This window comes from Polypterus senegalus, chromosome 4, assembly GCF_016835505.1.
Source record: "Polypterus senegalus isolate Bchr_013 chromosome 4, ASM1683550v1, whole genome shotgun sequence".
Taxonomy (NCBI): Eukaryota; Metazoa; Chordata; class Cladistia; order Polypteriformes; family Polypteridae; genus Polypterus; species Polypterus senegalus.
The window spans coordinates 195109597-195253775 of record NC_053157.1 but is presented as its reverse complement, the minus strand read 5'-3'; positions in this window follow the sequence as shown (position 1 = coordinate 195253775).

Sequence of the window (144179 nt, the reverse complement as noted above, 5' to 3'; positions counted from 1 at the left end):
GGACAAATTTTACAGTAAGATACAAAAGCCTGAGTTTTGTTTTCTAAGGGAGGCCACATTAATACTGATCTGTTTTAAAAATGCAAATGCAATTGTTTTTATTTGCATTTATTCAAATTCAGATTCTTTACAAAATTTACTTGTATGTTGTAAAATTTTTGGACAGTATTGTTCATTTAATGGCCCTTTCTTTGTGGTAGCTTTGTTTAGTAATTTTGAAAAGACTATATAATGACACAGTCCTCTACTGGCAATTCAAGCAAAGATTCTGTCCTACTCTTTCAGAATATTTCTTCAGACTCAGTAGTTTGAGTGCCAGCTTCCATTAACAGTTTCCACTCAATGTGGCTAAAATTTCGTTTTTTCCAGTTGAATGTCCATAACATTACCCATCAGGCCATTTATTTTGCCTCCTCTGTCTCTTTTTCATCTTGGAACCATAAACATTCCAGCCAAGCAGAAATAACTCAGTACTTTTCCTGTAACATTGCCAGGAATTTATGCATGGCTCATTATTCCAAATGTGTTAAGAATTAATCTGGACTGGTCAGGCCACTATAAGGAACAATGATTCAGAATTGACTGATAAAGCATCTTTGTGTTACGGCTGCCTGCTTTTACTCTAACTGGTTTTGAAAGATATTGATACACTGCTGTAATGATTTGACTACTTTAGATCCAATTTACCCAAAGGGAAATTAGTATACCATTAACAGTATGTGTCAGAAGATATTTTCATTGGAAAATATTAAAATATATAATTTATGTATGTTTAGAATTGGTAGTGTAATTTCTGATTGTTGGTGGTATATACTGTATGTTGTCAATCACATAGCACTGGGTTTTATGGAACACATGCACAGACTGCATACATCCTACAGTACTTTGCAAGAACATTTTACAGGTATTAGAAAAAACAAACAAAAATAATTTATGCCATAAAATGATGAGTTTCTTCATTACACTAACAAAACTGTCAAACACTACATAAAGGCAGTAATTGTACATGTCTTCTGCAGTTGCCTAAGATGAATTTTGTCAAAACCTGAACAATAAAATCCTGGAGGCGGCAAGGTTATTGTCTTTTTCTCCTTTTATGTGATGGACCATGTGAAGTAATATAAGCTTTTATGCACAGTCCTTTTGGTCACTGCATATTGTTATTTTTTGAGTCTTTCTGAGATGAGAGTTATAACAGAATATAGTCTTAAAATAATTCTTTAGAATAGTATAGATAGGTATAGGTTATTCTTTATCAGCCAATAGTGGTGACTACTAGCATACTGAGCAACCTTTTTCTGAGATGACAGTTATAACAGAAAGATATATTTTTCTATTCTGTAGATGAATGAACCTGATGACTTGGAAAACATATCTAAGCAAAGTAAACTGTACATTATTTAGTATATATTATTAAGTAATATTTAGTTCCTGACCAGCTCTTTGTTTAGTCTTGGTCTGCAGATTGAACTAACAACCTTTAGAAAATTATAGATAGGCATAGGTTACTCTTCAGGAGCCAACAGTGCTGACTACTGGCATACTGAGCAACCATCTATCAGCTTTATTTAGCTGAAACAAATTTTCTGATGGTTTAAATTTTTGAGAAAAGGGAGATCGATTGTGGAGTATTGAGTGTTCATTAAGAAGTGAATGTTATATGGCCGGATACCATTTATGATACAAGCCAAACAATAGGTTGACATATAAGAGATAAGAGCAACTGGGCAGATTTCAGGGTTAGATGAGATGAATTATGAGGATAGATTAAAAGAGCTGAACCTTTTTGGTTTAAACAAAGAAGAGTAAGATGACACGTGATTTAAGTGTTTAAAATTATGAAGAGAATTAGTACAGTAAATCGGGACTGTTATTTTAAAATGAGTTTATCAAGAACAAGGGGACACAGTTGGAAACCTGTAAATTTCACACAAATATTAGGAAGTTTTAATTTACACAGAGAACCACAGACACGTAGGATAAGTTACCAAGTAGTGTGGTAGACAGTAGGACTTTGGGAACTTTCTAAACTACATATGGTGTTATATTGGAAGAATGAAGTGGATAGGACTGGTGAGCTTTGTTGAGCTGGATGGCCTGTTCCCATCTGGATTGTTCTATTGTTCTAAGCTCAGTAAATACCTCCTTTCCAAATGAACTAAAGGTTAAAGAAGTAATTGAAGTATGATGACTTCAATGAAGTGTTTGAAAAAAAATACCTGGTTCTCACTTGAGAAGGCGATTCTCTAAAATTATATAGAATGAAGAATACCATCACACTCCCTAAAACATTCTGCAATTTTTTACATCACAATTTTATTGATTTATTATTATAAATATAAACCCATCTTACTCAGACAAATTGGCAAAACATGCTATATAAACAAACCAAAGAATTTTCAGCATTCTGAAGAGCCCCAACTAGCACAGACCTTCGCATTGTGTAAAACAACCAGTGAAGTAAAAAAGTTAAGCAAAAGTATGGCATTGGCATTACCTTAGAATTGTATAAATGAGTATTTGCCAAGTTCCAAAGAAGTTTTAAATGCATCCTCATAAAGATTTGAGTTAATATTGAACATCATTTTCCTACTGAGTTATTAATTTTAGATCAGGATTCTCCTGGGTGTGGTATTGAATGTTCCAGCTGATTTGTTACAGCACACTTTTTTATTTTAAGCTTCTTATTGAATTTATTAAAATCAAATGGCATTCCATACAAGCAAGTCAAGTTTATCAAAACTAGGTTTGAAACAAATCAACCCCCACTCATGAAAAACAGAGCTAGCCCAACAGAGTAAAACTTTAAACTAGTAAAAATAAGTAGATAGATTAATTAATAAATTAATAAAAATAAATAGAATAATAAAGAGGGCAGAGTATCTGCCTCCTCAATTTAAATGCTTATTCTAAAATGTTATTGATTAGATCCTGCCAGGTTTTGAAAAAGTTTTGTACAGATCCTCCAAGTGAGAATTCGATTTTTTCCAATTTAAGATAATATATAACATCAGTCACCCACTGACTTACAGTAAAAGAGGTGAGTTAGGATTCTTCCAGTTCAGCAAGATAAGTTTGCATGCCAATAGTGTAGTAAAGGCAATTAGAGTTTGTCCACTTTAAGCCCATCTGAAGTATACAAAACACAGCTGTTAGTGGATTAGGAGAGATTGTGACTCCGAGGCTGTCTGATAGACCTTTAAAGAATTTGGTCCAAAATTATATTAATTTTGGCACACGCCCAAAACATGTGGCCCAGTGAGGCTGGAACTTGATTGCAACGTTTGCAGGTTGTATCATGCACAGGAAACATTTTGGACATTTTTAAACAAGATATGTGCTTGATATATAATTTTGAGTTGAATAATTCTATGCTTTGTGCATATGGAGCTAGAGTGTATTCTGTTCATTGCTATCTTCCACTCCTTTTCTAAAATGTTGAGTGAGAGATGCTTTTTCCACTGTACTCTGGGATCTTTGAAAGGGAGGGACTTTAAAATGTTTTTATATATTACAAAGATGTTGTCTGAGTCAAGATCAATATTTTTTCCAGCGAAGAGATAGGAGGGAGGTGAGGAAAACTGAGAAGGTTTTGTTTAAGAAAGTCTCTAATTTGAAGGTAGTGAAAGAAATGTTTTGCTGGAAAGTTAAATTTAGAGTGTAATTGTTCGTAAGATGCAAAGACGTTGTCTATGTGCAGATCTCAAAGTGATTTAATCTTGAATGTTTTCCAGACATTAAAAACTAAGTATGTTTGAGAGGGTGGAAAAAAGTTGGTTCTCGTGCAGAGGTGCTACAGATAAAAGTTTCTAAAAATACTTCCTACATTGGTTCCATATTCTGAGTGAGTGAAGCACAATTGGGCTGTTAGTATATTGGCGATGACTTGTACTTATTGGGGTACAAAGCAAGGAATGTAAAGAAGTACTGCAGGAGGAGTTAGTCTCGTCCGCTGCAAGAGACGTCTGAAGCGGAGTTCCACTAGCAGCGGTGTTATTTTTCATATTAGTGCTTATTATCATGATATCCTGTATTTATCCAACCTGAGGGGCACTACTACAGTATATGCAAGCATATATAAACATGGCCAACAAGAAAGAGGGTCCAAAAGAAACAAAAACTAATGCTACATCTAAGCTAAGATCGGAAAGACCAAGTTCAAGGTACGGCCTTTCAGAGACTGACCTGGATCAGATGGGCGAAAGTCCAGACTCCTCGGGACCACAGTCCGCCACATCGTCTTCGGCTGAGAGCGAAATGGGGAGCGGATGTACGAGCGTGAGTGAAGCAGGTCTCGATAGATCGCCGATTGGAGAAGATCAGCTGAAACTGGAAAAGGCCTTGCAGTCTGCAGTTTCAACTACTCCACACGAGCCGGGAACATCAGGAACACTGGCTACAATAGAGCCTGCCGCCTCACCTACGGTGCATGAAAGCAGAATTGATCTGTCTGAACTGAAAGTGATGATTGTTGAGCTCATGCAAGAGATAAAGAAATCTATAAAGAAAAGCAAGAAGGCAAATGAGAAGGCAAGGGAAAAGGCAAATAAGAAGCCGCGACAAGAGCTGCAACAGGAGCAACAGCAGGATAATAAAGACTTGTGGGTTCGCTTTGAGGCAGTCTTTAAAGATATGCTGGGTAAAATTGAAGAGCACATTCAGGAAGCCTTGTTTAAACTGAGCTCGCTTGCTGATCAACTGGAGGATGTCAAGGAGACATTTACGACTCAGATTGAAACAGCCAAAAGTCTAGCTACCAGTGCTGAAGAAAAAGCAACAACTGTCAGCTCCGAATGCAAAAAACTCGGAGACAGACTTGCTGCTTACGAAGATGGAAGCAGAAGGAATAATATCAGAATTGGAGGGCTGCCTGAGAATCGAGAAAGTCCAAACCCAGTGAAATTCGCAGCCGAACTATTTTCAAAAATAATTGGAGAGGACTTTAAAGCAGATTCTGAGATAGCAGCGGCTTATCACGTACGCGGATCAAATACCATTAGACCTAGATCTTTGATTATTCGCTTTGAGAGATTATTATTTAAGCTAGAGGTGATGGCACTCCTCAGACACAAGCAAGAAATTATATATGAAAATAACCACATTCATATCTTCTCTGATTTCTCTCCAGCAACAGCTACTAAACGCGCAGCCTTCTACAACATTAAACAGCAGTTATGGCAAGCCAATATCAAATACAGCCTCTTGTATCCTGTCAAACTGAAGGTGGAAATGCAGGATCAATTCTATGTCTTCACTAGCAAGGAAGAAGGAGAAAAGGAATTAAGAAAGCTAATCCCAGCACTATTCTGAAACATAATAGCCGTTCTTGATATGGCAAGGATTAATAGCCTACTGTCTAATCTATTTGTTAATATACAGGTTTTTATCATTATATATCCTCATTATTACTTGGACGCTATCTGTTTATGTTTTAATTACAGTTATAGACGTTTGTGCTTAGTTCCTTTTTTTTTCTCTTATCTAATTATTTTTTCTCTACCCTAAATGAGACTGTTCAACATCATACCCTTGGTTTATTGTTATTGCTATTATTGCATTAAGACTTATTATGCTTATTCTGGACCACTTTCTAACTCCATTCCCTGGGTTTATTATCCGGGTGTATTATCTTAATACATTAAGATTGCTGAAGATGATATATATTTTAAGTTCACAGTTTGTTAATGATTAATTTTTAGGCATATAGTATTTAGACTATATTGGTAATAGATATTTCTGTTTTTTAATCCTAAAACGCCGCTGCATGGGGGCTTGTTTTGCTTTGGACGTGCTCTGTCTCTGGGTATGTCAGAGGACCGGGACTGTTTTAAGTGGGGTCTAGCCTCACGTGGAGAGGCAAAATGGGAGGGTGGGGGTTAAGGGGGGTGGAGAAAGAGAGCAGGCTATATCTAAACCTAATCTATCCTTTTAATCTTTATAATTATAACTGGCAACGTAATAATAGGCTGCATAGCAATAACTCTTGGGGAAATAGGAAATTAAGGCTGAAGCTGTCTCACTTCCAGTTAAGACTATAAAATGACTTTAAAAATTCAGAATCAATGTCTCCATGATGGGACAATTAACTCCATGAGCTGGAATGTTAAAGGCCTGAATCACGAATTAAAGAGAAAGAAAATACTCTCTCACCTAACAGGTTTAAGCACTAAAATAGTATTTTTACAGGAGACCCACTTACTAAGCAAGGATCAGTTCTGGCTGCAAAAGGACGATGTTGATGATAAGGAATTTATACAAAATTTATTTGCATCCATTCCCAATCTGAACACTCATAAAATTATAATGGCTGGGGACTTTAATTGTGTTTGAAATCCACTCTGAGATAGGACTTCTACCACAGGGGGGACGGCATCTAACACTGCAAAGATAATTACAAAGTTTATAACGGATCACAACTTATCAGACCCCTGGAGGTTTTTAAACCCAAACTCAAGAACATATTCTTTCTACTCACCAGTACATCATTGCTACTCAAGAACTGATTATTTCTTTATAGATAATAATTTTTTGCCTTTGATTAAATCTTGCAAATACGATGCTATTGTTATTTCTGACCATGCACCTCTGATCTTGGAGCTAAAGTTACTATGCCCCACAAACTTACCTTGCAGATGGCGTCTCAACCTGCTTCTATTAGCAGACGAGAATTGTACAGAATTTATATCCAAACAAATCAGTTTCTTCCTAGAGACAAATTCATCCTTTAGAGATTTCTGCAGGAATACTCTGGGAAACAATTAAGGCCTTCTTAAGATGACAGATTATCTCATATCTTTCCCACAGAAATAAATTAGAAACCAAGAAAGTAGCAGAGCTAAAAAGCGAAATTACTAGAATAGATGAAGAACATGCCAGGCTTCCAATCAAGGCTCTACATAGGAAAAAGCAGGCACTGCATTGAGAACTAAACCTCTTGACAACTAAAGAAACTGAACAACTAATTTATAAATCCAGACATCATTACTATGGTCATGGAGAGAAAGCTAATAAGCTTTTAGCTCAACAAATTCACAAGCAAGAAGTCCACAACGCAATCCCAGTAATCACCAACACGAACGAGACAAAATCATCGACCACAAAAAACTAATGCACACATTCAGAGACCACTATAAATCCTTATATTCTACTGAGTTTAAAGAAGACAATACACAATCTAATGCATTTCTGGCTACATTACAGATACCACAAATAGACACTTTTAGTGCGGAAGAACTCGATAAACCTCTGGCGTTATCAGAATTACTAGATGCTATAAAGTCACTTCAAGGCAGGAAAGCAGCTGGCCCTGATTGCTACCCTGCAGAATTTTATAAGAAATTCTCCACTCAGCTAACTCCCCTCCTATTAGCAACATTTACAGAAGCCAGAGACAATCAAACTCTTCCTCAAACTTTTCGCCAAGCATTAATCACAGTTTTTCCAAAACAAAATAAGGACTTATTACAATGTGCATCATACAGACCAAATTCAGTTTTGAATAATGACGTTAAAATACTCTCAAAAATCATAGCTAGAAGGAAAGTGCGCCCCTCAGTAATGTCACAAGATCAAACTGGATTTATCAAGGGCCGACACTTATCTTTAAATCTTCGATGCCTGTTTAATGTAATATACTCACCAACTAAATCAAACACCCCAGAAATATTATTATCATTGGATTTGGGTTTAGCCCAAACATTTGTGCATGGATCAAATTACTGTATACCAATCTAGAAGCTTCAGTTTGTATCAACATTTGCTCAGACTACTTTAAACTAGAACGTGGTACCAGACAAGGATGCCCCTTGTCACCGCTACTGTTTGCAATCGCCATTGAACCACTGGCAATACATTGTCGAAATACTGTTCAGATAAAGGTGATTATCAGAGAAGGACTGGAACAGAAAATTTCATTATATGCAGATGATATGGTACTGTATATATCAGACCCACAAAATTCTGTGCCTGTAGTCTTAACAGCACTCACAGAATTTCAAAAGATCTCTGGTCTCAGAATTAATCTGAATAAAAGTGTACTCTGTCCAGTGAATTCTCAAGCATATATTAGATTAGACACCCTACCTTTTATCATTGCAGAACAGTTTAAATACCTTGGGGTAAACATCACAAGTAAACATAAAGCTTTTTATCAACAAAATTATGCAGTCTGCATGGACAAAATTAAGCAAGACTTGCATAGATGGTCAACCCTTCATCTCACTCTAGCTGAAAGAATTAACACTGTGTGGTCCCTGGCTGGGGCTGGAGCCCGGCCGGGACGCCCAGAAGGACCGGAGGAGGGCTTGTGCCTCCTCCAGACCGCGAGGGGACGTCCGCCCTGGTTATGTTGGAGACCTCGGGTGAAGGGCTTGGAAACCAGCCCTGTAGGGACCCGTGGCCACCACCAGGCGGCGCCCCAGTGCCTGAATATCCCGGGAGCCTAGCACTTCCGCCACACCTGGAAGTGCTGGGGGGAAGACGACAGGGGACACCGGCTGCCCAGCCGGCACTTCCGCCACACTGGGGCGTGGCTTCGGAGGAATGCCGGGAAGCAGCTGGAGCCCATCCGGGTTCCCATTTAAGGGGCCGCCTCCCTCCAGTCATCGGCAGAAGTCGGGTGGAAGAGGACGGAGCTGGAGGGAGGACTAGAGACAGCCAGGAGAAAGGCAGTAGGACTGTGTGGCCTGGACATTGGGGGATCGGTGCTGGAGGCACTGGGGTTTGTGCATTGTAAATATTTGTAAATAAACGTGTGTTGGGTGAAATATGATGTCCGTCTGTGTGTGTCTGGGCCAGCGTCCACAACTGTTAAGATGAATATTCTTCCTAAGCTCCTTTTTTTATTTCAAAACATCACAATATACATCAATAAATCATTTTATAAGCAATTACATTCAACAATAACCTCATTTATTTGGTACTCAAAACATCCACATATCTAAAAAGCGACCCAACAAAGACAAAAGGCAGAAGGTGGAATGGCTCTACCTAACTTCCAGTTTTATTACTGGGCAGCAAACATACAAGCTATAAAAACATGGACACAAATAGAAGAACAAACACAGACTTGGTCCGCAATAGAAATAAAATCCTGTAGTACTTCTTTATATTCCCTGCTCTGTGTCCCAATAAATACAAGTTATCGGCAATATACTAATAACCCAATTGTGCTTCACTCACTTAGAATATGGAACCAAAGCAGAAAGCATTTTAAAATGGTGAAGCTTTTATTTGTGGCACCTCTGCAATAGAACCACCTCTTTCAACCTTCGCAAACATATGCAGTTTTTAATATCTGGAAAAAATTTGGGATTAACTTGCTTAGAGATCTTTATATAGACAACGTCTTTGCAATCTATGAACAATTACATTCCAAATTTAACATTCTAGCTACACATTTCTTACACTATCTTCAATTTAGGAACTTTGATAAACAGAACCTTCCCGATTTTCCTCATCTTGCACCCTCATCCATGCTGGAAAAAATATTGCTCAATTTCAAGGACTCAGACATCATCTCTGCAATATATAAAATCATTTTACAGTCCCTCCCTTTCAAAGATCCAAGAGGACACTGGGAAAAAGATCTCTCAATTAATATATCAGAAAAGGAGTGGAAAGTAGCAATGCAGAGAATTCACTCGAGCTCCATATGCGCAAAGCATACAATTATACAACTTAAAATTATATATCGAGCACATCTGTCTCGACTAAAACTCTCCAAAATGTTTCCAGGACATGATCCAACCTGCAAACGCTGCAATCAAGTCCCAGCCTCACTAGGTCACATGTTCTGGGCCTGCACCAAATTAACATTATTCTGGACAAAAATTTTTAATTACCTTTCAGATAGCCTTGGACTCACAATCCCTCCTAACCCATTAACAGCTGTGTTTGGGGTTCCTCCAGATGGGTTTAAAGTGGAGAAGGACAAACAAACTGTGATTGCATTCACTAAACTTTTGGTACGCAAACTTATTCTGCTAAACTGGAAGAATCCAAACTCTCCTCTTTTAAGTCAGTGGGAAACCAATGTTTTATACTATTTGAAATTGGAAAAAATCAAATACTAAGTTAGAGGATCTGTACAGATTTTTTAAAAAACATGGCAGGATCTAATCAGTAATATTTTAAAATAAGCTCTTAAAGCACAGAGAAAGCAATTATTTCTGTATTTTTTCCTTCTCCATTCATCTCTATTGGCTTATCAAACTTTCAATTTAGGTATATTTACAAGCCTTAAATTTTACTCCGTTGGCCTTGCTCTCTCTCTCTCAGGGGTGAGGGTCGGCTTGTTTTCAATTCTACTTTTTGTAAAAATTAATTGATTTGTATGGAATGATTGCAATAAAATTAAGAAAATCTCAAAAAAAAGTACTTCAGGATTTGTATGTGTATGTTCATCTATTTGTGTCATTGTCCAGGTTTTTATAGCTTTTATATTTGCCATCCAGTAATAAAATTGAAAATTAGGTGGAGCCATGCCACCTTCTACTTTAGGTCTTTGTATGGATGCCCTTTGGAAATGTGAATGTTTTGAATTCCAAATAAATGAGGTTATGGTTGAATCTAGTTTCTTAAAAAAATATTTATTTATGTATATTGGAATGTTTTGAAATAGAAAAAGAAGCTTAGGAAGGATATTCATCTTGACAATGTTAATTCTTCCAGCTAAGGAGAGATGAAGGGTTGAACATCTATGCAAGTCTTGCTTAGTTTTTTCCATGCAGACAGCAAAATTTTGCTGATAAAGAACTTTATGTTTACTTGTGATGTTTACTCCTAGGTATTTAAAGTGATCTGTGATGATTAAAGGGAAGGTGTCCAATCTAATATTGTGTGCTTGAGAATTCACTGGAAAGAGCACACTTTTATTCAAATTAATTCTGAGACCAGAAATCTTTTGAAACTCTGTTAGTGCTGTTAGAACTGTAAGTACAGTATTTTGTGGATCTGATATATACAGTACCCTATCATCTGCATATCGGGAAATTTTCTTTTCAAGTCCTTCTTTGATAATTCCCTTTATCTCATAAGCATTTTGACAGTGAACTGCTAGTGGCTCAATGGTGATTGCAAAAAAGCAGTGGTGACAAGGGGTATCCTTGTCTAGTACTATGTTCTAGTTTGAAGAAGTCTGAATTAATGTTTTTAATACAAACTGAAACTTCTGGACTGGTATACAGTAATTTGAACAATGCACAAATGTTCAGGGCAAACTCAAATTTCTCCAATGTAGTGAAAAGGTAGTTCCATTCAACCATACCAAATGCTTTTTCTGCATCCAATTTTTATAATATCTAGACTTAGTGGGTGAATATATTACATTAAACAGGCGTCAAAGATTGGAAGCTAAGTGTCTGCCTTTAATAAATCCAGTTTGGTCTTGTGATATTACCGAAGGAAGCATTTTCTCAGTTCTTCCAGCTAGGACTTTGGAGAGTATCTTAACATCATTATTCACAAGTGAAATTGGTCTGTATGATTCACATTGTAATAAGTCCTTATTTTGCTTAGGAAAGACAGTAATTAATGGTTGGTGAAAAGTTTGAGGTAGAATTTTATTGTCTCTAACTTCTGTAAATGTTTCTAATAAAAGGGGAGTTAACTTAATTGAGAATTGTTTTATAACTTGATGACATTGGTCATCGGATGGATCTTGCCCTGGCAATATCATGGACAGTTTAATCTGAGCTATATGTGACTGGTGAAGAATACTTAGTTGAAATATGTTGTGTTTGGAACATATTGGACTCGAATGATTTTATGATTGGGTATGATTACATTGTAGAATTTCAAATGAAACACCTCTTCCCCATTATTTTCTAATATTACTAAAGGCGAAATGCTTTGGAAATTTTAAACATTTTTTGGATGTATTGTCTAAATCGTTAACTACAACACACAGTATCACCTCAGAAATAAAAATTGGCAAAAGAAGGGGAAAATTGGTAAGAATGCTTTTAACGTTTCTAATCTACTATATAATAAAACACTAAGGTCTTTGTGTCCAGTCACTCTGGGCAATCTGATTGGTTAGTTTGGCTTTGGTGGCATGAAGAAAAAGTAAGTGCAAGTGAAAGGCACACAAGGAAGAGTAAAGATGTATGAGGGATGTTGAAGGATGTTGAGAGAGTTGCCTTCAAAGACGGCAAGTATAAAACTTGACAGGCAGGAAAAGGTGCAAATAATGCTAAAATAATGATAGAGCAGGCTTTAAAGGAATGTGCTGGATTGACTGCTCCCAAACACAAAAATACAAAGGAAAGACGCTAAAGGTACACTTATAGCAAGAGATAGCAAATATTTAAAATTAATCTATTACCTATCATCAACAGTTGACCTGGCTAGTTTGCATACAAAAGAAAAAAAGTTTGTATCTCGTAGTGCAAACTTGGAATGTTATTGCTCAAGGGGTGCAAATTCATTATAAATATGGAAATCTTTAAAGTGTTGTTACCCCCAGTGTTTTGTATAGATGGAATACAGTTTTGGTTAAAGAAGGTTGAAATATAGTATATGATATATGATCATATATGGGGCGAAGAATAAGACCTTCTGTTCCTTAAAATATTAATTTTCTTTTATACAATTTTGTAAATGTTCTGTAATTTATTGACTTATTTGTGGCACCATTAAGGACTGTATTTAACCCAGTATATGGAGTAGGATATATATTCTACTACTCGGGAACTGCATAAAAAATGCCTGAATCATGAAAGAAATTCCTTTCATGTTTGCAGGCAACCAAGTCCATTGAATTCTTCTTCTATTGTTATTTGAATAATGACTTGTGATGTAATTTACAGGCTTGTCAGCAAGCAGAGTAAGTTCATAACACTGAAAAAACCTGAAAAATTATGACATTAAGAGAAGGATAAAAAAGGAAATGTACATGAAGACACAAAGACCTCAAAAGGCTGAAAGAGCCTATAAAAATCACTAAGCTATGCTGAGGCTGGCCCTGCAGTTCAGCATCTTGTTGCAATACATTATCATTAAGTTAATTTGTCAAGTTGCTGAACCCTTTCATCATTGCTACATAACTTGTCAAGAGAGTTTATGAGTTAAAAAGCTAAGCATGAAAAATCTTACAAGCGTTATGACTTTGATACTGAGTTTTCATTGTGCTTGAAGTCTTCAGAGATATTTTCAGTTCTCAGTTACAAAAATGTGAAGGAAAACAATGAAGGAGATTCAGTCAAGCAAAGCTGCAGACCACACTTGCAAATAACTGAGCAAAATTATAGCCATGTAATACCAATCCTCTCTGATTATGTGAATCTGTGATATTATCCAAACCATAGCTGATATATTTGGCAGCAATTTAGAGTAAAATGATAAAAATACTTTCTTGCCATAAATAAAAGGAGAATGGGTAAAGTGACTGAATCAGCTACTGTATGTCCAGGCCAGATTTTTATTCTGTTGCCAAGCACTAATTGCTGCCAATATTCTCATTCTTCCTGGGTTCCATATTGTGACTGTGTATATTATTATATATTTGCTTTGCAAAGCTGATGAAACTGCTGTCTTCACCATACAGAGGTACACCTCACTAATTTGAACTTAAGAAGTTCCAAGAAACTGCACATGTGGAGGATTTTAAACAATTTTATTTTCTTGCTTTGCTCTAGGTTTGACCAAACGACACCTGAACACATAAGATCTTTTATTGTAATAAGCAGGTTCTGAACATAGACTGACAGATAAGTGGATAAAACTTCAAATGAGTGAACTATGTCCTGCAATCAAGCATTTCTAAAAAATCGCATAGAACAGAGTTATAATTACAGAGCTGCAGCATTTTGAGAAATTCCTTTTTATCTTCACACATAACTAAAAGATAAACTGCTACAATTTATTCAGAAGAGAATGTTAAATTTTTAGCATACCAAACAATATTGCCATTAATTTAATGCAAAACACAGTGTGATTCTTTTACTTCAAACATGTGTAATGTAGGCTTTTTTCAAGTCACACAAAGTGCAGGTTGTCATTGCAGTTGTTATCTCAATGAGAAACATAAAGAATTTATCAACTAATCAGGTTCATCCAATCATACATTGTTTGCATTTTTAAACCTACTAAATCCAGTTACAGGACTGTGGGAAGACAGAGACTCTCTTTGCTCTCTTGGAGTCTCTCTCTCGTATCTGGTGCAAGTCATGAAACAAGCCAGGATGGGGCACCAGTCCATAACATGACACACTTCTTTACAAGAGACTTAGGCCTTGTTCACACGGGCGTTAAAATCGAGCGTTTTTTTTTCGTTCGTAGTGTCCGGTGAACGCGGATCAAGAGGTGAGTGTTTTCTACACGTAGGAGTCAATGAGAGTGTTCACACGGGCTTTGGTGACGTGCGTTTGTCCGCAGCGTTTATACGGCATCAAAAAGCGTTGCATGCAGCTTTTTCTTGGCGTTCAAAACCCAGCGAGCGCAAGGAAACCGCTTCTAGTTCGTTTTTTGCGCGTTTATTTTACGCTTCGGAGGACCGGATATATCCCATGATATTAAAATTTTTATGTTTTCATATACAACATATATATTTTCATATTGCTTATTTTATTTTCTCATGTAATTTGTAAACCATGAACCTATTAATTTATGTTCTAATATATTTGATGACGATTATGTAGGGGGGGCAATCCATGGCGGGGGGGTGGCATTTCAGTGCATAACACCGGTGTAAGCGCATACTCGACTACTGTTTCCTTACCTTTAAAGTGACTAGTAGTCTCTCTTCGGGGCTAACACCAAGTTGCATATTGGTTGATCGGCGTGCAATGTGGCATTGCACCAGCTGCAGCAGACAATCAAAAGTGGAAACCGACATCCGACAGTAATTAAAAAACTTGTGCGGAAATTTTCGCATTTCTTCATAAAGCACAAAAAAACTTCCTTTAACCCGACGTTGTGCAGTCAGAGGATGAACCCAGTAGTGGCGGCGATTTTTTCTCTCCCTACGTCGCCGTATTACAAGTATTTTTAAAACAAGAAGATTAATATCTAACGTAGCAAAATGATCCATATTGAAAGGAGGCACCTCAAATAAAACGACAAGAGCTTTCATATCCAGCTCCCGACACTGCCTCCACAGCACACAAACTACAATTTGGGCTGCAGGCTGGCGTTAGACAGAGACAAACGAACGCCGGTGTAGAAGTCAATCGATTGCCACCACAAAATGCAACATAAACGTCTAGGACGTTCAGAGCAAGTTCGTTTATCCAAAAACTTAACGCCCGTGTGAACAAGGCCTTAAAGTTGCCAAGTTAACCTATGCATCTTTTGGAAGTGGCAGGAAAACTGAAGAATGTTCATAAAAAGCCATGCATGTGATACAAAGTTGTGCAAACGTCAAACAGACAAGATGTGAACTCAGTTGTCAGGAGTTATGAGACAACAACACTAATCTCTACACCACAATGCTCCCATTACTAACTTGGTAGCTAAAGAAAATGGGTGTTATATGAGTGATTCTTCATTAGTTTCTGGAGGGTTGCCTGGCAGTTTTCCCTGCTTACAGAAAATTTTTCTTTTGCTATAAAAATGTAGACTTATTTTTAATTAGTGGCAACTCAACATTAAGGACAAGTGGGGCACTTCCTCATTTCCCAGCAGATGGCGATTTTGTGCAAAAATTAAATAAGTAGTAAATGTGCCTCCATAATCTGTCTATATATAAAGCAATAACATGTCTGCCCACCTGGCATCCAAGTCTTTTTCTGGGGGTAATGTTTTCCACAAAGGCAAGTGGCTGACGTATTATAGTAAGTCATCCAGCATCGACAACAAGTATGTAATTTCTGATGAAAAAAGACAAGAAAAAATGGAAAGAAAGAGGGATGTAAGGCATATTCAGTGAACAGAGGTTTGTAAGTGCACCATGCAGTCAAGACAGATAGACTTACCATTGTACAATTTAGACCGTTTTAAATAAATTGGCACTTTGATATGCTAATTTAACATATTGTTAAAATGTTCATAACAAAATGCATTTTCCATCACATGCACAATGCAGTTTCTAATCTGGAAAAATATTTCTTTTATGAAATGTTCCTTGTGCCTGGTGCATCTATCCTCATTTCAGATTGCTTAGGCAGGCCCTTTGACCCTGCAGTGTTCTTGGCATACAGTAACCTTCTTAATGTGTGCTCCTGTGCAGCCTGAAGTTTTCAGTTATGCCATAGGGCTTGAAGACTAAAGCACTTTTAAGTGCATAATTGTTATTTTTTGCAATGTAGTTTGAAGGGCATGTGAACCTCTTAGTATCTTGGACTAGTTGCCCTCATTGCATTATTGCATTCAATCACGTTGATTACTTATTTACAGTGAAATTTATCACCTTGTCCATTGAACAAAAAATGGAAATGTAGTAATAATTGATTTGTGTGGTCACTTTTTATATTGAGTATTTAAGGTTGACATTGAGATATCTTTTAATACTGTCCTTTGATAGTTGTACCATATGACAATAAGCTGAAAAATCTTCATTGTGTGTGATTTGTTATGGTTTTATTCAGTTGATATTTGAAACCCATTGTCTCTATCCCTCACTTATTTGTACTAGTGACTATCTTCTTCTTCCAGTTTCCATGGTTATTCCATGTGGTTCCAATAACATTTTTATGCCCTGCTCCCAACTCGCACAGTCAAGCTGCTGGCTATGCCTCACAGCTCTCACTTGTGGTCAGAGGCAACACCATTTTCCCCAACTCAGTTAGCCAAACCAGGGATGGATCCTTCTCTTGATTCCATACACAAGCCAATGGATTTAAATAGAGGCACAGGTCTAGTAAGCTCTACTGTTTCACTCCCTCCCTTTCCCTCATTCACTCACACTCTCTCTCTCACACACACACGTGTGCATACATACTCCCACTGCATGACTTCCCAGTCCCTTCTGACAGCATCTCTCAATCAGGTCTATGCAGCTGAACCAGAACTTTATGCCAGAAATGCCACTGCTTATAATTAATCAGTCCAGTGGCTTACATCAATTTTTGAGTTCAGTAACATGTTTAATGGGTATTTGTGAAAGAAAATAAATGTAAATTCTTAAAAAAACTGATTGATGTCTATTAGTGCCATAACTCTTCCTAAATCTGATGTTCCAGAATAAGTGAAAAATTACATGGAACTGCAAAAATTTAATCTCAATACTCTCTGGAAAGCACACTAACAGTCCACATTTACATTACTTAAAAGAATTCTACATTGTGTAATTAGAGCTGACAGTACAGAAACTGAACATTATTTAGATAAAGTGCTTTCTACCTTGGTGTGAAACATTAACAATAACTTATCCATAAATAGCCACTTGTGGGGCTGTGATTTTACTGTTTTCTATTATGATTTCACATTAAATATTTAGAAGACTCATTTAACAGTCTGCCTTGTTATCCATCCAGGTGGGAGTGTGTTTGTATGTGCAGCACTGGGGTTTAGAATTTAAATTTTCCTGAATCTGTTAAATTCAGGCTTCACAGCAATCCAGCATCTGATAAGTGCCATGAACTACAGGGATATTTATTATACAAGAATCTTCTTAGGAATGTGGTGCTTAGAAAAATGTGGCTCTGTCTAATCAATCAGGCATGTATGGTATACTGTATATGGACATGGTGGGAAAGCTACAAAAAACAGAAACATTTTGCAGGTGAATAAAGATTAATCAACTACATGACTTGTTGAATTGTTTACAAATATGCATATTTAAAGTATATTTTTTCAAGGCAAAAAATACATTCTGGAAAAAAGATTATATCTCTTCAACTAAAATGAATTACTCCGATATTTATACTGTTTATTATCCATAAACTAAGGGAAATGCTTATAATTTGTAGGTTAAATTACAAAATGTTCTTTCTTGTTAGTCAAACCAATTAAACTGGTTGTGAATAAGCATATTCTTAAATGTTTGAAACCTTTTTTTAAGTATTGGAAAGTTTTTGAAATACTATGTTATGAACCTTAAGGGACATGTTTCATATTTCTCAAGTATTACTCATGTTCATGACATATATTAATTGTCTACGTGAAGTTTTGTTCTAAAGCTAAGCATTTCTTATAATTTTTGCATCTAACCATGTAAACAATAACTATAAAATGTATTGAATGCGTTCATTTTTAAATCTAGTGTTATTGATCTGTAGTCTTGAGATTGCAGACATTTAATTAAACAGCATATCCTTGACCTTACTAGGAAGGATTTTTTTTTTTTTAAGAGAAACCGACCGTGCTCTTCACTGCTTGGCTCCCTCAGCAGCAAACTTTAAGCCCCAGGTTTCCTCCAGCATATACTTTTCACCTTGAATTTTATCATCTCCAAGTGCTGTTATTGTCATTATTGAATTCCAAGTCTTCTCTGTTATCCCAGTTTGTAAGTTTAATAACCACGGTGAGTGTCACACTTACAATCACTCACATTCTTTAACACTTACAATCACTCACAGTCTTTCACTATGTATAATAAAGAAGATCATGGACAAATCTGAAAAAACTATCAGCACTCCAGTTATTTCACTGATAGACTGTGGCAATCATGGATACATAGATAACAGAATTACATATTAACATGGTTGCAGTACCAGATGCAGTGTTCAATAATCCTATAATAACCAGTAACATTCATAGTTTTCATACTTTTAGTATTTGTTTGCTCAGAGGTTGATGCGCTTCCTGCTTCCTGAGCAGCTCTTTTTCTCCACCCTAGTGGCTCGCTTCTTCTCTTCTTTCGTCTGTCTCTTCTTTCACGTTAAAATTGATTAAGTCAGTGTTTGTGTTACTTAGTACATTTTCTTTAATCTTTCACTTAAGCTGGCACTTAAGTCTTCAATCTGCCTCAAGAATGATTTAAGATATGAAGAAGTAGGGGAAGTGATGGCAAACGGTGGGATGAAAACGGCGCCCGTACGCATTCGCCGCATGACCGCCCTAGTCACCACTGCTGACAGTTAATTCTACAATAAAATAAAATAAAAGATATAAAATAGGAATAACCTTGGAGTGCAATCATCACCCGGAAATCAAATAGCAGATGTCATGTAGTACATGTGTACCAAATTTCAGGTCAATAGGTGAAACGGTTTGTGAGCTACAGGTGATTTAAAATCCACAACAGAGAAATGAACAGCCACGGTAGCGTATTATATATAAAGATTATTAAAAATAATTTAAAACTGATATAACACTACTACAAATTACTACTCAGAACTCCCTTGTCACATTATGGGTTTAGTTAATATCTACAGAGAAGAAACAGTGAAACATACTAATGCCTTTTCTCACTCAAAAACTTTGTCCTCAGTTCTTTTATTACCATATCCTCAGCAAGAGTGAATGAGTATGCACTGTAAAATTCAATAATTTTGGTTAGTTGTAGTTCAAATTTCTTAAAAACAGCATTTTTTAAAGAAGTATCTGGTGGAAAGATAACATTTCTGTTGAAGTCTTGCACTAGAAATTTAGCTTGCTTCGCTCCAATATAGAAAGTAGAGCAGAAGCTTTGCTGATAAATTATTGCATCCATTAAGATGAGGTAGAGGATTTTTTTTTTATTTTTTGTATTAATAGCTTGAAATTTGTAATAGTTTAGATTTGGTGTTTTGTTTTGCAACATCTTAGATGCCATTTTAGGTTCTCAATCACCTCAATTTTGGAATCATGCCTCCGCATATTTCTAGGGGCATGGTCTCTAAGGTTGTGACTTGTGCTTAATCAACGCAACAAAGAAAAAGGACGGCTCAGAAGTCATTTGCAAATTTGCCAAAGCTTTTTAATGGGAAATTTTGAAATTTCAAAAATTTGCACAATGCACTGTGCTTGAGATCTCTCAATGAAATTAAGGGAAGTTCCTTAGCTGTTTACTAAAATCCCACATCAAAACATGAAATTAATTTTACTATTGTATGATATCTCATATCCTATATCCCTAAAATAAATCAAACTGTTTAACTCAATCTTCTTAGGCATTGTTCTGTTCTTTTGTAATGTGCAGAAGAAAACTGTATTCAGTTTTAGATATGGTCTGAAAAAGCTACTGTATTATCCAGATTAAACATGTTCTTTTGAGTTATTAGTCTCACTTTTAATTATTCACATTGTTCAGTGAGCTGTCCATTCTTATTATTTTATTATACAGAATTCTGTAATATCTCTGTTTTGGCTAAAACTTTAAATGCTTAGATTTCCTTTACCGGTTTCTTTTAATTTGCTGTTTTCTATATAGTTTGCTCCCTTAATTGTATCCAAATGCTGAGAACACTGAATGCTAAAGTGGACTAATTACTTCAGTGCCCCTTTTCACTTGTCTGCTCATTTGTAAAAATGTTTCTTAATGAGCAGACAAGTGAAAATGGCAGTAATGTAATTGCTCCCTTTTAGCATGTAATGCTGTTTGCACCCATGTCTGTATTGCTCATTGTTAATCCTTAGCACATCATTTAGCAAGCAAACTCTACATAAAAGGGCAAATTATAAATTAAATGGGACAAGAAATATGAGCATTTAAAGCTATGGCAAAGAACACCAATGCTTATGAATTTCTTACAAATATATGTAGGCAAATAAATAAACATTAAGATCAAACTTATTTTAAAATTGGTTATAGTAAACATCTGTAGCCATGGAGGTCCCCTAGAACGGAAATTGAAAACCACTGTTCTATGCAGAAAAGAAGCAAACACCCGTGGCATCAATTTTACCTGACATGCAGTAAAAGTCCCAAATTATTTTTAACACTTTTCCTTAATATGTGAAAGGCATAAATTAATTTACATTGAATTTAATTTTCAACATTTCTGCTTACATCTCAAGAGTTGTTCATATTAAACCATTCTGCTGCTTATTTGGATCCGCTTTGAGAGAACAGCAGTCTAAGCAATGACGCCCAGACATCCTTTTTCCCTGCTGTAGCAATTTCTCTAAACTCAAAGTCACATATGCTACACTGTCAATTTGATCTTGAATTAAATTCTTGTTGCAACAGTGGACCTGCATGTCTCCTCCCAAACTTGTGGTTAAGTAAAGACAGAAAACAAAAGAAAAAACAATTTTGCTAAGACATCCGAGAGAAAAAGATATAGATATCTGAACATTCACATACCTTTTCTTCACACAAAGACTACATAACATCATATTTAGTTGCCCCTCTATCAATTTCCCACCTCTATATGCATAAATACCCATAAACACACTCAATCCAACTTTTAACTTCAAACTTACAGCACAAAAGATACTCTCTCTCTCTCTCTCTATATATATATATATATATATATATAAACATTGGACGATGGAAGGCAGGTTTTTATGAATGAAGGAAGTTTAAAGTCAGCAATCCCAAAAGCAAAACAAGTTTTATATCTCACCATCTGAAAATTGGTTAGCCAGGGTATAAGGACAGTATTAAAAAGGCGTGCAGGTGACCACTCACTAACTTTGGCCATGCCAACAGCAGGTGGGTAATTTCTGCTGTTTTTTTGGTCGGTGTAGATAGAATCTGTTTCTTCCTCTGTTTGCCTTAACTGTAAGCAGATCAGCCATTCCTCCAGATTACTTCCTTCTCCATGGTTTAATTTTGGCGGTCAGAGGCATCATTGGCTAATGGCTGGAATAGTTTCAGATGGACCCTTGCTGATCCTACCCACTATGGCGATGCCATTAATCACCGCCTCACAGCTCACAGTTCTGTCCTGTGAAAAGCTCCCTCACCTGAATTTTAAATGTGTGTAATTCCGTCGGATAGTCGAACCTCGGATTCAGGAGGAACAGTGTGGTTTTCGTCCGGGTCGCGGAACAGTGGACCAGCTCTACACCCTTAGCAGGATCCTGGAGGGTGCATGGGAGTTTGCCCAACCAGTCTACATGTGCTTTGTGGACTTGGAAAAGGCATTCGACCGTGTCCCTCGGGGAATCCTGTGGGTGGTGCTCCGGGAGTATGGGGTACCGGACCCCCTGATAAGAGCTGTTCGGTCCTGTACAACGGATGTCAGAGCTTGGTCCGCATTGCCGGCAGTAAGTCGAGCCCGTTTCCAGTGAGAGTTGGACTCCGCCAGGGCTGCCCTTTATCACCGATTCTGTTCATAACTTTTATGGACAGAATTTCTAGGCGCAGTCAGGGTGTTGAAGGGGTCCGGTTTGGTGGACTCAGGATTGGGTCACTGCTTTTTGCAGATGATGTTGTCCTGTTTGCTTCATCAGGCTGTGATCTTCAGCTCTCTCTGGAGCGGTTCGCAGCTGAGTGTGAAGCGGCTGGGATGAGAATCAGCACCTCCAAATCCGAGACCATGATCCTCAGCCGGAAAAGCGTGGAGTGCCCTCTCAGGGTTGGGGGGGAGATCCTGCCCCAAGTGGAGGAGTTTAAGTATCTCGGGGTCTTGTTCACGAGTGAGGGAAGAATGGATCGTGAGATTGACAGGCGGATCGGTGCGGCATCCGCAGTGATGTGGGCTCTGCATCGGTCTGTCATGGTGAAAAAAGAGCTGAGCCGTAAGGCAAAGCTCTCAATTTACCAGTCGATCTACGTTCCTACCCTCACCTATGGTCATGAGCTATGGGTAGTGACCGAAAGAACGAGATCACAAATACAAGCGGCTGAAATGAGTTTCCTTCGCAGGGTGTCTGGGCTTTCCCTTAGGAGCTCAGTCATCCGGGAGGGGCTCAGAGTAGAGCCGCTGCTCCTCCGCATCGAGAGGAGTCAGATGAGGTGGCTCGGGCATCTGATCAGGATGCCACCTGGACGCCTCCCTGGTGAGGTGTTCCGGGCACGTCCAACCGGGAGGAGGCCCCGGGGAAGACCCAGGACACGCTGGAGGGACTATGTCTCCGGCTGGCCTGGGAATGCCTTGGGATTCTCCCGGAAGAGCTGGAAGAAGTGGCCGGGGAGAGGGAAGTCTGGGCTTCTCTGCTTAAGCTGCTACCCCCGCGACCCGACCTTGGATAAGCGGAAGAGGATGGATGGATGGATAATTCCAGGCAGTGACTAGAACTACACAAAAAATGTATAATACAAAGCACATAAGAAGTATATTGTAATAAGAATATTTTACTTATGTGCCAGTACTACATTGCCACCTCCTCCAACTCCTCTGAAGGGATGCCAAGGCATTCACAAGCAAGCTTTGAGATCTAATCTGTCCACTGTTTCTTGGGCCTACCCTGTGATTTCCTTCCAATCGGATATGACAGAAACACCTACCCAGGGAGGCATATGGGTGGCATCCTAATCAGATTCCTGGTCCACCTCAACAGGATCTTTTCAACACGAAGGAGTAGCAGCTCTTCTTTGAGCTCCTCCCGTATGTCTATGCTTCTCACCCTATCCCTAAGACTAAGCCTAGACACCATGTGAAGGAAACTAATTTCTAGCTCTTTTATCTACAATCTAGTTCTTTCAATTACTACCCACAGCTTCTGACAACAGGTGAGGTTAGAAACATAGATTGACGAAGAAATTGAGAGCTTCGCTTTTTAGCTCAGCTCCCACTTTACCACAACTGACTGGTACAACATCTGTTGCTGCTGCTCAGAAGTTCTTGTCAATCTCCCGTTCCCTTCTTCTCCTACTTGTGAACAAGACTACAAGATACTTAACTCCTCTACTTGAGGCAGCGCCTCATTCCCAACCTGGAGAGGACACTCCAGCCTTTTCCAGCAGAGAACCATGACTCCAGACTTGTAGGTGTTAATTCTCATCATGGCCACTTCACACTTGGCTACAAACCACCCCAGAATATGTGTAAATTCACAGACTGATGAAGCCAGCAGGACCACATCATCCACAAAAAGCAAAGATGTGAACCTGAGGCCACCAAACATGGACACCCTGCACTCCTTGCCTGTGCATAGAAATTCTGTCCAAAAAAAATTATTAACAGATTCAGTGGCAAAGGCAGCAATGCGAACCAAGCTTTTTTACGGTTTGGACCTGCAACAGTTAGCCTCGTAATCCATACACTCCCCACTGGATACTTCGAGGGACGCGGTTGTATGCCTTTTTTAAGTACACAAAAGACATGTAGACTGTCTAGTCATACTCCTGTGAGTGTATAAAGCTGGTCCAGTTTTCCGCATTCAGGACAAAATCATTTTTTGTTCTTTCTGAATCTGAGGCTTGAAGAACAGCCAAATCCTCCTTTCCTGAATCCTTTCATGGACCATCCCAGTGAGGCTGAATAGTATCATACCCCTAAAACTGGAACACATTTTTTAATCCCCTTTCTTAAAGCTGGGGACCACCACCCCAGTTTTCCAATTTAGAGGCCCTTTTGAAGAGGCATATCAGCCAAGGCAGTCCAACAACATTCAAAGCCCTTAAGAACTCCGGGTGGGTATTATCTACCCTCAGAGCCCTGCCACTGAGGAGTTTTTAACTACTTCAACCCCAGTGATGGTTGAGTCCTTCTCTGAGTCCCCTGACTCTGCTTCCTCAAAGGAAGTCTATCAGTTTAATTTAGGAGGTCTGCAAAGTGCTCATTCTACTAACCAACTATATCCCCATGTCAGGTCAGCAGCACTTCATGACTGCTATAAACCACATGGACAAAGCACTGCTTTTCTCTCCTAAATCACCTGACAGTTTGCCAAAATCGCTTTGAGGCTAACTGATAGTCATTTTCCATTACCTCACTGAACCCCTCCCATACCCAAATTTTTGCATTCACCAATGCCACTGCTGTGCTCTGCTTGGCCTGTTGGTATCTGTCACCTGCCTCTGTAGTCCCATAAACTAACTGGTTGAGGTTACTGAATCCATTTTGTGAATTTCTGTATAGGTCAATATGAACCTCACTTTGTCTGGTCTTTCCCCTAGGACCAACTTTCCTTGGGTGACCCTAATAGGGGCAATTGCCCTGAACAACATAGCTCCTTGGATCATTGGGACACACAAACCCCTCCACCATGGTACAGTGGTGATACATGAAGGGGTTGTCATATCCATCAAAATAAATTGCAGTGACTCTATGGTATCTAATACAATTTATGAAAGTCACCAACTCAAAAATAATATTGTTTTAAAAAATAAAGGCCATACTTATCTCGGGCCATTCTTTAAAATCTCATAACCCAGGACTATAGCAACTAGGAGACTGAAGCCTATCCTTAGTGCATTTTTATGCTAGTATAAAAAATTGTGTTTATTAATTAATTCAGTTTAACACTTAGAATATAGATGACAATGGATGGTAAAATAAGGGAATGTACTCTGTGGTTGTTAGGACTGTTATGGTGGTCTTTTCCACAGACAAGCATAACAGACATTTTACTTAAAACTAATAACTTCTTTAGATATTTAATTTCTTAAAATACACTTTAGCTTTGTATTCATTAAATTTTATTAGGCAGCTGTCATTGATATTTAATAGGTTAAGACGACTCATGCAAAAAAGGATAACATGGGAAGAGAAGGTATCATGCTATCACATAAATTTAATATAGTAATTAAAAATGTCATTGCAACTAAAGTTGCATCATTATTTTTATAATTTTGTTATCTTTAGGTTCAAATGATGGTCATGTAAAATAAGAGAAATGGTAGCTTACATATCTTTCTCTGCTTTGTATCATATATTAATTGCAAAAAGTCATAATTTTAAAATACATCAAGAATATATTTCAAAAAGTATAAAAAAACTGTCACGAATCTCTATTAACTCAGTGGAGATATTCAACCCCCTGATGAGAGCCAAATTATTATTAAATTGGATTTTCTTCTTTATCATCAAGATAGTACAATTTATTGAAAATCAGAGGGATTTTTATAAGAATTAAGTATATGGGCAAAACACAGATATTGGCACCCTAGCATATGTGTAGGCTAAGAACTTCACAGTAATTGCAATATTCACCTTGGGGACAAGTCTGTGATTAGTAAAAAGTTTAAATGACATAACCTTTCATCCTTTCATGTTTAGGAACTAGAAACCTCAAAAGTTAAAAAGAGCTCAAATCTGAGTCCATTAAAGATGGTAAAGCTTAGGGCCTAGAATTAAGTATGGAAGTTTTTTCTAAAAGCCATTTAAGTTACCCTTAAGAGATCCATGCACATGTATTTTTTTCTTTTTGACTGATATTTTCATATACTGTGTCCATTGTATTTTTAAAGGTCAGCAAGTAGCAAAATTAAAAATCATATTATACTGTTAAATCAGTTATTTCTTAATGAACTAAGACATATTGGTAATGTGCACAGTACTCATAGTCTAGTAATATCTAATATACAGTACTAAAGTAAAAATGTGTTTTTATCTTTTCTACAATGCATTTTTTCAATTTAGATTAATCAAATGAGATCTATTAAATGAAATTATTATATTAGATCAAACAGAAAGGAATAATAATAATTATGATAACAATAAAATAATAAATCAATATAATTTATTAATCCTTTTAAATGCAGTAAATGTACATCTTACTTCTACTTCCAGCTTGTTCCCTGTAATTTTGCATTTAATGTGGAATGTGGGAACAATACACTTACATTTTATCAACTGACATATGATCCATTTTTGTTTTTTCTGTTCAACTTACTTTAAGCCAGTTGTATGTCTAAATTTCATTTGCATGTATTTTCTTTACTTATCTGTTTGGTTTTCTGTAAGCACTTTGGATTTGTTTTACAACACAACGCCTTACAGGTTAAGCCAATTAACAAATTAATGCTGTATACAGTAAGTGTCAGTGAAAGCTTCTAGTTGTGGAATTGTGTCTTATCCAGCCCTGGGATAGCATCCTGGCGGCAGGTTTTAATTCCAGCCAGTTTCGCAAATCAAATGAGTCACTCTTAAACCGACTTAACTGTTCATTCATTTTGCTTTTTTATTTCTCTTATTTTGCATGAATAAAAGTAACTTAAAAGCAAGATTTGCACTAACTCACCAGCATTACTCTTAATACGGTATGTAATTGTTTAAATCAGTATATTTGTAGGATTTTGTTCAAGTAGAACAAGCAGATCTCTATATAAGAGCAAAAGTTGTTTACAGTTGTTCGTATAGAAAATGAAATGCAGGTTATGCTTACTAAGATAGCTTTATTAACTCACTAGCCTTATTAACTTTATTAACACAAAACAATGGCACAGTGCACTTAGGTACATAAAATTGCCATCCTCCTTTTTGAAAACTGTATCCACCCCTGCATATACTGTATATGCACTGTTTCCCACTTAGCTAAAATGCTAAATTATGACAGGGTAAGCCATTTAGGCTAGTAAGTATCCACTAAGGAAGGAAATTTTGATACATCAATATGTAGGGTTAAAAAAACAATAGAAAAACTAAACATCGCAAAATCTCAAAAACACCCTTACTGATTTCATTGAATATTGGTGGCATTATAGAGAAAAAAATTAGCCGACTGATGTTTTTTTATTTTTCAATATTTGTAAGTAAGAAAGCTGTAGTGAGTGGGGTATTCATAGTAACTGCATCCATTTTTTTGCTTCAGCTGTGACGACATAGAGAAATGGGACATGCTGTTACTGCAAATGAATGGTAAAAGCAGAAGACAACCAGTGTACAAATTAAGGCTGTAATTGTGCAAAGAAATTGTCTGCCGTTGAGTGAAAAAACTAGATTTGCCCTGCACAGGAAAAAAGAGACAAGGTGTGAATCTGTATGGAAAATGAGATGTGAAATGGACAAAAAAAGGTTAGGTAAAATTCAATGAAAATATGGTTTGCAAGTGGTCTCCTTGGGTACATACAGTACTCCCTGCTCTGTCAGCTTCTTTTAAACCCCTCGTGATGTGGTAAACTAAATACAAATTCAATCTGGGTTATTAGATTGTTTAGTGCTCTTATATATATAAACTTTAAAGAGCAGGGCAGATAGGGGGTGCCTTTGTGGTAAAATACATGTAGTATTGAGGAGAGCTAAGTGTGCCCTTAGAGATCAGAGTGTGATGTGCCAGTTAAAACTCCATGGTTATCAAAGCAGAAAAATGGGTTTTTGAGTGTTTTGAGCATTTTCAACTTTCATGATTTAAAAGCCTAAGCTCCATTTTTTGGGCGTATGCAGGCTTGAAGCCTGTCTTTTGAGTTTAGGGCCAACTTGCCTAGATTGAGTTCAATCCAGTGGGCTCAAACCTGAAATAAAGGTAAGTCTGGCCTTTTGTGTTTATTTTCCTATGGTATGATCCCCATTTTTTTTTTGTTCTTTATTTCACCTTATTAATTTCTTTTATTAAGAATTTGTTAGTTTTCGCATACCCCTTGGGGCCAGAACGCAGGGTCAGCCATTGTACAGCACCCCTGGAGCAATTACAGGTTAAGGGTCTTGCTCAAGGGCCCAGCAGAATAGGATCTCTTTTGGCAGTGATGGGGATTCGAACCGGCAACCTTCTGGATACCAGCACAGATCCTTTGCCTCAGAGCAACCACTCCCCTCCTTTTCCTAAGGTATGCTCCCCATTTGCATTTTCATATGGAAGAAAATACAACAAAGACAAACTGGAAATGGCAACTTTTATATAAGTACCTAGATAAGTACATACCAACTATTAACTATATTAAGTATAGTCTTCCCATTCTGTGGTCTTCTTAAATAATTCTAAGAGAATTAAACAAAAGCCTCTGCAACCAATTACATGAGTAATATCCCTTAGGCATATGAGACCTCCCTTGTATAAAAAAGTAAATACTGCACTGCACACATTTCTGATATCTAAAAATGGCTTTTTTTCTCTCGTGAATTTAACATATTTTTTGTATATGAAGGTTTAAGACTAAATAACTTCTGTTATTAGAAATATTGAGTTTTGTACGATAACTTGGCACATATTGATTTATATATATAATAAACAAATCTTGAGAAAATATTTGTAAGTGCTATTTCTAGAAAAAGCATGAATTTGTCCTAACATAGTGAAATGCTTTATATTCCTTATGTAAAAATACATGATGAAGCCTTCAGAATGCCTAATCAAAATTTAATTCATTGATATTCGCTGTCATGTGCACTAGTGTCCTTGATCTTTAGTTTCTATGTGTGGCAGAAGCATAAAAAGGACTGATTTGATTTCACAGGTAGTGTTAAGCACTTAGAATTCACCTCATGCAGAAGTTTTAAAAAAATTAAGGTGAAGATAATAATAAAAAATGCAACTCAATATCTACTAGCAACAATGAAATTTACTCTTTCATAAAATGTATGTGGTAACACTATATAATAACTCATTAATAAAGCATTAACAAGCATTATGTAATGCTTAACAGGTCATGAGTTAATGTTCATTCAAATAGTTATAAATGTCATTAAATGATAATTCATATGTTGGGTAATGTACTTTTAAACATTTACACATTATATAACAAAAGGGAAGTAAGGCACTTTTGTACCATTTGTTACCACATTACTCATGTTGAGACTGCATTTACGAACGCCCAGCTCATTAGTGAGAAATATCTTTAAATATGAGTTACACACATTTTATTTATCATATGCGAGTGTATTGTTCATGATTTGTACAGTCTGTAATACTGGTTATTTCATGTCCTGGCCTGCTTGTGACACTGCAAGATTTTTTGCTGGATTTCACACTTTTATTTCATTTATTCATTAGTTGTAAATGTAATCTAAAGTTTAAACTCTTCATACATTATACAGGTTTGCATATGTTTATAAACCATTTATTCATGAGTTCTGCGGTGGGTTGGCACCCTGCCCAGGATTGGTTCCTGCCTTGCGCCCTGTGTTGGCTGGGATTGGCGCCAGCAGACCCCCGTGACCCTGTGTTTGGATTCAGCAGGTTGGAAAATGGATGGAAATGGATATTCATGAGTTGTGGAGGATTTTACAGTGCCTAAAGTTGCAACTATTCATGCATTATAAAGGTGTGTAAATGGGTAATTAATATATTAATGGGCACTGGGATTCAACATGACCAGCTCTGTGTCCTGCTAATGAAAGCCATGGGATATAAGGAGAAGTTTGATGAATAGTTTAGTTTTATCCTTGTAACAGAAATTAACGGCAGGAACATCTCAGTCGGAATCAAAGCATCATGTTTATTGCCTTTTGATGGTGTGGGTCGGCTCCTTGCTCCCACTATCATTTTGTGAGACTTTTGAACCCAACACTGTCCATAGTCACAACCAGGATGAGCTGAGCAGAGGAGGATAAACACACCAAGTGATGGTGAAAAGTGCAAGTGGTGCAGAGGAGAGGTTGGCAAGTGCTTTTACTAAAAAAACAATTTCTTTTTTTTTTTTCTTTTTGTTGAGAATGTTTTGCCCAAGTTGAGCTGCCGCTAGGTTAGCAGGCTGCTTACTGCTTGCGCTGATAGACACATTTACAAAACAAAAGACGCTGATGGAGAGGTGAGAAGGAATTTAAGGTGGCCCAGGATTACAAGTTTTTTTGTAGGATTCAGGGATTCTAGTGTTAAATTGTAAGCCATCACTGTTTTTATGATAACAAGGCAAAGCTGGAAACAAAAGCCAATGTGATATAATATATGGAAAATGATTGATTTTTACCCCCATCATATAAACTGCTCAAAAAAATTAAAGGAACACTTTGAAAACACATCAGATCTCAATGGGAAAAAGAAATCCTCCTGGATATCTATACTGATATAGACTGGGTAATGTGTTAGGAACGAAAGGATGCCACATCATTTGATGGAAATGAAAATGATCAACCTACAGAGCCCTGAATTCAAAGATGCCCCAAAAATCAGAGTGAAAAAATTATGTGGCAGGCTAGTCCATTTTGCCAAAATTTTATTGCAGCAACTCAAAATTGTACGCAGCACTTTGTATGGCCCCTGTGTTCTTGTATACATGCCTGACAACATCGGTGCATGCTTCTAATGAGATAACAGATGGTGTTGTGGGGGATCTCCTCCCAGATCTGGACCAGGGCATCACTGAGCTCCTGGACAGTCTGAGGTGCAACCTGGTGGCATTGGATGGACCAAAACATAATGTCCCAGAGGTGTTCTATTGGATTTAGGTCAGGAAAGTGTGGTGGCCAGTCAATGGTATCAATTCCTTCATCCTCCAGGAACTGCCTGCATACTCTCACCACATGAGGCCAGGAATTGTTGTGCACCAGGAGCCACTGTACCAGCATAGGGTCTGATAATGGGTCCAAGGATTTCATCCTGATACCTAATGTCAGCCAAGGTGCCTTTGTCAAGCCTGTAGTGGTCTGTGTGACCCTCCATGGATATGCCTCCCCAGACAATCATTAACCCACCACCAAACTGCTCATGCTGAATGATGTTACAGGCAGCATAATGTTCTCCATGGCTTCTCCAGACCCTTTCACTTCTGTCACGTGCTCAGGTGAACCTGCTCTCATCTGTAAAAGCACAGGGCACCAGTGGTGCATCTGCCAATTCTGGTATTCTATGGCGAATGCCAATCGAGCTGCATGCTGCTGGGCAGTGAGCTCAGGGCCCATTAGAGGACATGGGGCCTTTGGGTCACCCTCATGAAGTCTTTCTGGTTGTTTTGTCAGAGACATTCACACCAGTGGCCTGCTGGAGGTCATTTTGTAGGGCTCTGGCAGTGCTCATCCTGTTCCTTCTTGCCCAAAGGAGCAGATACTGGTCCTGCTGATGGGTTATGGACCTTCTATGGCCCTCTCCAGCTCTCCTAGAGTAACTGCTTGTCTCCTAGAATCTCCTCCATGCCCTTGAGACTGTGCAGGGAGACACAGCAAACCTTCTGGCAATGACACATATTGATGTGCCATCCTGGAGAAGTTGGACTACCTGTGCAACCTCTGTAGGGTCCAGGTATCGCCTCATGCTACCAGTAGTGACACTGACTGTAGCCAAATGCAAAATTAGTGAAGAAATGACAGGAAAAATGTCAGTGGCCTACACCTGTTAAACCATTCCTGTTTTGGGGGTCATCTCATTGTTGCCCCTCTAGTGCATCTGTTGTTAATTTCATTAACACCACAGCAGCTGAAACTGATTAACAACCCCCTCTGCTACTTAACTGACCAGATTAATATCCCATAAGTTTCATTGACTTTATGCTATACTCTGATTAAAAAGTGTTCCTTTAATTCTTTTGAGTAGTATATATACCTTATTTAACTTCACCTTCAAAAATCATAACTTTGATAAAGTGCAATTTGACCAAAAATTAAATATGGGGATGGTAAAAGACAGTTAGATCATACCTTGTTACCCTAAACAGAACATTTATCTTTTTACAGAAGCCAATAAATAAATAAATATTATAACAAGTAACAACAACCAGAACTAGAATAACATGCACACCAGAATTACAACTGGAAGGAAGTATGAGTGGAAATGATGTCACAATAGGAAAGGCAGATGTGATGTCATCAATCTGAGACCGGAACTGGCGTCATCATGTGGGGACCGGAAGTGACATCATCATGTTGAGTCGGAAGTGATGTCATCATGTGGTGACCGGAAGTGAAGTCTTTATGCTGAGCCAGAAGTGAAGTTATCATGAGGGAACCGGAAAAAAGTGACAGTGGGAGTGATGTCTTGTCCAGAACTCCATTTTGTGGATCCGAAATTGCAAATGGTAAGAGGAATATTCCATTACTTTTCTTCAGTAGTTCCAGTGAAAGAAGAGGAGAGGCATTAATGCTCGTAAATAACCCTTTGTCTCACAAGAATTCAATCACCTTAGGGCTTGTTGGCTGCCTCGTGTCTGACAACATATAAATCTAAAGAAAATACATACAGATTGTGACAGATTACGGGTTTTTCTCGTACCCTTGTACCCTCGGACCACACGTCAGACACCAGATAAAAGTCCAATCATAGGATTTATTATAATAATAAAGTGCACAAAGCACGCTCCTCTCCACAATTCTCAATAAACAATCAAATACCAATAACAAATCCTCCACTCCCAGACGCTTAGCCACCCTGCCTCCCAACTCAGCTCATTGTCTGGGAGCTCCCACGGTCCTTTTATACTCCCTGACCCGGAGGTGTTCCTGCCCAACAGTCCACAAGTCCTTATTCCTTCCGGGTCAGGGTAAATAGTCCTTTTCTCACCCGGAAGCCGTCGCTCTTCCTATGACGAACTTCCGGGTCATAGGGCACGAAGAACTCTTCGGTCCTCCCTGCAGCTCCCTCTCATTGCCCCCATGGCATCCAGCAGGGCGGTGCATAAAAATTCCATTGTCCATGATGCCCTGCTGGTCTTCTGGGGACCTCCATGCTGCATGGAGGTTTCCACCTGGCAGCTTGGGGGTATTGGCCGGGATAAACAGCCGGCCATCCTCCACAGTATTCCCCCCCAGCGACGAATTATAAAGATTCGGAGCGGCCTGTCCCGAGAGGGAAGTCTTCCTCCAGGAGGACATTCCGGTTGAGCCTTGATTAGTCCGAATATCTTGGTCCCTGGAGAACCTAGGGGGAATATTATTCCAATTCGATATCTTGTCCCCCTCTCTCCAAGGACAGTATCGCCAAATGTGGCCCAACCTTCGGCACCCGTAGCACTGCCTCTGTCCTCCTGGTATTCTCCCCCTACGGGACTGAAAACAATAAGGAAATGTTAGGTCCGCCCCTTCTCTTGCTGGGAGAGAAACCCCTGCCGCCTCTAACGGTGTTTTTTCTCTTTCTGCTTCTATACCTTTCTTGTCAGGAGACCCCCGTTTTATTTTCGGGATCTCCTGCTTAATCTGGGGCTTGTCCACAGTCTGAGTCTCTCTATTAAGTAAAGAGAGACCCTTTACTGTTTGCACCCCTTTACTTTTACAAATTACCGGTGGCGGCGTCTTTAGGGCTGTCTCGCTCCGGGAGTCAGCACTGTGTAGCTGCCCCGGATCGATTAGCCCTTCCGCCGGCCACTCGGTTATCGTACCGGCCTCTCTTGTAGGGCATGCCGTGTATTGGCACCCGCTATTTATTAAAAGCGGGCCCGGATTACACTGCGTCCCTCTTGTTTTATATACGGTACGGGTTTCACATACCTGTACCGCCACATTATGATATACGGGAGGCTCCCCACCAAATCGCCGCACGTAGTCCCTCAGCTTCTCCAACGGTGCTTTGGCTACCGCTCCCAATTCTCCGACGATCTTCTCAATGGTCGTCAGGACCTGTAAACAACTCTTTACGGGCTCGATTAAGCGCTCGAGTTCCCGCAAGTCAATATTATTTAATTCGACCGGCAGAAGACTTACTTCCTTTTCTGTCTTCTCTGCCGACCGGGAGCCAATGAGCACGCCTGCTTCTGACACGTGTTCTGACGGGTCTTGCGGAGGCTTCTGGGACTTGGAGTTCTCTTTGGACGAGGACCGGGCCGCCATCTTTGGCTGACTGTGATCTGCCTGTATTAATTTGTCGTCAGATCGACCAGCCATTTCCCGGCCCTCCTTACCATCTTGTGGGTTGAGCGGTGCTTCGCTCACCTCCCCTTTCACCTTCGGAAAAATCAAGTCCGTCTTTTCGTGGGCGAAGCCACAAACAGCTGGACATGGAACGTCACCTTCCTGGAATCCCTCGTGGTAGGTCACGTGTCCCTCGCCGGCACCCGTAATGCGGAAGTCCTTCGGGTTACTCGTTTGCCTGCACAAGAGCGCGCCATCTCCTTCAGGTTTGTCTTCTGCCTCCCGCAGAGCCTTCGGATGGACATCTGGGAGGTATGTACACGGGACAACAGTTGTTAAATTAAAAAGATTATAAAGTACATTCCCTGCACATACCTCGTCGGAGATGTCCTCCTCCGGAAATCTCTCCCGAAACGCGTAGCTGCTCCATGGCTCGTCTTGAGCGCAGGCAATGTCGAGCGCTAGACCTCCGCTGTTGCTGGCACTCTGTTTTGTCTTCTTCTTCCCCATGACAGACTTGATAAAGGTGAGGTTTCTGGCGATTTTTCTGCGTGTCTTGACGCTGTCTTCTTGGGTATTCTGTCTACAATAAAATTTTTTTAAATTCAGGTCCTCTGCCAAACTGACGGCCAGAGAATCCTGCCGAAACTACGCCAATTGTGACAGATTACGGGTTTTTCTCGTACCCTTGTACCCTCGGACCACACGTCAGACACCAGATAAAAGTCCAATCATAGGATTTATTATAATAATAAAGTGCACAAAGCACGCTCCTCTCCACAATTCTCAATAAACAATTAAATACCAATAACAAATCCTTCACTCCCAGACGCTTAGCCACCCTGCCTCCCAACTCAGCTCATTGTCTGGGAGCTCCCACAGTCCTTTTATACTCCCTGACCCGGAGGTGTTCCTGCCCAACAGTCCACAAGTCCTTATTCCTTCCGGGTCAGGGTAAATAGTCCTTTTCTCACCCCGGAAGCCCGTCGCTCTTCCTATGACGAACTTCCGGGTCATAGGGCACGAAGAACTCTTCGGTCCTCCCTGCAGCTCCCTCTCGTGGCCCCCATGGCATCCAGCAGGGCGGTGCATAAAAACTCCATTGTCCATGATGCCCTGCTGGTCTTCTGGGGACCTCCATGCTGCAAGGAGGGTTCCACCTGGCGGCTTGGGGGTATTGGCCGGGATAAACAGCCGGCCATCCTCCACAAGATCAAAAAGAATTTGGAATAAAAATGAAAAAATAAAAATAAATAGTAAAATAGTATCAAATAAGAAAAATGATTATAACTAGAAGATTTGTGGTTCAATTGTACAAAAACAGACAGACTTGTAAGCAACAGAGAAAATTTCAAAAATAAAAGAAAAAAACACCCCATTGAAAAAACATTCAAGAATATAGATTGCAATTTTAAATATAAAAAAACATTAACAGGAAAATAATATATTGAAAATACACACACAAAAAAACAGAGTTTGGAGTCAAAAACTACTGGTTTATAGTAGGAGACTAAATGATAACATGCCCACCAATGCATTTTGAGACTCGGTCTCTTCATCAGGATATGTTATTACTAAATAAAATGAATTGCAAACCTCCACTGTTAGTCTTCAGAAATTTTAATAAGTAGATTATAAGACATAAGTATTAGATAACCAACCTATTATCAGTGTTAATAGAATATACTGTAGAGGTGAAATCCTTCAGCTAACAACCCGTAGGTATCTTACTGCTCTGTAATAATTATGAGAAGAGTTACAAAGGGTGCAACTGCAGACGTATCAACTGTGAAGTGTTGAATATACTAAATTGAGGCCTAAACCTAAGTCACATGATACAAATTTCCAGAGATTTTCATTTGTAGCTTTCATTTCAATAGTCTTACTAACTCAGTAAAGCTAATCACCTAATGTGATATGCCCAATGCCTGAGCCCATCTAGTCTGCAATTCATTACAATTAAATCAAGCAGGTCTGATTTGTCTTTAGTTGGGAGGCAGGCTGCATTTACAGGAGAGCTGACAACCATTTAAAGCTCATCTGTAAATACAGTGCATAGAATTGTAGCAATGAGGAACCAGGTAATGCTTGTTTTGAACCTCGTAAATAGAGAAGTGACATGTCTTCCTTTCTGATGTCTTGTGTTTTACATACTAAAACAGAATGGAAAAAAGACAGAGATCGAACTTGACATACCTGTTAATCTATTAACACTTCATACAGCAGAGGAGCTTGTCTGTCTAATGTCTCATGTTTTACATGCTACATAACAAAATGAAAAAAAGTGCCAAGACTGCTGCTGAACTCGCTGTAGCTGTTAATCTTTCATACAGCACAGGCTTTGTGAGGCAACATGCTATTAGCTGTTATTAAAGGGGTGAACATGACTGTCCTGGACTATCAGGACATAGTCTAAGTGCGACATGGGTAACAGTTTTCAGTCATTAAACTGACACGGTTTGGTGAAGAGATCAGCTACTATAGTCAGCTAATCTGACATACTGCACCACTTGAACTCGTGTAATGTGACTTGGGCTTCAACTAACTCAAGAGACACTTTGCTTCTGCTACAGACAACTGCCGAGAGAGATAATTCTATACCAAAATTTATTTGCTAAATAAATTACATCTTGCTAATTTTTTCTTATTCCTTCTTATTTTTTCTAACTATTTTTATTATTGGCTTGATGGTTCTTAATAATATGTTAATTGAGTTTCTTAAGCTGTATATCCCATATGGACACCGACACTTGAATTAAACACACAAACTAGGAATGAACTTGTGTACTAAGAGATCACTATTATCTGCCTGGGTAGTGATGTTACTATTCCATAACAGGACTGAGGATTGACACAATTATAATACATTTCTTGTATTATGAACCACTTAAAAGAGGAGCATTATTTCTAGTGAAATTTAAAATTACAAATTTAAAGGTTCTTCAGCAATTTTCTGACTACATTTTCTGTACATTATTTAGGTGTATAATTTAACTCATTTTCATGTTCTATAGTACTGTCTTTTTTGAAAATTATAACATTTGTCAGACACCCACATATCTATGTAATAACCACTGAAAATGGGCCTTTACATTTTGAAAAATGTCTTTTACAATGCATTTGCTTGTATATGCAGTTTGTGTAAATGAAAATTTTATTTTAATACCCACCGCTTTACAACTTTTTTCTTTTCATTTCAAGGCTTTTCTATGACAATTGGTGACAACTCTTTAGCAACATTTCAATTATACTTTATATTATTGTTCACAAGCTTTCTATTTATTTAAGGCATTGTTGAGAGGTAATTAAAAAAATAATTTAAAAGCCTAAAATGGTTTGATTTCATATTTATTATGATTAATTCAATTTTCAAACTATATCACCTATGTAAAAAAGTTATGTTAAAACCATATCAATTATAACACAAACAGACTAAAGAGTTTGCTTTGAGTCACACAATGAGTCAAAGATGGGGACTGAACCTTTCAGTCTTTTTTTAATCCAGTTCTCTAGAACATCGTCCTTAAATGGGTGTTTCCTTATTTTAGTCAGGTTTCTAAACGATTGACTCATAAGATGCTGGTTTACAATTTCTTAAACAGGAAATGTTACATTTTTCTCGCTTTTAATAGAAAGGACTTGCTCATGTGAGTACTTTGAAAAAATGCAGTGTAAGACATTGTAGCTTTTTTCATATAAATGGCCAGTAAAGAGTTAGCCAGTGATGTAACTGGCCTAGTATTGAGCTGGTGGAACAAATCAAATCCCAAGAATTAACTTGACAAATAAGGTCTCATGACCAATAAATGATGGTGCAGGAAGGGCTTCAATTTAAAAGCTATAATTCACTTATTGCACTTCACTTTCATGCACTGCTTTAATTTTACACAAATATTTTTTAACAGTATTTTAGTAAAAAAAATACATGTATTTAGGGCATGTTGAATTTGTTAAAATTTTCCTTTTGTCAAATATTTTTGTTTTATTTTGAAAGTCACTCTTTTTAGTTTTATGGTTATTTTCTTACTCTGCTGTATCACCAGTAGTTTTATTTTAGCAATATTTTGGTCTGTTTTGCATTGATGGGTATCCACTATTTTAAAAAGTGCAGTTGTTTAAGTGGCTCATGCCTTTGCTATGGTATGTATCCTAAAATTTGTGTCACATGTTGCCATTGGTGCAACATTATTTACACTGGCACCCCATGTTAAGTATTGACCAAGGTTATGGATACAATCTCCTTAAATATTATTGCAGCTGCTTTTACATTTAATTGTATAGTGACTGTTTTTTTGGTTATGAATTTTTGTTATATACATTGATTTTAACATTAATATTAATAGTGTTTAATCTTTATGGCTATGACCACAGATAGAATTTGGTTCCTGATTTCATCTCTTGGTCCATTCTTTATTGCTCTTGTGCCTTGCTTCTCAAAGCACAATGTGAGCTACCAGAGCTATGAAGATGACACCCTGTTGTATTTATCAAAAGTGCCTGATGACCCTGATGCTCCTGGCTCTATTATCCACCTGGAAGATTGCACCAGGTGGCAGTGCGAGATATCATCATGTTGAGAATAGGTTTGGCTTTGCTGTGTTGTAAATTGCCTGAAACATCCATTAAGTTCTAAAGGACACCTTGCCACAATATCTCTGAAAAGGATGGATGTTTAATGATTAAATACATCAATCCAGGGATGTGCCCATTCCAGCTAGCATTGGGCACGAGGCAGAAACAATCCCTGGATGGGGCATCAGCTCATTGCAAGGTGAATACAAGCATTCACATACACTAGCATCATTTTAGCATCACCAAATCCCCAAACCTGCATATCTATGGAAGGAAACTGGAACACACTGTGGAAATCCACCAGGAAAACGTGCAAACTCCAGGCAGGGAACACCGGGGATGTGACTCCCTGAGAGACAGCAGCGCTACCATTCTGACACTGTGTCGCCCCCACATGTGTAATTATTAACAGTCTTCATTATATGAAGTGAAATTAAAGTTAAATGAAGTTAACAATTTATCTGTAAAATGTAATACACATAGTTTAATGCATTTCATCATGAAAGTGATATCAAGTATAAAAGGATTCTAAATATGCAGACAGCTGAAATATCATAAATGTAAGGTGTTCTGTGTGGTGATTGCTGCTTGCCGCTGCTGTCAGTGCAGTAGGAAGCCCTGGAAGTACATAGCGATTAACAACTGGGTCAGTTTTAAGAGGACATTTACAACTCTCTCTACTTGAATGATAAAATAAATTACGAGATTAAAGTGGACATTTTTAGATTTAAGCTGAAATGTCCTTTTTAATCACAAAATACAGTACACCTTTTCACCGTGTCCCTAACTTTTTTTTCTCTGTGGCTTAAAAACGCCGCCATACATTCTGCAAAAAAAAAAAGAAGATGGTATGTGAGATTTTAAAATGTATTGTGTCATTACGATAGGGAATATGTGATGCTTGAATATAAAAGCATTTGTCAAACATCAAAGCACGCATATTTATCCTGTACGATCCGCAAAGTGGCTTACTGTCACAAGTAGTAAAGAAAGTAAACAGAGACTCTGACGTCACGTTCTGACTTTATCACACTGTGCCCCCTGACTTTTTGCTGGTACTGCAACTCGCACACACATCGTACTAATTTCTGAGACGTCCTTAGAGGACGCATCAAATGAACACTGGGAACATGTGGCAGACATTATGTGAGCGTGTGAGCGTTATGTATAAACCAGCCCTAAGGAGTCTTTAAAGTACCTTTGACTTCTTCTGTTCTGACACATATTCTATACTGAAAGGCTGCTATGTATATGTGTGTTTCTGCTTCATCCCCATCAACCTGACAAAACACAATTCCTCCAGAATTACTCTTCCATATGTGGTGGACTAGTTTACACTGTTCTCTGCCTTGGACCTTGTCAGGGCACGATGCTCTAAAACTACTAAACCCTGCCTATCCTAAAACTACTCAGCCTAGCTGAACCAGTGAACTTTGGAATAGTTCAACAGTTCAACTACATCCTAATCCTGCCACCTCTTTATTCTTCCACTTCCTTCAAAGTTCTCACATCTATTTTGGCTGAAGATTAGGAATGAGTCACATTTTTCAAATTTTCAAATACTGTAGTCATGAAAGTCAAAATAATCTATAATAATTCTAAATTAGCTCTATTTGCTCTCCTTAATTTTATAACCCTATAATTCACCAAAGGGGAGCAGCATTGTGAGGTGTTGGTCAAATAAAGGAGAATTGTAATGCAACACTGTTAAAGAGTTCTATGTGAGCCTTCTTTGAAAATAGACATGAAAATGATTACAACGTAAACTTTGTCATGTGAAACTTTCCCGTCATAACTTTGCTACAACTATGCATAGTCATTTGAAAGCAAAACTTATCCTTACACCGATCAACAATTGGACAACCTTATTGCGCTTACAGACACTCAGAGTAGTTTGTGAAGAGTTTTATTAAAAGGTCATTAGCATAAGTAATGAAGACTTTGGTAGCCTATGTTATATTTAGCACAGCGGCAGCCTGTTAATTAAGTATATTTAAAGCAACAATTATTACCATTAAGTGTTAATGTCTTAAAGATTTATATAGTCTTTAAACACATGTTAAATAACAGATAAATAAAATTGGGGTTCGATGCTAATTGAATATCTTTTGAAACAATGACTTGAAAATTAAATTAGTCCTCCACACAAAAATAATATTTTCTTTTTATGGCACTTACCCCATGTGGTTTGGAATGATGGCAGAGAAAAAAATTTTATGTCACGTTTTCATAGAAAAAGCAGAAAACAAACTTTCTGATTGAACTGCCGTGTATGTTCAGTTCAAAAGCCCAGTCTTGTGTGAGCATGTTTCTTCTGCATAGTTTGCTCTGATTTTATGGCAGTATTTATTTAATAATATTTTAGCAAAACATGCATGCATTTTGTTTGTTGTGAGCAAATGACTGGATGACTTGACACACAGCTAATGCAACACGAGTAATGGGAGATTTTGTCATGGACATTTTCATAGTGTGTGCTGTGCTCACCATACATGCCCATTATGTCAGAAAACATGAGAATATTGTTTTTCTTCAGCTATCACCACATACCACATGAGGTAAGTAACTAAAAATATTTTTTCAGTTACTTTAAATTCCTCCTGTTGCTGCTTATGTGTAGCTGATTCTATCCAGAAAAAAACATAGTCTGATTAGTTGCCCTAATTTTTAACATATTCCCTTTTTTTTTTGTTTAAAGAAAATCGATTGGTTTCACCATCTGTTTCATTTTTGTCTTTTTATTTGTTTCTAAATGCTAACTTTTCATTTCACAAGACAAAAAAAGTTAATAAAATGAAAGAAATAAATAAATGAAGGACCTTTTCACCCTTAAAAATGTTATAAAGATTTAGTAGCTGAATCTAGGTATAATAAAAAACTGCCATGAAGAAAATCTTTGCTGTTCCAAATTCCATTTAAGTCAAATCTATCAATTCTTTGCACCTGTTAAGGTTTAATTACACAGTGACATATCCCAGGAGGATAATAAAATTATACCATGTGGTTGTTTTCATTAAAATGCCACTTTCATTTCCACCTCACTGCTACTCCTTGTGAAGTCGCTGCTTCCCAAATGTAATTTCTTAATTTCTTACTCTACTGCTTGAATTTGAATTACACTATTAATTTAAGAGAGAATCTCAGCGAACTCAGAATGTGATTAACCTTTCAGAAGTGACTCTTGATTTTTCAATATATGGTACAATTACACAATGGATCTTGACCTACATGACTAATTTTTTGTTGCCTAATGTAGCATGTCTGAGGGATCTATTTTTAAAATTACATTCCTATTAGAAGTGTTTATGAAACTGTAGATGAAAAAATGGCATTTGAAAGCAATTAGTAATCATTGAATAAGTTAACAAAGCTACCTTCATACACTGTTGAATGTTATTGTTAAATAATGTTGAAGGTGTTTTTAAAGACACTGAAAACTACTTTTGTCGTATTTTGTCCCCCCTTGCTTGTCCTAAGCAAAGGGAAAAGGGACATAGAACGCATAGACAGTGATATCTGATTAACCATTTTTAAGTCAGCATTGTGAACATTAATGTTAATAAAAATTCCAAGCTGTATTGATCCCCATGTTAATCAAAATTAATGACTATAATCAGCATTAAAATGTAGCTTTGAAAAGAGCAGATAAAACATGCTGAATGTGATATCCTAAATTAATAAAAAATGTGCATTTAAAAACCCTGTATGTAAAACTATGGTGAGGCGCAGGAATTACTTAAAAATGATTTGTTAAGTAGTAACACAAACAAGCTCTTTATCATGTTTCCAGCCACTACATAACCTCTGCCACAAAATTTACCAAAAATAAGTCTGTTACTACTTTACTCTGTGTTTTCAAATCCATCAGATAATACCATCCATTAAACTTTATTTACAACAAGCAACCATGTGTGAGTAAATATGACCATCACAATGTGACACTAGCAGTAAGGTGGGACATCGTCTTTGTTAAATATAGAATTGTAAGTGAAATGACAACACTACTGATTTTCAGGGTATTTCTGTTTTCTACATAAAGCAAGAGCTATGTCTTAATCAGGGGTGATGTCCAGTGTTTTACTCAGTATTGTTTTGAATTTTGGACATTTAAAAAGTTACTAACGTGACTGTAGTCCTCAAGAAAGAAGAACAAGAATTATACCGTTAATCACATATCAATAGGTCTCAGTCCTAACCCATATAAAAAAGTAGAAATTATAATCATAAGCAAAGTAAAAGAGTCTTTTTATGAAAATGGCCGTTAGCACAAGTAGCATAAGCTATTTTAAAAAAGACGCTGCTAAGCTAATCTCTTAGGCAGAATGAAAGTAAATGACAAAATTTACTTAAGACCTTTGGTATTCTTCCATAGAGATGGACAATTCTGAAACTAGAAGGCATTGGCTTCAGTGTTAATTTATAAAAATTGGATTGGATTATTGGCTTCAGTGTTAAGGTATAAAAATTGGATTATAGGTTGGTTAACAAGCTGAAGACAAACTACAAATAGGAGACAAATACCACATATTGGGTGACTTCATCAATGTAGTCCCATAGGGGTTTCTTCTCAGACTTACTCTAATTTATATAAGTGACAGCAGTTCAGATGTTGTTAGTAAACTTAAACTCCAATCAACCCTTGATCACATAAAAAAGTCATGGAAATGTCCAATACCATCAAAACTGGAGGAACACGACACATGAAGGAAGCAAGAAAAACAATTCAAGAAGGTCAGGAAAATCTTCATAACTGCACAAACCCTTGCGAAATGCAGTTTAACACAGACATATGCAATATGGTGCATGCAGAAAAATTGAACATTAATTATAAATACACCAGATGAAATTACATGCAGTTATAGTATATCCAGCTATTTCATGCATCAGTATAACATTATTTTAATTTACATTTTCTTATGTGACTTTATGAAACATAACACTGGTAAAGGTCTTTTATGGCTTGTAAAAATGAGTGCTGCTGTTTTGGCTGTAACGCATGAAAGAACGCATTACGTAAATAGCTCTTTTTCATTGATTATTTTTATAACTTTAATGAGATGCATGTAAATGATTGTAAAGGACGATAACTTATATAAAGCTGCAAATTACTTTAATAGAAATGCTTGAAAATGCTTATTAAAGTTCATTTAAAAAAAAGATTAACTTCATACTGATTTCAATATGGAGATCAAGTGCCTCATTTTATTCTTCTTGCATTTATAATATTTTAATGGAAATTTATATCACTAATGGTTTTAAAGCAAATGTGCAAAACTGTAATGGCAACTTAAAATGTATATTTTTAAGTGCTGAAAAATATCAGAAATCTATAAGAGCTCCATCTCTATATATGCAGTGACACAGGAGTTAAAGTTGATTTGGAAATGTTTGGCAAACAGTAGTTAAATTACAGCTTGACACATGTTATGTCCTACAAAATGTGGCTACTGGGGTTGGAATCTCGATATCTATAAAAGCACATGTCAAGGGATACTTAAAGCGGTCACACCTCAGTGTTCTAAAATGACTCAGCATCAGAGGTTGAAGTCCACCTGGCAGATGCTGTCAGTTAAAATTGTAAAATATAACTTGATTAAAATTACAGTTTAAGTATTTTACATGCATCCTTATTTTAGTTTGTGCTTTACTTTACTTTGTGCATTAGAAATTGGTAGAAAGTGGTATAATAAAAAATAGACAATTGTGGTAGATGAATTGCACAAGTATTAAAGATCAAGATCAAGGTTACTTTATTGTCATCAGCAACTGTGTACAAGTACATAGTGAGATGAGACAATGTATCTCCTTGAGCCTTGGACCTCCGTATAGAAACATACAACAAGGTGCAAGGTGCGACAGAAGCAAACCGTAAATAGACAATACAATCATATAACAGTGTAGAGTGAAAGGAATTTAAAACTCGTAGAATAAAGTAATATTTCTCTACAAGTAAGATATTGTACAGAGGCAATATGCAGAATTGAACCGCATTGAGTGATAAGTATAAGGTTGTCAAAGCACATAACAGGACATAAGTGGGCCTGTTGTAACAGTAAACAGAAGATAAAGTGCAGATGCTGAAAAAGTGTAATATGACAACCATATAAAGTTTAAAATGAGGGAGAACACTGTAATGACATTGGTTAAACAGGCACTAGACATTTTGTCTGATGGCCTGTGATGTGGCAGTGTTATTCAGTCTTGCAGAATCACAGCAGAAATTTTCGTTTGCCAGACTGTAGAAGAGAGAAGAGTCCATGTAATCGGTTGGAATGATCTTTCACTCCGTTATAGCAGCAGGTTTGGTAAATGTCTTTTAGGAGAGGTAGGGGCATACCGATAATCTTCTCAGCTTCTTTCACTATCAACTGTAGTGCGTTGCAGTCAGAAACATTATAGTTCCTGTACCAGATGGTGATGCAGCTAGAGAGCAGACTTTCTGCTATTTTTCTGCAGACTGTACTACTATAGAATGTGGTGAGGATTGGGGGTGTTTGCCTTTTTCAGTCTTTACAAAAAGTACAAACGTTGCTTAGCCCTCTTGGCTATGGAGCTGGAGTTGAGATAATAAAAAAGGTTATCTGTGATGTGGACTCCCAGGAAATTTGTGTTCTTGACCCTCTTAACAACAGCGCTGTCGACAGTGAAAAGTGTGTGAGCAGTGCAGAAATTAAGAGTGAGAGATTGTTGCACTCTCACCACCTTCTCAATGTATTAGGGCTCATTTATACTTCACGCTCAGAACGCATACGCGCCCGCATCATGGCTGCCACGCGTTCCCAGCGTTCATTTCACGCGTCCTCTGAGCAGGTCCTCAGAAATTAACGCGACGTGTGCACGAGTTGCAGTACCAGCCAAAAGTCGGGGGACACAGTGCGCTAAAAGTCGGAACGTGACGTCAGAGTCTCTGTTTACTATCTACAGGTGACAGCAAGCCTCTATGGAGATCCTTCGGGGATCGATGTGTGCACTTTGCTGTTTGATGAATGGCCCAAATACAGCGCTATACATTGTTGCCGATGTGAAGTTGGGAAAAAAAAAAAATAGACGGCACAAAAGATGGTATGTGAGACTTTTAAAATGTATCGTGTCATTTATATATGTCTTTTTTATTTTTTAATTTTTGCAACTTAACAACAGCAACATAATGTATAGCGTTATATTTGAGCCACTGAGAAAAAAATAAAGGACATGGTGAAAACGTGTATTTTGTGATTAAAGTGGAAATTTCGGCTTTAACCTCGTAGTTTACTTTATCATTAAAGCAGACGGTCGTAAACGTCATCCCAGTTTTTAATCGCTACGAGCTTCTTGGACCTGACAGCAGGTAAAGTAAAACAATAAAAAATAGATGGCACAAAAGATGGTATGTGAGACTTTTAAAATGTATCGTGTCATTACAATCGGGAATATGCGACGCTTGAATATAAAAGCACCACGAATGTATCTGTATGTTGGCATTTTGCTTCAGCAACGGAAAGCAACAATAGATCGCCAAACAGAACAAATTGATTGTCTGATATTCCAACTCTCTGCACATTTAGAATCTGTAGATTTATACTTGATATCACTTTCATGATGAAATGCATTAAAATGTGTATGTTACATTTTACATATAATTTTGTTTAAATAATGAATACTGTTAAGAAATACACACATCGGGGTGTAACGGTGGCGGAGCGATAGCACTGCTGTCTCGCAGTAAGTTATGTTTCTGGTATATCCTGCTTGTATTCCACACTGTGCTCCGGTTTCCTTCCAAAGAAATGCAGATTTGGGGATTTGGTGCCGCTAAAATGACGCTAGTGTATGTGTGTGCTTGTATTCACCTTGCGATGAGCTGAGGCCTCGTCAAGGGACTGTTTCTCACTCGTGCCCAATGCTTCCTGGAATGGACACATCCCTGGATTGATGGATTTAATCAATAAACATCCTTTTCAGAGATATTGCGGTAAGGTGTTATCGGAATTTAATAGGTGTTTTAGACAATTCAAAACACAGAGAAGCCGAACATGTTCTCACCACGATAATATCTCGCACTGCCACCTGGTGGATTCCTCCAGATTTACGTAAAGTACGCGCGCAAGTATAAACACTACAACGCTTGCGTAGCAGGAGCGTCCGCTGCAGCATGCGTCGCATCGCATGAAGTATAAATCCAGCCTTATGAGACGTCATCATTCTTAATCAGACCTACCACCGTCATGTCATCAGCAAACTAGTTGATCTGGAAAAGGAAGAATAAGTTAACTATTTTATAAATTTAAATTATTTTTATGCAATCATTATATAAATTTTATTTATCACTCGAAGTTGTGTTCTAAGTTAAAGAATTTTTTTATACATTTTAAAAATGCTACACCTGTTATTGCAGTTTAAAAAGTGATTTATGTGACATCAGTGCAATGTCACTTTTCTAATTGTAATATTCTATTTATTTCTGTTAGGAGTTAAGTGATTTTGAAAGTTCAATACATGTCTTGTACACCTTTTTTCTACTACACTCTCTCTGAAAAACAAGTCAAAACGTTTCTTTCTTTTTCACTTTTTTTGCTTTGGAGTCATTCTGGTGTGTGTTCAGACCATAGTGTGTAGGTATATTAATTTATTTACTTTTCTACCTATTTATGTATTTATTTATTTTAAGAGCTTCTGTAAAAAGCCAAATTTTCCCCCAGGGAACAAATAAAGTTCTATCTATTGTGGACCACCAGGCTGGCACTGCCACCTGAACCCGACACAGACATGCGTGGGACACAAGTTCAAGGCACACACATTTTTTTTTATTTTCTTTTTTACCTTGAGGGTAACACCTTCCCCTGTTTCCCACAAGTACAGCACAGTTTCCAGCACAAAACACAAACACAAATCTCTTACTACTTTCATTCTTTTCTTTCTCCTGTAGTCCTCCAGTCAAGCGTCATCTTCCTCCTCCCGACTGTGGCTCCTTGAGTAGTGGCTGCTGGCTCCTTTTTTACTGCGCCCGGAAGTGCTCCAGGTGCTTGATGACCTAGTTTCTGGCAGCACTTCCGGGTGTGGCACAAGAAGTGTCCAAAAGGGCTCTGCAGATCCTGCTACAGCATCCCCTGGCAGCACCCATGGATCCCAACAGGGGTGCACCAAACTCCAACTCCCATGAAGCCCTGCTTCAGTCCAAGGCACCGCTGTCATCTAGCGTCCTGGGGAGGTAACACTATGGCCACATTTGCTCCCCTGGTCCTTCCAGCATCTACTGTATCTATCTCTGTGTTGTTTTGGGAGTTTTGGATATTGGAGAACATTTCTTAATATGGGTTTTGTTTATAGGTAACTTCTGGGATTAAGTATATTTTGTTATTATATTTTGGTATTACAGCAGCACAATTTTGTTTTGGTTATGGTACCCATCATTTGGTTGTTGTGAGGAGTGGTTATGAAAAGCATCATATGTTGTTATTAACATTTTATGTTAAACAGAGCAACATTCTTTTGGCATTTGTGATTGTTGACAGCGTAAATTGGAGTATGTTGGTGGTCCTGATTGACAGTTTAAAAGAAACTATGAGTATGCTTAGTGTTTTGGTATTGATATTTGATTGTTCATTTTTTTCCAGTATTGACTTTTGCCATATGTTGGTTCTGACATCTTCTGATCCTTTTTGCCTGTAATTTTTTGTAGAAAGGAAGTGTAAGTTTAGGCTTATAAAAAGGAACTGGGCTTGCCCATGCTATGACCCAGCAGAATGAATAACTTTTTATTGCACTTACAATTAAAGTTTTTTTTTCTCCGTGGCAGCTATTGACTGTAAAGCAGGTTTACTTTTTCAACATTCTTTTTGACATACTTATTGTAAATTTGTATTGCAGAAAACATTGTAATGACCTTTGGAGGTACTACACAGAACATATTTATGTTACCGAGTAAAATAATTACAGAGTAATTATTTTGTTTGATTCTGAGAAACTTGGTTTAATAACACAGTTGAACCCCTACTGTGGCTTCTGTCCTGTCAGCCTAATGTTAAGGTCCAGGGCAGACCACAAATACAATGAAACCACAACATCCTACTGCCTAACTTGCTATTTAACTAGCACTGGGTTTGCTCACTTTGTCACACTATTCCACTGCTGTTATCCTCTTGAATCTCCCACGCTTTTCAGCTACTTAATCTTCCGTTTTGCTGTATATTAATTGCATTAGTGCAAATTTCAGCAATAGTAAAGAGCTAAAGGCAACTGATACATTTAATCCACAATAAAAGAAATGCATAGATGTAGAGAGGTTTTGAAATGAGCATTAAAAGTCAAAATATAGAGTAGCGCAGCTGAAGACCAAAGACTTTAGAATGTTTAATAATTATTTTATAATCATCAAAGTCACATAGTTATGTGAAGACTATAACAAACATGCAATATTGTGCTACAGATAAAACACTTACCAAGCTGTAAAAGTACATAGATGGGGTCTACTTATAAAAAAAAAAAGAAATTATTTAACAATCTCTTACTTACATTTGTTAACTCTATAGTCTTTAAAATAGGTAAAACAGTTTTAATTAAATGTATTTTTAAAAGTATTCAATATTAGTCTTGTTTGACTCTGGACTTCTATGAAGCTACTATTAGAAGGTCTACATCTGCAAAGGATGCCAGATTATCCAACAGCTTATGATATGCCCCAATATTATTACACTATTTGCAAATCACAAATGATGTAACCTTCCAATAGGATATGATAATAAACCAGAACAAATACCGATAATAAGCCTTATATAGGGTGGTCCAGATCTAATTATGCAATTTTCATTACACTATAACTTATTAAGTTTATTACTTAGAAAATCACCTGAAAAATCCCGGACCATCGAGAAGTGTGCGAACTGACGACATGAAGAATTGTCTTTGCGTTGAACTGGAATCGTCCCCACATAAATCAAAGTCATCCAGACGATCTGGAGCTGCATAATTAGATCTGGATCACCCTGTATTTTATACCACCCACTACCAAATAAAACATAATACACATGGGAAGTTAACTCCGGAAATGGTTGTAATATAGATAAGGTTGAAATGATTATTCAGCGTAAATAATGTTGACTATAAAAATCTGCCATCAGATACTTCTGTTGACAACTATCCACATTTTCAAGTAAAAATGCAACTACAGACTACAGATGTGCACAGAACAGATTTTATTGTAAATGTATCTTTTGACAGGAGAAACACAAGTCTTTTGTCTTATTTTAAGTCTTACCTTTAAGAAAATATGATAATAGTTACTCCTTGCAATTCACAGGGGATAGGAGAGCAGGACCCCTGGGAATGCAAACCTCTGGGAATAGGTTTTGGGACCCCACCATAACTCCTAATACTGTATCATTGACCATAATCTTTACTAATAACTTATAGTTGATTATTTAACAAATTCTAGACAATACAGTGCAGTTATATATAAATAGCACCAAAAAACCTAAAAGGATAAAGTAAATGGATATGTAATTACAGTACCATGTAACAGTAACAGAGTCTTTGCACCCGCTAGTGTGGCTGCAGCATTAGCTTCATGGATTTCCAAGTCATTTTCTTGATATACTGTACTGTTACTGTTGAATTCATAAAGGAATATTCTACCCAAAAAAGATACCTCTTGTAATTTGTAGTAGGGGCCACAAAAAAAATGTAATTCGTTTTTTTGTAGAGAAAATACATCTTATGTCTTATCTGATTATTCAAACACAATGGTGCCAGGTGGTGATTAATTCTGGACAACAGCAAATGAAGAGAAAAAAGTTAATGGAAAAAATGAAAAACTTCTCACATAACTTGTGTTGCATAATTTACATGTCGATGGCTGAAATTTACTTGGTGTTTTTTCCCAGGTTCTGTGAAAAAACTGTATATCACTGCTGGTGAAGATATTTTTATTTTAATTCTATAATATATTACAAACTAATGTTGCTTAATTATACATTTTTTTTTTTTTTACATTTTTTGTTCAGTATGTAGTAAATACCTTATGGGCAGCTTCACTGAGAATGATCTGTGTGGGAGATACTTTAACCTTTTCAGCTGACAGATTTCAGGTAAGCAGCCAAAGCCTGAAAATCTTGTCATGCTAAACCAAAGTACCATGTATTCCGGAAAGCTGAAAGGCAAAGAAGGATTTAAAATATTTTGCTTAATTAGAACGACACAACTTTTGATTTCTATGGGAATCAACCTTGACACAGTGATAATGAATTAGCTTTGTGTCTTTTGAGAATGTGTCTACTCCACTAGTGGAAAGAAAGCCAAGTGCTTAATTTGGATGAAAAGGGAGAAGAGAGAAGGTGGCTGCCTTAAATTAGATTTTTTAGAGACTTCTCTCGGTTCACATTAGATGACATGTTGTTGCAAAATTTTGCTTAGTTTAGTTGTTTTCTGACTTATTTGTAAAGGGCTCATCTCACTTCAATAAATGAAAGTATGAGAGTATGCTTGGACACTTAAAAGGAGATTTCTATCTGTTGCTGCTAGACACTTTCTAAAGAGCTCTGTTTCTAGCAAGAAATGCTCCTTTAACTTTTTTGATTAAGGATATAATCAGCAAGTAAGGAAATGAGCCACCTTTGTCCAAAATTTGTCCTCATTTGAAGATAGTCAGGCGAAAAGTTCTGATTCCTTAGTTCTGCTTGTTAGGACATAATCCACCGTAATTGAAAGATTAGTCTCTGTGTGTTCACCCGGTTGCTATGTCTCTGTCATTCTAACAGATGGTGCATCACCAACATTTGTAGTAATAAAATGCATTTCATTTGTCAGTCTGATACCTGTCACATCACAAACATTTGTAGCCATGCATTTTATTACTACAGATGTTTGTAGTGCGCTATCTTTTGGAATAATAAATACCATGCAGCTTATTACTATATGCATTACAATATACATTCCAATAGAAAGTGCACTGCAAACATTAACATTGAGTTCTATGTTGGTTACTTAGATTTCAGCCCATCTTAGATTGCTAGCTGAACCATTCAGTAATAAGATCACATATTTAAGCATATTCAGAAAATGACTTGACAAGTAAATGTTCAAAATGTTTAAAATTACACTTGTTTAACCAGCTATGTTGGGCGGCTTGGTAGCACAGTGGTAGAGCTGCTTCCTTTGTAGTAAGGAAACCAGGGTTCACATTCGGGGTCCTCCCTGCATGGAGTTTGCATGTTGTGTCCATGTCTGCATGGGTTTCCTCAGGGTGCGCTAGTTTCCTCCCACTGTCCAAAGACATGCAGTTTAGGTGAACTGGTGAACCTAAATTGGCCCTAGCGGGTGACTGGGGTGTATGTGTGCATTCATCCTGTGATGGACTGGCACCCTGTTCTGGGTTTGCTTCTGCCTTGCTCCTTTGCTAGCTGGGATAAGCTCCAGCAGACCCCTGCAACCCTGTTCAGGACAAAGCGGGTCAGAAAATGACTGGAAGAAACAGCTATGGGATACAGCAAACTTGATTTGAAAATAGAATGTCCATAAATGCAACATCAAAAACATTCAATTTTATTGACCTCGATAAATTAATCTTGCATTAGTAGGATCTTTTCCATTTATCTTTGATGACTTTTAAATTATGCCCATAATATTTTTTAAATTACATAAAATTCATTTTTAAATAATTTTCACAGCTTTTGAAATTGCTTTAAACAGAGTGATTCATTCTGGAGTGTCTATAAGCATTAGAAAAGAAAGAAATTTATGTTATTTTCTTTTGGTACCCTTAGAGACAGCATGCTCCACAGGTGTAGTGGCAGTGCTGGGATCCTGCAGCTCTTAAGGCAAGAGCATTAACAACTACAAAAGTGTACTGCACTATTTTATTTTTAATGTTTTTAACTCATAAAGACATTTTCATGCTTTAATGTGAGTTTACAAATATTCATGCAAAACAGCAATAAAAAGTCCAATAAAGTCAATGGGCAATAATAAAACATATAAAAATTTGTAAAAAATAAAGAAATATAATAAAGAAAAATACATTTAACAGCAAACACTTGGGCTTTGTGAAGGACTGGTGTCCAATAAAAAGCTGGTTCGATTAGGGAAAAATGAGAATTCCCAGTTCATTTCAGCATTCATACATAAAAGGTTCTCTAGACTCCAGTAATATAAAAACATAAGAAATTTATTCAACAAAGACGACTTTGGAGCACTGGTGTCACTCTTGTATATAATCACAATGTGTGCTAACAATTCTTTGTTAGACAGAACCGTTATAGTGTATGAATATACAAAGGTGTATTTAGCATATACTGTACGGTAGCTAAAAGCATGTTAGTTGGATATAAGAAGGTTATCTTGTCATAGGTTACATAGAGAAATACCTGATACCTTCTTTTAAAGGTCGGGTAGAGTTTAAGGATCTGCATACTAGAATGATTTCATCCTACTTAGATTAGGCAAAAGGCAATATAACTTGAAAGCTTAATGGACTAAAAGTGTTACATTAAAGTTACTACTACAGTTCAGGACCTTGTTATGGTATACCTGGGGTTTTACCCTTGACTTTATTTATTGCTCTTTCTTCTTATTTATAGTAGAGTCTTGCTTATCCGACATAAACGGGCCGGCAGAACGTTGGATAAGCGAAAATGTCGGTTAATGGGAGGTGTTAAGAAAAAGCCTATTAAACGTCAAACTGTGTTATAATTTTACACATTACGAACTTAATACAGTGGAACCTTGGTTCATGAATGTCTCTGAACACGTACAAATTGGGTTATGACCAAAAAGTTCGCCAAACTTTTGCATCTATTCACGGCCACACACTAGGTATCCGAACGAGCCAGTTTCCCTTTCGGTTTATGCGCAACGATGATTTCCACATTTGTTTAGTCTCTCCCTGTGCATTCCCTTTGCAGTAAGAGAGAAAGAGCGTGAGAGAGAAACACAGACAGACACACACACACACATGCGAGAGAGAGAAAGAGCGGCACATGCACGTGCGAGAGAGAGACACAGGCGCAAATGCACACACACACACATGCGAGAGAGACACAGGCAGGCACACGCACGCACACACACACGCACGAGACACAGGCAAGCGCACGCACACACGCACGAGAGAGACACAGGCAGGTGCACACACACGCACAGACACACACACACGCGCGCGCGAGAGAGAGAGAGAGAGACACAGGCAGGTGCACACATGCACGCACACGAGAGAGAGAGATACAGCCGCACACACACACACGTGAGCGAGAGAGACACAGGCCAGCACAAACACATGAGCGAGAGAGACACAGGCACGCACACACACACATGCCAGAGTGGGCTGGCCACATAATCCACTGTAATCATGTTTTACAACAAAACAGAAAAATTTAACTGAAAAAATGAACTTAGCAACAAAAAATAGACTATGCTCACGCTCGCAACTTGCAGTTCTTGTGCCGATTGATGCATTTTGGTTTTTTTTTGTGGTGGGACGTCGGATAATACAGAATGTTGGATAAGCGAAGGTTGGATAAGCGAGACTCTACTGTATTTATGTTTACATTTTTTTGTTATTAATCTAAGTATGCTTTTGTTTTCTCCCTTTGGGTATTGTGTTGTCTTTAGTAAATAGTTTGCCTTTTGACATTTTTAAGTATCACTTGTTTTAGTTATGTTCCTTATTTTGTATATGCTGAAACCAAAGGGCGAGGGCCCACTTGACAGTGCTGCTACGGGGACCTCTTGGGCCTTGCCCTCATTAGCTCCTCCTCTGCCAGACTAACCCAGAAGTGCTTCTCTCTTGGGTTTTAAAAGGACCTTCTCACTACAATGCACATGTGCTATGAGTCGCGCGTGAATATTGTAATTTCTTATTTTGATTCTTTAGTTTATGAAATTCTGCTTATATTTCTAGATTTGATTTTTGGCTTATGGATTTGTATTTTGTAGGTTTTGGGTTGTCTCTGTGAGGTAACATTTTATATGTACTTTTTGCATTGTTTATCAGTGCACTACTTGTTTACATGTATTTTTAATAAACTTTATTACTGTTATAACATGAATATCTTTGGTGCTGGGGTGTTTAACCGTTCCCTTCTTCCTTTATGTGTGGGTGATGATATCCTCTGATGAAGGAAACTCCACTGTAATTATGTTGTTAGACTTAAGTGCAGCATTTCACACAATTGACCATTCTATTTTACTGCACAGGCTAGAAAATCATGTTGGGATTACAGGCACTGTGCTAGTTTGGTTTAGTTCTTACTTATCAAATCGATTCCAATATGTACAGAAATGTGCTGACAGTACTCCATCATTATACACAGAAGTGAGATATGGTGTCCCGCAGGGCTCAGTACTGGGACCTTTACTATTCTCAATTTACATGCTTCCACTGGGATCTATCATTAGGAAACATCATGTTAACTTTCACTCGTATGCAGATGAAACCCAGTTATACCTTTCATTTAGATCAAATGATGCTTATTCGATGTAGTCTTTAATTAGTTGTGTTAGTGAATTAAAGGAGTGGATGTATAAGAGCTACTTGTCTTTAAACACAGAAAAAACAGAGATGTTAATTGTTGGAGGGAATGATGCTGATCACAACAGTATTCTGTCATCATTTAACTCAGCTGGAATCACCATTAATTTTAGTGAATCAGCCCGCAATCTAGGAATTATCTTTGACTCTAGCATGTCATTTAAAGCGCATATTACAAAGGTGTCCAAATCACGTTTCTTCCATCTTAAAAAAGTTGTGAAATTAAGGTGCTTTCTAAATAAACAGGATTCTGAGAAATGAATTAATGTATTTATTTCTAGTAGGATTGACAACTGCAATGCGGTGTTCACTGGATGTTCAAACTGTTCTTTATATAGCCTTCAGTTAATCCAAAATGCTGCTGCAAGAATTATTACAAGAACAACAAAATACGAACACATAATTCCAGCTCCTAAATCCTTACACTGGCTCCCGGTTAAGTTATGGGCAGATTTCAAAATCCTCCTTTTAACATATAAAGCATTTAATAGCCAAGATCCGGCTTACTTGTCTGAACTTATCATGACTTACAAACCAGAGCGCACATTAAGATCTCAAGATGCCAGTCTGCTTATAGGAAGTCGAGCTTTTAGTTACAGGGCCCCTGTGGAATGGTCTGCCTGTTACTATAAGAGATGCCCCTTCGGTCTCAGCTTTTAAATCCCGACTGAAGACTCACTACTTCAGTTTAGCATATCCTGACTAGAGCTGCAGATTAACTGTACAGACTGCATCTCTGTTGTTAATCATTAGCACTAAAACATGAGTAACATGATAGTTATAATTTGATACTAACCCTCACCTATTCTGTTTCTCTTCTCGGTACTCAAATGTGGCACTTGGTGGCACGGCCCACCTGCCAAGTTGTTTTGCCTACCTAAGGTAAAGTCATCCCTGATGGAGGATCGTAGGAATCGTGGGAAAGATGAGTCTTTTCATCAGATTAGAACAATTTCAGCTATGGAATGGCCAAATGGGGGAGGCTGCTTGATGAATGAGGTCTCCAGGACTCTAAACAAATCCAAATCATATTATGTGATATCATCTACTGTTAAATTCTACTCCATACTTCTAAAATTTTTATTTTTATACTGTATTGAGGATTTGTTCTGTTCTATGTATTGTACTGTATTGTATTGGCCCCGTTCTTTTTGACACCCACTGCACGCCCAACCTACCTGGAAAGGGGTCTCTTTTTGAACTGTCTTTCCCAAGGTATCTTCCATTTTTTTCCCCTACAAGGGTTTTTTTTTTGGAGTTTTTCTTGTCTTCTTAGAGAGTCAAGTCAGGGGGGCTGTCAAGAGGCAGGGCCTGTTAAAGCCCATTGCGGCACTTCTTGTGTGACTTTGGGCCATACAAAAAAATAAATTGTATTGTAAATTGATGCCTTTCTCATGTTTTTAGACCTTGAGTCTTAGGGCCTAATTTTGATGATGAAGGTTTTCTTGAGTTTTGTGAGCCCTGCAATCACACCAGCCTTGTGTATGATGTGCCTCACTCCCACTGTTCTAAATTATATTATGATGGAGAATGTTATGTTGTTGTGCCAGACAAATATAGGAATACCTAAATAGCAGAAAACAAAAAAAAAATGCATTAAGAAAAAATGAAGCCAAGTTACCTAACAGGCAGAAGCATGCATACATCTTTATGCACCCTTCACTTAAACAGAGTAATGACAAAGACAGTAAGAGAAAATTGTGGGTTAATAGTACATAACTGTCTTCTGCTAATCAGGTTTATATTTTTCTTAAGGGCAGCATCAACTCTTGAGCACTGCTTTATGCTGCTTCAAATGCATTCTTGATTATAAATTCCTTATTAAAATAGATGACTCATTATAAAGTACAGGCGTTTAGGTCAAAAGATCAAACTTATATATTCTTCATGTACTAACAAAAAACATTTCTTAGTCTGTGAGTTGTATTTTGAAAACTAGTGGAACCATGCTACAAACAAATATTCATCACGTTTCCTGGTTAAATCATTTCTATAATTCATCCTTTGGTCTAAAATGCCTGTATCTGGCATCATTGTTTGCGGGAATTCAACTAACACTAAAAAACAAAAGCCAAGATTTTCTTTCCCCTGCATTCGCATTACAATTTGAGCAGTCTATTTAGAATTATTACCATGTATTGCCAGAAAATAACTGACTAATGTACCTCTAAGGTAAAATAACTAAGATGTACTGTCCAGGTTCTAAACCCCACCCTGAGCGATAAGTATCTTTACAATGTTGTAATTAATAGCAGTAATGGCAGACAATCATTAAGTGAATGGGAAGGAGAGAAAAAAGACCGCTACAATAACATTAATAGTTACTTTCAACATTTTTGAACTCTTAATTTGTTTTATAGTTAAGTTCATTAAAGTCTGTTGAGAAGAATATATATTTGTTTAACTGAGCCCAAGATAAAATGGGAGCAAAAGAAAACAGAAGGAACACTCAGCCAATTTACTATTGTTACTAGAATTACATTATTTTTCAATGGTTTGGATCAAGTAGGAATTCATGCCTCGAGCACAGTGTAAAAGTAAAAGTCCTCTTGAAATAGTTGAGTATAACATCTATATATATAATTCACTAAGGCAAGACAACCATGGAAAGCACGCCGGAAGGGGCGTGGATTCACTAAGCCACCGACAAGTGAGACACCTATGGAGCACGCAGGAAGGAGCCACACCCACCAACTCCATGACCATTGGATACGACGACAACTCACAGAGCCACGCCCACCAACTCGGACGTGACGACACAGAAAAACCGGCGTCATTTATATTCGTCTGTCATAGAGGTCACATGCAGCTCCGACCCACGTTGACTGTTCATAGAGGCATGTTTCTCGCGGAGGTGAATCGCCATATGCAGCATGTAAAACTGTTTGCGAGGGGTATCCCATGGGATCCTTAAAACATTCCTTTACAATTGAGTTTAAAACACACTGAAGTGAGCAGTCTTTAAAAAATGAGTTTTCGGTTACGATGCACGACTGCATGCACCATCGCAAACTGTTTTACATGCTACATACAGCAATTCACAGAGCAACGAAAAGTCTACGTGAGTCACAGGTGCATCTGGACTGTACAAAGACGACAATGACTCGAGTGACGAGTTGGAGGTGGGCACATGAACAGGCAGTGTATACTGAACGAGAAATCAGCAGACTAGCATGACGGAAGGAGCGGAGTGGACGTCCTTCTCCTCTCCTCCCATTCCACCCTACGCGCCTGAGCGCCGCACGGACAATTGTGTGTTGATTCGTTCCATGCATTGGTTAAAACCCAATGAAGGAGGCAGTCTTTAAAAACCAATAAGCCCTGTGCCTCTGTTTCATTACCGTCTCACCTGCTTCACCAATGCAGGCCCTGCAACAGTCGAGATGTTCTCTTGGCAGCTGACCTTCTCTGTGCCTGACCGGTTCACACAGAGGCACCACATGACCAGGCGGTGTGTATGCTTTGAGAACGAGGGTGGATGCGACAGGACTATCTAAGAAGAGGCATGTTTGTCACGGATGTAAATTGTTGTATGCAGGGTGTAAAACAGTTTGTAGCGAATGTGAATCGCTGTATGCAACGTGTAAAACGCTGTATTGTATGTTGCCCTCTCCAGAGTTGCATCTTTTCATTCACCTACAGTCGTATACACAATGAAGTGAGCAGTCTTTAAAAACCGAGTTTTCGGTTACAACGCATGATAGTGTGCACCATAGCAAACTGTTTTACACGCTACATACAGCAATTTGCATCCGCAGCAACCATGCGTCTTCTTAGATGCTCCTGCACTTTGTTCACACCCCCCTCCCACCTCGCTGCTACCGTGGTCGGGTGTCTTAGTGGATTATATATAGAAAGGCAAAACCGCACAGAGCAATGAAAAATCTACGTGAGTCACAGGTGCATCTGGACTGTACAAAGATGACAACGACTCAAGCTGTTACTTAGAGTCAGATCAGGAGAGGCCTGTTAGAGTGAGATCGTGATTAAATGAATAAAACTGGAGCTTATTCACTGCAACCCCCCAGTTTTATTGTCTGACTAACGTTCAAGCTTCCAGACACACACCCACCCACTTCTGATCTGACACCATGTTCAGATGAAGACGTGGTACAAATTTGTTTTGTTACACCCCCTCTTCATTTGAAAAACGTGTCAGATCTTGTGCGCGAATGAAACTGGGAAAACTGCAGAAGTGGATGTGAGTGTTGTGCGTGACTGAGGATGTTAATTTTTTTTATTCAGTTTTATTCTTGAGTGTTACTGCTGACGCTGAATTGGTATGCGCCTTCTGATCCATGATGTTAAAGCTGAACTGACAAAAAAAGAGAGACTTAGGTATATATGATATTTGAGAATTCCCTGTAAAACAGCGTCAGATCGGGGGTTTGGAAGGGGGGAGCAGGTAGGTGTTGTGGGAGCATGAATGTGAGTGAGAATTAAACTAAAAAAAAGACCCTAACTTTGACAAGTACTATACATTTACAGCGGCTCTTACAGACGCAAATAAAATACGTTTTTATTGTATAATATTAACAATAAGAGCTGCTCTCTACTCAAAATGGTAAACTTGACAAGCGGCCAGCATCCATCCCAGAAGCTGTTGATTGGGAATCAGCAGTTCTTAGCATTGCACCACGCAAGCTGTTGTATCAATCGCCTACTGTAACCTGCTTTCTTTTTTCTTCATTTATATTCTTGAATAAAAGTGTACTTGTTTTGTTATACTTGTACCTTTTGTGAAAGTGTTTATTTCATATTTGTATTTCAGGCTTCACATGTTATACACTCACATCATGATTACAACTGCATGAAGGTATGCAAATGAATATAATGTTGCATTAGTGCAACAACGTTTTCCAAAATGTACAATACAGGTCATAAAATTAATTATTCCAAATCTTATACATACTTAAGTCTCTCTTTTTTGTCAGCGCGGCTTTGACATCATGGATCAGAAGGTGCATACTAATTCAGCGTGAGCTGGAGCACTCAAGAATAAAACTGAATAAAAACAAATTGACATCCTCAGCCATTCGCAGTCAGGCACACCACTCACATCCACGTCCACAGTTTTCCCAATCCCAGTCTCGTTTGCACACGAGATCTGACAACGTTTTGAAATAAAGAGGGGGTATAACAAAATAACTTTGCGTCTTTATCTGAAAACGGTGTCAGATCTGGGGGGTGTGTGGGAGCTTGAACGAGAGTGAGAGAATAAAACTGAAAAAAAAAACCCCACTAACTTTAACTAAATTTACAGACGCAAATCAAATGTTTGGTTTTATTGTATGATATTAACAATAAGAGCAGCTCACTACTGAAAATGGGAAATTTGGGAAGCAGCTGATATTGAAACCGTGACCTCTTGATTGGAAGGCAGCTGTTCTTAGCATTGCACCACGCAAGCTGTCGTATCAACCGCCTACCATAACCTGCTTTCATTTTTCTTTGGTTACCTTTTGTGAAAGTGTTTTATTACATATTTTTTTCAGGCTTCACACATTATACATTTCATGTGTACATTTTTTCAGTTATTACTAAAACATGAAAAAGTTTCTGTGTTAACTACGTTTTACATAGATTGTTCTTGGCACGGAACATACATGAAATGTATGTATTCCAAATAATGATGTACTGTTTTACCCTATAAAGCTCCACTTCACTCAAAGATAAACACTGAGCACTGAGAAACTTCTTAGCGAAATGAACTGCAGCGGTGGGCTGGGGGATGGGATACCAGGCTGCTTGCTATTAATCAACACATTTACAGGACAAAAGACTGACGGAGAGGTGAGGATGGATTTAAGGTGAGCTGGATTTACGAGCTTTCTCGTAGGCTCTGGTAATTCTAGTGTTAAATCCAGACCAGCAACAAAGCAACAACTCCACACAACACAAGACATCATCTTTAACACTAGAATTACCAGAGCCTACGAAAAAACTCGTAATTTTGTCCCACCTTAAATTGCTTCTTAAAATCGTTCACAGCTCTCCACCAGCGTCTTTTGTCATCTAAATGTGCTGATAAAAATCAGGCTGCAAGCAGCCGGCTATTCCATCCCCCCACCGACTTAGAACGTGCACAAACTTCTCCCAGCCCATGCCTTGATTGATTATCTGGGAGTGAAGTGGAGTTTTAGAGTGGAAATAATAGATCATTATTTGGAACACACGCATTTCACGTGTGTTCCGTTTCTACAGTAATCTGTGTAAACACATTTTTAAAACAGAAACGTTTTTCATATTGTAGTAGTAAATGACAAAATGTAAGCATAAACTATATAATGTATGAAGCCTGAAGTCCAAATATCAAACACTTCCACAAAAGGTACAAATATAATAGAACGAGTATGCTTTTATTCAAAAATATAACTGCAGAAAAAAGCCATCTTAGCATGCCATATTGACACATACTTACTACAGCTACCACGTTAGCATAATGGTATCAGCCGCTGACTAGTATCCAAAAGGTCATGAGTTTGATCCCACATGGTTCAGTTTTGAGAAGTAAACTGCTCTTATTCGTACTATTTTAGAATAAAAACACGCATTTGATTTCAGTGTGTAACAGCCAATAATTTATGATACTTGTAAAGGTTAGTTTTTTTTTATTCACTTTTCATTCTCAGTCTCAGTCGTGTTCAGGATCCTTCCCTACCCCCCATCTGAGAATGCTGTTTTCACATAAAGATGCGCTGTAGCTCTGCAGCGTACTTGTGACTGCATTCTCGTACCAATGCTTGCGAACTGAAGTGCCTGCGTGCACTTTTCGTGGCATTACACGTCTATTTTTTTGAGCATGCCCGTGTTGCTCAAACACAGGAACATATGTTGGTGTACAAGAATAAAAAACAAGTGCACTTTTATTCTAGACTATAAGTGAAGAAAAAATAAAGCAAGTTACAGTAGGCGGTTGATACGACAGCTTGCGTGGTGCAATGCTAAGAACTGCTGATTTCCGATCCGTGCTATATAAAATCATCACATTCAAATATTAACAATTTCCACACACCCTTCCTACATTCACGACATGTGTACTTGTTGCAGTGTACACATCTCTCTGTGCTATGGTTCCTATTACACTGAATGAGCACCTGACATTGTACTTTCTTCCCTATATAAATAACATTCGAGTATAGCGCGTCTCCAAATAAATCACATTCGAGTATAGTGCATCTCCAAATAAATCACATTTGAGTTATAGCGCGTCTTTATGTGAAAACAGCAGTGTCAGATTGATGGGGGGGGAATCGTGAACGCGACTGAGAGAATGGAACTGAATAAAAAAAAAGACTGAAATCAAATTTATTTTTTTTTTTTATTCTAAAATAGTTAAGTACATGCAATATTATTTGAAAATGAACAGCGTCAGATCGGGTTTGAATACACGCTGCGACGCTGAACTCCCTGCCTATCTACATAGTAATAACAGTAATTTTATTATTATATAGGAGCTTTCCTGTCTGCCTATCATATAGTGCCTTTCCTTCCTACCTATCTATATATCTATCCCCTTAGCTGTTTTTTATATATCTATTATACAGTGCCTTCCCTGTTTATTTATATATCTAGTGCCTTCTCTGCCTGTTTGTCTGTCTGATTGCATATAGCGCTGAACTTACTGCTCTGTACTATTCTGTCCTCTGCATGTCCTGGAGTACAAAAGAAACAGCACCATACAGCAACATGTGCGAACTGGCAAGATCGGGGAAAAAACACGCGATCACTGATTACAAACTGCAAGATGAATTAAAGAGACAATATATGTAAAAACATCATCGCACTAATGCAATATGATTTGAAAACGAACAGCGTCAGATCGGGTTTGAATATGCGCCTGATCTGACGCTGTTCGTTTTCAAATCATATTGCATGTACTGTGCGTTGAAACTGCTGCACTGAATAAGCTGACTCCTTCTGTAACAGCGTCAGCGTTTATTCAAACCCGAACTGACACTGTTCGTTTTCAAATAATATTGCATGTACTTAACTATTTTAGAATAAAAACATACATTTGATTTCAGTCTTTTTTTTTATTCAGTTCCATTTCTCTCAGTCGCGTTCACGATTCCCCCCCCATCAATCTGACACTGCTGTTTTCACATAAAGACGCGCTATAACTCAAATGTGATTTATTTGGAGACGCGCTATACTCAAATGTTATTTATATAGGGAAGAAAGTACAATGTCAGGTGCTCATTCAGTGTACTGTAATAGGAACCATAGCACAGAGAGATGTGTACACTGCAACAAGTACACATGTCGTGAATGTAGGAAGGGTGTGTGGAAATTGTTAATATTTGAATGTGATGATTTTATATAGCACGGATCGGAAATCAGCAGTTCTTAGCATTGCACCACGCAAGCTGTCGTATCAACCGCCTACTGTAACTTGCTTTATTTTTTTTTCACTTATAGTCTAGAATAAAAGTGCACTTGTTTTTTATTCTTGTTCACCAACATATGTTCCTGTGTTTGAGCGACACGGGCATGCTCAAAAAAATAGACGTGTAATGCCACGAAAAGTGCACGCAGGCACTTCAGTTCGCAAGCATTGGTACGAGAATGCAGCCACAAGTACGCTGCAGAGCTACAGCGCATCTTTATGTGAAAACAGCATTCTCAGATGGGGGGGTAGGGAAGGATCCTGAACACGACTGAGACTGAGAATGAAAAGTGAAAAAAAAAACCACTAACCTTTACAAGTATCATAAATTACTGGCTGTTACACACTGAAATCAAATGCATGTTTTTATTCTAAAATAGTACGAATAAGAGCAGTTTACTTCTCAAAACTGAACCATGTGGGATCAAACTCATGACCTTTTGGATACTAGTCAGTGGCCAATACCATTATGCTAACGTGGTAGCTGTAGTAAGTATGTGTCAATATGGCATGCTAAGATGGCTTTTTTCTGCAGTTATATTTTTGAATAAAAGCATACTCGTTCTATTATATTTGTACCTTTTGTGGAAGTGTTTGATATTTGGACTTCAGGCTTCATACATTATATAGTTTATGCTTACATTTTGTCATTTACTACTACAATATGAAAAACGTTTCTGTTTTAAAAATGTGTTTACACGGATTACTGTAGAAACGGAACACACGTGAAATGCGTGTATTCCAAATAATGATCTATTATTTCCACTCTAAAACTCCACTTCACTCCCAGATAATCAATCAAGGCATGAGCTGGGAGAAGTTTGTGCACGTTCTAAGTCGGTGGGGGGATGGAATAGCCGGCTGCTTGCAGCCTGATTTTTATCAGCACATTTAGATGACAAAAGACGCTGGTGGAGAGCTGTGAACGATTTTAAGAAGTTTATTTAAGGTGGGACGGAATTACGAGTTTTTTCGTAGGCTCTGGTAATTCTAGTGTTAAAGACTTGGTATCATAATACTATTTATCTGTGCCAAGATAAAGCAAAACTCTAAAACCAGTATAAATAATCTAAATAAGCAGCCAGCCTGTGTTATATGTTTTAGTGTCTAATCTGTCCGTGTCCAGTCTTATATGTCTCTATATATATATATATATATATATATTGTGGCGGGCTGCTGGGGCATTTGCCCAGCTGGAATGCCTCCTTGCTGGGAGCAATTGGGGGAGCAAGTGTAGCCAGAGCATTACCTCCTCTGGAACATTAGATGGCAGCCCCAATCAGTTGGAGCAGAGACTCAGACTCCCGCAGGGCTTCATGGGAGTTGAAGTTTGGTACAGCCCTGTTGGGATCTGTGGGCGCCGCCAGGGGGTGGTACAATTGCTGCTGAGTCCTGGAGAGTGACTCTTCTTCCACACCCAGAAGTGCTGCTGGAAACACATCATCAAACACCTGGAGCACTTCTGGGATTCCTGTATATATAAGGGGCCAGCAGACACTACTACAGGAGCCAGAGTTGGGAGGAGGACGAAGCTTGGAGGAGAAAGAATGAGAGATATGAAGAGGAAGAAAAGAAAGGGAGAAAAAGTAAAGTGTGTTGGTGCTTGTTGTAACTGTGCAAATAGAATAATAAAATCATGTGTGCTTTGGTACTTGTGTCCTTAGCATCTGTCTGTGAATGGAATGTTCACAATTGTTCACAATATATATATATATTGTGGGGTACAGCTCGGACACTGACAGGTAGCCATGATGGTTTCAACACACACTCGTTTATTCATAATATTTGCACAAATAAGTGCACAACCCAGTGCCGAAGCACCAAACACCCCTCAAGTCCAGGCCTTCATACAATGCCTTTCTTGTCTCTGGTCCACCTCCACTCCCCTCCTCCGAGCCATCGAATGGAGGGAGGCGGCCCCTTATATCCACACCCAGACGAGCTCCAGGTGCTTCCCAACACTCCTCTGCCAAGACTCCCCTGTGTGGCGGAAATGCTGGCTGCCCACCAGGAAGCCCTTCGGGTGTCCCCGTTCCTCTTCCCCCCAGCACTTCCGGGTGTGGCAGAAGTGCTGAGGTCCTGGGCTCCGAAGGCAGTGGGGCGCCCCCTGGCGGTGACCACGGGCCCCTACATGGTCTGGGGAAGGCGCAAGCCCTCCACTGGTCCTCCAGGGCGTCCCTGACAATATATACACACACTGCACATATATATATATATATATATATATATATATGCATTTAACATACTTCTAATTCTTGTGTTTATCAATAAATTATATTATTCTGTTTCTTAAAACAAGTTTGCTTTAGTTACCTTTATGTAAGTCTAAAGCTCGGAGACCCACTCCTTACAACAGAGAATGGTAAGGTACTGTAAATAAATGAGGAGCCTTGCCAATTTATTAAATCTATTACCGGCATTGCCCAGTACAAAACTGATCATTAATTCACTAAGCTAAAATTTATTTTTCAAATCCCACATTATTATGGTGTTCTCCCAGGTGGGTGTCTTATTGATTATTAATCTATGGCGTCCTCCCAGGTGGGTGTCTTGTTTATTATTAATCATCAAAAATCCTACACCATTATAATAAAATAATGTGTCTGTCAAAAAACTAACATTTTCCAGCCTTTTAATATCTATTATTTACATTATCTTGAATATAATGTACTTACACTGTGCTTTCCAAAATTTGCATAGCCAGCCTGACAGATCTTTTAATTAATACCACATCCCTCTTAAACGTAGAGGAATATATCAACAGTAGCCAAAAATATTTACTGTACTATATATACTATACTATACGTTTCTGGATGAGAGTACACTGTGCGCAATCTGGCTGCCGCTTCTCACTGGTGTCTTTTTGCTCTGTTTTGCTTTTGTTGCTGTTACCTACAGAAGCGCATTAGGACCACAGTAAATAAAAAAAAAAATATGGGCACATTGAAGGAATAAAAAATCTAAATGTCGAGATTAAAGTCAACATGTTGACTTTATTCTCGATATTTCCACTTTATTCTCGCCATTTATGTCGAGATTAAAATCAACATTTCTACTTTATTCTCGTAGTTTATTTTGTCAGTAGAATGTCGCAAACTAAACCATCCTAAAAATGAATGTTTAATTTACTAGATTTTCTCAAACCCCGTAATAAGTTAATGTAGCACATAAATGCTTTATATTAAGTGTTCCCTGACCCAGTTGTTAATCTCTGCGCTCTTCTTAAACTGACTTCCTCTTGCACTGAGGAGGCGCCGGCAGCAATCGTCGCACATTGACTAAATGATATTCCTGCTCTATCAACAGTCAGAATACTAAGGTAAATACTTGATATCTTTTTCATGATGAAATGCATTAAAGCATTTATTAATCATGGGTGGCTGGGGGCATGGTGGCGTGGCTGTATTGCTGCTTCCTTGCATTAAGGGGTCCCCAGGTCTACGTTCAGTGTAGAGAACTTTATGACAGGTGTGACAAGGCTCCAAAAAACTGGATATATGAATGGATATTGCACAGGTTTAACTGAAATATTGTGTAAATGTTGGATTTGTGATGTGGTGGTCAGAGACACTAATGCAGAATTCAATGGATGTTCTTCTGAGCAGGCTTTCTTTATTGTATGCGTGCTGTCTCTATCTGATGTACTAAACACCCAGTTCCTATCCTTCCATTTTCTTTCTCCATACAGCCAATCACCACATGATAAATGTCTTTTTGAAATTAAAACTAGTTATAAACCTAGAAAATCTAGTAAATGAAACATTCATTTTAAGATGAAGTTTAGTTTCCGACATTCTACTTACAAAATAAACTACTAGAATAAAGTGGAAATGTCGACTTTAATCTCAACATAAATGGCGAGAATAAAGTGAAATGTCGATTTAGATTTTTTTTTCTTCACTGTGTCCGTCTTTTTTTATCACCATGGCCCTAATATGCTTCCGTAGGTTACCACATCCTCTGCCTTGTCTGTGCTTTTTATGTTTTATGGACAGTCTCCCACTGGATTCATACTGGTTCTTTTGTAAAGTTTTATTCCATTCGCTTCCTATATTCCACGAGCCCTCTCCCCTGTACTTTCCCTGAGCCAGCATGGCTGGTGAGTAAGTCTTTATTTTCTTAGTTGACTAGGATTAAGACTTTCTTAGCTGACTTTGTTTCTGCTCAATTGAAGTTAGTTTATGGGTTCTGGCTAACGTGGTGGTAGCTGTTGCTGATTTTTCTGAAGATGATTATCTACTCTACAACACAATTATGCGCTTACTGTATGCACTCCAGACTAGATACAGTGACCTACGGCTTATGCATGGAGCTTGGCATTGCTCATCTGCGGTATTTACATTGCTCCTCTCGGCGTTATTTTAATATCACCTCTTCATCCGTCAACACTATTGCTACGATTTGGTCTGTTAGGCCTGTTTTTTCAAAGAGACAATCCGCAAGACGATGGAATTGGCTGAGACACCTGCCGCAAATGCCGGACTGGAGTAACCAAGGACTACAATCTGACGTAACTCTCCACTGTGCACTCCTTAACTGCAGATCAGTAACTAATAAAACTAATTTCCTTAATGACTTATCAACTTCTAAAAAACTGGACATGTTGTTCCTTGTAGAAACATGGCAAAATCCAGATGATTACTTACAACTAAATCTGCTTACCCCCACTGATTACAGTTACCTGTCTAAACCCCGTCTGATGGGCCGAGGTGGTGGATTGGTGGTGGTTCAGCGTGATTGTCTTAAAGCAACCACTGTTGATTTTCACAACGTTATGTCCTTTGAATACATGGTTGTTAAAATCACTGGAAAGGCTTCGCTACACATTATATTAATCTAAAGACCTCCTAAGCTTCAGCTGGATTTTTTTCTCTGAACTTTATGAAATACTCACTCTTGTCTGTGGCATGTCTGCTGCTGTTATTTTACTTGGTGACCTTAATATTCATATGGATTCTGACTGTCCATCTACTTGTGAGCTACGTTCAATACTAGATTTTTTCAGTTTTGTGCAGCATGTTGGTTTTTCAGCCCATGCTAAGGGCCATATTCTGGATCTTGTATGTTCCACTGGTCTGCAGAATGTCTGTACATCCAGTATTGTTATTGGTATCTCCGATCACAAGCTGATTGAATTTAGCTTCACTTATCCCCTCCCTAAAATAAGTCTAAAATCAAAAATAACGTAATATCAAGAAAATTGATCAGTTATCCTTCTCTATGTCTGTTGGTGCTTCCTGTCTCCACGATGTTTCTAAGTTCTCTTGCCCTATACAGATTTTATCTCTATATATTTCCACATTGTCACAAATTTTGGATCATTATGCACCTGTTAAATCCTTGAATGTCCCTACTACCCAGTCATCTCCATGGTTTACAGCAGAATTGCGTACCATGAAACAATCTGGTCGCTGCTTAGAAAGGTTCTGGAAGAAGACTGGTCTGGCTGTTCATGCCCTGGCTTACACCGAACACCTGAAGGAATACAGATGTGCCTTATTCGCTGCACATTCAAAGTACTATTCCACTCTTATTGACTTTGGTACTTGTCGCCCTAGATCTCCTTTTAATACAGTTAACAGACTTTGTCAACCTGCTGGTAAAAATCCATATTTCTCTGTTGAGCACTGTAACCTATTTTTGGACTATTTTCAGTCAAAAATTATGACCATATATCAAAGTTTCCCTACTAATCATTCCTCATCTCTGTCGACTGATCATACTTCTAAATCTACAGTTTATCTAAATTTAATCCCACTACACCAACTTATATTGATTGCTGAAGTAATATCTAAATTAAATCAATCTACCTGCCACCTAGATCCTGCACCTACTTTACTGATTAAGGCTTGCACTGACAAACTTTCTGCCCCCATTTCTCACTTTATCAACTGTAGTTTCCACACCTGTGTTGTTCCAAGTGATTTAAAAACTGCTGCTGTAATCCCTGTTTTAAAAAAACCTGGCTCAGATCCCTTACAGCTAAAACCTTACTGCCCAATTTCTAATCTTCCATTTATGACTAAGATCTTAGAAAAGGTTGTTGCTGCTCAACTCAATGATTATTTAAATTTACATACTCTGCTTGAACCTTTTCAATCTCGATTCAGAGCCCTACATAGCACTGAAACTGCTTTACTTAAGGTAGCCAATGACTTACTGATAACCGCAGATGTCCACTATTCTAGTTCTTCTTGACTTTAGCGCAGTGTTTTATACAGTTAACCATGACATTTTACTGTCCTGACTTTCACCTATTGATATCTCTGGTCCCACTCTTTCTTGGTTCACATCATATTTTAGTGATCACCAGTATTACGTCTTCATTAGTGAATCCAAATCTGCCACTACTTCATTCACACAAGGTATCCCTCAAGGGACAGTTCTCGGTTCAATCTTCTTCAACATCTATATGCTCCCATTAGGGGAGATTATCCATCGGTATGGTCTGAGCTTCCACTGCTATGCCGATGACACACATCTTTATGTAAGCGTGGATGGAACTGCAACATCTTCACCTGCTGCACTGACTGGTTGCATTCGGGAAATCAATCATATCAAATCAAAACAGAAATCTTATCAGTTGGCACCAAATCTGTCCTCTCTACCCTTCATTAGGTAAAATTTGACATTGATGGGATCCTGGTTCAATCCTTAGCAGCAGTTCGTAATTTGGGTGTCATCTTTGATCAGCTTCTTACTTTTCAATCATACATCAGCTCAATAGTACAGACAGCCTTTTTTCATCTTTGCAACATTGCTCATCTGCATTCTTTCCTCAGTGTAAAAGATACTGAGTCACTCATTCACACTTTCATCACTACCCATCTGGACTATTGCAATGCTTTGTTTTATAGCCTCCCAACTAAATATATCAACAGATTACAATATGTTCAGAATTCTGCTGCTCGTTTACTTACACACACTAAAAATCTACTCACATCACTCCTGTCCTCTATGAGTTACATTGGTTACCGGTTTCTTCAAGAATCAAATATAAAATTATCCTTCTCACTCTTAAAGCCCTTCATGGTTTAGCCCCTCATTATCTGTCTGAGCTGCTGCTTCCTTACACTCCTGCCTGTGCATTACGATCATCAGACTACTCACTGTACCTAAATACAGGTTAATAACTATGCGTCGCAAAGCTTTCAGAGTGATAGCCCCTAAAACTTGGAATTCTCTCCCTCTCAGCCTTCGCATGGAAAAGTCTATTATTAATTTCAAACATCTCTTAAAAACACATCTCTTCAATAAGTATTATTCTTCTTCGTGTATGTACAGTAATTTCTACTGTCTTGTATTGAGTTGTAAAGTGTCCTTGACTGTATGAAAGGTGCTAGATAAATAAAACTTATTAGTATTATTATTATTATTATTATTATTAGAACCTTTTGCTTAAGAGCATTAAATATGATAACTTTCCATCAGTAAAAAATAAGGTTAAATTAAAATCCATTTGTATATATTACAAAAGGCATAACTTATAAATGTGCTTGATAACAAAAAGGAGAGAACACAAAAATTCAGCTGGATCAGGAATTTTTAGGATTTTTTCAAGCCTAACGATCTATATGCAAAAGAATGTCAAACATATATGAGCTCTCTGTCTTTCAGGTTTCATTGGTGTATGTAAAAAACATTTGCCCAGGCAAATGTCCAAGACCATTTTCACAGTCCACCTGTCTGTATGCTATTCCTGCACTGTAACTACTCTGCCAAAATACCCCTTCTGCTTCAACACATGCCTGCTCTGAAGGAGCACAGGTAAAGGCCTGCTACTCATCACATTATGACAAGCAGGCATATTAGAAAAAAAGGAAAAGTTGTACAAAGTGAGTCTCTTTTATGGAAGCGGCAGGGAGACAAAATGTAGAAATAGAGAAAACAGCATGTACTGTAGTGCAAAAAGGCCTATTACTAGCCTGAAAATGAAAAACTAAATGTCAGAACTACATGGCACTTGCAAGAGCTTGCTTCCCTCCCCCAAATCTGACACAGCCAGGGTTGGCATCTGCATATTTTACCCAGCTAATAAATGAACATTCAAACATCACAGTGCTGCAAAATTTAATAAAGGCACATGTCCTTATACAAACAAAGTAAAAAAGAGCACTATACAACACAAATGTTGAAAGATACAAAGAAAATAATTATGTAAAATCAAAGTTTCAAAAAGGAATTAGAAAAGTAAGGATTTGGCAATTCAAAAATATAAAAATCAGAAAATCTGACAATCTGACAATGCTTCCAGGTCAGCTGATAAAGCTTCCCAAAATAACTTCCAAGACAAAGTGACCATACTCATACTTTATGTCAATGGCATGACCATGCTTCAGCATCGCATGAATAAACTTTCATGATAAAATGAAGTGGTGGCCATCTTGATAAATTATACAAAGCACAAAATAACATTAAATGTGGCTAACTGGCTGTGGAACATGACAAACTGAGGTTGAAGCATTCTATAGGTGTATTAATGTTAATGGCAATGTCACATTTTAGTGCATTGATATATTCTCTATGGTAAAAGGCAGCTTAGACTCAGAAATAATCAAATGTAAAAAAGAAGATCAACAACTTGTCATTATGGGGAATATTTAGCAATTATAGTGACCCCACAATCGGTAGTTTCAATTTTGTGTCATGACCAACAGGTACATAAACATAAAAATAAATAAATAGGCACAAAACATGTTACTGAAACACCAAGAATTTTTTAGCAAAACCAGGAGAAAAAAAATTGAGAACATATTTAAGAAGCCCTGGCAGTCACTATTGCTAGCCTGAAAAAAACAACAACAACAACAAACTAAACAAAGTCTGATTGTCAAATCCACAAAGGTTTGCTTTGGTCTTCTATCCATATGTTGGGAAAGGAAAATGTAAAAAAATGAAAACAAAATTCATTATTTGTTCAATTATTTGCCTTCCTTGCTTCTCTGTACATGGACAGATGTGTGTACTTGCCCAGATTTAAATAACTCCTACACAACATGAAAAAAATACCACAGAGCTGATATATGCAAAGGCAAAAGCAACCAAAGAAGGAAACAAACAAACTGGGGTCAAAATGGACTATACATGCTCAATTGTAAGAAAATTTAGTTTGATAATTTCAAAAAGATCACAATGGCTAATGTGTAAAGTCACACGCTAACAAATATAATCACAGTCACCACAATGCAGTATATACCCATTAAAGAAAAACTGTTATACTAACCAAATGTCATCAGCATGAATGTTTTCTACCGTATATACTCGCGAATACTTTTTCCCGTGGAAAAGTCGGGACTTGATTTTACTGTATAATTTCTGGTATTTTATAATGTTGGTCGAATAAGTCGAATGTGGAAAACTCACGCAATTGGTACAAGGAATTATGATATGCTAACGCCCACCTGAGAGTACTCTGAGAGTAACCATGGAGCACACTGCCTGTTTTTGTGCCTATGTGACCACATGGTAATACCCGAGCTATTCAGAAGCAATGTTTGCACTGATTTGTGTTTTTTGTATCTCATACCCTCGTACACCTTTATCGTAAGAGCATCCCTTATCTACAAAGGAGCATTCGATCAGAAGAAAATATAAAGCTGGTTTTAAATAAACGTAGTTGAAATAATGAAAGAAACTGGCAACTGTGCTGCTACAACAAAATTCAATGTGTCTGAGAAACTGATGCAAGATTAGTAAGTAATGTAAGTGTAAATGTAAGTGTGACATTTTTGAATGAAAGTCGAAGGACTAATTTTATGATTGCTTTTTTGGGTTTCAAGACCTGACTTATATGTGATGTGAGAGATGGCCAGCAGTTTATCCCGGGAAACACCCCCACACCGCCAGATGGAGTCCTACCTGCAACATAGAGGTGCCCCGAGTTCCCGCAGGGCACCATGGACATTGGAGTTTTACTTCACAGCCCTGCTGGATACCATGGGGTCCGCCAGGGGATGCTGCAGGATGGCACGATGATTTTTATTATAGCACGGAAGTACTCCCTAGTCATGGGGACGGAAATAATGAAGTACTTCCGGGCTGAGAATTTCCATCTGACCCGGAAGTGCTATGAAATCACATGGACTGAGGGACAGAAGCACTTCCGGGTCAAGGACTATAAAAGGATTATGGGAAACCCCAGCAGACTAAGCCAGAGTTGGGAGGAAGTGTGACGGAGCTACTGGGTGGAGAGGAGGATTGTTTATTATTGTTATTGTGACTATTATTGTGTATAGTGGAGGTGGATGTGCTTTGTGCACATTATTGTAAACATAAATTCATTATTGGGACTTTTACCTGGTGTTTGGACATATTGTCTGTGAGGTTCAGGTGTCAACAGCGACCCCTACTGTCACAGTGAGTATATATGGTATTTCAAACTGATCAGACAAAAACCCAAACAGCTAGAGTACATGGCAGAACTTCACAGGGCTCATCTATCAGGATGTGTTTCGTTAACTTCAGTTCAGCCTTTAATACAGTTATTTCCAATACACTGGTGTCTAAACTTCATAGCCCAGGATTAAGCCTTATACAGTAATCCCTCGCTATATCGCGCTTTGACTTTCGCGGTTTCGCTCTATCGCGGATTTTATATGAAAGCATAACTAAATATATAACGCGGATTTTTCGCTGCTTCGCGGGTTCTGCGGACAATGTGTCTTTTTACTTCCTATACATGCTTCCTCAGTTGGTTTGCCCAGTTGATTTCATACAAGGGACGCTATTGGCGGAAGACTGAGAAGCTAACCAATCAGAGCACGCAGTTAAGTTCCTGCTTGCTGAATGCAGTTTTAACCAGGAAGTCTCGTCTCGCTCATTCAGCATCAACGTGTTTCGCTGTGTAAAGAGTTGCGCTCTTTTGTGTTTATCTTTGTGCATAGTCAAGCCCTTCATTATGGCTCCAAAACGATCTGCTACTGCTTCAGGGGCCGTGCCCAAGCGCAAACGGAAGATGTTAACGATTGCAAAAGGTAAACGCTTTGGATTTGTTGAAGGCTACGATTCTTTTATTTAAAAAGTAGGAAAGGAATATAAGATCTACGGCCGCAGTGTCCTTTTAACCAGGGTGCAAAACAAGTTGTAAGTGGATGTAATAAGGCAGTAGTCTGGATGGAATCTGCTTTAGGGATTTGGATTGAAGACTGCCAGAAAAAGAACAACGGCAGTGCTACACAATCGCCTGAAGTGGCTCCTTTAAGGGCTGTAACGCTCTCCTTTGTTGTGCAGTAAAATAAAACTCATTGTTATCGGACAAGTCATCGTGTCATTGTTGGTGAGTAACCATAATTAATTTTCTACTTACAGTACTTAGTACATGTACGTACGTTTAGTGTCACTGTACACACACATTTACTGTATACTATTTTTGTTGCATTGTACGTATTTATTGCTGGTGGCATGTCTATCATAATGGCTGTAACATGTGATATCGGAGACACTCAATATCTTTAAAATAATATTTAGGTTTTACTATATATAAACAGTGTGTTTATATACATAATTTCAATGAATCTTACCTAATATCTAAGAGAATACAAAGGGATTATGCTGTATAACTCTGCGGGGAATATTTATAAACAGTGTGGGAGAGTTTATAAGGGCTTAAAATATATAAAAATAACCATAGAAACATATGTTTTCTACTATTTTCACCTATTGCGGGGGTGTCTGGAACGCAACCCCCGCGATCGAGGAGGGATTACTGTATTCTGCAGCTGGACGTTGGATGTCCTGACACGTAACACTGTTGTTGTGCCATATAGTGAAGCAATAGTCAAAATGACAGAGATAACACAACAAATAGAAGCACCTCTCAAACACGTGGAGTTGCGATAGTCTACATATGTGTGTGTCTGTTGCCTCTGTCATTACAATGCACAAACTAATCATCAAGTTTTAGTTATCTTGTACTGCTGAGCTCCTGAGTGGATATCAGTAGTTTTAGTATTTTTATTTCCTTTTAGCGTTAAGTCTTTTATTCAGTTTCCTTTACTCTCTGCCTGCTCCTATGGTCTTGAAGAAGTTAGGTGTAAATTTTCAGGAAAAAGCTCTGTGGCTGTGGCCTTTGCAATACTGGATACCACAGCTATTCACTACAAATTTTTTAACAGGTTATACCCAGATGTGTATTCTTGTATAAAAATCATCGTCCAGCCACACAAGACTACTCTTTTACTAACTGTTTTGCAGTTTCAACAGAAATTAGGTCCTTTAAAGTGGAAGAGATAGCAAAATGCTTTGTACTGAATTTTTAATCTATACTAATAAAAGGCAAAGCCCTCACTGACTGACTGACTCACTCACATTTACTCACTCACTCACTGACTCATCACTAATTCTCCAAGTTCCCGTGTAGGTAGAAGGCTGAAATTTGGCAGGCTCATTCCTTACAGCTAACTTACAAAAGTTTTGCAGGTTTCATTTTGAAATTCTACGCGTAATGGTCATAACTAGAAGGTATTTTTCTCCATTTACTGTAATGGAGTTGAGCTCGAAAGCCGTGGGGGGCGGAGTTTCATGTGACATCTTCACGCCTCCCACGTAATCACGTGAACTGACTATCAATGCAGTGCGTAGAAAACCAGAAAGACCTCAAAAAAGCACTGAAGAAAACATGCATTATATAATTGAGAAGGCAGCGAAACAATAAGAAGCGAGCGACTGACATATACAACCATATTCATGAGTGCTGCTACTTCGGAAACAAAGCACAGTGTAAACCTAAACTTTAAATTAAGTTCATAGACAGGCTGCCGCTGGCGTTTGTAATTTACTGCCTGCCCATATAAGGCCGTCCGTCAGCGGCAATCCAATAGAAACACTGCCGCTAAATATTCACGGGTGAAGGACTGTGCTTATGCAGAGGAAGATGAGATGGTCAGGGTGGTGTTTGGCACAAACTCAGCGAAACTGCGAGAGAAACTTTTAAGTGCCGGGTCTTAGCTAACATTACATACAGCCGTGGACATCACACGAGATGGCACCAGCACAGCTGGGAACCTTCGATGCATGAACACCAAGTGGCTCACGTGAACTGACGCAGTGCACAGACAAAAAGCAACAGTTCCAAAGAGTGCTGAACAAAAACCGAATTACACAATTGAGAAGGCAGCAAAAAAATATGAAGCGTCTGATACATACAAGCATATTCATAAGTGCAGCTACTGCGGAAACAAAGCACACGGTGGAAAAAGTCAATGTCCCACTAAAGGAAGACAGTGTAAAAAAAAAACCCTGGCATGCAGTGTGTCACATCTCAGATAAAGAGGAAGACGAGCTGTTTATTGATGCAGTAAGAAATGAATCGATGAATGAAACCTCTTATCTTTACAACGATTGACAAACACGGAATGTAACTTGAACACAACACATCGTACAAATACGACCCTGATTGAAAGAAATAATGATAATCAAATCCTTGATGACAGCAACACTCAATAACACTCACAAAACAATTACTGTATATTGACAATCATGTTACGTTATTTTTAAAATGTTCCCTTTTCTTTTTCATAACTTCTTTAACACACTACTTCTCCGCTGTGAATATATATATATATACCCCGATCTACATACTCTCAAATAGACAAACTACACGCCGTGGCAATTGTAGAGGCTTCGCCTCTAGCGTCGATTCCCGAGAGGAGATGCACTGAGTATGTACGCACGCTTCCTGATTCATTTTACCCTCGCATCTCCTTGGTTTGGGACGTATGAAAAAATATGCAGTTAACGCAGAATCATGTTACGTTATATTTAAAATATTTCCTTTTCTTAGCACAAGCACAGCTGAGAAGCTTGATGCATGTACTCCATACGCGTTAAAAAAATAACGCATTTAATCACACTTTCAATTCCAAGCAAAGGGGAACTTTTGTCAATGCATGATTTCCTGGTACATCGATTACACTGATGCACACATCACAGCTACAAAAATGTTAGAGTCGGAATAAAGCGCGTTCCTACGACTGATCGGAGGAAAATTCAAACGACTACCCGAGCGAAGCCTTGATAAAAGCATGGTTTTGTGCACACTGAAAAGCAAGCAAAATTAGATGCATTACAGAAAGCGGACTTTGTGGCTCTTACTGGGGATCATTGGACTTCCGTGACCGTTAGTAATTCTAATTACATCTAATTACAAAATGTTCAATGATCACACTGTTTTAGCCTAATGTACAAAATAATTTTGGCTAAGGTTACTCAGAGTTTAAAGATTAAGTTGGTCAAATTACCTTTTATGTTTCTGACTTATTTTTTTAAGAAGAAAAACTGCACTTTATGTTGAAATTTTGGTTATTATTATTTAAAGACAATACCATTCTGAAAATGTACTTAAAGTACTTAAACTACCACTTTATTTTTAAGTCTGCCCAATTTTAACCAGGGATGATATTTTTGTTTCTGTTTTGAATTCAAATGCAGTTTAAAAGCATTTTTTTCAGAAATTAAAACAGCTTGAGTTTACAATATTCATGTCCATGTCTATTATTTGATTCTGTCGCCCACTAAAACCCTTTTAAATTAAAAAAACATTTGCGATTTGGGGCAAATTTACGTGCGATTACATACGATTAATCAAGATTAATTCTTACACAGCCTCTAATTAATTGGATTAATTTTTTAATCAAATCCCACCCCTAATATATATATGTAGATATATATATGTAGATTTGTATATATATGTGTATATACAGTATATATGTAGATATGTACAGTAATCCCTCGCTATATCGCGCTTCGACTTTCGCGGTTTCACTCTATCGCGGATTTTAAATGTGAGCATATCTAAATATATATCACGGATTTTTCGCTGGTTCGCGGATTTCTGCGGACAATGAGTCTTTTAATTTATGGTATTTGCTTCCTCAGTTTGTTTGCCCAGTTGATTTCATACAAGGGACGCTATTGGCGGATGGCTTAGAAGCTACCCAATCAGAGCATGTATTACATATTAACTAAAACTCCTCAATGCTATAAGATAGGCTTCCAGTGCGGTGCTCGATTGTTTGCTTGTCTCTGCCTCTATCTCACCCTCTCTGACATTCTCTGCGCCTGACGGAGGGGCTGTGAGCAGAGGTGCTGTTTGCACAGAAGCTGTTTGCCTAGTGGATACGAACGCACCTCTAAGAAATGCCGGCCGCTTTATCGCAGTGCTTCCAAAACACACTTATTGATTTTTTGATTGTTTGCTTTAATCTCGCTTTCTCTCTCTGACGTTCTCTGCGCCTGACGAGGAGATGTGAGTAGAGGGGCTGTTTACTTAGAAGATACTGACGATCCTCTAAAAAATGCCGCGGCAAACTTAAAAGCACACGTTTTGATTTTTTGATTGTTTGGTTTTCTTTGCGAGCGATCTCTCTCTCTCTCTCTCTGAAATTCTCTGCTCCTGAAGAGAAGATCTATTTCCATTCTTTTAATTGTGAGAAAGAACTGTCATCTCTGTCTTGTCATGGAGCACAGTTTAAACTTTTGACTAAAGGGTGTTACTTCATGTCTAAAGGGCTCTAATAATGTTAACAGTGTGTGAGAGTTTCTAAGGACTTAAAATATATAAAAATAACCATACAAACATATGGTTTCTACTTCGCGGATTTTCATCTATCGCGGGGGGTTCTGGAATGCAACCCCCGTGATCGAGGAGGGATTACTGTATATGTGTATATATGTGTGTGTGTGTGTGTGTATATATGTATATATATATAACTGTGTATATGTCTATATTTGTATATGTGTATATCTATGTATGTATGTGTATATATATGTTTATATATGTGTGTGTGTGTGTCTGTGTTTATATATATAAATATATATATATATATATATATATATATATATATATATATATATATGCCAGCAACACTCATGACAATGACAAAACAATTACATTGTCAATCATGTTACGCTATTATTAAAATGTTTCCTTTTCTTTTACTTCTCCGCTGCCAAGCGTGGTATTTTGTATATATATATATATATATATATATATATATATATATATATATATATATATATATATATATATATATATGACAACAACACTCATATCAATGACAAAACAATTAAATTAACAATCGTCTTACGTTATTTTTAAAATGTTTCTTTTTCTTTTTCATAACTTCTTTAACACATTACTTCTCCGCTGCGAAGCGCGGGTATTCTGCTAGTACTAAATAAAGCTAAAAAATAAAGAATGATTGACTTGATTAATATTCTTTAAAACCATAAACCAAATAATCCTTTATATTTTACTTCCTTTAAAACAAAAATGTCCAAACATAAACATGTGCTATGTATATAGATTATTTACTGAATATCACACAAAAAGAAGCATAAAGAATATTTAAATATACTGTATTAAAGAAAATGTAAATATACTGTATTATGTACATTCTGTTGCCAGTAAATGATCTTTATAAGCTAAGTTCAATAATCCATTCTTTTTTTTATTTTTTTGTTCTTGATAGTGCCTGCTGAACACGGACACACAAACAGCATAATCCATTCGAGGAAGACACATGCAGAAGCTAATAAAACCCAGCGGCCTGATTAGGCTTATCTAACTTCGCATTTGTTGAGTGGTGTAGCTCTTCTGTTTCCCAGCTGTTAAGTGCTGCCAATTAAAGCTCCTCTAATTAACCCCATTCTCTGGCCTACTTAAAGCAAGCGCTGCCTGCCTTCCTCCCTCCCTCCTTCCCAGGTGTTCAAGTCCACTGGAGACTAAGTCCAGTACTTGGTCACATCTTAGATAACCATTTAGCCATCAGCCTTTAGACCAACTTGTAAAAAAGAAAGGGCAGGTAGAACTAACTTCAAGTAAGCTTGACAAATGACCTGGAAACCAAATTGTAAAAACTGACAAGCAGCTTATGTACAGTAAATTCTAAAGAAAATATTGACAACTCACAATATAAATGCGTATATTGTTTTGCTGTCTTCATCAATTTTTCTTTAAAGCCAATTCTTTGCTGAGTCAAAAACTTGACTATAGATAAGTGTCTCAATTGTTTTAATAAATACTTATGAAGCATTAGTTCTTTGACTTTTACTGTGATGAGTAGGTGGCTGATTTATGTTATGTAAAGCTTAGTGGCACTGGTGAAAAATGGAACAGTGCTTCTGCTAAGGAGTAGAGGAAGGGCTTTCTAAAAGTTCACTGTATAAAATAACACAAGAAATTGTGCAGCAAATGAAATGAAAAGTAGAGACATTATCATGTAGTATATTAGTATGAATTTAAATCCACTATGATGCTGAGATTAACTTCTTAGGTGACTCTCAGGTAATTTTAATTTATATTCACCTCTTAACACCTCCTAGGACTTAGAAAATTCTAGTTTACTTGGTGTCAAGCAAAAGCTCCTGACAATGACTACTTTAAGTGAAAATGACAGTTTATTAATGCTGTGAATTGTGCCTGTGCTCCATTACTCGTTCCTGAAATGTTATTTCTTTTTATGCCTCATTCACTTTCACTCGTTTAACACTAATTTTATTACACTTCCTTAGGCTCTTAGTTTAAAAATGTATGAGTTTGTAAAGTACTAGATCTTTATTCATTTCTAATTTCTAATTGTATGAGTTTGTATTTAGATAATCATAACCAAACCATTTTGTACTATTTCTCAGGTGTAATTGTATTTGTTATTAGCTCTTAAAAGAAGGTTTTGGTTGATCCTCGTGCTTTTTTTACTAGTATGAGTGAACAACAAGAAAGACATCTGATGAATGCCAGTATTTTTTACTGATATATGAACACTCTGGCTGTACTACATCATTAAAAGAATCCATCCATCCATCCATTTCCTAACCCGTTGAATCCGAATACAGGGTCACGGGGGTCTGCTGGAGCCAATCCCAGCAAACACAGGGCACAAGGCAGGAACCAATCCAGGGCAGGGTGCAAGAGGACTTTATTTTATGTCTGAAAAGACTTTTTGAATTACAAAGCATTGCAATGTAACAGAGAGTAGAACTTGCCAAACTAAGACATCGGGGAAATATCAGAATGCTAGTGTATTGAATGTTGACTTCTGGTAGAACTGCAAAAGGATCTTGATTCAGCCCAAAACCAAAACTGAACGGTGTCCTCTTGGAATGCAGAAAATGGTGGTGGTCAGTGTTGTGCAAGAATTAGCTCAAAGTTCAGTTCACACAGAACCTCTGTGTTTTTCCCAGTTGATTCTGGGATTTGTCAGGGGTGTGTTCTTGCTCCTACTTGCATGGACTGGGTGTTGAGCAAAGTCGTGGGATCCAGTGGCTGTGGGGCATCAGTTGGTGATGAAAGATTCATTGATCTTGACTTTGCTGACAAAGCTGTGAACTTCAAGGAGTCAATGGAGGCTCTCAAGAGACTGAGAGGGGGGTCTGAGTGTCTGTGATTGTGAGTGTCCTGGATAAAAACCAAGATTCTGGCCTTTAATGACCGCTTAGGCACAGCCTAAATACATAGGTATTTTTGTCTGCAGAGAGAGTGTTGACTGCATGGAGAGGTTAACTTTCCTTAGCAGCAACATTCATATCTCTTCCCATGAAGTCAGTTGATGGATTAGGAGAACATGGGGGGTCATGAGATTGCTGGAAAGGAGTGTGTGGCACTCCCAACAACTTTGCAAAAGGATGACGGTCCAAGTCTTTATAGTCCAGTGACCTGAGATGTATACTGGACTCTTTCGGTACTGTGTCTCTTCGGAGAATCCTTGGGTATCACTTGTTTGACTTTTTGTTTTACAAGCGGTTGCTCATGGAGTTCTGAATCAGGCACATTACCTGCATTTTGAGGGAGTGTCAATTGGCACTATGGCCATGAGGTGCAATTCCCTGAGGGTGGTTCAGCTCACACGATCTTAATTGCTGATGAACTGAGTGGCTGTACCAGGCTAAGGGATGCCCATGTAACACATGGCTGCGGCAGATAGATAGTAATTTCAGCTGGATGGGTCTGGACCGTGTGTCTGCCTGAGGGAGTTGCAAATTGGTGTGGTGGGTGCATGCAGTGTAGATGTAGTGCATTCTTATTTAAATTAAGGTTGAGCCCAGACACCCAGCAAAAATAAAATTTAAATATGTGTATTTTATAACTAAATGTATTCAATGAGCAAAATAATTAAGAATTGAATCAATAACGCAAAGAAAAAATTATTTGAAAAAAAAAAACAAACAAATTTAACTGAATAAGGGAAATGAAACCCAAAGAACTAAAATATGTATTCAAAAAAAGACAAAAATCAAAAAAGTGAAAAAGTCAAGAAACTAAAAACTATTGGTGGCAGCCAGCAACACCAAAAATGCAAGTGAAAATTCTGAACAGCCAACAATCTCAAAATAATAAGTCTCAAACAGTAGTGATAAACTCAATGAAACTTTCAAATTTGGGACAATGAACTCAGTTTACTGTAGCTTACACTGATATCATAGCAAAATAATTGCGCCCATTGAGAGCTTTACAAGGTCCTCTAGAGTAAAAATGTTCCTAATAACAGTTGCACCCGAGAGTCCTAATTGAAAATTAGTCTTTGGTCCTGCAGAAGCACACAATTAGGGTTAAAGGAGCAGTGTTAAATTACAAATATAAATCACAACAAAAACAGGACAGAAGTGTCATTGTTTAACCTAGGCTCTTTCTCCGAGGTCTGTTCTAGAAAGCAGAATTAGTGTTAAATATGGTTACAGTAAAACATGATTCATGGAAATCATCCTAATTCGGTTCCAGAAAAACTGGATTTAGCCAAATCCACATTTGTGGAACAGATTAAGCCAGAATTGTGTGTCTGGGAGGCCAAAAATGTGTATAACTCTAATGCTGCTTTTTGGAATGAGCTCATAATTTGCCTATTCCGGAAAGAAAGTTTTGACAAAACCCAATTCAAACAGTAGGGTAACAATGCTCTGAAAGTAACCCACAAAAAGTAGGATTAACATGAAGGATTAAAGCTTTGAGATCTCAATAATTAAGGAGCAGACCATCCAATCATAAGATTAACGTTTATAAATGTCCGGTCAGAAATGCTAATCTCAGCTGCACTACTTAAGAAGCAGAGAAAAAATGACAAAAAGTTGAAAATATCATGTCCCTAAGGAACAACTGACTCCTTCACCAAATTCTATCCCCTTGGGATTAATAAAGTATCTATCTATCTATCTATCTATCTATCTATCTATCTATCTATCTATCTATCTATCTATCTATCTATCTATCTATCTATCTATCTATCTATCCAAACAATTACTCCAAAAGACCCCAATAAAACATTCTGGCATGCCCAGAGAATTTCAGCTGCATTTCAGTGTAATTTTGAAGAAACTGAGTGACTTGGATTGCTGAGAAGAATGTCTCGTTCTCATCAAAATTGTGAAATTCAGCAACAAAAAGAAGCATGTGACACAGTGATGCTTCAACTAAGGTATAAAAAATGAGTATAAAATTCAGATATATTTTTCAACATGTTATTTTTTGTATAGTATATCATTTATATGTATACTAGGGAGCTTACCCCCTGCTCGCTTCGTTCCCCAACCTCCCGGCCTGTGCTACGTGCCAGCCACTTCACATCTCTGCCGCTCGCGTTGTGAAGAGGGGGGATGAACGCACCCCAGGGAGATGCGGGTGCTCCTCCAAGACCCCCTATTAATTGGTGATACAATGGGAAACAAATACAGGTCTTTTTTACCTCCTCTTTGCTCAATCAGCTACTGGCTTGCTGCCATGCCGCGTGATCTATATCTCGTGCAGCGCTTCAAAACTTTAAAAGCCTGTATAACAGCTGTCTTTTATCTCCGGCCCCGGGTGTAGTTAAATCTCTTGGCACAAAGTCTCATCTCGTGGGACGTGAGTTCTTGATATATTTTAGATGAAATAACAATCTGACAATCTAACAACATCACATTAAAGTTTGATTAATTCTGAAAAGAATGATACCAAACCTATATGTAGGTTTTAAAATAAGCCAGATTTTAGAGTGTGACAAAAAAAAGTGACATAAAAAGTCACATAAAATCATTGCACTTTTAGGCTTAGGATTTTATATACAGAGAGTAGATTGCATTAATGTAACATATTGTTAATGAACTGTTCTCTAGTTTATAATGGACAGATTGCACATATATTGTGTGACGAGCAAAATACCCATGCTTCGCAGCGGCAAAGTACTGCCTTAAAATGTTTATTAAGGAGAAATTTAAACCTTTTTAAACTGAGGGAAAATATACCAATAATTATTTGTTAAGGATGTCTTTGTATACCACATTGTGAGTTCAGCCCTCCGGTTGTAATATGACCAAGCTGTGCGCTGAGCTTACTCTTGAGCATGCAACGTACAGTTGGCCATGTGAACAGTAATCTTGTTTCAAATCTCACAGCTTGGACTGCTGCTGTCATAATCGGTTTGAGTTTCATGGTTTGTTTCAATTACGACGGTATTTGCAGGACTTGTGTTGAAGTGACATTCGGCATCTGTCAAGCGTTGTAAGCATACAACTGGTTTCATCAAAGTGTCCACGACTGAAATTGTCACCTGTGAGTCTAAGATGTTTAAGAGGCACTGGCAGTTGTCGAAAGGTGTAAAATGTTTGGTCATTTCGGTACACTTGAAAGCGACAACCGAACAATTCAGCGGCAGCCATCAACTCACATGCAGAACCATAGGTGAAGGGCTTAAGCATTTCACTCTTCTAGTGCTCCTGTGTAGTATAATTATCTCCTGTACCGTCATCAGTCCACAACTTGAACCTGTCCCAGTCATTCAATACATAAGACACAATGTTCCTCCGGATATCAAGAGTGAGCCTGATATGGCTGTGCAATATGTAACACAGAGAATGGAAAAGGCAGGTGCCATCTCCGGGCATGGAAACCATTTGGTAAGTGACAGTTCTTTGATCGATGGTGATCACCTCGATAGACATGCTAATGGGGGTACGGTTGGAATGATAAAGGAAATGGGCACCTGAACAATGTAAAGTAAGTCTAAAATACCTAAACAATAACTATAATCGTAATAAACGAACAATAAAACAGCAGAGAAGCCGTGGATTAAATAAAAAGGCTGTAGTTATCAGCAGGGAGACGTGAATCCCATGGCGAAGCATGGAAGGGAATGTAGAGACCGGAGCGACGAACGGCCTTATATAGGCAGGCAGCCAACAACGTGGGAGGCGTTGGGATGGGGGACCCAACGCCACCTCACACGGTGACCGAGCTGCAGGCTATGGACGTATATATGTACGTAAGTAGGATTAAATTAACATTGGGAACCCGCGTACCAAATTTCTTGAAGATGGGCCCATAAGTAACAAAGACCGTTGAAAAGTTCAATATGGCAGCCGACAGTGGCATCATACCCCCGAAATAAGTATGTACATTGGTTTCAGTTAGCGCAGGGAAGCCGCCTACCAAATTTCGTGAAGATGGGGCCATAAATAAGAAAGTCCAACATGGCGGACGTTGTCGACCTCTATGACCATCACGCATAGAATTTCGAAATGAAACCTGCTTAACATTTGTAAGTAAGCTGTAAGGAATGAGCATGCCAAATTTCAGCCTTCTACCTACACGGGAAGTTGGAGAATTAGTGATGTTGGAAAGTTCAATATGGCGGCCAACAGTGGCATCATACCACCAAAATAAGTACGTACATCAATTTCGGTTAGCGCAGGGAAGCCTCCTACCAAATTTCGTGAAGATGGGGCCGTAAATAAGAAAGTTCAACATGGCGGACGTTGTGAGCCATTATGACCGTTATGTGTAGAATTTCAAAATGAAACCTGCTTAACTTTTGTAAGTAAGCTGTAAGGAATAAGCCTGCCAAATTTCAGCCTTCTATCTACATGGGAAGTTGAAGAATTAGTGATGAGTGAGTCAGTGAGGGCTTTGCCTTTTATTAGTATAGATAATTTAAAATGCTACACACAGTAGCACTTTAAATTATTATAAACCATCCTTTCGTTTAACACATAAAACAAAGTCATTAAAATAAACATTCATAATAACAGAATATACACATATAATGAAGAGTGTTGTACCGTGTTAACCATGATGAATGCAGTGAGAAGTCAAGCAAAATGACACCTTTTTTTGGTTAACTGAGCAAATTATAATATGCAATCTTTCGAGGCAAGTGAGGCCCTTTCTTCAGCCTGGGGCATTTTACTTGACTTCTCATCACATATAATGAAGAAAGATTGAAGGAGTTTGACCTTTTCAGTTTAAGTGAACAGAGATTGAGAAGGACATTCCTAAAGTTTTTAAAACCATGAAAGGAATTAATATAATGGATCAAAGTTTTTACTTTAATTTATGCTGTGTAATAAAAGGCGCTGTATTGCGTCCGACCTGACACACATTCACCCGGAGGCACGTAAAAAATAAATAAGACTTTTATTTTTTTTCAGCTAGAGGGCACGTCTTCCCTGTAATCCCTCCAGCCACAACACAGTCCCAAGCACTTCAAATACTGCACAAACAAACCAATCCTTCCTCTGGCACCACCACTCCTCCCAGGCAACCTCGTCCTCTTCCTCCTGATTCTGGCTTCTGAGTGGTGGATGCTGGCCCTTTTAATAGCCCACCCGGAAGTTCTCCAGGTGCTTGATCACCTGTTGCTAATTGTACTTATGGGCGGGGCTGTAGAGGTGTCCACAAAGGTTCTGGGATCCATGCAGCACGCCCTGGCGGCCACCCCAGATCCCCACAGGGTTCTGGAGAGAACTCCATCTCCCATGGAACCCTGCGAGAAACTGAGGCACCAACGTCACCCAAGGAGGTTGCCACCAAGCGTCCTGGTGGAGGTACTTAGGAGCCCATGGCTGCTCCCCCAGAACATATGCAGCAGGGGCATCCTGGCCGTGCATGGGACCTGGCCGCCCATCACAGCTGTTTCACAACATTACAGGCAACCAGAGCCAAGCAAGTTAAGGGTAACTTTTTTGCACAAACATTAGAAAGTTTTCTTCATACAAAGAATCACAGATTTACAGTATAGTGCGGTAGAGAGTGCTACTTTAGGGGCTTTCAAAGCTCAGCCTAATGCTATTTTGGAAAAAAGAAAATAATATTGGTGAGCTTTATTGGGCTAGCATAAACATGTGCAACACTTATATAAATATACAAATACTTTGGATCTATTCAATAACATTTTAGAAGTAGCAACTTGGATGACCACAGTTGAAGGAGTCAATCATAAGGACCTCTCGTCGGGTGTCTCATTGGCATGCTTTTGCCTCTTTCTTTCGTGATCACGGTGTAATCTGTCTTCTCACTCTGTAGGGGTTTCAGTTGCCTTTTGTTGTGCGGCAGAGACGCGTCGTTGAGCTAATCTGTGTGAATGCCGAGTGTCCATTTCTTGCGAGTGACTGTCACGCCTTTGCCACCTTGCTTCGTGATCACGCTGTAATGTGTCCTCTCTCGCAGCAGCAGGTTTAGTTACGTTTCGTTTCGGCATTGTTCGGTAATGTCTCATCTGTACAAGTGCACATGGGTAGCTGAAGACGGAAAGGCATAGTGGGCATAGTGAAACACACGAATTGGTGACCAGGGGAACCATCCGACTCAGACGTGGGGCTCGAAATACTCAAGTGCACATGTTATTTATAATTTCATTTTTTTTTTGTTATGAACTTCCCCAAATAGTTAATAGTATATGAACAATATAATCTGTTGTAGTACGGGCGTTAATTAGCATCACACCTCATAACCTGCATATACCACGTGTTTGGCTGTAACGCCAGAAGCGCGGTGGACGCTGTAAGGGTAGGTTATGGTTTCTGTTTCTTTCGTGTTTTTTTCATTTCATTTTATTGATTATTTAATAGGCAGAGGGGAGAAGACGTTAATGTGACGCTCTGTCTATTTCTTTACTTTTGTTTTGAAAAGATTTTCGGGAACAGGAAAAATAAAAGCAAAGGGGAAAGAACGGAGGGGGGTGAGCAGGAATTCTGAGAGGGGACGGACTGGGGCTTTTCTAGGGGGCGGCTATACAGCCAAAAGGAATGCGGACCCGGACACCGCGCTGGGCTTTTATTATATAGATAAGCATTTAAATTGAGGAAGCAGGTTCTCTCCCCTCTTTTACTCCATTTATCTCTATTCATTTATTAATTTATCTATTTACTTATCTTTACTAGCATAGAGTTTTACACTACTGGCCCAGCTCTCTTTCTCAGAGGTGGGGGTTGATTTGTTTAGAACATTTTTAAAAATTTTTTTTTTGTAAAACTTCAGTTATGTGTGTGGAATGTTATTTGATTTTAATAAAATCAATAAAATTAAAAAATATAAATATACAAATACATCACATATTTCTCAGTGAATAAAAAATCTGTTAAATTATTACCAACTTAGCAAATTTCACTTCTTACTAAAACATGTCCTAGTGTCACTTAATTTATATCAAACTTTTTAAACAACAAAATTCAAATCCAGTTTGAAAAATGCTAAAATTACACTGCAGAAACAGAAAAGAAATTACAAATGTTTGATTGAAATCAGAGGCCATCGTGATTGCCATCTGTGTCTGTAGTGATCTCTTGACCTCTCCGTCTGCTCTCAGGAGCTACTAGCAACCTTCAAAGAAGTTCAATTATTTTTTAAAACACCTGATATTCATATTAATTAAATGTGCATCCTAATAACCATATATATTTTTGTTCATAAAATATTTCATCATTTGTAAATATATACATTAAACTGCTTAATTTTGCCTGCATTTAATCTTAGCTTCTCTCAGTTCCCTTTGTTGCTGCTTATGGTTAGTTACTCATAAACGTTTGCAAATTTTCACTTCAAAGCTCTCTGGAAGCAAACATTTTTCATGGATAGGTATATTTGATTTTTATCTAGTGTGAAGAAATGCATCTTGCATAGTTTTGCCAACTCATTTTGCCCAACCATAAGAATTCTAATTCCCATTGTACAGTGGGAAAATTATGTCCTATTATAAATACAATTAGGGAAAACTACATTTATCTTAGAAGAAACAAATAAGAATATTAAAATCTGGCAGGTCTTTATCATTGCTGCCCTCAATCAAAGGAACATTTTGAATAATTTGAATGGTTTCTGATTATTTTTGATTCCTTAAATTTGTTTCAAAGTATGGAGAGGTTACTTAAGGAGAGTTTCCAGATAAATTTTTAAAAATGTAATACTTACTGTTTGTATTAGTGAATGTCGTATTGCCACATATAGATTGTCTTTCTTGCAAGTCTGAACACCATGCAATATTTCATCAGCACCATGGTAAACAGGGATATATTAAAATGTGTAACTTTTTACTGTTTTTGATTTTCAGCCTAACCACCATTTGTGTAAGTTGTACCCAGCATCTACTTAGGATTTACAATTGGACACTCCAGTTTTTATTGGTGATATACCTTAGGTTTAAGGTATATTTAATGTCAGTCATCAACAGAGCAAGGAAAACAGCCAGACCCACATCTCTAATAACAATGCACTATGATAAAATACCAAAAATTAAGTCTTGACTTAATTCCTAAGGCTGAAGAACACTAATATTTGTAAAGTTTCCTACAGCTTAAGTCTATAGGCATTACTAACTTCTGCATGGAAAAAGTGTTAAAGCCATTTATGAGCTTATATGGCATAAAAAGAATTTAAGATCATCTCTAAGATTAATTGAATTCATGTAGTACACCTGTGGTCTATCTACAAAATATCCCATGTCAATGGGGATAACATGAATGAGTCGCTGTTAGCTGAAAACTGAAACCTTACTCTGGTACTATGGAACAAGCAATACATTTCTGATAGAGAATGCTATCAGTTAGGATATGCTTATCCTAAATAGACAAGTGGATTGGTAGGTAAGTTACAAAAAAAAAAAGCCATGCCACTATCTTGTATTTCTGACTAGCCTTAAGTAGAACAACCTCTTTTAATGATATATACATTAAATGGCAACTGCTCCATGTGAATTAAGGTAATTGTGTGCTGTGAATGCAATCCTATATAGCACCATTCTGCCACACACCAACACTACAGCTCTAGTTGTAGCGATCACTGAGATGTAAGGAATAAGGTGCATTAATTAGTAGTAGGCTTGTTTATTGAACAATAATAAAAAGCAACAGGTACTGTAAGAGATTGATTAGACTACATTATTATACACAACTTTCCTTTTTTTATGGGGTACTAGGGTGTTGTACCGTGTTAGTCATTATGAATGTAGTGAAAAGTCAAGCAAAATGACACCTTTTATTGGCTAACTAAAAAGATTACAATATGCAAGCTTTCGAGGCAAATCAGGCCCCTTCTTCAGGCATATTGCTTGCTTACATATTGTAATGTTTTTAGTTAGCCAATAAAAGGTGTCATTTTGCTTGACGTCTCACTTTTTTATGGGGCAAAGGAAATGCCATCAAAACAATAAATGCAAAGTGAGAACAAGAGGTTGGGTAGCCTCATGATGTTCCCCTGCATCATGAACACTGTCAGTATAGTGGTATTCACAGTCATTTGTTAAATGCTACAGCATCACCAAGACCAAAGCAAGCATTCACGTCTGCATGCGGTTCCTATTTTTTTTTTTTTTGCCTATAATAGTCTCTGCTCTCTTTCTTCTTCCTCTTGCGACATTTCAAGGAATTTGCTCCCATTTTTTCCTGGGCAGTATGCTGGCAATCAAGTGTCTACTTCCACCCAACATGTGAAGATCTTTGGACAGTTGCGTTCCCGCCCTGCGTGTCTACCAACTTCTTCAATATTTCCTCACAACCTACTAATGGGAACTGACTGATTTATAACATTACAGCACATTTTTAAATTTTATTTTCAGGGATCCCCCAAAAGATTTTTAGGCTCTTATAGGGAGGTTCTCATTTTGCCTGTGATTGTAGTGCTAGTTATGCTGCAGCGTTTTGGATTAAATATATCCAGGGTGTTATGTGTGCAGTTTTTTAAACTATAACAAGCCAGTTTATCTACCATATCTATTACAGACTTAATCCTAATCGTCCAACAACAAAAGAAACTTGAGAGGATACCAGGCACAGACAATAGAAATATTTGCAATGGAAGAGTTTACCGTCGCCAGGAAGGAAGTTTGTTCTCTTCTGTATCATATATTTACAAAAATAACAATTGCATTTTGCTTTAAATGTCAACCACATATCTTTCAGAAGGTCGATGTAAGTTATAACAGTTTACTTGCTATATGATTTTATGCTTTTAATTAGGCAGGTTAATGTGATGGTTCTGAAATGTAATTAACATCACAACCACATGATTAAAAATATACATATTAAAAGCCACAACATTTCTACATCACCCCCACCATTCTAAACAAAAGCAGCATTACTTCTACATAATTTTTTTATAAAGAAATACAAGAAAGGTGGTAAACTAATCTGAAAGAATACCACTTTTGTTATTTCCGCTTCTACTTGAAGAATGAATGCCTTACCTGAAAAACAAAAGCAAAAAAAGCAAAAGTGCAGACGTTTCAAGGCCAGATAGTCAAAATTAGCTGAGTGAAAACCCGTAGAGAGATTGGGCAGCCCCCTGCCAAAAGTATCAAAAGGGTATAGCAGCTACTCAGAGAGATGGACTGTTGCCAGTCCATGAAACTACCAGCTGTACAGGAACCAAAATCAAATGAAAGGGCCATCATGGTTTTGATTTGCAGACCCACTTAATCCAAGTTTCAGATCTATGATAACAAAACAAAAGGTCTTTTCCCTTTTTCTGTTTTAAACAAAGCAATTAAAAAGCACCAGGAAGAGTGTCTTTGTGTCCTATGTTGTCCATAATAAAAATGAACAAGGCATGGCAACATATTCCCAAGGGATATGTTAATGACGTCATCGATCCATGTCACTATGAATATCAAAATTCAAACAAACCAAATCATTAAAAGCAAGAAAAGCCACTAAAAGACTCCAAATACCAGTAGAAATCGAGCAAAAATACTTCTAGCACTTCCACAAACATTACAATGTGTGACATTGGTTTTAGGTATACAATGATGTAGATGTTCTTCTCAAAACAATTAGAGTGAAATTGATTAGTGTTCATGAGAAAACATAAAAAATGCATGTTTTCCAGTCTGGGTACACTAAAAATATAAAAAATTAAAAGGGTTAGTCTCTTTGCAAAAATGATAATAACATTAACTATGTTAAATTGAAGATGTTGAAGAATTCATGCAATTTTATTAAACTGAATTGTTCCTTATTCTCTGAAAGTACTCATTGCAAGACATTTATTTGAATTTGATTTGAGTGTTTAAAGAATTATGCATAGGTTTCATATGCCTTTCTAAAGTGTCACAAAATGTAATCCTACAAAGAACAATTTTAACAAAATTCTTTGGAAGTAAGGTCAGAGCAAACCATAAAAATAGTATTAAATTATGGTATATCCAAGTGATATTTCAATGTTGGAAATGGTACTGTGTCGAGGCATTATGATGTCCAGTGTTGTGGGATCATAACATTATCAGGTTAAGGGTCATCTAGTAGTTCATCACTAAATGGAATGTGGGAGAGTAACTCCAAAATGAAAAGATATATTAAAGAAAAATAACAATCAATAATAAAATGACCCTTCTCCAAAAATGCATTAATGTCCATGCAGGATATATTTACATATATGCAAAATAAAAAAATTAAGCAGCCTTAAGGAAAAGTGAAGTCTCTTGAAGAAAAATAGCAAGAAAAGAAAGCACACCACACATATTTACGAAAACTACCTCCTCTCCAAAAGACTCCGAGGTGTTCAACACACTAAAATCACAATCCCTTACTGTAATCTTCTAATTTTTTTTTCAATAGTTAGGAAACAACCTTCCAAATTTTCCCCAGTAAAAAGACAACCTCTTGTGGAAAGCCAACTACTTTATATCCGACAGTCTCAGCCAGTTATTTCTAACACCCATTCATTTACCTATGTGGCAGTTACAACTGATATGTTTTAATTACAAATATGTCCCAGATGTATACATGCATGTATGTATTCACACGAACATGAGCACTCTGTCGTGTGCCTTACCGTGCTTGAATGTGTCCTTGAGCAGTTGCTCTCCTCAGTTAAACTTTATTTTCATTTACTATTCATAGCAGGATACTATTCTCATTTTCATTTTCTCTCATCCTTGTTCCAGCACCTAATCCCTGACTACTCTTTTTCTTAGCATCAACCGAATGCCGACTTTCGGGCACCCGTAAATGAGCCTTTTTCTGTAGGCTTCCAGATCAGGTTTTCCAGGTCCTTAAAAAATGTATAGCCTAGGGACACCTCAAAAATTGTGTAGTGGTATGTAAAACTAGCCCAATACCCAGCGTTGACAAAGAGACATGCCAGCAAGTGGGTTCCAGGGTGGAGAGCCTTGGATTTGGTAAATACAATCAAAGGCCAGCTCCCCCTCAAATTTCACAGCGACAGTATTGGTATGATTATAAGGTTGGAAAAAGGGGTTTGAAAAATAGCCCAAAATACCGTGTTTTTTTTTGTTATAAAGTAACCCAAAAAAAAACCAAGGGTATTTTTTGCCACAGATGGTAATTAAAAATTGCCCAATTGGCCGAGAAAATTGTGGACCTGGCAACACTGCTTTAGATAGATGTCGGCCGTAGAGCTATTTACTACGGCATTATAGCCACTTCTCCCCAAATAAATTTTATGGAAAAAAAAAAGATAAAACCAAACTTGCTGCTAGAAATAGCTGTCATATTAATGTTAAGTAATGCACGAAAATGTACTATTATACCCCAACGCAACGCATCAAAGGGTTCACAACTGAAGTACAACTTTTGCGATCACTTGCAAAAGGATTCTATTGTAGTCTTTAGAATAAATATCAAGTACAATTTTTTTGGTAGTTTATTTTTTTTACTTTTGGTAAATGTGATGAGAATAATAATAAGGTGAGGTATGGTGTCCTTCAGGGTTAAGTACTATCATTAAGTCATACACTGACATGCTAATAATGACTGGACTATACAAATGGATAGGGCATTTTGGGCCAAGTAACGGGAAGCCACCCAAGTGGCGTCACACTCAAACAGGAACCCAGTCCTAAGTCTATTAATCTAAATGGTCAAGCTTGGTACACGTACTGTATGTAACAAGTTCTACAGAAGCTGAAATTAGGCACCTGCCTATGGTATGTTGCTCTTGCTAGCAAAAGAAAATAACAATGTTAACAATCAGCATTTAGTGAATCTTTCCACAGTTGCAAACCCTTTGACAGCTTATCTTACGACAAGATGCTATTTATTCAAACTTCCCACCTGTAAATATGCCTGCCCCTACGTGATCCATGGAGTTTAGGAAAATGTGAATAGCAACAAGTGCAGCGGAAATTACACGACAACTGGGAAAGAATGAGAAGAGTTAAGACGACAGCGTGCGTTAATACGTGAACAGTGAGTATCTCATTAACCACAGAGACAGTTTCAGCTCCTCTTAAAACTATCTAAAAATTGCTTTCCCTTCAGGTTGTCCAGAAGCAGTCACCGAATCTTCTCCCAGCTTCCTAATTAGTAACCTAAACACTCGATATCTTTATTTATTATGATTCATATTATTACTATACAACAAATGAACTATCATTTAGTCAATAGTATCGGATTTGCTGTTATTGTTTTAATTATTTCATCTGCATTACCAAATGTAATTTTTGACAATGCTATTTCAAAATTTGAAATGCCAGTTTCATTTTTAACTTTAGACCCAAAATGACTGAATAACAATAATTCCAGCAATTTATAGCTTTTTGATACCACCATCTGTTCCCACTGCCTTCAATTTTAAATGCCCTTAAGGTTCCTTTGATAAGTTTCCAAGGAAACATGGCAGGTTAGATTAACACACGTGTATATTTGACTGACTATTGCTGTTGGCATGTAATATTTGCAATTTTACATAACCCGTTTTCACCAAAGTTGCTAAATCTTTGAAGAATCATGAATACTTTTCAAACTTGTTCCATCAGAACTGCATATTTCAGGCAGGGTATCATTTAACATGAAACATTACTTATGTCAGAAATGTCACCCATAGGAATGGAAAGATGAACATTTTTGTAATATATGGACACAAATATATCAAAACTACCTATGATACTGTGGAAGGTCTTCTTTTGAGATCACATTCATAATTACGATGTTTGTTTCAGGCTGAGAGTTGGCACTGGGAGGATTTTGACAGCAGTCAGACCCACTGGCAAGAGGTCGATGAGAGAAGTGCAATATGTCCAACTGAAAAAAAAAGTAATAGCTTTATTGAAAAGGTTGGGTTTATATATTTTTGACAGCTCGGAGAATTGAGCTGACTTTAAGCAAGCCTCAAATGGGAGCTGCTTGTCTGCTTAAGCAAGCTCTGGCCCTTCTTGCACTGACAGGCTTCAGAGAGATTGTCTGCAATAAGAATCACTTAGCTTTAAAATCACTCTTAGAGCAAGGCTAAATTGTTGCTTCACTTCTGATGGTAAGGTTATATAAGAAAGTTTATAAATACAGGTCAGCTTTTGTTATAAAATACAGACCATACTGCATTCTAAAGGTAAAAAAAAAATAATTTTTATCTTTAAAGTATGGTGATCTACTATTATATGCACAAGTATGCTCAACACATGAAATACGGCAATAAGTTGTAATTAATTTCTAGTAATGCATATGTAAAAACCTTCAACAACATCATTTAAACATATAAAGAATAAACATAGTACTATCCCTGCAGTGTAAATCAATTGACATTATAGCATTAATTGTAATGTGTTACAAATCAGCAGGAACAAAAATCAAAAAATAAAACATCAGCACAAAAAAAACACTTCTAAGTGCAACCAGTTTAAAAGCTATAAAACAAAAGAAAAACACCAGTCTGACAAAACTGTGAGCAATCTGGAAGAAATGAATAAATGCAAATGGCTGGATTATCATTGACAAAACAGACCAGATGTGCACGCAACATGTCGTCAAAGGGTTAAAATACCAACAAAAGGACTGAAGCACCAATCACCAAAATGAAAAAGTATAATTAAATCAAAGTAGCAAAATGAAGCACCTAACATCTAATCTGCTGTACCACAATCTTAATCATCATCTGACAAATGGCATCATGTGCAGCAACATCTTGACACAACATGTTGATTTTCCCACCCACTCTGGTGGTCATATTGCATCTGATCTGCACTTCTGGGCTATCTGTTGCCAATATTTACAGCACTGATTTGGGACTCTCTGATCATAAAGCAGTATTTTTTACTATCTCACTGCCTTTACCTCTTACCTGTAAACGACAAATTTCTTACAGAAACCTTAAAAATATCTGTCCCTCTATCCTTTCTGGATCCATTTCTGATCTTTTACTGTCTACACCTGTTCCGTCCACACTAGATAGTCTTGTTGACCACTTTAACTCAGCACCTTCATTCAGCTTTAGATAAAACAGCTCCTTTAAAACATAAGGAGGTTTCCTTTAAACGTTCAGCTCCTTGGTATAATTCAGAATTGCGATCTATGAAAGCAGCTGGCCGACGCCTTGAGAGAATGTCACGTAAGACTGGCCTCAACGTGGACATCCAGGCTTTCTCTGACCACCAAAGACCTTACAGAGAAGCACTAACAGCTGCTAAGAACACCCACTATGGCAGAATAATAGAAAGTGGCCACGATAATCCAAGGGTTTTGTTTTCTGTAGTTAATAAACTACTCGAACCTGAATTTGGCCCAACTACCTTTTCTACTGAAGTCTGTGAGTAATTCCTCCATTTTTTCCGTAACAAAATTAAAGATCTAAATAATTCAACTAACATAAATACATCATCTGTTTATATCTCTACCTGTTTTCCCACTCTATCCAGCTCCTTCTCTAAGTTCTCACCAGTCACATCTGCTTTTGTTAATGACCTGCTTTGTAAGATGAGGCTGACTACTTGTGTACTGGACCCCATCCCCAGCACACTACTTAAATCCTGCCTTCATGCCATAATCCTGACTGCTACAACAATAATAAACTCATCCCTTCACACTGGCTCTGTGCCGCTCACTTTTAAAATCGCTTCTGTAACCCCAATGTTAAAAAAGTCTGGTCTTGATGCTGACAATCTTAACAATTTCCGCCTATTTCCCACTTACCTTTCCTGTCAAAAGCTCTTGAGCGTTGTAGCCTCCCAGCTCACCAATTACTTAACCACTAATAACTTGATGGAACCCTTTCAGTCTGGTTTCAGGGTGCAGCACAGCTGTGAAACTGCTCTGCTACGGGTAACCAATGATTTGCTTATGGCAGCAGACTCTGGACAAACCAGCATATTAATTCTATTAGACCTCAGTGCAGCATTTGACACTGTCAGACATGACATTCTACTGTCCAGAATGGAGAACATGCTGGGTATCTCTGGCACTGCCCTCCAGTGGTTCAAGTCCTATCTGACTGATAGGCAAGAGTTTGTTAGTCTTGGCAACAGCAGATCCAGCTCGACGCTAGTCACACAAGGAGTTCCTCAGGGCTCTGTCCTCGGCCCTCTTCTCTTCGGTATTTATATGCCTTCCCTTGGCCATATTATTCGTAGCTATGGACTGTACTATCATTTTTATGCAGATGATACTCAACTCTACTTCAATGTTAAAAGTGGAACTTCATCAGAGCTTTCTCAGCTCACAACCTGCCTTAGTGAAATTAAAACCTGGATGGAGCAGAACTCTTTAAAATTAAACTGCAAAAAAACTGAACTCCTGCAAATTGGGACTAAAATGCAACTTAATAAAATGAGCTCCTTCCCAGTCAATCTTGGTGGTGATCTCATCAGACCTGCCTCTACTGCAAAGAATCTTGGTGTCATTTTTGATTCCTCCCTTTCTTATTCCGCCCATATAAATCACATTAAGAAACTTTCTTACTTTCACCTCCGTAACATATTCGTGTTCGCTCCTTCCTCTCCTTTTCTAATGCTGAGAAACTTGTCCATGCTTTTATCACATCCTGCATCGATTATTGTAACTCGCTGCTGGCAGGTGCCCCTTCTAATCTTATATCACAGCTCCAGCTTATTCAAAACTTGGCTGCAAGAATTCTTACTCGAACCAGCAGCAGCGAGCACATCACACCCATCCTGCTCCGTCTTCACTGGCTCCCTGTGTCTTACAGAATCGAATATAAAATCTTACTAATAACCTACAAAGCCTTAAATAACCTCGCGTCAAACTACATCAGTGACCTTCTCCATCACTATGTGCCTGCCCGCCCATTAAGGTCCTCCGATTCTGGTAATCTTGTTGTGCCCCACACTAATCTACACTCCATGGGTGACAAGGCCTTCAGCTGTATAGCGCCCAGACTCTGGAATGACCTACGAAATTAATCAGGTCAGCTGACTCCTTGAATTCTTTTAAAAAACAACTCAAAACTTATCTGTTCAAGAAGGCTTTTAGCTCTACTTGACTTCATTCCCCTTTTCTCAGTTTACCTCTATGTCGAGATGCTCATGTAACCTGTGTGTGTGTGTGCTAGACCATCATTTCTGTTGTTTGTTAGGCTTTCTCTGAATTTACTGTCTTAATCTTCTTTATTTATTTATTTGGTTTGTACAATGCTATACGCTGTATACCCTGTCGTTCTTTCTTATATTCTGTAAGTGCCTTGAGCATGGGAAAGGCGCTATATAAATAAAATGTATTATTATTATTATCCATGACTACCAATGGTCATCACAACCATATAAAAACATGTCTGCAAAAACTAATATATATACGTTAGCTAGGGTTAATATCTAAGTAATCAGCGTATTCGTCAGTGTTAATGTTTGCAGTGCAACATCTATTGGAGTGTATTTTGTAATGCATTTAGTAATAAAATGCACCACATATGTATATCCAACATAAAAAATTCACTACTACAAAACTTTGTGACGCACCATATGGTTGGAATGACAGAGATATAGCAACTAGAGGGACACAGAGATGACAGACACACTGACACTTATTCTATTATTTACAATATCTCATATATATAAATGAGAGACTAACAGGCATGTCAGAGAGTCACCTTCCAGGCTTGTCAGAAGTAAGCACCACCGGCCTGGGAAACCAGGGGGCACAATCACTGACTTTTCTATCCCTTGTGTCACCCACAGCTCTGGGAAGATGCCCACTGAGGGAAACTGATCCGCCTCTTTCAGTTCACAAGCTATAAAAGCAAGGCAATTCCAGAAGAAGGTATTTCATTTGGAATATGAGGCACTTGCACTACAGGGCTCCGACCCTGAAGCATGACTGCTCTCCTGATTCTTTCAGTCTATATTTTGTTTTTACTTACTTACCGCACCATCAAGCACTTGTTACATTAAGTTTATTTATTCTTTTGAGTAAACAGGATATACACACACACACAGACATACTAGTGAAACATGTAGACTGGCATTCTTTATCTCACACTTGACACTCATCAGTCTAGCCCCTATAGTTACATGTGCAAACTCTGTAGCATGCATTTTCCAACTTTATCGTTCTTGCATTCTGTATCCCATACTTGATGCTCAGTAGATTATGGTAGTCTTTGTCACATTATCTGCCTCTATGATTTGCTTAACACTCAGCAAATGTCACCTTTTCTTTCAGATAATTCACTTAATTTGCATTTCATTTCACTGCAAGAAACCCACGAAGGCTGGTCAGTTTGGTATGTACCTAAGTTTTTCTGACTTAAAAGAATGTATCAGATCATAAACTTTCAGTCAAGACCAAGATTAAGGTTATAGTCCCAACTAATTATTTGACAGTCTTTACCATTTATAGATATAGAAAAATATGAAACAATACCTATAAAATAATTTCCTTCTCATCACACATTGTTCAGATATGAAAACAAAACTCTCATATCACTATAGAGAACCTGCAGCAAGGTTTAACTAGCACAGGAATACAGGTGCACTACGTTTCTAGCACAAACATAATCTGCTGTGGAAGTGTCATCAGAAGAAAACATTACCTGCTGTGTCATCACAAACCAAGTGCTGTGGTTAGTGACATACTTAGAACTTTTGGTGGGCAGTGATTCAAAAGGGAAGAACAGACATTACACAGGAGAGGATTTGTTATATTTTAAATCAGGACACAGATCAGTGCCTACTTTTTTCTCTGTTTTTAATTTCAAGGGACAATATTTACAACTTTGACAAAAAAATGTTTGTCCATGATTACTAATCATGCATGACTAGCTATAAAGGTTTCTTCCTCTGTCTGTGAAAAGAAGACTAATATTAGATCAATGCACTTATAGCAATAAGTTCAAAAGAAGGGTGAGAAAATGAATAAAAATCTTTTAAGTCTACATGCTTTCTTCTATACGTGTAACATGTGTGTTTATATGTTTGTGGTATACATACTTGCATGCTTATTTAACTCCTTATTGAGTTAAATAACACATTTACAGAGAAAATGCTTTGCTATGCACAATATTTTGAGTAAACAATCTGTCTTCATTGAAAATTAATTTTCCCTGCTTTTTTCATCAGCAACTTTACCTTTTTTTGAAGTTGCTTTAGACAAAGTAAATGTATAAAAACTGGCAATGCTAAACAAATACTAAAAATATTTTAAGTTTGCTGAGTGAGATGAGGGAATAACATATGAGCTTACACGCCGAAATGCAGTATGAAAATTAATTCGTAACACAGTTATAAACGAATCTGCATAAGCCTTAAAATCTGTATTATGTACATGGGTTGTCCAGACTGGAGGTGCTGGTATATGTTTATTATTATCTACATCTTCACTGCTTTCGTTTCTGCATGTTGAAAATTGTAGTCATTTCCACACATTGCATAGCTTTACCTTACATGCTGCCTGGAAATATACAGTACAAGATTCAAATTTGTTAAATCTAAAGTGTCATCTTTGAGCCATACATAGTGTTAATTTAAGGATTATCAGAAAAAGACATGACATCCCCTCTAGTGTGTAAATATTTTATGTTCCTAATATAACACATCTTAACAAGGCAAAGGAGTAAATAAAGTAATCATCATGTAATTACATAAAATACCAAATAGACTTTAACAGTAAGAGTCAAATCACAGAAAGTCAAATCAAAAATCCATTTTCCTTCATAAAATACCAAATGTCAGATATTCAAGAAGCCACATAAACTGTCCATCTGCTACTACAGATCCCTATTCTTTTTGGGCAACTGATTTTTAGGAGGAGAAAGTAAAATTGTTATGATTCAGAACCCTGAAGTACAATGTAAAATTATTTTATATATTCTACAGTATACTGTATATATATATAAAGATCTTTCAGTAACAAAAATAATTGCTTTCTTTAAATTTTTAGGTGTTTTCCACTTTTGGATATTTTTTAAAATATTTCCTTTAAATACCATGTTTTAATATATCACAATGATGACTTCATCTTTATTAATGGTGGTACCTTTCTTTACAGAATCAGAAGATCAGAAACTTGTACTTGTTTAAATAGATTTCTGAGTTTGAACTTAGACAGATTTTCAACAATGGAAAAAGTGTTGGAAACATTAAATTATCATCAAACTCTTTGACTATACCTAGCATTGCTTGGGCACTAATCTTTGGGCAGATATATGCAGAATGAAATCCTCTTAGCTCTGTCAGTAGACCCAACCCTACCAAGCTGAATGGTACTGCCAAAATCTGTCAAGACACACATGAAGACATGGAGATGCATTCACACAGGCGGCTGCCATTTTGCTGTACTTTGCTTGGTTGCAATGCACTAGAGTTGATAAGAAAAAATGCTGTGCACAGTGAAAAAGTTTTATGAACCTATAATAGTTTATGAAAGTGGAGAGTAGCTGATGAACAACTATTATTTTATGAATCTCTCATACTTTGTGAAAGTATGGAGTAGCTGCAAACTGTAACAAGCCAAAAAAGTTAGTATTCTAATCAAAGTGAATATATGCTGCTTGTGTGGAGAACACTCCAAGTCATGACTTTCCATGTCATAACATTATAAAAAGCCGCATGAACTGCAAACAAATATTTATTGTACATTTTTTGTGCAAATAATAACAATAATTATTATAGAAATCAAACTTTATTTTCATATGGAAAATTATAGAATAGCCCACCTAGTTTTAACAAGGCATGTTGCTTATTACTGATTTTCCTCTGTGTCTCACAATAGAAATTACTACACACTTGTGCTTGGAAGTGACTTATTAGATTCAGATAGACGAAGAGGGCACTTGAGCTAATAAGGAAAAAGGGCAGGGGTTTTAGTGACTCTAGATAGTCCTTTCTACAAATTCCTGACTGTAAAAGAACTCTATGGCTAAAGTCACCAATGGTACATTTGGACAAAAAAAGAAAGACATTTGAAGAAAAGAATACCTTAATTAAAGTGTTAATTATGGAATTGGATCTACACTGTATAATACTTCGGGTTGCGTGGCAATCGGTGGCACAGGAAATGCTGTGCAGGTAGAGGGAAAAATTGGCTTTACTAACTACCAATAATCCCGAAAGCTATTGTCCTGCAGTCAGTGAGTAAACTGTAGCTGAAAAGAGGCTGAGAGTTACAAGACAGTGATCCAAAACATACCTTAAACTCAACCACAAACTGCATCTACAAATTAAGGTTTTGACATGACCTTCAAAGCCCCCAAACTTGAATAATAGTGAAAATCAGTGGCCTAATATCAAACATTCAGTGCATACAAGACAACCTAAGAGTATTTTTGTACTCTAAGGGTTTGGCAAAGTAGAGAGAGGAACAGAATTATGAAAGCAAGAATAAAAAGACTGTTAGCTGTCTTCAGTTTCTAGGCTGGGATTTCTGCAAACGGTGTATTTTACTGTGCTGGCTGATAGACTGCTCCAACTTTTGCCTGTTTTTAGCAGTCCTTTAAATTTAAAATGAAAATAAAATTCCTAATAAAGTATTACATATTAAAATAACACAATATTGAAATGAGAAAAAAGAGGCTAGGCCATTTCATTGTGCCGCAAATGCTGTGAAGCAAGCACTGACATTCCAAATAATAGCTTTAAATACTTACTGCATATAAAATAATGGCACATATGTGACACAAAATGCTACAGATATTAATTTTGTATCTTTTATATAAAAAAGCTAAAGTTTCATTAACCTAATAATCAGAAGGCAAAGCCTTTGCCTTCACAACAGTTTCAGCCCATCTGCTGTCACAGAATACCTGAACTGTCTGTTTGGATAAATTGTGCCATTGTTCAAGATGAACAACGTCCAGTTCTTTGAAGGGTGCTTGCATCATAGGGTGTGCCTGGTCCTGTAAAATGGTCTGATGTTCCTCGGCCAAAATACAGACATGCAGAGTGTGGTAATGTGCCTCACTGGCATTGCCAGCAAAAATAAAAAGGGTTATGAGAGAGGCATTTGTTACAAAAAAAGGGCAAAAAGTATAAAGAATAAAAGCTTGCTTTTTCGTCCCTTTTACAAAGCGCAGAGTGACGTTTTTGCTGACGATATGATCGCCTTCTGGGAAGCATTGCGGGTCACATGTAGAGTGGAAAGGCAGCCCTGCCATTGACCGGCTGGGATGGCATTGTCTGTCTTCCACCTGTGCATGTGCCCCCATGACCTCATTGCGCTGGAAGAAGACACCTTAGTATCGGCTTGCTGCAGCTTATAAAAGGGATCCCGTATCGGGAGTTGTCTGGACAGTAGCTCGTGGATGGGAAGAAAAAAAAAACGCTTACTTTCAGTTTTAGGAGAGAAGCGCAGTCACGTCTCAAAGGCCGACACAGCTATGCGAGTGTTTGCCGGCTGCTCGCACTTTTAGGGCTCGTTTATACTTCACACTCAGAATGCATACGCATCATAGCTGCCATGCGTTCCCAGCGTTCATTTGACACATCCTCTGAGCATGTCCACGGAAATGAACGCAAGACTTGCGCAAGTTGCAGTACCAGCAAAAAGTTGAGGGTGCAGTGTGATAAAAGTTGGAATGTGATGTCAGAGTCTCTGTTTACTATCTACATGTGACAGAAAACTGCTTTGAGGATCCTACGAGATCGATGTGCACGCTTGGATGTTTGATGAATGGTTTGATGTGGTGAAGGAAAATGCCGACATGCAAATGCATTCGTGGTGCTTTAATATTCAAGCGTAGTTTGTAATGACTGTCACACACGTGCGAGTAGGAGTCTACCAAAGGGCTTGAATAATGACAATTCTACGTTCGACTAGGAGGTGGCGGGGTGCATTAACTGTCTCTCTTGATCTCTTACAGACCATTCTCAGGAAATCCCATAGGGTCCCAGAGCCTCTGATGATGTTGCTTCCGGTTTCAGCACCTCAGATGACGTCACTTCTGGTCCCGCCTCTGATAACATCACTTCCAGTTCCGGCTCTGATGACGTCACTTCCTACACTGGTCTTTAAAGCCACCATTTTGTCTTTATTTCATCAGTTCTGTTTTGTAAACATCTCTCAAACGTTGAGAATACCTTTTGCAGACAGGATACATTATACAGGTGGCTGTCCCAAACCTTTATAATGTTTTTTTGTCGTTCTTGTGATAGACACGATACATTTTAAAAGTCTCATATACCATCTTTTGTGTCGTCTTTTTTTTTTTGCAACTTCACAACAGCAACATAATGTACAGCGCTGTATTTGAGCCACAGAAAAAAAAATTAGGGACATGGTGAAAAGGTGTATTTTGTGATTAAAGTGGACATTTCAGCTTTAATCTTGAAATGTCCACTTTAACCTCGTAGTTTACTTTATCCTTAAAGCAGACCGTTGTAAATGTCATCCCAGTTGTTAATCTGGGGCTTCCTCCTGACCAGACAGCAGTGGCAAACACCAATAGATCACCACACAGAATACATTAAACGTATGATATTCTAACTCTCTGCACATTCAGAATCCTTAGATTTATATTTACATTTACATTACATTACATTTTACAGATAAATCGTTAATTTCGTTTAAATAATGAATACTGTTAATAATTACTGTACACACATGGGGGTGACACGGTGGCGGAGCTGTAGCACTGCTGTCTCAGAGGGAGTCACGTTGCTGGTATTCTTTGCCTGGAGTTTACATGTTTTCCTGCTGGGTTTCCACAGTGTGCTCTGGTTTCCTTCCAAAGATATGCAGATTTGGTGACACTAAAATGATACTAGTATATGTGAATGCTTCTTTTCACTTTGTGATGAGCTGATGCCCCATCCAGGAATTGTTTCTGCATTGTGCCCAGTGCTAGCTGGAATGGATTGATGAATTTAATCATTAAACATCCTTTCAGAGATATTGAGGTAAGGTGTCATCAGAACTTAATGGGTGTTCATGGCAAATCACAACACAGCGAAGCCGAACTTGTTCTCACTGTGATAATATCTTGCACTGCCACCTGGTGGATTCTTCCAGATTTACATAAAGTACACATGCAAGTATAAACAGTAAAATGCATGCGTAGCAGGAGCTTCCACTGGAGCATGCGTCACGTCACGTGAAGTATAAACATGGCCTTAATGTAAATTGTGCAGGCTGAGAGAAGGCACTCTTTGTAGACATGTCCACGTCATCGTGTGCCCATGAAGGAATAATGTTCGACGGCTTATTTGGTCAGCGCAAGGGAGCTGATTACAAAAGGGAATTTCTTTTGGCTAGACTGTGCAAAGAGAAAGGTACTTGGTAGAATATTGTCTTGAGTTTACCAAGCACTGTGGCATGTGCCTTGATTTTTGTAAATCTTTTTTCTTGTTATTTAAATATCTCTGGATTAGCTTTGGTGGAGGTATTTATTGGGTTGTGGTTAATGGTGTACTGTTTATTTTTGTATATACACTTTTTCTCTTTTTTGAATATTGTTTTTGATAAACCCTATAGTATACACTGTTTTAAGGAGCAGCTTCCTGACTTGGATTTATGTGGAGAGAGACAGCTTTATTTTTTGATTTTTGTGCATATATATGGGTTTTCATTATTTTGTGTACATTTTTCTTTTTCATTTGGGACTTTCAGTCAACAATGTAAATATTGTAAATAGTCGTCATTTTTGGGCTCTGATTTATAACTGTTTTGTGTGCCCTTTGTGGTATTGGACTGTTTTTTGATATATCTGTCGCAGGACATTATTTTTGTTTTTCTTTTAAGTACACCTGTAAATAAAACCTCACTTTATTTTTGCAAAAACTCCACACTTTTTGTGTCAATGTCTCCCTGTTTTACACCATCATCTTGGTCATGCTGTGTCCCGCATACTAGACTCATACAGTATAGGCTGGTGACCCCAATTCCCACTACGCAGGGTGTCCCACAGAGCAATAAAATGATGTAATGACTACCACAAATGGGTTGCCTGTACCATAATGGAATCCTCCCCATATTTAACAGATGGTAATGTGGATGCTGAAGTCGAAAACAACAGAAGACAAAAACCAATTTAAAATAAAAATCAATTTCTTTTATTCTTTGTGAGAGGAGGCTACAGGACCTGTCACGTTCTAGTGTGCTACATACCGTCAGCCTGCCAACAGCCAAAGAGAGACTTTCTTAAATACTCAAGTTCGTTGAAAAATAAACAAAACATAGCAGTTCATCTTGGGGTTATTACATGGATTGCTGTAGCCCCTGTCCTCATCCTGAATTTGTACATGCAGAGAAAACACATTTTTTTAACAGATAAAAAGTGGTCAGTATTTTCACAATTTTAAGAAATACACTTCTGCTAACTTACACGTACATAAGACCAGTTATAGCAAGTTTTGTCCTAACTGTTATAGGGTGTATGCAAATCAGCGGTTTTAGGCAATGCTCACTTCCTTTTTTCTTTGCACACACATTGATTATAAAATATCAAGGATTACATTTGTTCAGTTAGCTTAGCACATTCTTATTTAATACATACTGTAAATGTCATGACTGATTTATCATATCACAGTGTGTTCTGTTAGTATCAAAGGTCAGCATTTTCTCATAAAGGAATGCAAGTTAGTCTAATAATTCTTTGCACAAGCTTAATTCTTTTTCTACCTTAATGAACAACAAATTATATAGAAGTAGCATGCGTAATAAAAAATACAGTCATTGGTATTGTGAGTTAAATACTTATAATCATTTCAATTAATAATGTTTTTTTCTTTTTCAGTAACAAACATTGTGGTTATCATTTGGTGTTCTCCAAACATCAACCTATTTGGATGTAGGAGACAGAGTAAAAGACAACTCATCAGGGCAAAATTAGGCATATTCCATTGCTAAGGGGTCCAGATTTTGCAGTTCTTACACCAGGTTTTTACTTGTTTGGATACAAGTAACTTTATAATGGCTGTTCTCTGATAAATTCCAGCTTTGTCATAGAGGTACTTATTCAAATTTGTGGTCATTTTTGAGGCCATACTTTTGTTGAATTTATCTTGTGCAATCTCATTCTATCCCTAATAGTGATCTTTGATTGGGTTTTTTTGCCAATGGAGTTTGACTTTGTTTGTTACGTTTCGCACATAATTTTAAGACATTGACACATGAAATCATTGTGAAGATTTAATGATCGACTATTTGGCCTCATTTGAATTCTTTTAGTTAACACAAGTTGGCTTTAAAAAGTCATATTAAAGTGTTAGTTGTCAGACCCCTTTTATAGCTAACACATACTGCTAATTGGCAATTAACCTAAAATGACTCGTCTTTGCAGTTACATTTTTAATTGTGATTCAGTGATTTCAAAGTTAAACTTTAACAGACTGACCCCTCCTCATCAACTAATGTGCAAGGCTAGTGGTATGTATATAAATCAATTTGAAAAATAAAAATAAAATATTTTATCTCTTATTTTTAGTAGACTTTTTATGTATTTTTCTTGGTATCTTCAATTTTTTCTCTGCTGTTTTCTCAGCCTCAAGTAAGTGTCTTATATTTAAATGTTTTGTTATTGGAAAACAATAAATGGACAAGTCAAGCGCAAAGGAGTTTGGGCTCACCATAACACTATATATGTTATTCAACAGCAACACGACTTGCTTAAAAGTTGTTTGATTTTATGTTTTCTTTAGGGGTTTTCATTGAAGTTGTGAAGGCCCATTTTTTAATCATTATAAATATGTATACCTTTACTTTGCGGTGGATATAGCATGTTACAGTATTTTTAAGACTAAATGCACACACCCTTTGGAAACTGAGATACAATGCTGAGGAAAATCTCTTTCAGGTTAGTTATTTTCTTTATATAACTAATAAAGTTGAAAATATGAACATTTTTTAAGGTTAAATCAGTCATTAAATTGTTTCTGATATAGGTGGTTTGAAAAATGCATTTGTACATTGTTTATTCAAGATAGTTATCTTTATTTTATGTACATCAATGTGATTTAGAAGACAGAACACTTCTTATTGTTTACACAAGTCAAATGCCATTTGTTGACAAAAAATCCTAGTTCATTTTAAGAAATTAATGAAGAAGCAACTTTCTTAATTACCTAGGAGAAAATTATCTCAAGTAAACACTGCTTAATTTAGACTTGCAGTAAACTGATGTGAAAGGCAAGCACTTCTTCAATTTAAATAAGTGATTTGAGCTACTGTTTTCCTAGAAACAGACTTTCTCTCACTGCAATTCCTCCAGGAATTTCCTTCATCTTTGACAGCTAGCCTCTGGCTGCTTCATTGTGGAAAATGGGTCACAAACATATTCATATGTGAAATTGTTACTTAGTTTTGTCAAACAACAGTGTTTCTCCATGCATGGTAAGGAAATGAGAGATACTCATTGTTGTGTTATCATAGATTAAAATCTGTTTATATCCCAGAACGACAAAGGACAGAAAAGGAAAGTGCTTTTGTGACAGAGAACCTATGGAAACTGGACAGGACTTTACAACTTGGCCTCCACTGCTGTCCTCCTATGTATAATGAGCTGAGAATTCAACTATTGATCTACTCACTCTTCATTTCTAACCAGCATATTTTAATATATAAAGATTATTAAAAACAACAAGTTTACCCTGGAGTATCACAAAGTTAGGTATAGGTTTCTTGAGTCCCAACTTCTTTCCATGTTTAAAGTGCAGTGGCCATTCCTAACTGACTGTTTCCAAATGCCACAAACAGAGAAAAAGCAACAATAAGCAATTTGCATAGTTAAAACAAGGCTATTGTTTATTACCCTATATGGAAGCAAAATATAATCTATGAAAATTAATGCAATTAATTCTACAAACAAATGTACAATACATGTGCTAAGTTATGACATGGAAGGTAGTTGTGAAGTCTGCCCACAAGCCACAAATATTCACTTTTCTTTTAAAACCAGCTTTTCCAGTTGACTTGTTACAGTTGTCAGCTGCTCCTCACTTTAAAATGTATTAGATACTTTAAAAAATCCACAGAACACATTTTTGTCCTACCAAATCAAATGTTTTACAACCAAACAAATTGGTTTTTGAATTATTATGATTCTTTTTTTTTGAAGCTTTTGTTTTTGTTATATATACAGTATATATACACTAGCAAAATACCCGTACTTCGCAGCGGAGAAGTAGTGTGTTCAAGAAGTTATGAAAAAGAAAAGGAAACATTTTAAAAATAACGTAACATGACTGTTATGAGTGTTGCTGTCATTAAGGATTTGATTATCATTATTTCTTTCAATCAGGTTCATATTTGGAGGATGTGTTGTGTTCAAGTTACATTCCGTGTTTGTCAACCGTTGTAAAGATAACAGGTTTCATTCATTCAAGTGTTCACTACCCAAAATGATACTCGTGAATCTAAGATGTTTAACTGGCATTCCCGGTATTAAGTTGTGGGTTTGTCTGCGAATATTTAGTGGCAGAGTGTCTATGAACTTAATTTAAACTTAAGCTTTACACCTTGATTTCCTATTGATATGTCTACAAAGGCTTGTTTCAGCTTCAGATGGTTGTTCCTTTCTTACTACATCAATAAACCGCTCGTTTTCCTCTTTATCTGAGACATCACACACTGCATGCACGGGTTTACCTTTCCCAGTCCTGCAAACTTTAGCGAAGTGGTTCAATTTACCACATTTTTTACACTGTCTTCCTTTAGCTGGAGATTGACTTTTTCCACCGTGTGCTTTGTTTCCGCAGTAGCTGTGCTTATGAATATCTTGTATGCGTTACTCGCTTCATATTCTTTTGCTGCCTTCTCAATTGTGCAATGCATTTTTTGTTCAGCGCTCTTTGGAGCTCTTGCTTGTTGTCTGTGTACCGCGTTCACAGTCAGTTCACATGAGCCGCTTGGAGTACATGCATCGAAGGTTCTCAGCTGTGGTTGTGCTATCTCGTGCGATCTTGCGATGTCCACGGCTTTATTTAATTTTAGCTCAGACCCGGCACTTAAAAGTTTCTCTCGCACTTTCGCTGAGTTTGTGCCAAACACTAGTCTATCCCTGACCATCTCATCTTCGTTTGCATAAGCACAGTCCTTCACCAGCAATTTTAACTCCGTTACAAAGTGATCAAAAGTCTCATTTATACCCTGTGTCTTCTCATTAAACTTGTATCTTGCGAATATCGTATTCGTCTTAGGCATGACAAAAGCCTCAAAATGGTCATAATAAGTTTTCAGCACCTTGGCTTCCTCCTGGGTGAGAGTCCATGTGTTAAAAATGTGTCTTCCTTTTTCCCCAGTCCATAGGAGCAGGTAGCTGCATTTCTCACTCTTGTCTTTGCCTTTTAGCAGGCCAGAAAACATCAGCTCCACGTGCCCACGTGCTGTCGGAGCTTTTTTCATTCTCCCGGCAGGTTCAGAGAATCCCAGATAATTCGTAGCAAGGGAACTCCAACAAAATCCATGACTGTCCTCTATTCTGACACCATGTCTTGTTTCCACAAATTGTGAAAAATGAAATTATGGCGAGACTTTCTTTTAAAGTATGCAGGGGAAGTTTATTTATTACAGCTCTTACATTCACAGCATCCATGCTCTAAATTAACTTCCTTAGCAGTAACCTTGAGGTCCCTTTTTCTGGTGCCTTCCTGATGACAAAGGTGCCTAAACCATGCCTGATAATAATACATTTCAATGACATATAAATATTACAGTGATCACCTTGATAGACTTCTCGCCACCCAAATCGCTACTCGTGAATCTAAGATGTTTAACAGGCATTCCTGGTATTAACTTTTTAATTTGCCTGAAAATATTTAGCGGCAGCATGTCTATTGGATTGCTGCTGACGGACAGCCTTATATAGGCAGGCACTCAATTATGTGGGAGGTGTGGGTAAGGAGGACACAATATAGGCAAGCAGCCAACTACGTGGGAGGCGTGGTGATGGGGGACGCAACTCCGCCTCACATGGCGACCAAGCTGCAGGCTATGACCGTATATGTGTATGTAAGTAGGATTCAGTTATGACCGTTACGCGTCGAATTTCGAAATTAAACCTGCTTAACTTTTGTAAGTAAGCTGTAAGGAATGAGCCTGCCAAATTTCAGCCTTCTACCTACACGGGAAGTTGGAGAATTAGTGATGAGTGAGTCAGTCAGTCAGTGAGTCAGTGAGGGCTTTGCCTTTTATTAGTATCTATACTAATAAACGGCAAAGCCCTCACTGACTCACTCACTGACTGACTGTATATTGACAGTCATGTTACGTTATTTTTAAAATGTTCCCTTTTCTTTTTCATAGCTTCTTTAACACACTATGTCTCAGCTGCGATACGCGGGTATATATATATGACCCCGATCTACATACTCGAATAATGGATACTTTATTCGCCATCAATGATTGTTTTGGTAAAGCCATACTCAGTGTATTCATTAGATGAACGGTAAAAAAGTAAGAGCGAGAGGAGGATGACTTATTGAGGCATGCAGGCTGTAGTGCGCGTCAACTCTATCTGAAATGTGCAATCACATTTGAAAAAATATATCTTTTCAAGTTCTATTTAGTTCATATGTGTCAAACTCAAGGGCCGCGGGCCACATCCGGCCCGGCGTGTAATTATATCTGGCCCGCAAGATCATTTTATATACTGTATTATTGTTATTAATGGCCCAGGTATATGAAGCGCTGGTAACACAATAAACTACAGATCCCATAATGCAGCGCTTCAGCTGCCTTGCTGAACACTTACCTCGTTAATCAAGTCTAGCTTATGATGCTGCAAGTTATTGCGAAGCTAGCTCACATGATGCTGAAGAGAAAAGTTGATTCTGAAAATAGAGCCTTTAAAAACCGATGGGAAGCTGAGTATATGTTTACTGAACCCATGTGTCTCATTTGTGGAGCTAATGTGGCTGTAATTACAGAATTTAAACTAAGACGGCACTATGAGACAAAACATCAGGGTAACCTGAAAGAACTGAATGCAATGCAGAAGATACAGAAAGCAGAAGAATTAAATAAGAATCTGACACTTCAGCGGACGTTTTTACCCGTGCACAATCACAAAGTGATTTCAAGTGAAGCTGCTTTTATGGGAGACACAAATGCACCAGTGCAACTTGCCCCACTTTCCCTTTTGCCAAGTAATGTTGAACCAAGTCGTCACTACGGTGTTCCCAAAATACGCACTTTGCTGATAAACTGAGCGCGCTGAGTTTGCACGGCGCTTTGGTGACTTTGAAGAACAAAAAAAGTCCGTCTACATGCGGCTCAAACCTTGTGCATGTTTGGTAGCACATATCTGTGTGAGAAGCTCTTCTCAGTGATAAAGACTAACAAAACAGCACACAGGAGTCGCCTCACTGATGAGCACCTGCAATCCATCCTGAGAATCTCCACAACACAGAACCTCACACCAAACAGAAACAAACTTGTTGCCAAAAAAGATGCCAGGCGTCCAGCTCTAAAATGACATATGAGCAAAGACAACTGAATGATTTGATTTGTTATTGCTGAAAGGAACACATTTTATTTATATTTTAGGTTTTGTTATGCAGCATGTTCATATCTGAATTTGTATAATTTTGACAGGATATATTTTTATGGAGAGCAAAATCTTTTGGGATATTTAAAAAAGTTTATTTTTTATATAAAATTACATAAAAGAAATTTGAATGTTTGTTCTTTTAACGTTTACTTTATTTCTAACTTGTATAATTTAGACAGGATATATTTTTATGGAGAGCAAAATATTATAAGTTGTTTAAGGTTTGAATTGATTTATTCAGGAATAATATTCCTGTCTGTTTTTACCATTCCTACCAAAGATATTTCTGTCGACTAAATAAAAATTCCTTCTATTTAAAATTTAAATAGAACTTGAACAAATACGATAGTTCATAATATCCACGCAGACTTGCACGTAAGAGCGGGAGTTATCCGTTTTAACAAGCAGCGTATTGCACTGATACGAAATAGCTGTGTGTGTATGTATATATATATATGTATGTATATATGTGTGTGTGTATATATATGTGTATATGTATAGATATGTATATATATATATGTTTATGTGTGTGTGTGTAAATATATATATATATATATATATATATATATATATATATATATAGCAACACTCATCAGTCACAACAGTGACAAAACAATTACATTGACAATCATGTTACGTTATTTTCAAAATGTTTCCTTTTCTTTTCATTGCTTCTTTAACACACTACTTCTCCGCTGCCAAGCGCGGGTATTTTGCTAGTATATATATATATATATATACAAATCAAGTTGGGTATCCACCTCGTATTTTATGCATAATGGTGAGTAGTCTACAAAGACAGATCTTTGAGTTCCAAGTGCTCGGACTGATTTTAAAGGGAACACAAAAGGCTTTTATAGCAGAGGAAGAGGAAGGGTGTGTTTCTTGGAAGGAAGTGGCGTGAGGTCATCTGAGGTTGCCAGTAGAGATGTCAACAGCGGTCAAATGTCAAATGAGGTCAGGAACAGCTGGAATTGATTGCTATATGTTGTTTTTTCTTCAGAAGTTCTGTAGAAAGGGGAGAAAAGGTAATAATACTCAATTCCAACCCCTGGTCTTGCATCTCAGTGCCCCTGATTTGAACTCTTTGACTGCCTCCCAAGTGCATATATATATATATATATATATATATATATATATATATATATATATATATATATATATATATATATTCATATGTAGTTTTCTGACCCATATTGAAAAAAAAATGGAAATCTACTATATGGTACCAGGTGATCAGTTCTAGTAACGCCCTGAATATTGGTCATTCTTCTCATGTCTTCATTGATTTTCCTTTCAAATCTTAAAGATATATGTTCAATTTATTGTCATTTGTAAATTGGTCCATTGTGTATGGCTCTGAGAACACCCTGGAATACACTGGCACCTTGTCTACCTTTGATTCCTGCCTGAGATAGGTTCAAGCTGAATTTGACCTTGAAATTGTCAAACAGGTAAGCAAATGGATGAATGAATATTTGATAAGGATTGCTCAAAAAAAAGGATATGCAGAAATGAATACAAAAGTTCGTCTCTCTGAATAAAATATCATATAATGCTTACTGACTGAGTAATGTAAGGCAACTAAATAATTTCCTTTGTATTTTTTTTAATTGTAACAGTTAAATACAATCAATCCAATTCTGAAGCCACATATTTGTATGTGACTTTAACATATAAGTGATTTTCTTAGGGATTCCTTAACAATTTATAAACCAGAATGTGCACATTGCTCACAGATAGATCCTTTAGTTACAGCACCCATGAGGTAAGGAATGATTAATTGGCCATATCAGTAATGTGAGCCTGAAACTATGCCTTTAGTCTTGCTGGCAACTGGAACAGACTTTGTACACCCAGAGATGCCTGCATCATGCAGGGCATCTTTTTGGTTTAACCGAGTAAGGTGGATTTGTCTGTATTTGTTTGTTTTTATTTGAAATTTTATCTCAGATACAAAAAAAGAAATACTTTCGAAGAGTGCACTTTTTTGTGAATAAATGTTGAATTACCTCTGAAATATCCTGTAAATATGTGTTGATAGCTGTCTTCCAATTTTACACTTATCACTTCCGATTTGAAAATTTAGGCAAATTTTCAATAATTAAAATATTTCATTTTTATCGTAAAGAAAATGCATATCAATTTAAACCTAATTAATCAACAAAAAAGCAAAAATGTTAATAAAATAATATATAACCTTGGTAAAAATATTATGTACCACTAATACTTTGATATGTTCGTATTTTCTCTGTGAGAGCTGCAGGTGTGAATCATTTTTATCTTAGTTTGTTAATTCTACCTTGGAATTGAAAAGCTTTTTTAAAATGAGACTTTTTATTTCTCTAAATCCATACTTATTTCTTAGGTTTTAAACTGGCATGTAGGTGTCACCTCCTCAGGGGGGTTGCAGTGTTTGCTGAATATGTGGGGGACTTGCAGTTTCACAAGAAACTCCATCACAGTTGTCAATCAACTGCTTATTGAATTACGAGTGAGTTCTCACCAGCTTTTCATTTTTTACTTAATTTTAAAAAGATATGTTCTGCTTGTATTGCAAATGCTTTAAATTATATTTAGTGTCATTTGACTTTATGATTAAAGCAGGCTTCCTTATGATTTATAATATGGGCAGACATGTGCAAAATGTCAGGTTATTTAAGCCTGTGTCAACAACCAAGTGTATTTCAATAAGGAATAGCATTTCTAACACTAATAATGGAAACATACCCATGCTGGAGGAAAAAAAATATATATATATATCTTTTTTCTCTTTCATTTCCACAGTAAACTGGAATCAACTACAGCATCCCTTACAGTAAGAGGCAGGCACCAACCATTTACGGGCTGTCACTGCATCACAGACCACATTCCCATACTCATGCAAAGTTACTTATACTGGGTTGTTTTTGGGATTCGAGAGATTTTGATTAAGCATTTCTCTATCAGTAATTAAACCAAAAATCCCTCACATATCCAACCTGACTTGTTAAAGGTTATCAGTTATCTGATATTCCTCAACAGCTAAGTGTTCTTCTTCTTCATCAGGGATTTTTGTATTGGTAATGATGCTGGAGGTACCAAAGTGCAAACAGCATTCTTATACTGTACCTTCCCACACTGTAGGCACTGTTAGAAGCCATAGCTTCCAGCCACAAGATCTCACTGATGTGGAATCACACATGACAGGAAATAAAACACTGAACTTAAACCTCAACATGTTGCGGAATAAATCTCATGTGTTTATTGCATGTGGAAGTTATAAATATGGGTCATTACTATAAATCACATTATTCTATTAAAGTAAAACATTCTGTTCTTCCCTTATAATTCTTCTTAATTACGATTATTTATACCAGTAAGTAGTGAAAAGTTTGATAGCAATGGCAAATAAAATCTCACACATTGTATTGACATAAGCTAAAGCTTCTCCATTGAAGTATAGTACAGTAGTTTAAGTAGTTTAGGGGTTTATGTTAACACAGCGCTTTCAACAGCTAAGCAATGTCAAAGTCAAAGAAAACTTTGCCATCTCAACCATTTTCAGTTATACACAGAGACAAAAATGATGAAACTCAGCGCTCACTGTGTACAAATACTGGAAATAAGACAAGATAGTGCGTACAAACAGAACCATACAACAAGTTGTTTAAATAAGGAATATGTCAATGCAATTAACTGCCACAATTACAAAGAAACTCTTTTAATTCAAGTTCCACACATCAATGCAATGACTGATTTTATTGATGTGATAGATAAAGTGACTTGTGCATAAATTGGAGTAAGAGATCATAATCTAAGATGTTAAGGTAGGGTGGATGATTATAGAGAGGCTACATCGAGTTGACTAGGGGAAAAAGCTACCACATAATGTGACAGATGTGACTTCGATGCTGTAGTCTATTTTCCAGATGGTAAAAGAATGAAGAATCCATTAGAGGGGTTGCAGAAACCTGCATAATGCAGCAGGAGTTGCAGACACAGCATAATGGAGAATGTGTTTCAGACAAGGGAGAAACACTAATGTCCAGAAGCCCATGTCTTTAAAATCTTCAAAGACACGGATAAAGTAGATCCAGCAAAATTCTTTCTTCTTAACAGTGAATCATGTACTTGAGGATACCAGTGAAAATTTAGGGGATGTACACTTAGAACTGAAGCCAAGAAGCACTTCTTTACACAAAGAGTTGTGGGACTCAACCTTTAAGAAGGATATGGAGGGGATATCAGGGCAGCTTAGCTATTAGCTAAACAAACTAGCTGATGAACTGAATGGTCTCCTCTCGTTTGTCAAATTTCTTACGTTATTATGTTGTAAACCTGGGGTGCTCAACTCTCGTTCTGGAGGTCTGCAGTGGCTGCAGGTTTTTGTATTAACCACATTTTTAATTAGAACCCATTTATTTGCTACTAAACTAATATTTTTGAGGGGTCCTAATATTAGTTAACTTGTTTTGTAGGATTCACAACTCTATCACAGCTTTAAACAGCTCTATTTTGGTTTCAATTGTTTTCTTAACCAAAACATATGGATAATGCTCTTAGAAAATGAAAAATCTACAATGTGAAAAAGATTTGTCTCACAAGAATAAAAGCACTTCCAAGCCATATAATTAAATACCAAGTTTCATTATTTGCTAGGCCTGGCATCTACTTACAAAACTGGTTGGAATGAAAACCTGCTGTCACCAGAGACCTCCAGAACCAGAGTTGAGTACCCCTGTTCTAAACCATGTAGATATACTGAATCATGTTGCTGATTAATGTAAGCCAGATGAATCATGCTTCTCTTGAAATGTCGCAAGACTACAGGGCACTTTGATGCAGGTGTTGAATACAGTATATTACATTAGAGGTTTCATAGTAATTGTCTGACCTGAACCTATCTAGACAGAAGTGCTATCTAAATTCTGACAATAAAAGATATGGCCAGAATGTTTGGAATTCTTGTTTACCAAGGATATTGGAGTATAGGAGGTACACTCTAATGGGATTGTATTGATCTTGGGACAAAAAGTGACTGGGAGTCCTGAGCGGACGTGGCAGAAAGCCTGCTGCTATGTAAGAGGCACCATAACAGTTAGAGGCTTGCTCTGCTACTGTAGATCCAAATTCTAATGGCCTGATTTCAAGTCCCAATGCTACTGAACAGAGAGGAGAGCATCAACCTGAGCAAATTCCTTAGCAAAAAAAAAATTGTTTTTTTAAGTTGATATATATATATATATATATATATATATATATATATATATATATATATATATAGTATATATAGTATAAACAATTTTAGGACAAAGTAGTTTAGATTAGGCCAAACCAGGTTGAAACCTAGTGTAAACTAGATTATCCTGAAATCAATTTATAGCTCCCAGGACAAACTAATTTGCCCAAGACTAAACTAGTTTGGCATGCAATCTTTCCTAGGACACACAGATTCATTGTATAGTGCTTTGGTCAAATTGGCTTGGACTAGTCTAAAGTAGTTTGTCCTAAAATCAGTCTGGCCTGTAACATATGTATATCTATCTATATATCTATCTATAGTTAAGAAAACACTACAAAATCTATATGTAAGAAAACATAAGGAGAGAGAGGAAAGAGTTGAGGATCCACCCCGTATACTGTTGAGGCAAAGTAATCTCTATGGGCTGATACTAAGAACATATAATGGAACTGATTTAATTTGTGAATTTAGTGGATTTCTAGCAGCAGACCAGGAAGGGTGTGTTTGCAAGGATGGAAGTAGAATAAAGTCATCTATACGGAAGTGAGGTCATCTGTAAGGTCAGGTCCAGAAATTAGGTCATGGATGGGAGGTCAGGAACAGGTGGAAGTGATTGATTATGTGGGTTTTTCTCCTGAAGGTCTGTGGGAAGAGAAGGAGATGCACTAGTACTTAGCGTCAACCCTCGGTCCTGCTTGTCAATACCCCAATTTGAACACTTTGACTGCCTCCCAACCGCACATGTGTGACAATATATGTAAACTGTGCTTGTATACATATAAAATATATATATACTGTATATAGTGAATAAAGGTACTATATAGTGCCCGACCCGGCACAGACTCACATAGAGACGTGTAAAAAACACAAAAAGTTGTATTTTTCTTCACCTGTGGGGCATATCTTCCCTGTGAACCCCACAGGCATAACACAGTCCCACAAGCACTCAAGTCACAAAACACAACCCTTCTTCTGGCACCACCACTCCTCCCTGGCAACCTCGTCCGCTTCCTCCTGATTCTGGCCCTTTTTATAGCCCACCCAGAAGTGCTCCAGGTGCTTGATCACCTGTTTCTGATTGCACTCTGGGCGGGGCTGTAGAGTTGTCCAAGCCGGCTCAGGGACCCATGCACCTCCCCCTGTTGGCCTCCCCAGATCCCAACAGGGCTGTGGAGAACTTCATCTCTAATGAAGCCCAGCGGGAAACTGAGGCACCATCATCTGCCAGGGAGGCTGCCACCAAGCGTCCAGGGGGAGGTACTGAGGAGCCCATGGACGCTCCCCCGGAACATATGTAGAAGGGGCTTCCCAGCCGGACATGGGACCCAGCCGCCCACCACAATATATATATATATATATTGTGAACGATAGGGGGCGCTCTCGCTCCCTCGAACCTCCGGGTCACAGGGCACGAAGAAGCCCTCGGTCCTCCCTGCAGCTCCCTCCTGTGGCCCCCACGGCATCCAGCAGGGCTTTGCATAAAAACTCCAATGTCCCACCTGGCAGCTTGGGGGTATTGGCCGGGATAAATGGCCGGCCATCCATTACAGTATTCCCCCCCCAGCGACAAATTATTATTTGGAGCGGCCTGCCCCGAGAGGGAAGTCTTCCTCCAAGAGGACGTCCTGGTTGAGCCTTGATTAAAACGAACATCTTGGTCCCTGGAGAACCTAGGGGGAATATTATTCCAAATTGACATCTTGTCCCCCTCTCTCCAAGGACAGTTCCGCCAAATATGGCCCAACCTTCAGCACCCGTAACACTGCCTCTGTCCTCCTGGTATTCTTCCCCTACGGGACTGAAAACAATAAGGAACTGTTAGGTCTGCCCCTTTTGCTGGGAGAGAAACCCCTGCCGCCTCTACCGGTGCTTTTCCTCTTTCTCCTTCTTTTCCTTTCTTGTCAGGAGACCCCCGTTTTATTTTTGGGATCTCCTGCTTAATCTGGGGCTTGTCCACAGTCTGAGTCTCTCTACTAGATGAAGAGAGACCCTTTACTGTCTGCACCCCTTTTGCTTTATAAATTACTGGTGGCGGCGTCTTTAGGACTGCCTCGGTCCGGGAGTCAGCACTGTCTAGCTGCCCCGGATCGATTAGCTCTTCCGCCGACCACTCGGTTAACGTACCGACCTCTCTTGTAGGGTACGCCGTGTATTGGCAACCGCTAATTATTAAGCGGGCCCGGATCACACGCGTCCCTCTATTATATACGATACGGGTCTCGCTTACCTGTATCGCCGCATCATTCATTACGGGAGGCTCCCACCAAATCGCCGCACGTAGGCCCTCACCTTCTCCAACGGCTCTCTGGCTGCCGCTCCCAAATCCCCGACGATCTTTTCAATGGTCATCAGGATTTGCAAGACACTCGCTACGGGCTCGATTCGTTTTTCGAGCTCCCGTAAGTTTATATAATTATTCATTTCGACCGGCAGAACACTCACTTCCTCGTTCGTGTTACCTGCCGACTGGGAGCCAATGAGCATGCCCGCTTCAGGCATGTGCTCTGAGGGGTCTCGCGGAGGCTTCTGGGATTTGGAGTTCTCAGAGGGTCGAGTTGCCTTCTTTGGCGAACTGCGGTCTGCCTTTAATATTTTTTCGACATCCCGATCAGCTACTTCCCGACCCTCCTTACCTTCTTGTGTGTTGAGCGATGCCTCGCTCGCCTCCCCCTTCCCCTTCGGAAAGACCAAGTCCGTTCCTTCGGGCTTGAAGGTGCAAACAGCAGGACGCGGAGCTCCTCCTTCCCAGGATGCACCGGGTTTGCTACCGTGTCCCTCGTCGGCTGCCATCATGCGGAAATCGATTTCTAGGTGCTTTGGCTTCGACAGGAGAAGGCCGTCGTCTTCGGGGCAGTCTCCTTTTCCCCTCGGAGCCTCCAGGTGGTCATCTCCAAGGTACATGCACGGGACAAGGTGAGAAACAATAAAAGGATTTTTAATGTCGTTCCCGGCACGTACCTTAGAGGGATCGTTGCTTCCTGGAGGTTTCTCCGGACTTGTAAGGCCTCTCCTTAACTCCTCCCGAGCGTCGGCCATTGCACCTACGGCACTCCCGCTGGCGTTGTCGCTTTGCTTGCCCTTCTTCTTCCCCATTTTGGACTCGGAATTTTCGGGTTCTGGCGATGCTGTGGTGATTCCTGACTCCGTTGTCTGTTCAGGGTTCGTTTCCCGCAGAAATTTTTGTTTCAGGTCCTCTGCAACTGACGCTAGAGTATCCTGCTGACTACGCCACTGTGAACGATAGGGGGCGCTCTCGCTCCCTTGAACCCCTGTCCACGACTCCAGACACCAGGTAAAAGTCCAAATGTTGACTTTATTTCTCTTCCCACAGTGCACAAAGCACACTCTCCACTACAATACTCATTAAACTCACAAATACTCAATACTAGACAATCCTCCAGCTCCCAGACGCGTTGCCACCCTTCCACCCAGCTCAGCTCTTTGTCTGCGAGTTCCCAAAGTCCTTTTATACTCCCTGACCCTGAAGTGTTCTCAATCCCCAGTCCATGTGATCCTCAATCACTTCTGGGTCAGGTAAAAGCTCTTTTCTTCAACCCGGAAGTCCGTCGCTCTTCCTGTGACGAACCTCCGGGTCACAGGGCACGAAGAAGCCCTCGGTCCTCCCTGCAGCTCCCTCCTGTGGCCCCACGGCATCCAGCAGGGCTTTGCATAAAAACTCCAATGTCCATTATGCCCTGCTGGTCTTCTGGGGACCTCCACGCTTCAAGGAGGGCTCCACCTGGCAGCTTGGGGGTATTGGCCGGGATAAATGGCCGGCCATCCATTGCAATATATATATATACTGTATACACATTATTCTGGATAGCTCTGGACAAGGAGTTGACAACTTCCGAAATTTCTGAACATATTCAACTTGGTTTTGTAATATATTGTATTTATGTTAAAAATTTTAATTTTGTTTAAAGCATTATTCGTGGTACATTTAGAAGAGTATGTTTTCTTAGAATTTTTCTTGAATATGGCACTTATCTTGGCATATTCGATAATGTGTGCCTGCTGTTGTATTCATTTCTGCAATATTTATTTCTAATATATTAGATGTGCTAGCATCTTTCTCTTGGGGAAATTTTAAACTGTTAGAAAGACCAGCCTATTTTTGTGAAGTTATGTGTTAGGCAATCTAATACATTCAGAATCAAGTTTGGAAATATGCGTGATGAATTCTTCTATTTTGCAATTTCTATATTTGATAGTAGTAGGATATTATATGTGTCCTCTGAGGTAACAAAAGCATCATCATTGAAAGTTTTGACAAAGGGCACTATTTCCTCTATGCTGTGCATGTCTGCATGTGCACATGGCCTTTGGATCAAGCAATAATTTCAAAAACCAGAACATACACACACACACAAATAAAGGCCCACTATCCACATTATTTTCTCTGAAGCACAAAGTACCACAGCACTATTTTTTTAATTATGGTGCTCTCCTTTAAATTTTGAAGCAGAAGCTTTACAATTAAGACTTTTATAGTTGTACGATGAAGTAACAAAATCTAGTAAAGGACAATGAAGAAAACTTTTGCCTAGAATTTTTTATCTGCAAACAGACTGATGGATTGAGGCTATGTAAAAAATGGCTAACTTAAAGAAAAAAAAGGCAGTTTATATGTTTTATTTAACTTCACGCAAAGAAAAGAAACAGGCAAGATCTGTCAGTAAATCACAGAAACACAGACTCTTATTGTGAAAAATAAAATCTAAGTAGATAAATGATGTTTGGATGGCTACCTAGTTGCCATGCACGTTAGCAAAAGCTGACTACACATAAGCACAGGTTATAGTTTCCACCTTGCACTTAGATATCTAGTGGAGAATCTGCTAATGTCACTGACCTTTTCACTTTATGCTATAGAAAGAAGCTATACAAATACTTCTTGTTTATTAAATATATAATTAATTACTAATTGTAATTATGTATCCATTATTGTTTATATGAAAATTTATTTCAAATAACTGTAATAATTCTTTCATGATTGTGACTAAGCATTGTTTTAATCTTTTACTTAAAAGGACCTCATCAAGCATTCTTTTCCTGCAGAGAAAGCCAGTTAGGTCAGTTTATTTTGAAATATTATTTATCTGCCCTGGTATCATGTCTTTCCAGGTTCAACAGTAATGATTTTGTTGAATCAAAAGTATCCAAAAACCCACCTAGTATCATCTGTATGGTTAACCAGTTTGTTCGTTATATAATACTCTAAAACAATTGAGACAGCACTTCTTGCATGGCCTATTAAATTTGACATGATCTGACTTCTTTTCTGCTAGAAGCCGCTTTTCCACTGTCCTTTATTTGAGTGGTACACTAACTACCAATCTTAATTAATAGCTTGCTTGTGTAATTATTTTTAACTGTCCTCTCATTTTAAATAGAGGTTTTGGTAATAATATCCCTCATAGGTAAAGAGCATTCTGAAGAAAGAAGTGTAGTATATAAAGTGGACATGTTATGAAGGGCTTGAAGATCAAGACGACTTTCCTTATTTCAGTCTGTCTCCTATGCCGTTTTACCCTAATGATTTGGTTTTGCACACAAATATTCCAACAACATTTCTTTCAAAATAATAGACGTTCTGTCTGTTTCAAGATTGTTATCACGTGCATTTACTGCAGAACTGTAAAATTAAATCAAATGAAATAATAATAATTTGTACTTGTACAAACAATCATTTGGGCTTACTGGCATGAGTTGAGAACAGAAGAGAATTAATGACAAAAATGGCACTATGCCATGTGTAAAGTCGATTCAGTGTGCCAGATGGTATTATTAACTGTTGAACACGCATAAAGCAGAGTTATTCAATATGATGGTAAAATTAAATTACTAAATTCACATCTATTAAAATCTAACCAAAAAAGTTTGGTCAGACAAAATATAGAATCACAAAGTAATTGGAGAACAGTTCTACTAATTTATACTCAAGAAGAAATATGCAGATGTACAGTATAAGCTGTCAAGAATACAGCTAGGACTGAGATGTTGGCTCTATGGAGACGCTTTTGTGCCTCAGTGATCTCATCTGTTACTTGGAGATGTGAACTTTTAACAGCATTATTTGTGCCAAAATGACCAGTGAATCAGTCTGACAAAGAGTAATCTAAAATGTGAGTCTCATAATTCTTCTAATAATAATTCAAAATAAAATTTTCATGAGTTAGGGATAGTAGAACCCATTCCTGGAGCTAATCCAGCAGTGGTGTTCACTGGTGAGCACCCGGGGCCTCATATATAAACAGTTCATACGCACAAATATGTTGCGTAAGAATGTTTCCACGTTCAAATCGCGATGTATAAAACCTAAACTTGGCGTAAAGCCGTGCACATTTCCACGGCAGCTCATACCCTGTCGTATGCAAGTTCTGCACTTGGTTTTGCAGACTGGTGGCATCCAGTGTCAAAGGAGTTCTACTGTTCCTGTGTGGTTTTCCTTTCTTTTTTATATTCATATCCCTGACGTAGCTTTATAAATACACTGAAATTAAGCACATGTTGTTAATTAGTTTAATGCATCTGATTGTAATTAACCTGTAACAATATAATGGTCCACAAAATAGTCAAACTATTCCAAATACCATAGCTGCTTTAGCGTTGTTACTCTCACTGCACCTTTTTCTTCTTCTTCTTTCAGCTGCTCCCTTTAGGGGTTGCCATATCGGATCATCTTTTTCCATATTACTCTCACTCCACCACTCTGAGGATTTATATCACTGTATCTGAGTGTGAATCACAGCTGTGTAACAGTTGATCGTAAAGAGAATTATTGGTATACAGCATCAAGCACATGCTGCCTCAGCCATGCTGTCTATTGAACTGTTGTCATACGCCGGTTCAGAAACAGTTTCATCCCAAGGACTCTAAACGCACTCAATCAGTACTTCAAGTGCTCCTTGTAGAATTGTTTGTACTTATAAGTACAATTACCTCACTGTAAACTTGCAATACAGTTATAAAATTGCACAACCTGTTTATTACATTATACAGATAAGACTTTACCTTCATTTAAATAATCTATATTATTAATAATTAAACATGTGAGGACACGGTGCCACAGCATCCGTTCACAGATTGTTCCTGCCTCATGCTGTATATTTGCAGGGGCTGGCGCAACACTGGATGGATAGATGGATAGAATAATTAAACACATACTACAAAAATATTTCAGTTTCTTAAAAGTTTTGAAGAATCGGCGTTCTAAGCTTACAGATGGCTTAACGTCTATTACAGAGCTGATTATATGGCGATTGAGTAATTGGAGAAATAAAAGGAAGGAAAGGAATTGGAGGTTAGTACGGTTGAAAGAGACAGTACTGCTGCAATAAATTATTTCATCGAAGGTTGTGCATGGCGCAACAAGCATCTTGCATGAGACATGAACAATCACTGCGCAACCGTGTTCCCATGTTTAATAACATGCTTTTAACTCCTATCATCATGAAAATGATATCACGTATACATCTCAGTATTTTAATTATTCAGAGAGCTATAATATCACGAATGTAATGGATTCTGTGTCATGTCGGAGGAAGAGAAAGCCCGGAAGCACGTAGTGATTCACACACATAGAGCACATAGAAGATCAAATACAAAACAAAGCATATAACGTGCTACTTTAGTTATGATGGGATTTGAGAAACTAATAAACAATTTTAAGATGAAATTCATGATGTTCTACTTTAATGACAACATAAACTACGTGATTAAAGTGGAAATTCCGAGATTAAAGTTGACATTTCGTGCTTTTTTCCCACTTTGTGCCTTTTTTTTCTCTGTACCCTAATAAGCTTTCATATGACACTCAGACGTTGGGCTACGACTCGCCTTTTCACAGCAACTTTGATATCTGACAACTTCTTTTTTATTTTGGGCACTGTGCGACTTTGTAAACTTGAGCTTTTGAGTTTCTCCGACACGCTATGTCACTCGATCAACTTCCTTTTTGTTTATACCACTGTTTAAACCAACAAATAGTATGGTTTTCCTTGCCTCCACTTGGTATTCACTGAAATTCTATTTTCCCTCGTGCTTTTGCCATTGCCTTTGCCTTTTCACAGAAAACTGAGCTTAAAGGCTATTTATATTGATTTGCATATTCAAAGAGGCGTAATTCTGAGAGGAGTTGGGGTGGGGCAGCGGGCGTGTGCACATGTGTTAATTTTCACGCTGACCGGGATTTATGTAGCAGAAGAACATGGAGGTTGGCGAATGCACGATTTATGCATCTGGATTTCCTTGTGCGTAAGCACATTTTGGCTTTTGTGCTTAAGTCATGTTATAGTGCGAATTCTACGCATGCCGTTATGCATGGGGCCCCTGGTAACTAGATAACCCATGTAGCCAGGTTTGTATGAGCCTGTGAAGATTTCTGGATTTACAGCTGCAAGGAAATGGTTATAAATCAGGTGAGAGGCTAGATGGAAACAAATACAGGCATTTTCAATGGAGACTGTCTTTTCGGATGTGGATTGTAGCTATATTGCCAGGGAAAGACTTGTAATTTATTCAGGAGCTATTAAAACATCTCATCTGCATATAGTTGAATGCATCTCTTCTCGCGGTATGGAGAGTGGAAATAAACTACTTGATCATGGGTGGAATTTTCCTGCTTTGTCCAATACTGGCATAAACTTTGAAAAGAGAGTCAGCTTAGTACTGTTTGCATCTTTGTACTTAACAACTATTCTTTATATTCTTCACTTTTGGAGACAGTGGATTTGGTGCACAAAAAGATATGCTGATGGAATTAATGACTATGTCTAAAGAAATGACTGGAAGACTAACTGCTTGATCTTAATTCATGGCATGAATTGCTACTAGATTTTTGTGCTAGTTATGAATGGTCATTAACTAGTACCACATTCAAATACAAGGATGCTCAAAAGTGTATCTGTTACCAGAATAACAATGACTGACCTTAATAGCTGTGCCATCATATCAGAGTTTTGTCAGCTGGATCAGATAGAGTGCTGGTGATCCAAACAGGTAGTGATACTTCTCATGGAATGGCTAATGGATACCTTAGTTTGTAATGAGTTCAACTCTCATTTCCGCAATAACATTTCCACCTCCTCGGGAGAAGTCAGAGACATGGACCCTAAACAGACACTTTTCAAGACCCTAGTGGTGGATGCTGTTTCAAGTAGCTGTGCCCAAAACAGTTATAGGTTCCATTCATTGTGAACGTCTGGGAGTCCATAAAGCTTTCAAACTGAAGAAAGTGCTTCCATGCATTAGTAGGAGGTTTTCAGGATTTACAGAGAGCTAGGAGAAGGCCAAAAAGGCAACAGCTACAGACATGATCAAAGCAAAGCCCTGTGTTTGCAAGAGAAGTCTGAGGATGTTATGTTTATAGAATAAATTTGGGGACATGCTGACATTCTGATAACACAGAAAGAATAGGTTGGATTTTACCCTGGATGGACTAAGAAAAGGCAGCAGAACCCTGACCTCAACTGGGGGTATCCTTAAGAAGTGAAAGGAACACTGAACTTGAAGGAGGCAACAAGCAATAGATGGGGATAGTTCAGTTTTTAATGCCACTTCAATTATTAAAAAGCTTCATAGTGGAAAGGATAGTGTATGCATTTTTAAATGGCGTAATTCCTTCAAGTTTCAATGTAGCCTTATATTGAATGATTAACCACAACAGGTTATAAAAAATGTAGATAACATAAGTCCATAATAATTCTAAAGCTTTTGTCAATTCTAAATGCAAAGACATAAGAAGCTTGACAAATGAGAAGAGGCTCTTTAGTTTATCAAATGGGTTTGGATAGTTAAAAGCTAATTAGTCTGTATACCTAATCCAAATATTTTTTAAATGTCAGATTGTCTGCTTTATGTATATGACACCATAGTTCAGATTCTCAGAGCCCTCTGTGCAAAGAATTGCATCCAAGATTCCATATTAAATGCATTTCCTCATAATAAGCTTTGACACTCACAAGTCCCTGATTCACTATTCAATTGAATGAGTTCTGCTGGATCAACATAATCAATACCAATGCAGCATAAAAACATTCATGTGTGCAATGCTCACAATTTAAGTAAATATTGACTGCTACATCTGCTACTAAACAGTCAACAGTATTCTAACTACCCCTAACTTTTCTGCCTCACTCTGTGCTGTCCGTGCAACGCGGCCACAGAGAGCTTAAACAACTCGGCACATTAACATAAAAATGACAAGGGAGAGCTTTCTTGGAGGCTTTTACTGGACGTACCTTGTTGTAAACTGAAATATATACAAAAGAAACATACAGGTATTTACAGGTATAGAACCAAAGACAATAAATAATGATTTACAAAGCACTACATAGCTGACAGTATACAGTGCATCCGGAAAGTATTCACAGCGCATCACTTTTTACACATTTTGTTATGTTACAGCCTTATTCCAAAATGGATAACATTCATTTTTTTCCTCAGAATTCTACACACAACACCCCATAATGACAATGTGAAAAATGTTTACTTGAGGTTTTTGCAAATTTATTAAAAATAAAAAAACGGAGAAATCACATGTACATAAGTATTCACAGCCTTTGCTCAATACTTTGTCGATGCACCTTTAACAGCAATTACAGCCTCAAGTCTTTTTGAATATGATGCCACAAGCTTGGCACACCTATCCTTGGCCAGTTTTTCCCATTCCCCTTTGCAGCACCTCTCAAGCTCCATCAGGTTGAATGGGAAGCGTCGGTGCACAGCCATTTTAAGATCTCTCCAGAGATGTTCAATCGGATTCAAGTCTGGGCTCTGGCTGGGCCACTCAAGGACATTCACAGAGTTGTCCTGAAGCCACTCCTTTGATATCTTGGCTGTGTGCTTAGGGTCGTTGTCCTGCTGAAAGATGAACCGTCGCCCCAGTCTGAGGACAAGAGTGCTCTGGAGCAGGTTTTCATCCAGGATGTCTCTGTACATTGCTGCAGTCATCTTTCCTTTTATCCTGACTAGTCTCCCAGTTCCTGCCGCTGAAAAACATCCCCACAGCATGGTGCTGCCACCACCATGCTTCACTGTAAGGATGGTATTGGCCTGGTGATGAGCGGTGCCTGGTTTCCTACAAACATGACGTCTGATATTCACACCAAAGAGTTCAATCGTTGTCTCATCAGACCAGAGAATTTTGTTTCTCATGGTCTGAGAGTCCTTCAGGTGCCTTTTGGCAAACTCCAGGCGGGCTGCCATGTGCCTTTTACTAAGTAGTGGCTTCCGTCTGGCCACTATACCATACAGGCCTGATTGGTGGATTGCTGTAGAGATAGTTGTCCTTCTGGAAGGTTCTCCTCCCTCCACAGAGGACCTCTGGAGCTCTGACAGAGTGACCATCAGGTCAGGATATATTTTCTGTTTATTTACAAGCTTATTTTTTACAATTGGAGTATACAGTAGACTCATCCTGGGTCATGCAGTAGGTTTGAGGCAATGTCACAGCTACTATTCCATACTGCTCACCTCATATTAATTTTCACTCATATTCCAAGTACATTCATTTGTGTTTATTAATAAAAATGTTAGTTACTTCTTATTTGTGTCATTAATTAAATGCTTTGTTGAGGTGAAACAATGGATAAGTGAAAATTAAACATCACGACAATATGATAAAACTTGACTTAAAGAAATTAAACTTCACTTTGGCTAGTTTCATTTAAATTTAGAAATTATCCCTGACAATAATTTCACCGTTAATTATCACATTTCTATAGCACGTTAAATGTAATCATAGAAACACTATAAAATGAATGCACATAATTACTATACAGTACATAGTATAGAAAAGCTAGTTTGTTCAATTGTGCCAAACAGAAATAAACAACTCTTTACCAATCTGTTTAAATTGGTTTAATTACTACTGTGGGGTTAATTTAAAATACAGGCAAAAAGTCCATAACTACAACTAGAAAGTTTTATCTCCAGATATTAAGTCTCCACATTGGCTGGATGTTAAATTTAGTTTTAATTTCAGGATGCTTCTTTTGACATATAAAGTTGTAAACAGCATACTCGGGAGAACACTGTGTGATGACAATTTACAGACTGTCTTAAAACTGAAAGAATAAATAAAACTACTGTAGGAGACGAATCAGACTCTGAAATGATCTGCCTGCCAATATTACCCAGCTACATTGGTCTCAGCTCTCTGGTGTAGTGGTTAAGGCACTGGACTTGAGCTCACAATGTTGCAGGTTCATCATTCACCTCTGCTTCAAAGTGTGATCCTGAGTAGTTAACTTAACCTTTTAAAAAATGTGTGGCAATCACTGTGATTGGCTGATAGTAACGCTTGCTTTTTTCATTTTGTGCTTGTTGTCCTGTGGTGGCACTTGCCATTAGTGCCATTGCAACCTGGAAATTAAATCTAAATGTGCAGGTGAGATATTAGCTCATGTGAGCGCTGAAGTCGGAAACAACGGAAGAACTTAAACCCAATTAAAGTAAAAATAATTTCTTTATTCTTAATTCTTGGTGAGTAGAGAGAATGTGAGACTGCCTCTTCCCAACTCAGTCGACTGATTTGGGTTTTAGCAGAATATCTAAAGTAAACCTGTTCTCTCTTTTATATCCTAGAAAAGGAAAAAAACCCCTAGCAGTTCATTCTGAGGTTATACATAGCTTAGGTTAAATCTTAATTTATGACATACTGGAATGTCCTAAAACATGAAACAAACAGCCATTTGCATTCCTAAGGAATACACCCTTCCAATTATACACACTTAGAATCAATTTAAATATTCTTATAGTCCATAAAGATCTTACATTCTTCACTGGGTCTTCTGATAGTATCAGAGGTCAGCCTTTCCTATAAATGATAAAAGTTAGTCCCTTAATGCTGTGCACACAGCCCAACTCCTTTTCTGCATAAATGAGGAACAAATCATATAGCTCTCTGCAGCATGATCAACTCAAAACATAGTCCTTGATATCTGAGAGTTAAATAATAATGTTTTCTCTTCCTCACTCACCAAGGACTTGTGTGTTTAATTAGCCATTTTCCTATATGTCTATAGCCAGGAGGATTAACGAACACACTTACTATATAAAAAGTACATGATAAAAGTGTTTAGTTATGAAGAAATTAACAACATTTAATGAACAAGAACCTTGATGACGTTCAGTTGTTTAAATGCTTTTATGTTCCTAAAACACACAGATTCACTGTTAGCCCATACTGCTATATGTTATTTGGCAAATAGATACACATGTGACTATTAGTTAATATATCCATTTATAACTTGAGTTACAGCAGTAATTCTTTTTCTCAAAATTTTCAAATGTTGCTGAGTTGCAAATGACTTACACATCCTGTTCAAACTATACTTTATTGTAAACTCATGTTTAAGAAGAAAAAAAAATGTTAGCAGCTAATTTCATTAAGTCAAAAATGAAACTTTTAGCCAAACACTTATCTCATTGAGTGACCTTTGCCACAATACCCTGTGGTGTATGGCCGGCCATTCATCCAGGCCAATACCCCCAAGCCACCAGGTGGAGCCCTCCCTGCAGTATGGAGGTGCCCCGAAGACCAGTAGGGCATCCTGGACAGTGGAGTTTTTATACACAGCCCTGCTACATACCATGGGGACCACTAGGAAATGCTGCAGGGAGGAATCATGGTTATTTGCCTTACGCCCCAGAAGTATGTCCGAGTCACATGGACAAGAGTAATGATGTGCTTCTGGGGTAAGGAAAAGGACTGTTTATCTGACCAGGAAGTGATAAGGAATCACATGGACTGGGGATTGGAACACTTCCGGGTCACGGACTATAAACGGATTGTGGCAGCTCCCAGACAGCGAGCTGAGCTGGGTGGAAGGGTGGCAACATGTCTGGGAGTGTGGAGGATTAGTTTATTGTGTATTTGTAGTGATTAATGAGTATTGTGGATAGGAGGGTGCTTTGTGCACTGTTACATAAGAATAAAGTCAATATTTGGACTTTTGCTTAGTGTCTGACATCTTGGACAAGGGTTCAAGGGAGCGATAGTGCCCCCTATATGTCACAACCCCTACAAGTCTTTTTGATAGAAGATGTGTTGTGTGATCTAATGAAGATCTATAAGCAGGAGAGAAGAGTGGAGCAAAGGTGTGATTGTACACATTTTTAAGGAGAAGGGTTCAGTATTGTGGAAACTATAGAGGGATAAAGTTAATATCACATACAATAGGAATTTGGGAAAGGGTTATAGAGAGAAGGCTTAGGGAAGAGACCACCATATGGTTGGAGCACTTTGGGTTTATGCCAGAGACAGAAACAACTGATGCAGTCTTTGCATTTAGGCAGCTCATAGAGAAGCATCAAGAAAAACACAAAGGTTTACATATGGTGTTTATTGATTTGGAAAAGGCTTATGATCAAGTGACACATCAAGAGGTCTGGAGATGCTGTTAGTAAAAGGCTGATCAACAACAACAACAACATTTATTTATATAGCACATTTTCATACAAGAAAAAATGTAGCTCAATGTGCTTTACAAAATGAAGAACAGAAAAATAGAAGACACAATAAAAAATAAAAATAAATCAACATTAATTAACATAGAATAAGTAAGGTCCGATGGCCAGTGTGGACAGAAAAAACAAAAAAAAAAAAACTACAGACGGCTGGAGAAAAAAAATAAAATCTGCAGGGATTCCAGACCAAGGGACTGCCCAGTCCCCTCTGGGCAAAATCAAGCACATTGATTCCCTCAGAGAAGTGGAAAAAGATGACGAGGAAGAAGAGGGTTAGTTTATTGCCTATTTCTCTTAGACTATTCATCCAGTTTCTTCATATTTTAGAATAAAGGTTGTGGATCAGCCTTTTCCAAACCATGCCACACCATTTGAGGTCAGAACAGAGACTGAGCTACTAAAGGACATTCACTTCTCTGTTTGCAGATAACTGGTTGTATGCTTGGCATCATTGTTTTAATTTAAGATGAATCTTTATTTAAGCATCAGTTTTTTCAATGCATTAAAATGCCTGGCCTTGCAATATTTTAGTCTTTCTATTTTTCAACAGTGTGAGACAGATTTCATTTCTTAAATTTGGCTTTGTAAGTATTGTGAGATGATATATAAATTCTAATATATATTTGATACATAAATATATCAGTATTTTACCCTTTTATTATCACTTTATCTCTGATCTCCTTAGAATGTTTTTAAATATTTATTTAATAAGCGACTGAGAGCCCAATCAAATCGGCTACAAATTCTAAGTATGTGAAATCCATACTTTCTCTGCAAAGAATTATTTGTTTTTTTAAGTACTTGAAATGATTTTGTTATCATGGCACTGATTTGTGCTTAAAATAGACCTTTTTGGCCGATGTAATGAAGAGTTTCCTGTTTAAACGGGGCTGTGAGATGTGAACTCAGCTCTTCGGCGCACCTCATTTGATTTTTTCTGGCAAACAAATTTTCAAAACAAACCATATTTTACGACTCTAATCAGAGTCGGAGTAATAATTATGTTGCCATGGTCATTTTAGATCTGAGATCAGCTAAAATTTAAACAATGACCATTGTTAATACCCAGCCATCATTACTCTGTTTGCCAATAGATGTCAAAAGGACGGATGTCAAAACCGAACTGCCCAAAGATAGATTTCGACGTACCAAGCAAATGGCAATACGTTCTAAATTACTTACGGTTCCGGAGCTGTCGAAGGGTTTAAGTCAGTCAATGATATTAGTCCTGGAAATTACGCCCCACCAAACCAATGTTCCAAAAACCAACCAAACTTACTGTTATCTGCTTGAAAGAACATTGACTTACTATACTAGGCCGTCCAGCGGCATCACTGAACATTCAAACATTCTTAGCTAATCATGCAATACTGCTTCCGTGTTTGCCACGTTATGTTCTAACTACAGAGGCAGAGTCCCATTGCATGATTCTAACTTGTATTGAGTCCAGGTACTGAAATAATCTGTAAAACTTGTACATACTGCAATTCAAAGTCATAGAGATTTACAACTTAAAATTTTAGTTATACCAATTGTCTCCTGAAACTTTGTGAAAGAAAGAAAGATCTGCTAATCAAAATTGGGCAGCTCCATGGACAATGGGCAAAGAGCCATGTGCATAATTTGGTAACACCTTAGTTTAGGTACAACAAAAATGCATCTATTACTCATTTACTCCTACGTAACATTTCCTTCTGTGTTTTCATGACACTTACAAAGCATCAGTAAAGTGTTTTTTCATCTCTGTGCAATGTAACATACTAATAAAACCTAACTTTGGAGTGGTCTGAGGTGGTTTAATTGAGACACATTTCTCTTGATATTACATATTTAGTAAAAGACCTGTGAATCATTTTTACCATCTTGTCAATATGCCACACTGCACAGTGATGAATAACCTATTTACTGATGTTTCATAAGTGTTATGAAGACCAAAAAAAGCCTTATTTAAGGTCTTGCTTCATAAGAGTAAATGAGTGATTTTGCAGTACCTACATTTTTTTCTTTTAATTTTATTGATTTTATTGCAATCATTCCATACAAATAGATCAATTTTTACACAAAAAAATAGGATTGAAAACAAATCAAACCCCACCCCTGAGAAAGAGAGCTTGGCCAATGGACTAAAACTTAAAAATAGTAAAAATTAATAAATTGATGAGTTTATTAGGCGGAAACAGATACATGCAGAAGAACAACAGATGGGGAGAGAATCTACTTACTCAATGATTTAAGAGCTTATTCTTAAATATTGTTGATTAGATCCTGCCAGGTTTTAAAAAAGTTCTGCACAGATCCTCTAAGTGAGAATGTGATTTTTTTCCAATTTTAAATAATATAAAACATCAGTTACCCACTGACTTAAAAGAGGAGAGTTAGGATTCTTCCAATTTAGCAAAATAAGTCTGCGTGCCAATAGTGCAGTGAAGGCAATCACAGTTTGTTTGTCCTTCTCCACTTTAAGTCCATCTGGAAGAACACCAAACCCAGCTGTTAGTGGATTAGGAAGATTGTGACACCAAGGGAGTCAGAAAGGCACGTAAACATTTTTGTCCAGAATGATGTTAACTTGGAACAGGCCCAAAACATGTGACCCAGTGAGGCTGGAGCTTGATTGCAGCATTCACAAGTAGGATCTTGCCCCTGAAAATTTTTGGATTATTTTAAGTGAGACAGATGTGCTCAATATATTTGCAGTACCTAAATTAAACTGTTACCCATAATACTGATAATGCATTACATTTTAGACAACAATATACTTTATTCCATTGATGAAAATACACAACATAAAATGAAAAAGCTGTAAATTGCATTTTAAATGTTTCATGTTTATATAATCATATGAAGATTCATTCAATAAAAGTAACTATTTCTTTCCACTAAGCAGCTGAAGCATCCCTTAAAAATACTTTTTGGTCTTAATGTATTAATTATGATCGCTGCTAATATGCTTAATGACTTAAATGACTAAAATGATGTTACTAATTAACCCAAAACCATGATGACTGTTTTCACAGATTTATGCAATAAATGAATGAAAATAATTAAGCAACATTGTTAAAGATGTGGGGTTTCTAAAATGAGATTTACAAGCCATATAATCAAGATCTGCCACTTTCATTCATTAAAAAGACTTCAATTCGCATTTTATTTCAGTGCAGACATTATAATTTACTTATACAGAGAATTGCAGAAAGGAAGCTAATACCATAAACACGTTTTTAATAAATGATTCTGATTATATTGAAGTTGCATTACTGGCAAGGCATCTGTTAGTTTTTTACTAGGATTATGCACTAAAACCTTGACTATTTTTCAAACGTAATGCTGAGACATTTATGGACTTTAATGAAATGCATACAGCAGGAAAACACTGGTGGGAATTGGTCATATTGCACACTAAAACGTTATTCACTGTGTGTAAGCTCAAGACTATTACAGCCTATACTTGTTCTATTTTTTGCAGGACTAAATTGAAATTGTGCATACAAAAAACAAGGCCAGTCAGGATTACAAAAAATACAAATAAAATAAATAGGAAATATTAATAATGGTAGTAAAACATTACTATTTATTTGAATTAAACAATTTTACTTATACCTATTATAAATAAGAATGCAAGAACAAATGGGACTACAATGTGATGCAGTGGCTTGTAAAATGGATTGATTTTTTTGTTCCACCCACACAACTCCCAGCTCAGTGCTGATTCATCAACTTATAGAAGCTCTTTAACTATTTTCCCTTTGCTGATTCCATTTCACACAGGAATGCTGATGATGGGACCTGTGAGCTGGAAGAGCAATGTAGTAAGAATCAGTGGGATATCACATTGTCATACCCTGCCCACACCCTCTGTTCAGCAGAATTTAAGTAGACTGCAATCAAACCTCATTTTTAACAAAAGGGCCACAATAGATTACAAAGTGCTCCTGATAATAAAGAACAGGGAAGGTTCAAATTTGTTTGCTTTACTGAGCACAGCTTTATGCGTACCTCATCAATGCAGCCCCTCTCATTTTTTTATATTTATCAAATAAGCAAAAGAATTCTGAAGACCATAAAGTTTGTTTTGAAACATGCTAGAAATAACTGCTCAAAAAATTAAAGGAACACTTTGAAAAGACATCAGATCTCAATGGGAAACATCATGTTGGATATCTATACTGATATGGACTGGATAATGTGTTTGGAACGAGATTGTTGGATGGAAATGAAAATCATCAACCTACAGAGGGCTGAATTCAAAGACATCCCAAAAATCAAAGTGAAAAAAATGTTTCGGCAGGCTTGTCCATTTTGCAGAAATTTCATTACAGCAACTCAAAATCGTACTCAGTAGTTTGTATGGCACCCCACATGCTAGTATGCATGTCTGACAACGTTGGGGCATGCTTCTAATAAGACGATCTGGATCAGGGCATCACTGAGCCCCTGAACAATCTGAGGTGCAACCTGACAGGGTCTGATGGCATGAAACATAATGTCCCAGAGGTGTTCTATTGGATTTAGGTCAGGCGAGCGTGGGGACCCACTGCACCAGCATAGGTCTGACAATGGATTCAAGGATTTCATCCCGATACCTAATGGCAGGCAAGGTGCCGTTGTCTTGCCTGTAGAGGTCTGTGCATCCCACCATGATATGCCTCCCCAGACCATCACTGACCCTCCACCAAACCAGTCATGCTAAACGATGTTACAGGCAGCATAACATTCTCCATGCCTTCTCCAGACCCTTTCACGTCTTTCGCATGTGCTCAGAGTGAATCTGCTCTCCTCTGTGAAAAGCTCAGGGCACCAGTGGTTGACCTGCCAATTCTGATATTCTATGGAAAATGCCAATCATACTCCACGGTGCCTGGCAATGAGCACAGGGCACACTATAGGACGTCAGGCCCTCAGGCCACCTTCATGAAGTCTGTTTCTAAATTGTTTGGTCAGTGACGTTCACACCAGTGGCCTGCTGGAGGTCATTTTGTAGGGTTTTGGCAGTGCTCATCCTGTTCCTCCTTGCCCAAAAGAGCAGATACTGGTCCTATTAATGGGTTAAGAACCTTCTACGACCCTTTCCAGCTCTCCTAGAGTAACTGCCTATCTCCTGGACTCTTCCATGCCCTTGAGACTGTTCTGGGAGACACAGCAAACCTTCTAGCAATGGCATGTATTGATGTGCCATCCTGGAGAAGGTGGACTACCTGTGCAACCTCTGTAGTGTTCAGGTATTGCCTCAGGATACCAGCAGTGACACTGACATTAGCCAAATGCAAAACTAGTGAAAAAAACAGATGAGGAGGGAAACATGTCAGTGGCCTCCACCTGTTAAACCATTCCCGCTTTGGTGGTTGTCTCATTGTTGCCCCTCTAGTGCACCTGTGGTTAATTTCATTAACACCAAAGCAGATGAAACTGATTAAAAACCCTGTTTGCTACTTAACTGACCAGATCAATATCCCAGAAGTTTCATTGACTTGAAGCTATACTCTGATTAAAAAGTGATCCTTTAATTCTTTGGAGCAGTATATATTTCAACCCCTTTTACATTTTTGAATGCGTATATTAAGTCACATATGTTGAGGTTTTTGGCAAAACATCTTCCAATAGGAACTGGTTTAAAATCTATCACTATGCAACTAAGAAAAATATTTTCAATATTAACCACATAAATTGGAGGATTTTCCCATATTGACACACACAAAATGATAATGGGTGGGGATGTTTTAAAAAATTCATGCATTGATTTCCTCAGCCTGCCTAGTCACTCAGGTAGATCCATTTAGACACTCAAACATAAACAACTGATTGGTCTAGAGCTGCTGAGATGGTCATTCTTCGTTCAGCAGAGGACTTCTGAAATTCTGTCAGAGTGGCCATTGGGCTCTTGGTTGCCTCCCTGACCAAGGCCAGAGGACCAACTCTAGGCAGAGTCCTGGAAGTTCCTAATTTCTTCTGTTTCACAATGATTAAAGGCATTGTGCTCCAAGGTACACTCAAAGCTTTAGAAATGGTTTTAGACCCTTGCCCTGATCTGTGCTTCACCACAGGTTTATTTGCTGAGGTCAACGGAGAGATTCTTGGACTTCATGGCTTGATTTTGTCCTGACATGAAGTGCGAGTTGTGAGACCTGATATGTATGGGTGTGTGCCTTTCTAAACAATGTCCAATCATTTCTGTTTGTCACAAGTTCTAGAATTATCTAGACAATTAAGGACAAACCATAAGGATAATTAAACCACACAGAATGCGCCTCACTACAATTTGGGGGGCGACAGGAAAGCATCTGAATATGAAAGAGAGATTTCAGTTTTTGAAATTTAATATATTTACAAACTTTCTGAAAACATTTTAATTTTTTGTCTTTATGGATATTTCAGTGTAGATTTATGGGGAAAAATGACAAGTGCATCTATTTAAAATTAAATCTACAACACAATAAAGGGTTCAAAAAGTGAAGAGTTCTGAATATTTTCCAAATCCACTGTATGACTATCCATTGAACTAATTTTTGTAGTCCAGATGACCCACCGAATGGCACATTTTCATGATAGCCTTGCGCCAGGCTTCACCACTTCACAAATAAATGCTGTCTAGAGAAGCAAATGAGTGGTACTTTGCTGTAATTGGGGAAACACCACACTTAACTGCTTTAAACAACCTTTTGCTCCTGTTTGATTTGGAAATACCGATAAAAAGTATCCATCCATCCATTATCCAACCTGCTATATCCTAACTACAGAGTCACGGGGGTCTGCTGGAGCCAATCCCAACCAACACAGGGCGCATGGCAGGAAACAAACCCCAGGCAGGGCGCCAGCCCACCACAGGGCACACACACCCACTAGGGGCAATTAAGAATTGCCAATGCACCTAACCTGTATGTCTTTGGACTGTGAGAGGAAACCCACACAGACACGGGGAGAACATGCAAACTCCACACAGGGACGACCCGGAAAGTGATCCCATCTTTCCTAACTGCGAGGCTGCAGCGCTACCCACTATGCCACCATGCCGCCCTAATAAGTATCCAAAGTTTTTAAGAGAACACTTTATGTTGTCTTGATCATAACATCTAAGCGAAAGACACCACCTAAAGCACAGAAAGGAAGCTACTGTTCTTTTGCATCATTTTCACATTTTTTGTTGTTCCTGACTGCTTGTGCTATTTTTATTTTTGCAAATGTGTTACATTAAATTGTTGTTTGCAGAGATGCATTGCTGTTGTTTCCAGATGTAACCAATCAATGGAAATCATGAACATGTATCCTGTAGCTAAGCATTGAAAAGAAAAGAACTGAGTTTTCATATGGTGTTTAAATAGAAAGTGTTGCTAACTTATCTCTCTGCTTCTCTTTTTAATACAGTATTGATCCCCATGGACTAGAACTAATACAGGTACATATTGTTAATTTATCTTTCTCATAAAGCATGCAATTTTCACAAACTTGATGTCTACATCATAAGAAAGCAACATTATAAAACTGTATATACTGTAGGCTAAGCAAAATTGAAATAGTGACAAAAATGATACTGCATATAAGTAAATCCAATTAATTTTGTTAATAGACATTGTTTGCACTACAAATTGCAAATCTATTAGTTAGAAGGCCGGGAAACAATATACTGAAATACAACACGGCAACTCTGCAGATGCACCTCCATAAGGGCCATTTTGTTTGAATTGTCCTTGTACCTTAAATTAGGACATTCATGGGCCTCCTTCTTAAGTCTCAAAGGAAGTAAATATCAGAAGCAAATCCTGGTATCCTTTTGATTACACAGTGGCCACATTGTTAGTATCTACGTTTTTGAAACAGTGCTGCCAAAGGGTTTATATTTACCAGACTACAGCTGGCTTTACCCTGTTACATGTACCTGGAAATCACAAGTGCAGTGTAGGTTTTGGTCACAAGAGATTTTAAAGTAACATTTGACTCCTGGACTCCAAATTTAACTTATGCTACTGAACCATTAATTCACCTTTCCTGAGGTGTTTAAGCTGTTGGCTGAGAAACTGTGTTGTGGCCAAAGTTCTTTTAAAGCAAAAAAACAACTGACAGATGGAGAAGGTGTGAACGTTGAAAGGGAAAGATAAATGAGCTGGTGCTGAGGAGAAATGGGACAAGTGTAAAAAAACAAGTGAGTTTCAGGCGAACCTGTCTGACTTTTATTGTCTTTTTACCATTTAACTAAAAGATAGTGCTTTGCTTATAATTAATTGATAATTTAAGAGTTATATTCTACATTTGAAAAATGTGTTTACTTCTAAGAAAACTAAAAGACATAGTATTAAAATACATTAAAACAAATAAAAAATCTTTATTAAAATCAGTATTTTTTTTCATCTGTGGGAAGGGGTAAATCTTGTTTATATATTACATATATTTGTCATTTTTAGATTCTTATTGAGAATTCTATTTGACCTCATTGGTCATTTTCTTACATTCATATTTTTACATTACCTTACATTACATACATTAACTTACAACATTACAGTGCTGTCATTTATGCTATGTAAAGAACTGATTGATTGGCAATCTATGAAATATCAGGCTTTAGCACAATTGCTTGTGGATAAATTCTATACTCAATTTATTATATTCATCAGTGTCTATTTGATAGTATACTGTCATCTTGTTTTATTGCCACAGTGAAAAGGCATTCTAAAAAGCAACAGAAACCAGAGAAATTAGTAAAATAAACATGCAAATGTTGCTGCTATGACATTATGCATTGGATGTGACCAGACCAGACATTGCTATCAAAAACAAAGAACCCACAGAGACACAGGGAAAACACAAACAATTGTAGCAATCCGGTACAGCTAAGATTCACACCGTCGAAGAGATTTATTTCCAGTGACGCACCCAGCCTGGGCCCGACCCGCACACACTCACAAGCAGATACAAAAAGCAACAGGTGATAAAACAATTAAAGAATGTATTAAACAGTAATAAACTAAATATAATTACATGCTAAATAATCCCACCCAGTCCCTTTACGGCAATGTAAAATAAACACAAATAAACCACAACAATAAACACTCACTATAAACTATACGGAAAACGGCAACTGATGAAATGCAATGATGGAGGTAGATAGTCCAGAGATGAGCACGTTGAATGGGAATGTAAAGATAGTCCTACTGGTATTTCCTGATGAAATGAAGATGGGTGAATGGGATCAGGAGCGCTCCTGTCTTCACAGGATGACAACAAATCCTCAGACAGTTCTCATGTGCAGGAAGACACCAGACAGACCATAGCCCAAAACAAGAGACGATCCAGGACAAAGCAAGAATCCACAGGTATCAGAATGAAAGGCAGACAGATAGGAAACACAAAATACTTCCCCTCTTTTGGTATCATTGGCCTTCTTTTAAATTTCGCACTGGCCTCCTTATATTTAACAGCCCCTGCACCCTCAGAAGATAACCAATAATAGCCACTGCTGGGAGTTGAAGTTTCAATCCCCTGTAGTACCACTACACAATTTCAAATTCATAGTGCAAAATGCTGGTGAAGATATAGTATGAAAATAATAAATGTCCTTTCATTTTATTTCATAGCATTATCTAGGCAACAGCCTACCTGCGTGGAGTTTGCATGTTCTCCCCGTGTCTGCGTGGGTTTCCTCCGGGTGCTCCGGCTTCCTCCCACAGTCCAAAGACATGCAGGTTAGGTGCATTGGTGATCCTATTTGTTCCTAGTGTGTGCTTGGTGTGTGTGTGTGTGTGTGTGTGTGCATTGGGCTGGCACCCTGCCCGGGATTTGTTCCTGCCTTGCACCCTGTGCTAGCTGGGATTGGCTCAAGCAGACCCCCGTGACCCTGTATTAGGATATAGCAGGTTGGAAAATGACTGACTGACTGACTGTCTAGGCATAAATCTCATGAAGGGTTTGGGAAAATTAACTGAATAGTATACAACAAATATAACCTGAGTATTACTACAGTATATAAATGATCCCACTCTGTCTTAAAACATATATCTTACAACACACATAATCCTGGATCAGTATAACACTGAAAGATCTGATTGGTTATTTCTTAAATGTATTAATCATCATATTAATTATCAATAGCAGATATGTATGGGCATTCACTAAGGTTCTTTAGAATGCCACATCCAGAGACCAGTTTCATTAAGGATGTATAGTGAATTAGACTGGTGAGCTGAATTGCTATACCTTTAGTGAGAAAGTCATGTCACTTAGCCAGTTCATTTTGAACACATTTTTATAGGGCACTACAAGGCCTGGTTCAGTAAAATACTGTTAAATAGTGTCTGTGTCAAACTGGTGGGTATGTGGTACCAGATCATTGTCCCCAGTAAGACAGATGAAGCAGAGCAGAGTTTCAGTAGAATGAGTTAATTAACTACTGAACCTGTTCTAAGGAGGATTTGTTGTAACGCCCTTATAAAGCTGAATATGTATTTGTGTGTGTGGTTTATGAATAGAATAAGTAGAATAACATTAAAAAACTGTCACAAAAAAAAAAAAATCATTAGCAGAAAAATCTGGTCACTAAATATGAAAAGGGATAGAATGGAAACCTACACTGCAGGACCAGAGTTGAAGACCCCTGCAGTAGACATTCATTAGTATACTCCTGGTGTACACAATACAACAAACTAGTAAAATCGAAAAAGGTCAGTATATGACGGCAAAAAATAATAGAGCACTATGGCATACTGTCATTACCAGAAATCCTGAAAATAAGCAGCTGAATGCATTAAAACTATCATTTTTGTTTGCTGAAGTACAGATACATGAATAAAGAAACATCATTTAACTGAATGCACTTAAATGTCTGTCTGAAACATGCTGGTAGAACATTGTTACAGCTTTTACCATGTACAAAAACCTGTTTTATATTTCTCATAGACATAAAGATGTATCTTACATCAAAG